Here is a 117,024-nt window from a genome sequence, read left to right on the forward strand (position 1 = left end):
AGTTATTTGCGGTAGACAATAAGGTTAATGAAATCATCTGAGTTCCAGTGACATTCAAGTAAAGATCTAAGGAGGCCTTAGAAAAGAGTGGATTAAAATAAATTCTGTCCTCTGCAGGAAATTATTTTTAGTGTATTCCTTAATTTTGCAAACATGGAGGGCTGGGGAGAAGTATTTTAGATTATGATTTGTAGGATAAACCCATGCTTAGTCCAGGATTCAGGGCCCCCAAATTTATTTATTTATTTTAAATTTTATTGAAATACGGACATCCTGGAATGAGAAGTCAAGTGGGCCTTAGGAAGCATTGCTAAGAACAAAGCTAGTGGAAGTGATGGAATTCCAGCTGAGCTGTTGTAAATCCTTAAAAATGATGCTGTTAAAGTGCTGCACTCAGTATACCAGCAAATTTGGAAAACTCAACAGTGGCCACAGGACTGGAAAAGGTCAGTTTTTGAAATTCCAATCCCAAAGAAAGACAATGCCAAAGAATGTTCAAACTACGGCACAATTGCACTTATCTTACACACTAGCGAACTAATGCTCAAAATCCTTCAAGCTAAGCTTCAAAACACAGGAACTGAGAACTTGAAGATGTGCAGACTGAATTCAGAAAAGGCAGAGGAACCAGAGATCAAATTGCCAACATCCCTTGGGTCATAGAAGAAGCAAGAGAATTCCAAAAAAAAATCTTTTTTATTGACTATGCCAAAGCCTTTGACCATGTGGATCACAACAAACTGTGGAAAATTCTGAGAGAGATGGGAATACCAGACCACCTTACCTGTCTCCTGAGAAATCTGTATGCAGGTCAAGAAGCAACAGTTAGAACCAGACATGGAACAACAGACTGGTTCCAAATTTGGAAAGGAGTACCTCAAGGCTGTATATTGCCGCCCTGCTTATTTAATTTATATGCAGAATACATCATGCAAAATGCTTGGGCTGGATGAAGCTGGAATCAAGATTACCAGGAAAAATATCAATAACCTCAGATATGCAGATGACACCACCCTTATGGCAGAAAGTGATGAAGAACTAAGGAGCCTCTTGATGAAAGTGAAAGAGGAGAGTGAAAAAGTTGGCTTGGAACTCAACATTCAAAAAATGAAAATCATGGCATCCGGTCCCATCACTTCATGGCAAATAGATGGGGAAACAATGGAAACAGTGAGAGACTTTATTTTCTTGGTTTCCAAAGTCACTTCAGTTGGTGACTGCAGCCATGAAATTAAAAGATGCTTCCTCCTTGGAAAAAAAGCTTTGACCAACCTACACAGCATATAAAGAAGCAGAGACATTACTTTGCTGACAAATGTCCATCTAATCAAAGCTATGGTTTTTCCAGTAGTCATGTATGGATGTGAGAGTTGGACTATAAAGACAGTTGAGGGCTGAATAATTGATGCTTTTGACTATGGTGTTGGAGAAGAGTCTTGAGAGTCCCTTTGAACTTCTAGGAGATCAAACCAGTCCATCCTAAAGGAAATCAGCCCTGAATATTCACTGGAAGGACTGATGCTGAAGCTGAAGCTCCAATACTCTGGCCACCTGATTGGAAGAACTGACTCATTTGAAAAGACCCTGATGCTGGGAAAGGTTGAAGGCAGGAGGAGAAAGGGACAACAAAGGATGAAATGGTTGGATGGCATCACCAACTTGATGGACATGAATTTGAGCAGGCTTCAGGAGTTGGTGATGGACAGGGAAGCCTGGTGTGCTGCAGTCCGTGGGGTCACCAAGAATCAGACATAACCGAGCAACTGAATTGAACTGGAACTGTCATGGCACCTCTGGGTATGTCATTTCACTTGCTGATTGAGGATCAAGGTCTAGTCTTATCTGCCATCTTGGCCCCATTTGTTTCTACTAAGTTTATGTTGTGTCCTTGGGCTATGTCATTCTTTCAAAACTTGTGCCTTGCCCCTTTCCCTCCTGTTATAATGGACATGAGTTTGAGGAAACTCAGGGAGATAGTGAAGGACAGGGAAGCCTGCCATGCTGTAGTCCATCGGGTCACAAAGAGTTGGGCATGACTTAGGAGCTGAACAACAGCAACAGTTGATTTATAATGCTGAGCTGATTTCTGCTGTACAGCAAAATGATTTAGATATACATTACATAAATATATTATTCTTTTTTAATGTTCCTTTCCATTATGGTTTATCACAGAACACTGAACATAGTTCCCTGTGCTATACAGTTGTTGTTACTTAATTGCAAAGTCACATCCGACTCTTTGTGACCCCATGGAATGTAGCCCACTTGGCTCTTCTGTCCAAGGGGTTCTCCTGGCAGGAATATGGAGTGGGTTGCCATTTCCTTCTCCACCAAAATTTATTTTTTAAGTTATCTCTAATATTGGATTTTTATTACTCTTGAAGATTATGAAGGGCACTATGCAAACTGCATTTTGGACATTCGAGGGCACTGGTATTTTTCCCAAGAGAAAAGGAAGATTTTTTTAGGTTGAAAAAACCTCTTGATGAAAGTGAAAGAGGGGAGTGAAAAAGCCAGCTTAAAACTCAGCATTAAAAAAACTAAGATCATGGTATCCTGTCCCATTACTTCATGGCAAATAGAAGGGGAAAAGTGGAAACAATGACAGATTTTCTTTTCTCTTGGGCTCCAAAATCACTGCGGATGGTGATGGCTTGCATGAAATTAAAAGACGCTTGCTCCTTGGAAGGAAAGTTATGACTGACTTAGCCAGTGTATTAAAAGGCAGAGACATCATGTTGCTGACAAAGGTCCGTAGAGTCAAAGGTATGGTTTTTCCAGTAGTCATGTACGAATGTGAGAGTTGGACCATAAAAAGGGCTGAGCACCAAAGAATTGATGCTTTGGAATTGTGGTGCTGGAGAAGACTCTTGAGAGTCCTTTGACACCAAGGAGATCAAACCAGTCAATCCCAAAGAAAATGTTTGTGCAGAGTTGATTACATATGGTTTTGTAGTTTCATCTTGAATCTGAGGCCCCAAATAACCTGAGATTATAAATTTACTTCATGTTATATCATGTTCTTGTGATTTATTACCCCTTGCCCACTACTAAAATTATTTATAAATGTATACACTCTTGTTCCAAAAAGGATTTAGGGCAGTCTTCAAGATGTATACAATACAGCATGACAGAAGACATTGAGTATAGGTGAAGAAAATGAGGTAAAGATTGAATAAATACAGGAAAGTATACAGAACCAAGGTGAGTTTAATCACAAAATGTATTCCATCAAATCCTAAACAGTGCCAAAAGGGGGCTACACATTTGTCTCTAAGCCAATGCGGGAGGCAAGGTGACACTTAAGAGGGTCTCAGCATCTAAAACAGTGTTTCCTAAGCTAGTAATGTAGGAAGTACTTTTCAATTGAAAAGCTTTTTTTTTTTTTTGTAGAGTCAGAGAAGTGGCTCATATTAATATATATAGATATATGCACCTTATACTGATACCTCTCATACAGCTATAAAATAAAAAATTTATAAGGAAAATGATTAGGACCAAAATTATAAAAAACATTACCATTGTGTGTTAGTTCGCTCAGTCGTGTCTGACTCTTTGCAACCCCATGGACTGTAGCTCACCAGGGCTCACTGTCCACGGAGTTCTCCAGGCAAGAATACCAGAGTAGGTTTCTATCCCCTTCTCCACGGGATCTTCCTGACCCAGGGGTCGAACCTGGGTCTCCTGCATTGCAGGCATATTCTTTACTGTCTGAGTCACCAGGGAAGCCCATATTACCATTTACAACATTAATTAGATGTAATAGATGATAAATGCTGAAATTATATTACTCTTGCAATTTGAATATGAGACATTCTGATTCTTTTGAATTTAGCTTGGCTTTTCTATTGGATGCCATGTAAGGATTCATTTAGAAATTCTTCCAGACTTACAGACATAGAGAACAGACTTGCAGTTGCCAAGGGAGAGAAGGGGTAGGGAGGAATGCAGAGTCTGGGAGGAATAGATTGGAAGTTTCTGGTTAGCACATGCAACTATCATGTATTGTTGTTGTTCAGCCACTAAGTTGTTTCCAACTCTTTTCAACCCTATGGACTGCAGTGTGCCAGGCTCCTCTGTTTTCTACTGTCTCCCAGAGTTTGCTCAAATTCATGTCCAATGAGTCAGTGATATTATCTAACCATCTCATCCTCTGCCACCCACTTCTCCTTTTGCTTTCAATCTTTCCCAACATCAGAGTCTTTTCCAGTGAGTCAGCTCTTTGCATTAGGTGGCCAAAGTAGTGAATTTTCAGCTTCAGGATCAGTCCTTCCAATAAATATTCAGGACTGATTTTCTTTAGGACTGACTGGTTTGATCTCTTTGCAGTCCAGGGGACTCTCAGGAGTCTTCTCCAGCGCCACAATTCCAGAGCATCAATGCTTCAGCTCTCAGCCATCTTTATGGTCCAACTCTCACATCTGTACACGACTACTGGAAAACCCAGAGCTTTGACTATATGGACCTTTGTCAGTAAAGTGTTGTCTCTGTTTTCTAATATGCTGTCTAGATTGGTCATAGCTTTTCTTCCAAGGAGCAAGCATCTTTTAATTTCATGGCTGCAGTCACCATCTGCAGTGATTTTGGAGCCCAAGGAAATAAAGTCTGTCACTGTTTCCACTTTTTCCCTATTTCCCATGAAGTGATGGGACCCAATGCCAAGATCTTAGTTTTTTGAATGCTGAGGGGTTTTTGTTTGTTTTATAATTTCATATATTCATTTATTTCGCCTGCGCTGGGTCTTCATTGCTGTGTGAGAGCCTTCTCTAGTTTCGGAGAGTGGGTGCTACTCTTTGTTGCAGTGCAGTGGCTTCCCTTGTTGCGGAGCACAGGCTCTGGGTGCACTTGCTTCAGCAGTTGCAGCCTGCAGGCTCTAGAGCATGGGCTCAGTAATCGTGGTGCATGGCCTAGTTGCTGTGCGTCATGTGGAATCTTCCCATACCATGGATCGAACTCGTGTTCCCTGCATTGGTAGGAGGATTCTTCTCCACTGTGCCACCAGGGAAGTCCAAATGCTGAGTTTTAAGCCAACTTTTTCACTCTCTTCTTTCACCTTCATCAAGAGGCTCCTTAGCTCCTCTTCACTTTCTGCCATTAGCGTGGTATCATCTGCATATATGAGATTGTTGATATTTCTCCTGGCAATCCTGATTCTAGCTTGTGAGTCATATAGCCTGGCATTTCGCATGATGTATTCAGCATAGAAGTTAAATAAGCAGGCTGACAACATATAGCCTTTATGTATTCCTTTCCCAATTTTGAGTGCCAACCCACTTCAGTATTCTTGCCTGGAAAATTTCATGGACAGAGGACCCTGGTGAGCTACAGTCCATGGGATCAAAAAGAGTTGGTCACAACTGAGGGACTAACACTTACACTTATTGTTCCATGTCCGGTTCTAACTGTTGCTTCTTGTCCTGCATACAGGTTTCTCAGGAGACAGATAAGGTGGTCTGACATTCCCATCTCTTTAAAAAACTTTCCACAGTTTGTTGTGATCCACACAGTCAAAGGCTTTAGCATAGTCAATGAAGCAGATGTTTTTCTGTAATTCCCTTGTTTTTCCTATGATCCAGCAGATGTTGGCAATTTGCACTCTGGTTCCTCCCCCTTTTCTAAATCCAGTTTGTACATCTGGAGTTTCTCTGTTCCTGTGCTGTTGAAGCCTAGCTTAAAGGATGTTACCTTCTAGCATGGTAAAAAGGTTCACATTCATGTGAAATGAATGCAATTGTGTAGTAGTTCAAACATTCTTTGGCCTTGCCTTTCTTTGGGACTGAAATGAAAACTGACCTTTTCCAGTCCTGTGGCCACTGCTGAGTTTTCCGAATTTGCTGGGATATTGAGTGCATCAATTTAACAGCATCATCTTTTAGGATTTTAAATAGTCCTGGTCCCATTAGTTCATGGCAAATAGAAGGGGGAAAATTGGAAGCAGTGACAGATTTCATTTTCCTGGGCTCCAAAATCACTGTGCTCGGTGACTGCAGTCATGAAATTAAAAAACTCTCATGTATAGAATGGATAAACAACAAGGTCCCACTACTGTACAGCACAGGGAACCATATTCAATGTCCTGTGATAAGCCATAATGGAAAAGAATATACAAAAGAATGTGTATATATATGTGTATAATTGAATCACTTTGCTGAAAGCAGAAACATAAGATTGTAAATCAAATATGTGTTGATAAAAACAGGCCACAATCAATTTTCTGTTTGATTTATACTGTGTGCCTTGACACCATTTGCCTTTCATTTGGCCAGTAAGAAAATTTGAATATTTTAATGTTACCAGGTCCTAAATATTATAAACACAAATATAAACATGTGCCATGAAATTTCAGTTCAGTTTAGTCACTCAGTCACGTCTGACTCTTTACGACTCCATGAACTGCAGCACGCCAGTCCTCCCTGTCCATCACCAACTGCCAGTCTACCCAAACTCATCTCCATTGAGTCGGTGATGCCATCCAACCACTTATCCTGTCGTCCCCTTCTCCTCCTGCCTTCAATCTTTCCCAGCATCAGGGTCTTTTCAAATGAGTCAGTTCGCATCAGGTGGCCAAAGTATTGTAGTTTCAGCTTCAGCATCAGTCCTTCCAATGAATATTCAGAACTGATTTCCTTTAGGATGGACTGGTTGGATCTCCTGCAGTCCAAGGGACTCTCACAGTTCAAAAGCATCAATTCTTCAGCGCTCAGCTTTCTGTGTAGTCCAACTCTCACATCCATACATGACCGCTGGAAAAACCATAGCCTTGACTAGGTGGATCTTTGTTGACAGAGTAATGTCTCTGCTTTTGAATATGCTGTCTAGGTTGGTCATAACTTTCCTTCCAAGGAGTAAGCATCTTTTAATTTCATGGCTGCAATCACCATCTGCAGTGATTTTAGTTCAGTTCAGTCGCTCAGTCGTGTCCGACTCTTTGCGACCCCATGAATCGCAGCACGCCAGGCTTCCCTGTCCATCACCAACTCCCGGAGTTCACTCAGACTCACGTCCATTGAGTCCGGGATGCCATCCAGCCATCTCATCCTCGGTCGTCCCCTTCTCCTCCTGCCCCCAATCCCCCCCAGCATCAGAGTCTTTTTCAATGAGTCAACTCTTCACATGAGGTGGCCAAAGTACTGGAGCTTCAGCCTTAGTGTCATTCCTTCCAAAGAAATCCCAGGGTTGATCTCCTTCAGAATGGACTGGTTGGATCTCCTTGCAGTCCAAGGGACTCGCAAGAGTCTTCTCCAACACCACAGGTCAAAAGCATCAATTCTTTGGCGCTCAGCCTTCTTCACAGTCCAACTCTCACATCCATACATGACCACAGGAAAAACCATAGCCTTGACTAGACGGACCTTAGTCGGCAGAGTAATGTCTCTGCTTTTGAATATGCTATCTAGGTTGGTCATAACTTTTCTTCCAAGGAGTAAGTGTCTTTTAATTTCATGGCTGCAGTCACCATCTGCAGTGATTTTGGAGCCCCCCAAAATAAAGTCTGACACTGTTTGAGCCCCCAAAAATAAAGTTAGCCACTGTTTCCCCATCTATTTGCCATGAAGTGATGGGACCGGATGCCATGACCTTAGTTTTCTGAATGTTGAGCTTTAAGCCAATGTTTTCACTCTCCTCTTTCGCTTTCATCAAGAGGCTCTTTAGTTCTTCTTCACTTTCTAGAACTGTGAGGAAATAAACTTCTGTTATCTAAGCCACCCAGTCTGTGGCCTTTTACAGCAAACTAATTCAAGCCTGTGGGCTTTCCTGGTGGCTCAGACAGTAAAGGATATTCCTGCAATGCAGGAGACCCAGGTTGGATCCCTGGGTTGGGAAGATCCCCTGGAGAAGGGAATGGCTTCCCAGTCCAGTATTCTGGCCTGGAGAATTCCATGGGCAGAGGACCCTGGTTGGCTATAGTGCATGGGCTCGCAAAGAGTCGGACAGGACTGAGAGACAACAACAACAATGCAAACGTGTTGATAGTAGTTGAGGCCATACAGTGACTGAGATCATCCAGAAATAGAGAAGAAAAGTCTGCCTCCACAAGAACTCTGGAGAACACTTGCTATCTCTAGGAGCCAGGTGAAGAAGTCCTGCAAAGAGAATGAGAGGGATTCTCAGTGGTGTGGTAGAAGAGTCAGCGGAGCCCAAGGGAGAGCCAAAGGAAGAGAAAGTTTCCATAATGGAGGAAGTGCTACAGAGAGGTCAACGAAGACAAAGCCTGAAAATAATTTTGGTAAGTGGAATGCACTTTAAGAGGAGTAATTCCAGCAGAATGATTTTGATAGAAGTCATACTGCAGGACACTGGTCCCCAGCCTTTTTGGCACCAGGGATTGGTTTCGTGGAATACAGTTCTTCCATGGATAAGGTGGGAGGGTAGGGGTGGGGGAGTCGAGGGGGTGGTTTTGAGATGATTCAAGCATGTTACATTTATTGTGCACTTTATTATTATTACATCAGCTCCACCTCAAGATCATCAGGCATTAGATCCCAGAGGTTGCAGACCCCTGTTACAGGAGACTGAAATGAGAATGGGAGGCTGGGGAAGGGAGACATGGAAACTTTTTCAAGAGATTGATTTCAAGTGAAGAAGCGTGCTTTATTAAGTCTTGCACGCGTTTTGTGTCCAACTCTTTGCGACCCCATGTACTGTAGCCCGCCAAGCTCCTCTGTCTATGGTATTCTCCAGACAAGAATTTGGAGAAGAAAATGGCAACCCACTCCAGTGTTCTTGCCTGGAGAATCCCAGGGACGGGGGAGCCTGGTGGGCTGCCTTCTATGGGGTGGCACAGAGTCGGACAGGACTGAAGCGACTTAGCAGCAGCAGCAGCAGAATGCAAAAGTGTAAATGAAACAAAGTAAAAACCCAACAGTTTAAAACCCTGGTTTGGATTCCAGTGAGACCACAAATGAACGGAATGATTAGGGCAAATTATAGAGGTACTCTTGCCTTCAATTACTCATGCACCTTCCAGCGACATGCCTTCAATTATCCATGCACCTTCCAGCAACATGCCTTCAATTACCCATTCACCTTCTGGCAACAAAGAATCTTCAAGGCAGTTGAAAATTAAGTTTCTGGTCTCTATTTTAGGAGAATAGTTATTTGGCTCTTAGTTCTGATCTGGTAATTCTGTTACTCATTCAAGGGTTAAATCTTGGAGACGTCCAGTCCAAGGAGTAGTTGAAAAACAACTGTTGCTAGGTGTATTCTGGTAGCTAATGTCTTTCCCTCTGTAGGTAACTGAATTCTTCATCACCTATGATCACTTCTCTGCTTCAGCTGGTTTTTTCCTGCCTGCTTCTATGTCTGGGCTAGATTGGTACTCTCTTCTTCCTCTTCTATGTTCCTTTCAGTCAACTATCAGCTGTTACCCTCTTCCCTCTGAGATGTTCATAGGATAAATAAGTGCATTAGAAAAAAAAAAGAATACTGGAGTGGGTTGCCATGCCCTTCTCCAGGGGATCTTCCCAACACAGGGATCAAACCCATGTCTCCCTGTGGCTCCTGCATTGTAGGCCAATTCTTTACCACTGAGCCGTCGGGGAAGCTCTTATAAAGTCTTAGTAAGCATAATTTCTGATGATTGCATAATTGCCCATCACTTGATTGTATTACTTTTATGTTTGTGTTGATTAGAAATGTTTCCTTATTTATCTATTTACTTATTACTATTTTAAATAACTGTAATAAGGATATTTTATTTATTTATCTGGCTCAGTCAGGTCTTAGTTGAAGCATGCAAAGAGCTTCATTATATCATGTGAGAACTTTCATTGCAGTGCCGGACTCTCTAGTTGTAGTAAACAGGCTCAGTAGTTGGGGTACGTGGGCTTAGTCGGCACAGGCTCAGCAGTTGGGGTACGTGGGCTTAGTTGGCACAGGGTCAGTAGTTGGGGTGCGTGGGCTTAGTTGCACCATGGCATATGAGGTCTTAGCTCCCTGACCAGGGATCGAACCCACATCTCCTGCATTGCAAAGTGGATTCTTAACCGCTGGACCACAAGGCAAGTCCTGACAAAGATATTTATATATCCTTTATTTTACACTCAAATCAATTTCTGAAGTTAGATTGCTAGAATTACAATAGTTGAATCAAGGAGTACAAACATTTTTAAGGTGTTTATTAGATCCATCAAATTATTGTTTAGGAGGGATATACCAATTTATGTCTTCACGTGCAGTGTGAGAGAGTTCTGACTTCATTACATCCTACCCAGAAATGAATTTTGTGATTTTTAAAAGCATCCTTATATTACCTATGAAAGGGAACTATGCCTCCCTAGACAGCTGGCTGGTTCTAGGCCTGGGGAGAGGAAAGTTCAAGAGGAGCCTGGTACGTTTGTGTCAGCACGTGAGGAAATGCTCAAAAAGTGATGGAGGCATGTTAAGTGGACTCAAAAGCCAGCTGGATGGGGCTCTCACTGAGCAAACTGAGAACAACTTGAGCATCAGAAAGAATGGTCTCAGTAATAAATTATAACATATTAAAAGAAATCCTCACAAATTCATACTGATAGTGCTAAAAGATAAACTGAGGCACATTACAGTTTTCAAGAGTTTATTTGACCGAGAATTGGTCATCACCAAATGGAAAGTGGTTAAGAGCACTCCATAGAAAGGGGCTAGAGGAAAAGACTTTTATAGAGAAGAGGCAGAGGTCAAGCAAGGAACTTTATTTAATTGGCTATGGCTTAAGCTAATGGCTTATTCGAGAAAGCCTAGGTGGTTGTTTGTGATTTTGTCCCTGGGTTTTGAATGCCTAACCTTGAGGCATTAGAGGCTTAGGTTTTGGTTTGCTTACACAGGCTACTAAGGCACTGGAACTGCCTCAGTCTAATGGCTTCCTTATTTAATTCATTTAATATTACTAATCAATATATAAAAAAAGAAAGACTAAGACTTTATTTTCAGTACAAGTACAGCTAATACATATAGAGGAATATAAGCATAGTACTGTCATAAGAACAATAGACTCAGCAAAAATTATAAATACGTGCCCTGATTGTTACCGAAAGGAGTGTGCGTGTCTGGCTGCTCGCTGCTCAAAAGCTGATAAACAAGCCAGGTTAGTGGAAAGGAAAGTTTGTTTGTTCAGATGCTGGCAACTGGAGCGGGGGAGGGTGGCAGACATCTGTCCAAAGGCCGACTCCCCGACACCCCAGCCGCAGGGTCCCACCCTCCCTCGACACCCACCCCCCAACAAGCAGGGGGTGAGGAGAGCTTTTATAAACAGAGTGGTGGTGGGAGGGGGTGCTACATGCAGGAACATCTCTAACAGTCATCTTCAAATTTGTCATCAGTGGTCTGACCAGCATTATCTTGATTGTTTCAGGTACAATTAATCTTCAGTTCCAGGGTCCATTTGTTCCCATTTTGAATTGTGGCAGCTCATGTCCTGGGTACAGTCTGGTCATCATGTCACTAACTTCTCCACCTGGTGTTTGGTATCCATAAGACAGTTCATAGGCTATGATAACCCAGAATATTATCTACAGCCCTTGAGAAAGAACTAAAGGTCCTTGACTATGCTTAATGATGACATTATTATTATCTAGTCTCCTTTCACTGTTTTCCTTTGTTTACAACATGTTCTCATTTCTCTGATTAAATTATTCTTTGACTAAAGTTTTCCACAGGCAAGAGGCAGGTAGATGACATGGTGCAGGGAGGTCCTGCTTAGTTTCATGATGAGTTTATTTTCTTTCTACTATATATATATATATATGATATATTTGAAGTATAATTGATTTACAATCTATGAGAGTTTTAGAGGAGAATGCTTACACAAATATCTCTCTACAGATATAATTCAACTGGAGTTAATTTTGATGTCTGGAACAAGTTGAGAATGTAAACTGATTTTTTTCCCCTGTTTTCTCTCTCCTTTTCACAGAAATTAAACTGTATGCCAATACATATATTAGACTGTAAGCTTCTTGAGGACATCCTGTTCACAATTTTATCCCTCGTGCAGAACTAACACATTTTCCATCAAATTAGTCACTCAAAAAATATTCATCAAATAACTGTTTTGTTTACCATTATTAAGTTAAACCAGGAGGATCTTAGATAGACTTGGCTCTAATGTCCTAGTAGCCTAAGTAAGCAAACCAAAACCTAAGCCTGTAATAACTTGAGGTTAGAAATTTGAAACCAAAGGGTAACCAATTACCAATGGCCACGTAGGCTTTCCTAAATAAGGCAACTGCCTAAGCTAGAGTCAATCCATTTTCTTGCGTTGACTCTTTGTAAGTCTATCCCCCAATTCCTGTTTCCGGAGTGCTTCTAACCACTTTGCATTTGGTGACGCCCCATTCTTGCTCAAATAAATTCTTGAAGGTTTTAATATGCCTCAGTTTATCTTTTACCATGTATGGAGTTTCTTTATTTACTAGGGTCTTAACTGGACTATCCTGTTCATATGATGTCTTGGTCTAATCTATACTTTTTTGTAGGTTTGTGAAGTATTAACATCACCAGGCTAGTTTTCTGAAAGGCATAGACATTTACGAGCTGAGGAGGAGTCACTGGAAAAAGAGAGGTTGAAGACATGATGTCAACTCCTGTAATAGGCAAGACACTTTGTACGCTACTACAGCTGCTGCTGCTGCTAAGTCGCTTCAGTTGTGTCTGACTCTGTGTGACCCCATAGACGGCAGCCCACCAGGCTCCCCCGTCCCTGGGATTCTCCAGGCAAGAGCACTGGAGTGGGTTGCCATTTCCTCCTCCAATGCATGAAAGTGAAAAGTCAAAGTGAAGTCACTCAGCCATGCGCAACTCTTAGCGACCCCATGGACTGCAGCCTACCAGGCTCCTCCGTCCATGGGATTTTCCAGGCAAGAGTACCGGAGTGGGGTGCCATTGCCTTCTCTGACTCTACTACAAGTTAACCACTAAAGGGATATTACCTCTAAGCTTCTGTGCATGTGTATTCAGTTGTATCTGACTCTACTATAGTCTGCCAGGCTCCTCTGTCCATGGGGATTCTCCAGGCAAGAATACAGGAGTGGGTTGCCATATCCTCCTCCAGGGGATCTTACCTGCATCTCTTCTGTCACCTGCACTGGCAAGCAGGTTCTTTACCACTAGCACCACCTGGGGAGCCCTGCCTGTAAGCTTAAATTATACATAATAACCCATCTCCAGGAACTTTGCCTCCTAGGTAATGAGCGTTAAACTAAATTGCCTTTGTTTAGCACACAGGAAACAACCCTGACCAGGCACACGGAAGGGAGGGAAAAATTAACACATCCCCTTAGGGGGCTGACTGGAATCTGGAAATGTTTGACTTGACTCCTTTTCCTTTTAGTATAAAAGAATCCTAAATTTTCACTCAGGCAAGATGGTTCTTTGGGGTATGAGTCTACCATCTTCTTGGTTTGCTGGCTTTCTGAATAAAGTCACTCTTTCTTGACCCAACAACTTGTCCCTCCATTTACTGGCCTGTCATGCTGCAGTAATATGAGCTTGGACGTGGTGACTTCCAAGGGGAGAGATGAGAAGGTGGGTTCCGAGCTGGGAGGACTGAACTGGGCAAGAAGAGGCTCTTTTTACTCAGAGGGCAGGAGTCAGGCCAGAGTGGATGAATGCATGTGCATACTCAGTTGTGTCAGACTCTTTGTGACCCCATGGACTGTACCCGCCAGGCTCCTCTGTCCAAGGCATTTCCCAAGCAAGAATACTGGAGTGGGTTGTCATTTCCTTCTCCAGGGGATCTTCCCCACCCAGGGATCAAACCCATGCCTCCTGCATTGGCAGGTGGATTCCTTACTGCTGCACCACCTGGGAAGCGGTAAGGGTGGACGTGGATGCAGGTAAATGTGGTAGGGGTGGTTAGGTACTTAGGGATTGCACTGAATAGCTCAGGCTGTTCCACTCAGGTAGAATAAGATTCTCTTGCTGAGAATAATATAACGCGGGTAGGGGGGTGGTGGTGGTGGTGGTGGCTATTGCAGTAGCGAGGAATGGAAGAGGAAGTTGACTTACCAATTCCTAGGGTGATTGCTGAGGTGCCCAGCTGAGGATGGTAACAGATTTATTCCGCTACCAGACTTCAGGCTTCCATGCTACTGTCCAGTGGCTGCAAAGATCCAACTCAAGGAAAATTAGGTGAGAATTTGCCAAAACTCTTGGGGGAACTAGGCCTGCAGAATTTAATTAAAATAGCACCTCACTTTGGGGTTCATTTCCCTTCTGACTGCTCCTGCCAACTTCCACATCCTGTCAGCAGGACAAAATGATGGGTAAGGAGAGCCAGGCTGAGCAAGTTGGGGCTTGGTAACATGTGCACCAGTCTTTGCATCACAAAACTTGAATGAAAGAATCAGCTATAGCGCTAACATCACTGGATTAGACACACTGTACAAATGCTTTACGTACAATGTTTTACCTAGCCTTCACAAAACTATCTGTGAAGGCTACTATCGTTAGTCCCACTTTACAGATAAGAGGTCTAGTGAAGTGAAGTCGCTCAGTCGTGTCCGACTCTTTGCGACCCCGTGGACTGTAGCCTGCCAGGCTCCTCTGTCCACGGGATTCTCCAGGCAAGAATACTGCAGTGGGTTACCATTTCCTTCTCCAGGGGATCTCCCCGACCCAGGGATCGAACCCGGGTCTCCCTCATTGGAGGGAGGGACTTTAACCTCTGAGCCATCAGGGAAGCCATAAGTCTAGAGCCTGAAAAATCGGTAATTTGATTAAGATCACGTGTCCATTTAGCAGCGTCTCTCCAGTCTGATAACAGTGTTCGCTCTAGGCACAAGTGTCAGTCCGTAAGAAAGCTGAGCGCGGTAAGATTCATTTCAGTTCAGTTCAGTCGCTCAGTCGTGTCCCATTCTTTGCGACCAATGGACTGCAGCACGCCAGGCTTCCCTGTCCATCACCAACTCCCGGAGCTTACTCAAACTCATGTCCATTGAGTCGGTGATGCCAACCAACCATCTCATCCTCTGTCGTATGACTGCCCATATTATCGAAAACATACGGTAACCACAATCCGCCTGCACCCGTCCGGTGACCCGGCACGCCTGATACTCACGCGCGCAGTCGCCGTGGCTTCCTCTAGGAAAACAGGCGGCTTAATCTCGGTCAAGGTGTCGAGCACGACTCTATCTGGGCTGGATTCCTTCTGCCTGAGCGTCCGATCCGAACGTCGTTGGGGCGGGGCACGGAGGGCGGAGCCGCCGCCCGGAGAGTTGCGGATTGGAGGGGAGGAGGAACAGGGGGCGGAGCCTTGGTGAGAAGCGAGAAGCTGCAGCAACCATGTAAGCAGCTTTGATTCTGCCGCAATCGCCGGCGGCCTGAGTACCGCGGCGCTAGGCTCTCAAACTGCTTTCCTGCGCCTGGACCCGGTGAACCCGAGGCTGGGGTGGAGGGTGGCCTGCGGGGTTGGGGCGGGAAGCTCAGGTAAGGGAGGGACTTGGCGCGCGGACGGTTGGGCCTGCGTGTGGGGAAGAAGGCGGGTTTAGGAAGCTCTATGGCTGGAGCGGTGGGGAACTCTGAAGTGAAGGAGACAGCTGGGCTTCACAACTAGGGCTGAGGCCAGGCTGCGGCGGAGGCCGGGTTAGGAAGGGCAGAGAACCTGTGCTCCAGTTCAGGCGGCTCCCCTAATTCCCCGGATGCCCCTTGTGTAGCGAGTGGGGAAGGGATCTGGGTGGGACTGTCTTGGAGAGGTTTCCTTGGAAGCATTTGAAGTTCCCTTGCTCCTGTCTTGTTCCGTGTACTTGAGCTTATTTCTGAGGTCCCTAGTCCAGTTCCTCCTCTCTCTCATGGATAAGCTCTGAGCCTGTGTTTCAGAGGTGCTTACGTAGACTAGACAAAAAAGTTCCTAATCTACAGAAACGATACCAATAGTGAGGTTTCAGATATGTATTTACTTCCCATAGTGCTTGTCTGCTCTTTGAGACCATTCCCTTTGTACCTGTGTCAGTCTCTTGAGAAGACCTGATTTCCCAGTTAGTATTTTCCCCTTGCTTAGAACGTTCCCAACAAGCGGATGAGAATGGAATATTTTTAGCAATTTAGGGATCTTCTGGTTTATATAGAAGTTATTATTAAGACATTCAAAAATATGAGAAATACTGGAATTCCGTATGTCATTTCTGTTTATCTGATGCGTGTATTTATTAAATTATCCCGTACTGATTCAGTGCACATTCTTGTAAAATTACTCCGATATTGACAGGAGAGATGGTCTTTTGTTATATTGTAGTGTTTTGTTTCTGATTTATTTGAATCTTGTTTTCTAGCGCTCCCAAGCACCCACTATTAGAATTCTTACAAAAAATATTCTTAATTTTTTTCTGTTGGATTCGAGTTTGTGACAGAGGTGAGCAAGTTAAGTTTCTGTTGAAAAAGCAAGACTACTCTCCCATGTCCCCTTTCTTCTTTCTGGGAAGAAGAATATGGATCATGTGGTTTTCCTTTAGAAAGCCTCCATCTGTTGGTTTGTCAGTCAACAATTGAACACAAAAAATCTTTGTAGATGGAAACTAACATTTCTAGTGTTCAGCTGTCCTGCAGTTAGATATATTTTGAGGTTTTTTTTTTTTTTTTTTAAACACTGTAGTACTTAGAAATGACTGAACTGATACTTGGGTTTTTCTGTCTGCTAACATTTTGATTTAACTAGTGGAGTAGGCTTATTTTCTAAATGTCAATTCCTGACAAGCCTTTTGATAGTGCTTAGTGGAAGTGCATATACAAGTCTGCAAAGGAAAAGAGGCAATGTGTTGGTGATACATGAGAGAGGTCTTTGAATGAGTAAGTGAATACTTCCAAGTTACCTCTCAGATAGGAAATAATCCTAGTTTATGTCACAGACAGTTATTATTAAGCTACCAGAGAAAGAGTTATGTAAGGTAGGTTTTTCATGGTTGTGATATTGTTATATAATTATTATGATTAACTCTGTGTGATTGTATCTTTTAGAGACTCCATCGGTCAGTATTTTCATGGTAATTTTTATCCTCACATCTCCAAAGTCTAGTAAAAGTTTGTGGGTGACTCTCTTAGGTGTGATGCTAAGACTCTGCAGGAAGGTTGCTTTATTCCTCTCATGTTACTTGTGTCAAAGCGGAGTGTAGGATGTTCTCTGAGGCCTTCAGCTTGCTACTGTTGTTACTGCGGTCACCTCTCTTTTTACTTTTTTGAGTTTACACTTGGTCAGTCAATCATCAGCTAATTTCCCAACCCTTTCTGTGGGAGTGTGGGTTATCAGGACACTTTAGAAGGACGTGTCCTTTCCTTCCTTCCTTCTCTTCTCCTCCAGTCCCTTCCTCTTTTTCTTCCCCCCACCCCTTTCCAGTAAATGTTGCCGAAATTCTTTTTGTTAGTGGTTTTATTTTTGTTTTGTTTAATCAACGATTAAATTATTAATCAGGCAACATCCTTAACAGTTAGAATTCAGATAGAACAGAATTGAAAGTCTGTGAAGAGCTACAAAATAATTTTGCTCCAAAGACTAATTCTGTGCCTTTTTTGGGCAAGTACTCTGCTAAAAGTGCTTCATATACACTATCCCACTTAGTCACACTATACCTCAGTTTCCACTATGTAAAATGAGGATGGTAATGTATATCTTACAAGGCTCTTAGGTGGGTTTGTTCAGCTAAGAAATTTCATAGTCAAAATTTGAAACTGAGAGTGTATGCCTCCAAAACCATTACAAACTTGAAATACCTCTTTCATTAAAAGAGGAAATAACTAGATAAAAAATGCTGCCCTTTTGGGGGGAAAAAGTATTTCTGGAGTGAAACTTGGCGTCTAGTTATAGCTGGACCACTGAAGAGCTTATGTGACCCTCAAGAAAGTTGTTTTGGGGTCAGTGTACATTGGTTGCCTCAGAGGTGAAATGTAGTAATAAGGCCAGTTCTGTGTTCCAGGCATTTATAGAAATGAAATGAGATGGTAGGTAGGATTTTGAAAGTGAAGAGCTTTTTATAAGAGTGTAGTGTCCTTGTAAATATAAGATTACACGCTATATCATTTTATGAGTTATGCATAGTTCATGGTCTTCTGTTTTATTTGAAGTGTTAATCAATATGGCAGAAAATAGACATCTGTGCTTTTCTGTTACCTGCATCTGAGGATGTAGGTAATAGTCCTTTGGTTGAATTATGAGTTTTGGTTATTTAGAAAAAAAAGCACTTTAAGATCTTCATTTTAATGCCTATGTGAGTTTAGACTTAAAGAGAAAAACCAGGCTTCTGTACCTACAAGAACATGTAATGGGGATCAGCTTTGTTGGTTTAGATCGTTCTCATAGCTGATGAGACATAGTTTGAGGTAACTTTTGAGGTTATATAGAAATGTCATTAAGGAATGACTTTTATTTCCCGTTCTTGGAAGTATTTATTTTTTAATACTTTTTTAAAAAGCAAACATGGGAATAAGTAAAATAAAACTTTGAAGAATTTGTATGCTTTTGTAAAACAAGTTTACCCCCCCAACTTTAAAGAGCTGTTTCTTTTTCAAGAAAAAAAATCTTAGAATGAAAAACATATAAATAAAGTGAAAAATCTTTTTTTCCTTATTGCCTCTTCACATTTTTTCCTTGCCTTCAAATTTTTAATACTTTTGGGTTTTTTTTTGGGGGGGGGTATTTGAAACTACAAATACATATACATAAAATACAAATACCTAAAAATATATTAATTTTGAAAATGAGATTGACTGTAAACGTTCCTAGTTTTAGATAATTGAAACTCTTCCTTATCATCTAGACTGCAGTGTTTTCCAGTATTGATTTGGAACGTATGCTGAAGTAGACTTAAGTACTCTGGTTTTCTTAGGTGTGAGCTTTTGAAGTCAGATTTCTAGACGTTTGGGTGCTGTTTGGGCTTCCTGAGGAACTTACTTTTGCTTATGTCTTTTGTTTATTAGACTCATGAAATGGCCACAGATGATAAGACTTCCCCAACATTGGACTCCGCTAATGACTTGCCTCGGTCTCCTACCAGTCCTTCTCATCTCACACACTTTAAACCTCTGACTCCTGATCAGGACGAGCCTCCTTTTAAATCAGCGTATAGTTCTTTTGTCAATCTCTTTCGATTTAACAAAGGTAAGACCTGTTAAAGATCAGACATCCTGCCATCTTGATTCTCTGAAATTCTCTTGTTCAACTTTCATGCTGTGTCTTTACAAGAAAGTGAATATTAACTAGGAAATAGCCTTCATCATAGGTCCTTGGGTTTAATTGCATAAGAAAAGAAAGCTAGAATTTTCTCTTTAATCTTAGTAATTATTGGAATGGAAAGTTGGAATTGAAAACTAAATGTTAAAACGAGGTTAAAGTTAGCATCATCATTTTTTTTCCTTTGTTAATATATCTGTATTCTTAAGTCCATAGGATGGACTTTGCTCTTTTAGAGGTTAATAGCCAAAAGATTTTAATGAAAGCAGTGAAACTGAAGAATGAGCACATGGGAGGAAGGGTTCATATTTTTCAAAAATTAAAAGCTGTCAGCAGGCTTCTTGTTAATATGTTTAATACATTTAATGATATCAAATGAAAATGTGTTTTTAAAATGAGTAATATTACTTAAAATATTTAAGTAATATTTTTCTACTCATTAGAAGAGTTAAAAAACATGGGCTACATCTTTTGTTTTATATTTGACAATATTGTTTGAAATGTGTTGGAAAGTAATCCCTCTCGTTGAAAGGGATTTATGGGATAATAGTTTAACTCAGGGGAAATTTTAATAGTGTTAACTGACTTTTATTAGCAGGCATGTTTAAAGCTCTGTAAAACCTCCCATTAGTCCCATCATTTTGAAAACAGTAATCTTTTTCTTTTTTTTTTTAAAGAAACCTCAACAGTCTTATTTTGAATAATTCTGAATTTATTTAAAAATTAGGAAAATAGTACAGAAAGTTCTCATATATCCCTACACCCTGTTTTCCCTGTTACTAACATCTTACATTGGTAGAGTACGTTTATTATAATCAGTGAGCCATTATTGACAAAATACTACGAACTAAAGTATCTATTTTATTCATTTTTCTCCAGTTTCTACCTAATGTCCTTTTTGTGTTCCAGGATCCTGTCTAGGATACATTACATTTACAGTAGTCTTTTTATTAAGCAAATGTTTATTGAGCACCTGCTCTCCACTGGGTACTATGTTAATAGTCAAGGAGAGTGAAGTGAAGTCACTCAGTCGTGTCCGACTCTGTGCGACCCCATGGACTGTAGCCCACCAGGCTTCTCCATCCATGGGATTTTCCAGGCAAGGATACTGGAGTGGGTTGCCATTTCCTTCTCCAGGGGATCTTCCCGACTCAGGGATCGAACCCCAGTCTCCCGCATTGCAGGCAGATGCTTTACTGTCTGAGCCACCAGGGAATCTATCCCATAAATGAAATAGAATAACAAAAGATCCCAGCCTTCATGTGGAGCTTGCAGTCTATTTCCATTAACATGCTCAAGAAATCTCTAGTGAGAAGTAAAACACACCGAAGGTCATCTATACTAAGGATGTAATTATTAGCCTGTAGTTTTGCCACCTGTTTAAAATTTTTTTTTTAACCCTTTTACTTAGTATGTGATACAAGTGTACATTCTTTCCTGAAAAATCTCATCTATTTCCTTTTCTTTGCTGAGCTCTTGAGTCTTAGTTTTTCGAATAATTCCAAGTTTTCCTTTGCTACAGAGAGAGGAGAAGGGGGCCAGGGAGAGCAACAGTCTCTGAGTGGAAGTTGGACCAGCCCTCAGCTCCCTTCAAGGACACAATCTGTGAGATCACCTACACCTTATAAAAAGCGGCTTAATGAGGAGTTCCAGCGTCGATCTTCAGTGTTAGGTATGATACTGTTCGCATTTCATTCCTCTCTGAGTATTAGACTTTTCCCAGTCATTGTGTTTCCCAGGTTGTTTATTGACTTAACTTTTTTGCTATTTGGAATAGTCAGGTACTGTTGAGAATTAATGAAACTTACCTGGATAGTGAAATAATTTGTTGATACCTAAACAGAAGTTCTTAAAACATTTCATTAAACTTTAATTTGGGCTTTCCAAGTGGTGCTAATGGTAAAGAACCTGCCTACCAATGTAGGAGACATAAGAAATACGGGGTAGATGCCTGGGTTGGGAAGATCCCCTGGAGGAGGGCATGGCAACTCACTCCAGTATTCTTGCCTGGAGAATCCCAGCAACAGAGGGATCTCCAGGGAATCCTGGTGGGCTACAGTCCATAGGGTTGCAAAGAGTTGGACATGACTGAAGTGACCTAGCAAACAAGAGTTCTTAAACATTTCACTGAACTTTAATTTGGGCAAGGCAGAGATCTGATTTCACTGAACTTTAATTTGGGCAAGGCAGAGATCTCTTGACTGTTTTTTTTTTTTTTTTTGATTAATTACTTGCTTGGGTTTCAGCAGAGGACAGTTTGCAACACCCCCAGGAGAACTCAGGTTAGTCTGAACCTTGTGACTGCCACATCTGTTCTTGGGGTGGCCAGTGTAATGTGATGTGCATGCCGCTGGTTGCAGAAGTCTCTCAGCTCCATCAGTGGGCTGCCACTTGCTCTTGGCTTTCTGTCCTTGTCGGGGTGCAAACTGTCAGTGTGGCTGGATAAACTGAGCTCCTCTCCCCTGTTTGTTCTCCATCCTGTTCTGCTATACCGTCATCTTCATTTTCATGCTCTTCTGTTGAGTACAGCCTGGGATCAGTGCCTGCATCAAGAGACTAGCTAAGTGAGTTGTTGTATGTTTTATTTCTGTTAGATTATTCAACTCAATGCAGTGGTTTGCCTGACTCAAGGTGGTAGGGGAAGGGCAATGAGAGGTGGCGTAAGAGAGGGAAAGGGGTACAGCATTGAAAATCAGGTGTCTGCGAACGTCAGCTCTCGTCTTGTCTGGCCAGTCTTCCCCCCAGGGTCTTTGAAAGACAAGTAGGCAGGCACAGGTAATGGTGGTCGGCAGAAGCATATTTTATTAATGGCTAGTTGGGACCTGTCTCAGAACCTGCTACCAGGAGGTCAGAGGAGGTGGCGAAGCCGAGCAGAAGGAGAGCTTTTCCCAGAGGACTGGAGCAGAGCTGCCTGCATCACCTCTGCAGGTTTCCCAGGGCAGAGGGCCCTAGCCTGGGTTATGTCAGCTGTTTGGTAGGAAGAATCAGAAAGAAGGAAGGGGGAGAGGGAGAAGTAAGTTCCTTACTCCAGGTGGATGGAAGGAAGAGACCATCCCAATCTGACTTTGAACCTTAAAGTCCTTAGCTCTTGAACCTGGTCCAGAGTGTCACTCCTATTTTTGTTAAGGGTACTCTTTTGACTATATCCTATATTGAATTAAGCATAGGGTTTCTTCGTTTATAAAATTGAGGAGTTAGACTAGAATCTAGTCTTTTAGGGGTTACAGACTGACAGCTTACCAAACCTTGTCTTGTTATTTTGATAAGCTTGCATTTAAATATTGCTAGGTGGAACTTGTAATGTCTAGTTTGCTGCATTCCTTACAGTCTTTTCTCAGTCCACTTGATTCTTTGATTCTTCCTTAGCTGCTTGAAGCATTTGAGTTTGATGAGCCTGGGACTGTTTGACCAGTCTAGTTCCTTTTCCTATTAAAATACTGTGATTCCACAATTTACCAGCTCTGTGACCCTGGGAAGTCATTTGATTTTCTATTAAGAATATTCATTTTACAAGAGAAGTAGCTGAGATGATTCCTTGAGGGCAGAGTGCTGAACCAGATTTTCTCTCCTTTTTCTTTCATCATCCACGTTGAAGCCATCATCTGTTGTTTCTGGGAATACCCTTGCTCCTGCTTTTTCAGGAGATGATGCTGTTTGTATTCTCTTATACTCCTAAGTGGCTATATGCAAGGGGCTTTGCAGTTAATTATTTCCTGTGCATGGGACCACAGCTTTACTGTTCTGACAGCTTCATCTGTCTCTCCTTTTGCAGTTCATAAATCGTGGAGAGTTGGTTTATCACAAAGACTCAAGGACAGTTTTGTCATTCTAATACATGTACATTTTTATTGTAGTAATGTATCTGCTGAGATTAAGGTATTGTTTATAGAAAGATAAAAGTTTTCAGTTTTGTAATGTAAGTGCCATTTAAATAATATATTTCCATAAATAATATATTTCCATAATTAATATATGGAGAAGGAAACGGCAACCTACTCCAGTACTCTTGCCTAGAAAACCCCATGGACGGAGGAGCCTGGTGTCCATGGGGTCGCGAAGAGTTGGACACAACTGAGCAACTTCACTTCACTATAATTAATATCGATGGAAGTTCTTCATCAGTTTAGATTTAAATATTAACTTCTCATTTGTTTGTAGTCTATTCTTTGCCACTCATCCAAAACAAAGAACATCTAAAGCAAATGTAGCAAATAGTGAGTTTGGGAAGGATTTAGAGATAGGTTATGAGGTTAATGAGATTAAGCTAATAGCGGTGTTCATCCATTTTGTCAGGCCAACTCTACTTCATCCTTAGGTTTAAAAACTGCTGGAGCCAGGGATAGGTAGAAACCTTAGTTGTAATCTTGCTCTAAAATAAGGAAATAACATGAGAGCTTTGGTGGGCATGGCCCATTCTCGCCACGAAACTAGAATGTAGGCCTGTTTTTTTATTGACAGGACTGGCTTCAGTATTGCTGTTTCAAGAGCAAGGGATTCCTTCTTGCTTAGAGCTATAGGGGAGGGGAGGTGGCAGGGAAGGGTAGGGTTGGAGCTGTAGCAGTTCTTTGGTAAAAAGAACTCTTCTTGGACATTGGCGAAGGGAAGTCTGTGCATAAATTACCATCCTGGGTGTTCTGAAGTCTGTCAGACTCTGAGGTTGGCTATTAAATTCTTTCCTCATGATCTGCAACACAAGCCTTTGGTTTTGTGATCTGTAGGCCTAGCCGAACTGTTCAGCCCTGTTGCTGACCTGATGACTGTGGAGACTAGGCTAGGATAACTCACTGGCATTGCTTTTCTTTCTGCTAAATTTCTAGCAGAAATTTATTCTGACTTGGGACTGAAGGGCCCAAGAAATCACTAATGAGTTTTGTGCCATTTAAGTGATGCTCCCATCCAGGCCTCAAAATCATCAGTGGTCTCAAGCGGTGCTGTCTCAGTCCTCATTTGCTTGTGAAGCAGTGTTTTACACTTTCAACAGCCTCTTACCCTTATAAAGACTAGTTTTAACTCTCAGTCTGTGTCACTGGCTGGCGAATGTAAGTATATGCTAAAAGTAAGAAGCACTTTGCATTGATACTATTAAAGTAGCTTTTTGCTTTGTAATCCTAACTCAGACACCAGAAGGAAGGCAGAACCTACTTTTGGAGGTCATGACCCTCGCACAGCTGTTCAACTCCGGAGCCTCAGCACAGTATTAAAACGCCTCAAGGAAATCATGGAGGGGAAGAGCCAGGTATTGTCTAGATTCTTTAGAAGATTACTTACTAAGCACTTATATGGGGATCGTGCAGTGCTCTACAATGCCACTTGAAAGAAAGTTCAGTTAATGCTTACTCCAACTGTGGACAGCAGATTTTTACTCCTAAGTTCCTTATTTTATCAAAACTTTTTCTTTTTATGAGTTGTGCTTTTTGTGCTCTATTTATAAAGTGTTTTTCTAACCCAGGGGTGGTAAAAAATGAACCATGGGAGACTATCTTCCATGGTTTCTTCGAGAAGCTTTATTATTGATATGAAGGTATATGGATCAAGATTCATTTTTTTTCCCCACTGATGTCCACTTGGACCCAGTACCATTTTCTTTTTTTAAAGACCATCCTTCACTGATTGCATTACAGACCTTGTCATAAGTCTACATATATGTATGAGGGTGTGCCAGGGCTCTTTTCTTTCTTCTGCAGCTCCATTTTTCCTTATATTGTATCTAAAATTACTGTAGGTTTAGAATAAATCTTGACAGACATTATAAGTCTTTCAGCTTATTCTTTAAGATTGCCTTGGTTGGTTCTCTTGAACTTTTGCATTCTCATGTGAATTTTACAAATAGCTTGTTAATTTCTGCAAAATAAATTTTCTAGGATTTTGACTAGCATTGTATTTGCCTTTGCATTTTGATAAATCAGTATTTTCAAGACGCCTTCACACATTTTTATTGTTGCAGGATAGTGACCTGAAGCAATACTGGATGCCAGATAGCCAGTGTAAAGAGTGCTATGACTGTAATGAGAAATTTACCACTTTTAGGCGTAGACACCACTGCCGACTGTGTGGGCAGATTTTCTGCAGTCGTTGCTGCAATCAAGAAATCCCTGGAAAATTTATGGGTTATACAGGTAAATGAGCTTCATTAACAGTTCTACAGGTTTTAAAGGTCATAGCAATAAAATAGTTGCAATAGGGGACCCATGTTAAGTCATTTTTTATTTTGGACTTTATGTATGAGACATGGGGAGAACAAACAGGAGGGAGACACGACTTTGCTTTAAAGGACTTTGTAGTCAAGTAATGAAGTAGATGGAGATGTTCATAAATAACAAGAGTAAAAGACAGTGTGTCATAGGCGGTAGTGGAAAATCCACGGCACCATTTATGTTTATTAAGCAGGATGGTTAGAGTGATTTATGTTACCGTGAGAGTTTTTATTTTACAAAACACAAATTTTGTATTTCATATATACAAAGTATATACAGATATATATTCCTTAACACTGTGCTCTAGCAAATTACATTTACTCATATTCTTTCCTGAACTTTAGTAATATAGAAATTTAAAATTATTTATTGAAGCAGAAGAAAACTAAGCAATGGTGTGTGTAGTGATTAGGGAGTGGAAGGTGTGCAGAAGTTACCAAAAAGAGAACATTCTCAGTATCTCTCTCATGTTATTTTTATTATCATGTAAATCTTCCTTGTGGCCTTATTCACTGAAAATTTCTTTTTAAACCTAAACTGCTTCAGAGTTCAGACCCCGGTTATCTTTCATCCAAATTACGGCTACAGCCTTTTAAAGTTTTTTTTACCTTTAATTTTTCCCTACCTCAGATTGTTTTTTCATACTCTAGTCAGTGTCCTGTTAAATGCTAGTTTGATCATGTCAGGGTATTTCCCCTGCCTAATACCCTTTCAGAGCTCCCATTACTCTTTGGGTAAAATCTTATCTTTTTAATGTGGTTGATACCTCAGTTGCCTAGGGCTCTCTTAACAAAATACCACAGACCGAGTGGCTTAGAATAAACAGAAATTTGTTGTCTGGAGGCCAGAACTACCATAATTGCCCTTACTCCACAGGTCAGGGAACAGATGTAGGGGTTTTGCCATTTGCTGAGAATGTCTATTCCAGTTACATATTTTAGAACTGAGATATAACTACTACTGGCTTTGCGGACCTGTTGAACCCACTGTAAGATGGACCTGAGCTGAAACTCTATTGATCATGACCTCTGTTAGCCCCTGCTGACTTGAAATCATAGTAACGTTTGGGGTTCTTGGTATTAGTGTTAGTTCAGAGCCAAAGTCCAGTAATCCCCGAGAAGTTTGACTATTACCTTTTTCTCAATGCATGGTCACTCTGGTAAAAGGCTATCGGTCCTCAGAGGAGACCTCGTAGGAAGATTAACAGTATATATTTTTTGGCAGTGTAGTGGATTCCTACCTCAGGGTGACCCAGTGTCCATTCAAAGAACTCTGGGCCTGTGAATTTGTTGAGGGGTCATGACTCATTTTGATTCAAGATGGACTTTTGTCATCTTGATCTAGAATGCTTTTTCTTATACAAATCCAGTAAGGATTTAGAAGACTGCCCATTTGCTTTAGGAGCACCACGGTCAGAGGTGTCACAGATCTCTATATGTGTTATACTATTCTGGTTACCGCTTTGACTCTGATGTCCGTTCATGCTAACCTTGTCTCTTGAGATTAAATGCCCCCACTCTGCCCCTGCCAACCTGGGATCCAGTGGTCCCAGTGCATTCAGGTTTTCCAGTGCAGCACCAACAGTTCCATGATAATTCCTACAGAGAGAGGTGACTACAAAACTCTACTGGGGATGCTGGTGCTCCCTCACAGATCTTTTTTTCTCATAGTCATGGTGAAAGGTTTGTGCCCTGGGTCCTCCTGGGGTAAGTGAGCAGATCTTACCCGGTAAATCTGCTCTTAGTAGACTCTCTAAGCCTTTGGATCCCTTCCTTTAGAGCATTCTGTAGGCTTTCAAATTATTGGATGAGATGCATCCACATTATGGAGGGTAATCTACTTAAAGTCACAGATTGTAAATGTGAATCACATCTTAAAAAAAAAACAACCTTCTCAGCAGCAACTGGACTGTTGTTGGACTGACTCATCAGTCTTGGCAGGTTGACACATAAACTTGACCTTTGCAGTTGGGATGATAGATTCTGAACACAAACGTATATTGTGGCCCTGAATACCTAGAATACTTAGGCACCTAGAAACAGATCAGTGGATGTTATTATTGTTAATGGTAGTAGCAGTGTTGTCTTTGTGTCCGCCTTACAACTTTTGAATTGTTTGTGTCTTGTCTCCAGTGAACTGAGGGGCTGTGTCTTGTCAGCCTTTTCACCACCTCATGTAATTTTTTTTTTTTTTTTTTTTTTTACTGCTCTATAGGCCCTTGCTGGTGAGGATTCTCCATGAAATGAAAACTTTTCTGGTCAAGCTTGGCTCCCTTAATTTACCTGATCATTTTCATTGTAATAGCTGACTGATTAAGGGAGATTTTCTTTACAGTGTAAGAACCAAGCCTTTGTTGTGGCAACTTAAATACTTTTCTGCAGGAAGTAATTTTATCTCTTTTCTGAAATGCAACCTTGGTCAGCTAGTGGTGGTATGTCCTCCACTCTCATTTATCCTGGGCTAGAGTTCAGTTTTTTTTGGTGGGGGGAAGAGGTTTGGGGTTGGTGGCGGTTCATGATTGGAGACATTTTTCTTTAGATTTGTCTGAATTGTGTTAGAAATGAGTAACCCAACAAGTGATATTTAATTTTGCTTAAAATACATGCATAATTTAATAAAATGGAGTACTATAAAATAGTTGTCTTAAAATAAAAAATAAGACCATATATTGCCCTTCGTAATAATTATGGTAAAAACCCAATACAGTTGACTTCTAGAAGTCTTTTGTTCCATGTCACTTCAGTTGTCTAATGTTAATGGTAAAAAGAAGGTAGAATTGCTATGTAACATGTTATTAGTAAAGTTTAATTATCTTACCTCCTTTTTTAGTATGCTAAAATGTTATAGAATCACACAAAAAATTGTTACAGAAGAACAGGGTAGAAATGAAACTTACATTTGGGTAGGACTGCTTCCAGGAAAAAAAAACCACTTAAAATTATTAAATAACCTTATTGTCTTCCCAAGAATATTTCATTTCCATCCTAACTTTTACCATGAGAATTTCCTTTATAGTTCCCCCATCCATATTTCTTATTGTTTGTAAGCCAGTTTTGTTTGTTTTTAAACAGTTTTTGAAACTGTGCCCCCTTGTGGAGGTAAATCCTTATGACTTCACATAAAGAACTAAATAACATTTTCCTCCTTCCTTGTTACCGAGGTAAAAAGTGTTCCTTCTATTTGTGTTGGTTTATGTATTCAACTAAATTTTTTTCTCCTGAGCCTCCTGTCTTTGATAGATTCCCTTACTTTACTTTTAGAACTTTGAGAAATACTCTTTTAGCAGTTTTCTAGTACATTGAATCATATTTTCTTAAGTTGTTATAAATATTTGCAGTAATTTGGGTAGCTGGATGGATTTATCATAATTTTGGTTTTTATTTAAACATTTTTTCATTATTTTATATGGTAAATGCTTATTTACCCACATATTTGCTCTTCTTGTTGCTCTTTCATTTCTTAATTGGAGTACAGTTGTTTTAGAATGTTATATTAGTTCCTACTGCACATTGAAGTGAATCAGTTATATGTAGACATATATCCCCTCCCTCTTAAACCTCCCTCCCACCCCTTTGGTTTTAAAATATATAACGGAGCTAACAAAGTTACTTCACTTTTAAAAAAAGGTCTTGTTTGGTAGTCTTTACTTGAAGATGGTTCCCTGTTATTAGATTAACTATTAAGCCAAGGGTTTAATAGTTCTGGTAAGTAGATATGTTAGTTACTGTCTAATAAGTTTTCTTCTTTTTTTTTTTCCTCCTCCTAGGGGACCTCCGAGCCTGTACATACTGTAGAAAAATAGCCTTAAGTTATGCTCATTCCACAGATAGTAATTCCATTGGTGAAGACTTGAATGCTCTTTCAGACTCTGCTTCCTCTGTGTCTGTACTTGATCCGAGTGAACCCCGTACACCTGTGGGGAGTAGAAAAGCCAGCCGCAACATATTTTTAGAGGATGATTTTGCCTGGCAAAGGTACAGTCACTTACGTATCTGCAGTTCTATTCCACTTAGTTATGGGGACTAGGAATAAAATATTTGAACTCAGGATTTCTACCCCAAAGCACTTCTGTTTTGTATATGTGATGTGAAGGGTTCTATAAGTCGCTCGTTCAGCCAATTTTATTGTTTTATTGCCACCTGTTATACTTAATAACTAGGGCTTCCCTGTGGCTCAGCGGCAAAGAATACATCTGCTTGCAGTGCAAGAGATGCAGGAAATGTGGGTTTGATCCTTGGGTTGGGAAAATCCCCTTTAAGAGGAAATGGCAACCCACTCCAGTATTTTTGTCTGGAAAATTTCATGGACAGAGGAGCCTGATGGGCTGTAGTCTGTAGGGTCTCAAAGAGTCAGACATGACTGAGCATGCACGCACGTGCACACACACACATTCTCACACATACACCCTCACTTAATAAACTTCCTCTATTGATCTTTTGGTGGTGTTATCCCGAAGACAAAATTTATCCTATTTCTACCTCAGCTGAAAGAAGAAAATAAGAATGACCCATAAGCTCATTATTGCAGAAAACAACCTGGTTTTAAATGTTATAGCACTCTATTGAAATTGGATTTGCCTGTAACTCTCAAATCATCTCAGTATATTCCTATTTTCTTTCTAGTTTAATTCATCCAGACTCCTCAAACACTGCTCTTTCAACAAGACTTGTATCTGTTCAAGAGGATGCTGGGAAATCTCCTGCTCGAAAGAGGTGAACTGCCAAATGAAAACGCTGTGTTCTGTGCCTGTTATGTCTGTTTTTTCTTTTTTACAGTATTGAGAAGAACAAACACAAAATGGATAGGATTTATTTTTGTACATTTTCTTAGCTCTAAAAGCCAAATTAAACTTTCGTTTCCTTTTAGCTAGTCAGCTGTCACTTGCGTTCTCACAGTGGCCCTTTTCTACTCTTTTCTGCTGTCTTCAACCCTACTTTCTTCAGACTTATTAGCAAATGACTTCACTTTCAGCTACAGAGCAAAAAGGGGAGATGACAAAAGTGGACGACTCACCTCTTAGCATCAGTTACCAACTTGATTATGTTTGGAGCTCATTCTTCCTCTTCACCTTGCTTCTCCATTTGTATTCTGCTTGTCATCCCTTATTCTTCCTTATTCAGTTCAGTTCAGTCACTCAGTCATGTCCGACTCTTTGCGACCCCATGAACTGCAGCATGCCAGGCCTCCCTGTCCATCACCAACTCCTGGAGTCTACCCAAACCCATGTCCATCGAGTCAGTGATGCCATCCAGCCATCTCATCCTCTGTCATCCCCTTCTCCTGCCCCCAATCCCTCCCAGCATCAAAGTCTTTTCCAATGAGTCAACTCTTCGCGTGAGGTGGCCAAAGTACTGGAGTTTCAGCTTCAGCATCATTCCTTCCAAAGAAATCCCAGGGTTGATCTTCAGAATGGACTGGTTGGATCTCCTTATAGTCCAAGGGACTCACAAGAGTCTTCTCTAACACCACAGTTCAGAAGCATCAGTTCTTCGGCGCTCAGCTTATTTCACAGTCCAACTCTCACATCCATACATGTCCACTGGAAAAACCATAGCCTTGATTAGACGGACCTTTGTTGACAAAGTAATGTCTCTGCTTTTGAATATGCTATCTAGGTTGGTCATAACTTTTCTTCCAAGGAGTAAGCGTCTTTTAATTTCATGGCTGCAATTACCATCTGCAGTGATTTTGGAGCCAAGAAAAATAAATTCAGCCGCTGTTTCCACTGTTTCCACTGTTTCCACATCTATTTGCCGTGAAATAACGGGACTGGATGCCATGATCTTAGTTTTCTAAATGTTGAGCTTTAAGCCAATGTTTTTACTCTCCTCTTTCAATTTCATCAAGAGGCTCTTTAGTTCCTCTTCACTTTCTGCCATAAGAGTGGTGTCATCTGCATATCTGAGGTTATTGATATTTCTCCCGGCAATCTTGATTCCAGCTTGTGCTTCCTCAAGCCCAGTGTTTCTCATGATGTACTCTGCATATAAGTTAAATAAGCAGGGTGACAATATACAGCCTTGACATACTCTTTTTCCTATTTGGAACCAGTCTGTTCCATGTCCAATTCCAGCTGTTGCTTCCTGACCTGCATACAGGTTTCTTAAGAGGCAGGTCAGGTGGTCTGGTATTCCCATCGCTTCCAGAATTTTCCACAGTTTATTGTGCTCTACACAGTCAAAGGCTTTGGCATAGTCAATAGAGCAGAAATAGATGTTTCTCTAGAACTCTTGCTTTTTCAGTGTTCAGTGGATGTAGGCAATTTGATCTCTGGTTCTTCTGCCTTCTCTAAAACCAGCTTGAACATCTGGAAGTTCACAGTTCACATATTGCTGAAGCCTGGCTTGGAGAATTTTAAGCATTACTTTACTAGCATGTGAGATGAATGCAATTGTGCAGTAGTTTGAGCATTCTTTGGCATTGCCTTTCTGTGGGATTGGAATGAAAACTGACCTTTTTCAGTCCTGTGACCACTGCTGAGTTTTCCAAATTGGCTGGCATATTGAGTGCAGCACTTTCACAGCATCATCTTTCAGGATTTGAAATAGCTCAACCGGAATTCCGTCACTTCCCCTAGCTTTGTTCATAGTGATGCTTCCTAAGGCCCACTTGACTTCACATTCCAGGATGTCTGGCTCTAGGTGAGTGATCACACCATCGTGATTATCTGGGTCGTGAAGATCTTTTTTGTATAGTTCTTCTGTGTATTCTTGCCACATCTTCTTAATATCTTCTGCTTCTGTCAGGTCCCTACCATTTCTGTCCTTTATTGAGCCCATCTTTACATGAAATGTTCCCTTGGTAACTCTGATTTTCTTGAAGAGATCTCTAGTCTTTCCCATTCTGTTGTTTTCCTCTATTTCTTTGCATTGATCTCTGAGGAAGGCTTTCTTATCTTTCCTTGCTATCCTTTGGGACTCTGCATTCAAATGGGTATATCTTTCCTTTTCTCCTTTACTTTTCACTTCCCTTCTTTTCACAGCTATTTGTAAGGCCTCCTCAGACAGCCATTTTGCGTTTTTGCATTTCTTTTTCTTGGGGATGGTCTTGATTCCTGTCTCCTGTGCAGTGTGACAAACCTCCATCCATAGTTCGTCAGATACTCTATCAGATCTAGTCCCTTACATCTATTTCTCACTTCCACTGTATGATCATAAGGGGTTTGATTTAGGTCATATCTGAATGGTCTAGTGGTTTTTTTCTACTTTTTTCAATTTCAGTCTCAATTTGGCAATAAGGAGTTCATGATTTGAGCCAGAGTCAGCTCCTGGTCTTATTTTTGCTGACTGTATAGAGCTTCTCCTTTGGCTGCAAAGAATATAATTAATATAATTTTGGTGTTGATCATCTGGTGATGTCCATGTGTAGAGTCTTCTCTTGTGTTGTTGGAAGAGAGTGTTTGTTGTGACCAGTGTGTTTTCTTGGCAGAACTCTATTAGCCTTTGCCCTGCTTCATTCTGTACTCCAAGGCCAAATTTGCCTGTTACTCCAGGTGTTTGTTGATTTCCTAATTTTGCATTCCAGCCCCTTATAATGAAAAGGGCATCTTTTTTGGGTGTTAGTTCTTAAAGGTATTGTAGGTCTTCATAGAAACGTTCAGCTTCAGCTTCTTTAGTGTTACTGGTCGGGGCATAGAGTTGGATTATCGTGATATTGAATCGTTTGCCTTGGAAACGAAAAGAGATCATTCTTATTAGTCACCCTATTAATGTTCCTTATCTTCCACTTTTCTCTGCTGACTCCTTACCATATGCATTTAAACAAACTCAGGTCTTACCTATTAAAAAGAAACAAACCCCCTTCCTTTGTGTTTTGCCTATAGTTTTCTATATTCTCAATATATTTTCTTAGCCAAATTCCTTGAAATAGTTGCTTATAATTGTTCTGTAACTGCTCATTTCCTTTTCAACCTGCTAGAATTTTACTAACATCCACACCTCCCCCTGAAAACACTTTGAATTATTACGAAGTTAATTGGTGAGTAAGTTGTTGTAAACCCAAAGGAATAGGCATCTGACTCACCATGGTTTAACATACATTCAGTTTATTCTTTCAGCAAGTACTTAATAAGTGCCTGCAAAGTAGATATTTGTAGTACAGCAGTAAATACAGTTATTAATGTGCTGTCCCTCAAAAGGTGCACCTCATTTGCTAATGTGATTCTGGTTGTCTTTCTAGTAAGAATGAGTTTGCATTGCTTCATCCAAATCAAAGTGCCTACTCTGTACAGGGTACTGTCCTCAGTTAGCTTTGTATACTTTATTAATGTCTGGGAGCTGAGGTTTATGAGATACCTGGCCTGGGGTAAGGTTGAAGTCTAAATATGAGATAATGCAGGAACAGGTTTATGTCTGGAGCGGGCAATGGCAACCCACTCCAGTACTCTTGCCTGGAGAATCCCATGGACGGAGGAGCCTGGTGGGCTACAGTCCATGTGGTCAGGAAGGGTCGGACACGACTGAGCGACTTCACTTTAACTTTTCACTTTCATGCACTGCAGAAGGAAGTAGCGACCCACTCCAGTATTCTTGCCTGGAGAATCCCAGGGATGGAGGAGCCTGGTGGGCTGCCGTCTGTGGGGTTGCACAGAGTCGGACATGACTGATGCGACTTAGCATCAGCAGCAGCAGCAGCAGTGAATCAGACAGAAGTTTAAAGCACACAAAAGCATAAGGAATAGGGGAGGAGGTTGGAATTTTGAATACTGAAGACCTCCTAGAGAGGGTGATGTTTGAGCAAAGACTTGAGGATACGGGGGAGTAAACTATGCGGACATTTTATAGAGTTTACCAAGCAGACAGGGAATAGCCAGTTCCCGAGAGGAAACATGCCTGGCAGGGAGTAACTGGGAGTCCTGTGTACCAGGAGTAAAACTGTTACTGTTCATTGTAAGGATTTTGGTATTTAATCAGTGAGTGGGAAGCTGTTGTAGATCTTCATTTTTTATTTATTTTGAGAAAATTTTATACTTGCAAAAGAGTTGCAAGAAATAGAGTGGAATAAGTTTTCATACATTCTTCTTTAAGATTCACTAATTTACATTTTGCCCATTTACTTTTTTTTTTTCCCCCTGGACTGTTTGAGAGTAAGTTGCAGACATCATCATCTTTTACTTTAAAAAAAGCGTATAAACTTCATTTTGTAGAGCAGTGTAGGTTCACAGCAGAATTGATCGGAAAGTGCAGAGAGTTCCCATATAGACCCTCCGCACAACATCCAGCATTATAAACAAACATCCCAGACTAGAGTGATATGTTGTTAAAGTTGATGAACATACAATGACACATCACTTTTACTCAAGACTGTAGTTTGTTCTTGGTGTTGTATATTCTGTGGGTTTGAACAAATATGTAATGACATACATTCACCACTGAAGTAGAATCAGAATAGTTTCAGTGTTTTAAAAAATCCTCTGTGCTCTACTTATTGATCCCTTACTCCCCCCAACCCATGGCAACCACACATCTTTTTACTGTCTTCATAGTTTTGCCTTTTCCAGAATGTTACATAGTTGGAATCATACAGTATATAGCCTTTTCAGATTGATTTCTTTCACTTGGCAATATGCATTTTAGTTTCTTCCATGGGTTTTGTTTTTGGCTTGATAGCTCATTTCTTCTTAGCATTGGAGAATAGTCCATTGTTTGGAACTACAACAGTTTATTCATCCACTCACCTACTGAAGGACATCTTGGTTGCGTCCATGTTTTGGCAATGATGAATAAGGTTTCTATAAACATGTATATGCAAGTTTTAGTGTGGATATATTTTGCATTCATTTGGATAAATACTAGGGAGTGTGATTACTGGATCCTACAGTTGAGAGTATGTTTAGTTTTGTAAGAAACTGCTTTCCACAGTAGCTGTACCAACAATGAATGGGAGTTGTGTTGTTCCCTATCCTTGCCAGTATTTGATGTCATCTGTATTCTGGATTTTGACCATTCTGATAGGTGTATAATGCTGACTAATGTGCGATTCCCTTATGACATGTGATGCTGAACATGTTTTCATATGCTCCCATCCTTGCTGTCTGTATACCTTCTTTGGTGAGGTGTCTGTCTAGGTCTTTGCCCTGCTTTTTAACTGAGTTGTTTTCTTATTGTTGAGTTTTTGGAGTTCTTTGTATGTTTTGGATAACTGCCCTTTGTCAAAGAAATTTTTTGCAGTTGTTTTTTCTCAGTCTGTGGCTTGTCTTCTAATTCTTGATGTTGTCTTTTGCAGAGCATAAAAGACATATTTATGCTCATCATTTTTAATTTAATCAAGTTAGCCTATCAGTTTTTTCATGGATGATGCTTTGGTGCTGTATCTAAAAAGTCATCTCAATACCCAAGGCCATCTGGATTTTCTCCTGTGTTATTTTCCAGGATTTGGCTTTCCATTTTACATTTAGATCTGTGATTCATTTTGAGTTAATTTTTTAGAATGGTCTAGGTCTAAAAAGGTCTGTGTCTAGGTTAATATTTTTTTGCATGTGGAGGTCCAGTTCTGGCAGCATTTCTTGAAAAGACTATCTTGGCCTCATTAAACTGCCTTTGCTCCTTCATCAGAGATTAGTGACTGTGTTATGTGGATCTGTTTCTGGGCTCTGTATTTTGTCCCACTGATGGTATTTGCTGTTCTTTCACTAACACCGCATTGTCTTTGTTGCTGTAGCTTTATGGTCTGTCTGTAAGCTGGATGTGTCACTCCTCTGTTTGTTCCTTCCATATTACGCTGGCTATTTTGGGCCTTTTGCCCAACACATAAACCTTAGAATCAGTTTTTCATTATCCACAGAACAGCTTACTAGCATTTTGACTGAGATTGTATTGAATCCATAGATCAAGTTGAGAAATACTAATATCATGACAGTATTGAGTTTTATTATCCATGAACAATGACTTTCTCTCCATTAACTTAGTTCCTTGATATCTTTGATCAAAGTTTTGTAGTTTTCTTCTTTCAGATCTTATACATATTTAGATTTATACTTGAGTATTTCATTTTGGGGAATGCTGATGTAAATGGTAGTGTGTTTTAATTTTTAATTTCATTTGTTCATTGCTGGTATAGGAAAGTGACTCACTTTTGTATATTAATCTTGCATCTTGCAACCTTGTTATAATTTTGGGAGTCTTTTGGTTGATCTTTTCAGATTTTTACATAGATGGTCACCTGTGAAGAAAGACAGTTTTAATTCTTTTTTTCCATTCTGTAGTCCTTTATTACCTTTTCTTATTGCACTAGCTTATGCTCCCAGTATGATTCTGAAAATAAATGCTAAGAGAGGACATTCTTGCTTGTTCCTGCCTGAGCAGTTGAAAAGACAGAGTTGCCATTTATTGATATGGGGAAGACATGGAGGAACAGTTTAGTTTTAGACATGTTGAATTTGAGATACCTCTAGACATCCAACTGAGATATCAAAAAGTTGGATGTATAAATCTAGAGTTCAGGACAGGGATTCAAGTCAGAGATATAAACTTGGGTGGTGTTATCATGTGAATCATATTAAAACTATGAACCTGTGTGAGAACATCCAGAGAGTAAGTGTGGAAAGTGAGGAAGTAAGGACCAAGGACCAAGGTTGGGGAAATGAAGAGGAACCAGAAAAGGAGACTGGGAAGGAGAGATGAGTGATAAGGTCAGAGGAAGCCAGCAGAATAGGTTGTCTTAGTAGCCAAGTGAAGAAAGTATTTCAAAGAAGAGGGAGTTATCCTGCTGCTCTGTCAGATGAGGAGTGAAAACTTGACTGTGAACAATAAATATTGGTATAGGAAGTTTCAGTGGGTTGTTCAGGATTCTAGAGAGAGTGAAAGAAGGATTGGAGATGAGTTTTGTTGTCCTGAAGCAGGGGAATGCAGCAGAGGAATGCAAAGTCAAGATAGTGTTTTAAAAGATGGGACAAATTACAGTATTCTTTTGGTATGTGTAGGAATCCAGAGATAGCTGCATTTGGACTGATGCTTTATATTCATCAGTTCAAAAAGAAAACACCCTAATTCTCATCATTTTAAGAAGAGTTTGTACCTATTTTGTTTGGGGTATTACTGCTATATGCACTACAGATATAATTTTTTCTTACAATCCTCTCATAATGACTTCCTTTTAAACTTAACTTGAAATAATTACAGACTAACATAGAAGTTGGAAATAATAGTGCAGAGAATTCCTGGATACTCTTCTTCCAGCTTTCCCAGTAATAATGTCATACACAACCATCATAACTACTTTTAAAAGTGCCCCTAACGTTAGCAAGTAAGCATTTATTTTAAAATGAACTTTCACTGTAATTCTCTCTGTTGATGAAGAATTTACAACTGTGTTTTCACTTTCTGTTTTCAACTTCCAGATCAGCCAGCATTACTAATCTGTCACTGGATCGATCTGGGTCTCCAATGGTACCATCATATGAGACGTCTGTCAGTCCCCAGGCTAACCGAACGTATGTTCGGACAGAGACCACTGAGGATGAACGCAAAATTCTTCTGGTACCGGTCCAGTATCTTTGACCCGTTGCAAGTTTTGTGCATGAAGAATGTTTCGTCTCATTGATTTTTTTTTAAAGGCAAATGAAATTGAAATAGCCAGTTAGCATATTAATTAAATAGAGAAACTAGTTTGCTTAAGTTTTTATTAGGCTCACCTGAAATTGGTCAAGCAGCCCATGCTCATATGCTGCATTAATATTTTCTTGACCACTATAAAGATCAGAATTCAGGTGCCTCTATAATTCTAGAGCTTAACTTTGAGTTATATCCCAGATTGCTGCTTAAACTTTGGGATATGTTTCTCATACATGTGGAATACGTTTTAGACATTTAATATTATATGTTTAAGTTGGTAGTAATCAGTTTATTAAATTTATCTCTGTAAACTACTGTGTTCAATCATAAGAGTGACTCAAAGAAATGGAAGATATGGTTTCACTCCTCAGGTTTATAATTCAGAAAGTAAAAATGAGGTTAATGAGCAGGTCTGTAATAGTAAAAGAAGTAATACTTTACTATTAAAAAAAAAAAGGGAAGAGCACTAGTAGCAGAGAAGTCAGGAAAGGCTTTAAACTGAAAGGCTTGCACTGGACCTTGAAGGATCCAATGGATTTGGGTGGGCAGTGAAGGAGGAAAATCTTATTTAAAGTGTGGGGAAAGGTATAGAGGTGAGAATAAGCCTGGCATTTTCCATGGACCGAATTAGAGTTTATGATTTGGGAGAGGTTTGGAGGGATGTTAAGTTTGATTCTGTGGGCAATGAGAATGGAAAGTTATTTGGGGCTACTTGGTGGAAGGTGGTGAATTCAGTCTTTGTAAGTTTTGGATTAGAAACTGTAGATGCTGAGCAGTGTTGAAGTGTTCTTGAGCAGGGAGTAATTCCCTGATGAAAGCTGGGTATACGTGAGAATCTGATGAAGTGAAAGCTACAGAAACAGTTACTTTAGAGTAACATGATTGTTCCCTTCTTATTCGTTCTATCTCCAAAGAGGGATGTGAAATTTTCTGCTCATATAATCAGGAGACTGATAATATAATGCCATTCACTGAAAAAAAAAATTAGTTGGGATGGTTTTTCCCTAAGAGAAAAAGTTGTTTGGAATTAGATGAGCTGAGTACAAATTATTCTCCATGCATGTGTTATTTCTATTAAATCATGTAAGTTAGCTCTGACAAAGAAATCTGAATTGAGTTTCCTTTCATGAGTCTAAAAATCACAGGAAGAAATCTGAAAAGTGTATAGTATCTTCCTCAGGTGTAATTGCTTGCTCATAATGTGATTTCAGGACAGTGTTCAGTTAAAAGACCTATGGAAGAAAATCTGCCATCACAGTAGTGGAATGGAGTTTCAGGATCACCGCTACTGGCTGAGAACACACCCCAATTGCATTGTAGGAAAGGAGTTAGTCAACTGGTTAATCCGAAATGGACACATTGCTACAAGGTAATGGGTCTTAAGAAAAATGTATGAATTTATTTTTAATGACATGTCATAAAAGGAACAGCTTTCTTTGTGAGTAGGATGCTGTTTGATTTCTGCATTTGGTGTTTGGGGTGTTAGTTACTCACTCCTCCTCCCTTCTGTGTTGTAATTAGATGTAAGGAGCCAAATGGGGGTCACAGTTTACCTTATTTATTAAAAGCAGAAATGTGCAGTAGTTCCCAAAACTCAGAGCTCTGCAGTTAAGCAGGATTGGGGAATAGAGGTAGAACCCAAGGCCACAGTGGATTCTCCTGTTTCTGCTCCCTAATGTGGACTTTCGACCTGTCTTCAAAGCTGGGTCCATTAGCCACATCTAGAGTGTGCTAGCCAGCCTCACAAATCATTTATGTGAAAGCACCAGACAGGTCCTGTTGCCTTTCAGGGTGGTGTGTCGCTTGGCTTTTCTGTTTGTTTAGAGTAGCTACTTCTCCTCCCATAGGAAGAAACAAGCATGTGGAAGAGAAAAAAACAGCTGTAAACAGTGAAGCTCTGGCTTCCAGTTTGGATTGTATCTTTTTTTAACTTTATGCCCTCTGTGAAGTTATTCAGTCTCTTTGAGACTTGACCTCTCAGCTCCAGTGAGAAAAATATGAAAATATGATCCTGTGAAGAAGCTGTGAAAATGAAATGCAATAATATGGACTAAATTTTTTGATAAATTGTGAAATGCCATATAAATCCAGTGTGTTAGTGTCTATTTCATGTATATATATGTGTGTGTATATATATACATTTTATACCTACATCGATAATATTTGGTATTGTCTTCTCAAGGACTGTAAGCTCTTTGAGGACAGGAGCTATACTGTTCTCAACAGTCTTTTTTATCCTCCTCTACTAAGTACAGGGGTATGCTTGCACAATTGCACTCATAGCACATGCTAGCAAAGTAATGCTCAAAATTCTCCAAGCCAGGCTTCAACAGTATATGAACTGTTGAAGCTGGATTTAGAAAAGGCAGAGGAACCAGAGATCAAATTGCCAGTATCTGTTGGATCATTGAAAAAGCAAGAGAGTTCCGGAAAAACATCTACTTCTGCTTTATTTACTACGCCAAAGCTTTTGACTATGTAGGTCACAACAAACTGGAAAATTCTTAAGAGATGGGAATACCAGACCACCTGACCTGCCTCCTGAGAAATCTGTGTGCAGATCAAGAAGCAATAGTTAGAGCTGGACATGGAACAACAGACTGGTTCCAGATCAGGAAAGGAGTATGTCAAGGCTGTATATTGTCACCGTATTTAACTTATATGTAGAGTACATTGTGAGAAATGCCGGGCTGGATGAAGCACAAGCTAGAATCAAGATTGCTGGGAGAAATATCAATAACCTCAGATATGCAGATGGCACCACCCTTATGGCAGAAAGCAGAGAGGAGCTAAAGAGCCTCTTGAAGAAGGTGTAAGAGGAGAGTGAAAAAGCTGGCTTAAAACTCAACATTGAAAAAGCTAAGATCAATGGATGTGAGAGTTGAATTATAAAGAAAGCTGAGCGCTGAAGAATTGATGGTTTTGAACTGTGGTGTTGGAGAAGACTCTTGAGAGTCCCTTGGATAGCAAGGGGATCCAACCAGTCCGTCCTAAAGGAAATCAGTCCTGAGTTTTCATTGGAAGGACTGATGCTGAAGCTGAAACTCCAATACTTTGACTACCTGATGTGAGGAACTGACTCACTGAAAAAGACCTTGATGCTGGGAAAGATTGAAGGCGGCAGGAGAAGGGGACGACAGAGGATGAGATGGTTGGATGGCATCACTGACTCTATGGACATGAATAGAGTAATCTCTGGGAGTTGGTGATGGACAGGGAAGCCTAGCGTGCTGCAGTCCATGGAGTCGCAAAGAGCTGGACATGACTGAGTGACTGAACTGGACTAATGATGCTTGCCTTGAATACCTGTTGATGTTTGTGTAATTGAAATTAAGTCTTGTTGGGACTGCCTTGTCTGTAGGTTCTTTTTTACTGTGGTACTTGAGAAAATCTTTTAATTAAGCTTCAAATCTCTCTTGTTTTATCCCTCACCTATCCAAGGACTTTTTGAAATTCCAACTCTGATTAGAATAGAAAATAAATTTAGTTTGTGTGTCATCTTGTAAAATTATTGTCTTAAAAGTTTTCGTTTTCTCTGGTCTTGATTCAGGGCCCAGGCTATAGCAATTGGACAGGCAATGGTGGATGGACGTTGGCTGGATTGCGTCAGTCACCACGACCAGCTCTTCAGGGATGAGTATGCGCTGTACAGGCCGTTGCAGGTAGTGTTCAGTGGTGCGGCTAATGAGAATACAGAGAGCTTCATTACCAAGTCTTCCTTGTCATTGGGAATAAAAAGTAGTTGAGTTACCCAATGATACACTTTTCTAGTATGTTTTCCCTGCCATTTGAGGAAAGCTCTAACATTTTTACTTGGTTGGTAGTTGTGATGAAAAACCCTTTGAAATCCCAAACTTTTCCGTTTGTACAGCTTGCATTGGAGAAGGAAATGGGAACCCACTCCAGTGTTCTTGCCTGGAGAATCCCAGGGACGGGGGAGCCTGGTGGGCTGCCGTCTCTGGGGTCGCACAGAGTTGGACACGACTGAAGCAACTTAGCAGCAGTAGCAGCAGCAGCAGCTTTTCTTAAGCTTGACTTTGTAGTGTCATTTACCCTCAGTGGTTTTTAATTTTATTATGTCTGTCTTTTTTAGGATTAAGAGGAAGTGTATATAATAAAATCATTAAGAAATTTAATGTTACTGTTACAATAGATTTTGACTCCATAGCAGTATTAAATTCTATAACTGATAAAATGGTGAATATTCTTTTTCTTTTCTGTTTCTTTAGTTTGATTAGGAACATGGAAATCACATACTTAGAAGTTTTAAAAAACTTTAACATAAACTTTTTGTTTGTATTAACTTGATAAAATAATATCCTGTAACACCTTTGTGAACTAAAGTTGGAAAATGATTGGGTAGAAAAGATGGATGCTCCCAAAGACTGGTGGTGGTATGTCTGAAAATCTAACAGTTTTCCAGGTTGTGTCCTAGCATTGGCACAGGGTTATGATAAATTCTAAGCCATCTTCACTCTCAGGAATAAAAGAAATGAAACACTATAAAATCTATATAATATGTTTGATCATAATATGCTGCCTTTTAGCCTGCTGATTCGTGAATATTATAGTTGTAAGAATGGAATTGCCAGTTATAATGCTGGCTTACAACTTAAAGTTTCTACTGATTTGCTTATTTAATATATTCAGTGGTTAGCCTTATATAAATATTAGGCTGGAATTTATTTGTAGTGTGACAGCCTCAACATTGTTGCCATTGTGAGTCAATTGCTTGGATTCTGTCTTGACTCGTTCAGAGTACAGAATTTTCCGAGACCCCTTCTCCGGACAGTGACTCGGTGAACTCCGTGGAAGGACACTCTGAGCCATCCTGGTTTAAAGACATCAAGTTTGATGACAGTGACACTGAGCAGATAGCTGAAGAAGGTGACGATAATTTGACTAGTGAGTTTCACTTTCTGACGTTTTAGTTTTTATGAATCATTAACGTGTATGTATGATACAGTGTTTTGTTTATTTAGTTGGAATAATCCTACTGTTAAGTTTTATGGCTTCAACTAAACGTAAAGAACATCTGATAGCAATCATTGTCCTAGATACAGTATTTTCTTAAGAAACCAATTTGTTAAATCACTGGTGTTTTCAGATTTCGCTGTAGTCTTTAGTTTGCAGCAGCTTAAAAATAACTCCGAGCTAATAATATTGCAGTAGACAACTTTCTCACCTCTTCGCTATGATATCAGGCCTTCTCTCTGCAGAACCTCCAATATATTTCTTTATTTTAAAAATTCATTTTATATTTAACTGGTTCAAATTTTATTAAGTCTACACAGAAGTATCAATACATGAAAATACTGTATCCATTTTGGTATTGCACATTGGGCTTGTATATTAAAAAAAAAAACATTTTTCTCCTTTCCTCCAATACCCTGATGAAACCCATTTTTACTCCCCTCCTCTCCCTATATTTCTTTCCCCTCCCCAACACTAAAAGATTCTGCCAGTCCTAGCAAGCGCACATCAGTCAGCAGTTTCCAGTCCACAGTGGACAGTGACTCAGCCGCTTCCATCAGCCTGAACGTGGAGCTGGACAACGTGAACTTCCATATCAAGAAGCCCTCCAAGTACCCACATGTGCCCCCTCACCCTGCTGACCAAAAAGGTAGGAGGGAGTCACCACCTGGAATCTGAACACAGGCTGGAGAGTTGGGCCGTGGATCTCATCCGGCCTGTCCTTCTTGCTTCCTCTGTCCCCGTGGCTGAGGGGATTTGCTGTGGGTTTTGGTCCACCCTTTCTCATTTTTCCCACACCTCTTCTCCACATGTTTTTTTTCTTTTTGGTTGGTTCCAGTTCCTTTCATTTCTTGTTTCCTCCCTTAGTACCACCGTACCCAGCTTAAAGCTTTTAGTCATTAAAGGGAACAGCATCAGACTACTTTTCCCTTAGCATAATGTGCAACTTCCAAGGTGGCATTTCTTTGCATTATAACATGGATGTTCTGCTCTATTCATTTCTCTTTTTTCATTTAATATTTTAAAGCCTCTTTGCTTATGCTGTTACCCAGTAGCATAGTGTTTCACTAAACCTTTCCAGGTGCTTGAACTAGACTGGCGAAAAACATTCACACATTCCAAAGCATCTTTATTACTTAAAATGCTTGTTGTATACATGCTGTATTTGTAAAAAAGTTTTCTTCTCTAATACAAAAGAAAATCATTCTTTTAGCTGTTCTATTTGAGGTTTTAGTCTACTGACTCAAAAATCATAATTCAAAGGAGATTTGGTATAAAAGGAAAAATAAGTTTAAGCCATTACTAAAACTGAATATAGCAGTATGCAGAAAAGAGATTTTTTTTTTTTTAATGGGTGATGAGGCTTACTTTGTTGGATATAATTAAAAGCCAGTTTAGGTTTAAGAAAAGGAGAGACCTGACTAGCACTGAACATGAGTATGATACACATCTGTATCAGAATCCTCAAAGCAGAAATTGGAGAAGTGGTGGTGAACATTGGGTGAGTATGAAAGGACATTGACGCAGACTGGGCACTTAGGTGAGATTTAACTGTAGATGCTGGTCATGTGGAGGATTTGGATTTTTGTCATATGAATGATAGATGTGGTTCAGAGGTGGCATGATCTGTCATGATAGAGGTATCTATTTCCTGGACGTAGCTGGTGGCAGTTTCATTGTGCTGAAAGTAGAGTTATGAAATACATTTTTGACTTGTTGATGATTTCATCTCTTGGAAAGTTAAGGCGCTTTTTGAAATCATGAAGAAAGTGACCTGACATCATGAAATTCATAATAGCAAACAGTGAGCTGCCGAGCCCAGTCAAGCATTTGCTTTAGGAAACCCAACTTCATAATGTTAGGAGAAGAATGAAATAGAAGGCCCCATTGACGTTTTGACAGTGCACCCTTATATTGCATCTCTAAGGAAAATGAAGGGAAGCACCGACAGTTGGAAGAACTGTCACAACTCCTCTGGCAGTTTTCTGACCTCAACCTTTGAAAAAAAAATTTTTTTCTACTAAAATTGTGAGAGTTAGCCTTCATATGAGGATCAGTCTGAAAGAGGGTCAGTGCTTTCAAAAAAAGTGGCAGGTTAGCAGAAGTCCAGATTGTACTGAAGACTGCAGGAAATGTCAAGGATATCTTGGAAAATATTTTTAAATTGTGATGCAAAGAAAGAAAAGTTAGGTCAGTTATTTGGGGAAGTTGATATAATATTAACTGAAGCTTTATTTTTTAACTTCTGTCAAGGTAAGAAAGAACACTCACTGCTAAGAAAAAGTGAAATCCAAGATAATAAGGAGATGGAGAGTGCCTGGTTGTTGTTGTTGTTACTTTTTCCCCCTTTCTAGTTTTATTGAGATAGAATTGACAAAAAGCAGTATATAATTTTAAGGTGTACAGTATAGACCACCCTTATGGTAGAAAGTGAAGAGGAACTCAAAAGCCTCTTGATGAAAGTGAAAGTGGAGAGTGAAAAAGTTGTCTTAAAGCTCAACATTCAGAAAACGAAGATCATGGCAACTGGTCCCATCACTTCATGGGAAGTAGATGGGGAAACAGTGGAAACACTGTCAGACTTTATTTTTTTGGGCTCCAAAATCACTGCAGATGGTGATTGCAGCCATGAAATTAAAAGACGCTTACTCCTTGGAAGAAAAGTTATGACCAACCTAGATAGCATATTGAAAAGCAGAGACATTACTTTGCCAACAAAGGTCTGTCTAGTCAAGGCTATGGTTTTTCCAGTGGTCATGTATGGATGTGAGAGTTGGACCATGAAGAAAGCTGAGTGCCGAAGAATTGATGCTTTTGAACTGTGGTGTTGGAGAAGACTCTTGAGAGTCCCTTGGACTGCAAGGAGATCCAACCAGTCCATTCTGAAGGAGATCAGCCCTGGGATTTCTTTGGAAGGAATGATGCTAAAGCTGAAACTCCAGTACTTTGACCACCTCATGTGAGGAGTTGACTCATTGGAAAAGGCTCTAATGGTGGGAGGGATTGGGGGCAGGAGGAGAAGGGGACGACAGAGGATGAGATGGCTGGATGGTATCACTGACTTGATGGATGTGAATCTGAGTGAACGCTGAGAGTTGGTGATGGACAGGGAGGCCTGGCATGCTGCAATTCATGGGGTCGCAAAGAGTCAGACATGACTGAGTGACTGAACTGAACTGAACTGAACTGAACTGATGGCTCAAACGGTAAAGTGTCTGCCTGCAATGTGGGCAACCCGAGCTTGATCCCTGGCTCGGGAAGATCCCCTGGAGAAGGAAATGGCAACACACTCCAGTACTCTTGCTTGGAAAATTCCATGGACAGAGGAGCCTTGTAGGCAACAGTCTATGGGGTCGCAAAGAGTTGGACACGACTGAGTGACTTCACTTCTTCATCACAGTGTAAGTTTAGTGAACATCTATCATCTCACATAGATACAAGATAAAAGAAATAGAAAAAACTTTTTTCTTTATGATGAGAACTCTTAGAATTTACTCTTAAAAATTTTCACATATGATATATAGCTGTGTTGATTATATTTATTGTGTTATATATTACGTCCCTGGTATTGAAAGTTTGTACCTCTTCACTCCCTTCCTCCAGTCCCCCTTCCCCCATGCCCTTCGTCTAGTAACCACCAATCTTATCTCTTTTTCTGTTTGTTTTTGAAGTATAATTGATCAACAGTTATTCCATCTTTCTATACATTTTGAAATGATTGCCAGTTCAGTATGATATATTACCATATAAAGATATTACACAGTTAATTGACTATATTCCCCACATGATACATTTCATATCCATGACTTAGTTATTTTGCAACTGTAAGTTTGTACCCTTTCATCTCCTCACCTATTTCTTCCCTTCTTCCACTCTCCTCCTCTCTGGCAACCACTTGTTTGCTCTCTGTATCTATAACTCTGTTCTGGTTATTCATTTGTTTTGTTTTTAGACCCCACATATAAGGGAAATCATAGAGTATTTGTATTTCTCTGACTTACTACACCTAGCATAATACTCTCTAGGTCAACCTATGTTTTCACAAATAGAAAGATTTCATTCTTTTTTCATGGCTGAGTGATATTCCAGATTGAACCCAGGTTTCCTACATTGCAGGTGGATTCTTTACTGTCTGAGCCACCAGGGAAGCCCATATATGTGTATACACACACACATACCAGAATAATTACCTTCTTTCTTAGTAATGACTTCAGAGAGCCTGTAATTTGAGAACTTTTACCCCTTAGTAAATGTTTCTGGCTTTCACACTTCTTTCTCGTTAGCTTTTAGCATATAACAAGAATTAATTTTTTTTCTCTTTTGTGAAGTTGAGACATAATAAATTGTTTTTTTCTACATTGTAATTAAGAGGAACACTGGTTACCAGAAACTAAAGTCATCAGAATGATCTAGTTCAGAAAATGAAAGAATAATAGATTTCCCCTGCGTCTGGTTTTCATTTCTCTTAAATACCAATGAGAATGGGTGGTTCTCATCTTTCCATTAAAATTAATGGTTACTAAAATTGTTACATCTTTTCTTAGGGATTGTTCTCTAGCTTTTAACACTGAGGAAATATGAATTGTTAAAATTTGTTTAAGTATATATGCTTAAAAAGATGCTCATGTTTTTTTGTACTACATAAGCTAACTCATTTTCAGAAACTTGTAAAACTGAGTCAGTGTGATTTTCTGGTTTGATTAATTTCTCACTATTTGTTATGGAGAGCTATGCAGTTAGAATATATTTTATTATGTGTTGGAAGCAGGATTCTGAACTATTCTTGGAAAGTTAGCAAGTAGTACCTAGAAAAGAAAATGAAAAGCATGACTTCCTCAAACCCCTAGACCTGACTCCACATTTATAGGGAAACATGGGGGTATCAGTTCAGTTCAGTCGTGTCCGACTCTTTGCGACTCCATGAATCGCAGCACGCCAGGCCTCCCTACCCATCATCATCTCCTGGAGTTCACTTAGCCTCACGGCCATCGAGTCAGTGATACCATCCAGCCATCTCATCCTCTGTTGTCTCCTTCTCCTCCTGCTTCCAATCCCTCCCAGCATCAAAGTCTTTTCCAACGAGTCATCTCTTCGCGTGAGGTGGCCAAAGTACTGGAGTTTCAGCTTTAGCATCATTCCTTCCAAAGAAATCCCAGGGCTGATCTCCTTCAGAATGGACTGGTTGGATCTCCTTGCAGTCCAAGGGACTCTCTAGAGTCTTCTCCAACACCACAATTCAAGAGCATCAATTCTTTGGCGCTCAACCTTCATCACAGTCCAACTCTCACATCCATACATGACCACAGGAAAAACCATAGCCTTGACTAGATGGACCTTAGTCGGCAAAGTAATGTCTCTACTTTTTAATATGCTATTTAGGTTGGTCATAACTTTTTTTCCAAGGAGTAAGCGTCTTTTAATTTCATGGCTGCAATCACCATCTGCAGTGATTATGGAGCCCAAAAAAATAAAGTCTGACACCATTTCCACTGTTTCCTCATCTATTTCCCATGAAGTGATGGGGCTGGATGCCATGATCTTCATTTTCTGAATGTTGAGCTTAAAGCCGACTTTTTCACTCTCCTCTTTCACTTTCATCAAGAGGCTTTTTAGTTCCTCTTCACTGTCTGCCATAAGGGTGGTGTCATCTGCATATCTGAGGTTATTGATATTTCTCCCAGCAATCTTGATTCCAGCTTGTGTTTCTTCCAGCCCAGCGTTTCTCATGATATACTCTGCATATAAGTTAAATAAGCAGGGTGACAATATACAGCCTTGACGTACTCCTTTTCCTATTTGGAACCAGTCTGTGGGGTATAAGAGCAAGTTAAACAGCACCGTGAGGAGACAGTCCATCAAATCCAGAATGTGACATTTGGCCTAAGTTCTTTTAAAATTCAATATCAGGAGAAAGAAAAAGGTAGAAGGTCTTCTTTAGATGAAGAGAAAATGAAGAGAATGTAATGTATGAACCTTAATGATCCAGGTTTGAGGGGAAAAAAAAATTTATTAAAGCATTTTGGAAACAGATAAACTTGAATATGGACTAATATAATGATATTAAGAAATTGTCAAAAAAAAAGAAATTGTCAGTTTTCTTAAGTGTGTAAATATTATGGCTCTAGAGAAGAATGCTCTTAGTTTTTAAGAGATGCATGCTGAAGTATTAGTGGTAAAATGTCATGATACGTGTAAGTTCAAATGGTCTGGGAAAAAAGCACACAGAGAAATCAGATACGGCAAGTCATTAACAATTGTTCAGACTCGATGGAGGATATATAGGGATTTCTGTATGTTTAAAGTTTTTTCATAATTAAATGGGGAAAATCTATTGCTTCTGAAATTATATATATATATATATATGTACATATATATCCTTTAGACTGAAGAATAAAGCTTCTAAAGCCTCTGTATATTAGTCGGATAAACAGGCATTGGCATTATTAATTTCTGTGAGGGAGGTGTAGAAATAAAGTATAATATCTGTTTTCACTGGTCCACATACTTGATTATATTGTATTTGGCATGGCACACTTGAACTTGCTAAATTTTTTTTTCTCTGCTCTTTTGTTTTGAAGGATGAGTGTATTGGCTTATAAACACATTGACTTTGAAGCCCTTTTGTTTATAAATGAGATCTACTTGAAAAGAATTTTGTGGATCACCTTTACCTTAAAGGACTTAAAATGCATTGTGGTTAAATTTGCACGGTAGAAAGAACCTCATTTGAGCTGTGCTTGGTCACAGACCTAGAGGAAAGGTCATGCGAAAGTAAAGAATAAGTTTCATTTGTAATATTTAATATTCTAAAAGTTTTGAAAGAACACATTCAGAATGTGTTGAGAAGTTATCTTTCGGCAACTATTTGGAAGTGTTTGGTTAGAATTTTTGAAACATTAAAACTCAAAAACTAATATAATCATTATGAGTAACTATGTCTTAATTCCCTTCCATTATCATTTTTGTATTAATTTGTTTTATAGCTTATATTTTGAAATTCAAAAAACCCCACCTTATTTTTTTTTATGCAGTGTGTTCTCTGTCTGAACTTATTATTTGTTATATGGCTATGGATGAGATAAAGAGTGTAACTTTTTAGGCTTGTCATGTAAATCCGTGACAGACCTCAGTTTTCATAAAGCAGTTCAGGTTTGATAAGGGAAAACTCATCTGTTAAAAAGATTATCTGTCATTGCTGTCTCATGGCTCTGTTGAGTTATTAAGTCTATCAAGTTTAGTATGAAGTATGCAAAACAAGTTATAAACTAATATTTTAGCCTAAAGTTTACGTGACTTGGCTGTGATGGGTTTAGTGTGAGTAATACTTTGTGTGTGGGTGTGTTTTCTGTATAATTATGCTAGCCTGTTATAGTCATAGGCCTCTCCTTTTCCTTCCTCCTCTCTCTTTTCTCTCCCTGGCATACAGAGTATTTGATTTCTGACAATGGAGGACAACAGCTATCAATAAGTGACGCCTTCATCAAAGGTAATTTTATCAAAAGCTATACATGGGATCGTGTCTCTTGTTCATGGAGATACACTGTGGGCCCAGGATACTGATTGGCACTGAGTGAGTACTGACAATGCATTATATTATTTTAGTACCATAGGAACACACTTTTTCAATGTGTGCAGTAGCCTTGAGACTGCTGAAAACCAAAAATATAAACTTGGACTTAGTTTGAGAGGTCTCTGATCTGAAAAATAATTGTTTAAAAGTCTACCTAGATTTTGAATTTTATTCATTTAAAGGCTTTTCTATATCACGGGAATGCTTTTCTGTATCATGAATATAGTATTAAGTATTGATAGACATATCATCAAGTGATTGTCAAGCTCATCAAAAAGCCACAGGCAGATCTTATCTAATTGAGGATGTTGCTTGCTCTCTGGATTTGGACAATAAGTGGACTGAAGGAAATAAAGAACTAATTCTGCTTATGATTTCCTTGGGGACGAAAGGAAGTACAGAAGAATACAAACCTTTCCTAACCCCACCCCTACTTAGCTTGTTGTGGAGTGAAGACACACTTATTTGGTCCATAACACGCTACAGTTTAGGCCTCAGATAATGGGAGGGTTTCACATAAAAGAGAGAAGGTAGGGTGAGCTGGTGCAAGGGCAGCTGCTGACAGATAGTGTCACAACTTATTTCTAAATTCACCTTCAAGCATCTGGTTCAACCAGATAGACCAAGGGTTTACATAATTGAAATGTGCTGTTCTTGTACCTCACTTGTCATGGACACTGGCTTTACTCTGGAGGCTGCTGGACTGTTTAGTTGAAGGTTTTTTGTCATTTGTTCAGTTTGCTTTAAGAGGGGAAAGACTAGAGAATTTTTACCTCTTTTCTTTCCATTTATTCAATCACAATTTCAAAAGTTATTTAGTGAGCATCTTTTTTGCAAAGCATTTAGTATTACCTTTTTTTTTGTTTGTTTTGATCATTTACAAAATTTTATATAAATTACTATTTACCATGGTTTGATTTCTTCACAGTTAATTTTTTGGTCTGACTTGTAAAAGTTTTGCCAATTAAGAAGAAAGCCTTTTTTGTTCTAGTATTGAAAATGAAACACTGAAAGGATTGTTTGAGTAGACTTTCTAGACTGTCATATCCTGGTTCAGACGAATCAAAGCTGAGCTTTTCTCAGCACCCACACTATCACAAGTTCTCCTTGCATTCTGATTTCTGTTGAATGCAGTGTTCAGTTTGTGATTTTATAGGGAAAATTAACCACCTCTCTTTCTTAATATCCCCAAATAAATAAAAAGACTGTAAACAAATCTCATTTCATTTGCTTTTCAAAAGCCGTATTTATAGTTACTTTCTTGAGAGTCCTGGTTGCTTATGTAAATTTACTCTTTACACTTCTGTCTATAATTTTGGCTGTTGAGAATGTTGACTTTCTAACTCAGACTTAATTTTATTTATCTATGAATTTAAACATGTCCTTGCTTTTTTTACATCAATAATTTGAATTGGCTAACTTAAAAATGTTTAAAAGATAGGTTGTTGGTTTCTAAATCTCTGAGTAGATGGTATAAAACTTGACAATGAATATAATTTCTTATTTTATACTTAGAATCCTTATTTAACCGTCGAGTTGAGGAAAAATCCAAAGAACTGCCTTTCACACCTTTGGGCTGGCATCATAACAACCTGGAGCTGCTGAGGGAGGAGAATGGAGAGAAACAAGCTATGGAGAGGTTGCTGTAAGGCAGTGAGCTTATTCATTTTAATTCTCCATTTTTCTAATCTTAAGTGACTTGATAAGGCATTTGTATAGTTCTTCCTTATAAAGTCAAAAATGCTAACATTACTTAGGAAATAAAGCCTGTTCTGGTAAAACTTCTAATAAAGCAGAGCGTCCTAGTTGTGCTTGTCTATCCCCGTTGTTATTTATGTGTTAAAATTTAATTGAATTAAATAGGATTTTTTTTTTAATCAAACCCATAGACTTGTTGTTTTATTTATTTTTCAATTTTTTAATTGGAGGATAATTGCTTTACAGTGTTGTGTTAGTTTCTGCTGTACATCATGAATCAGTTACAAGTATGCACTTATCTCTTCGCTCTTGAACCTCCCTTAAATGGGTTATCTTAATTGAAGATATTCACAGATTTTCTTTATATGCAAAAGCATTAAGGTGCAAATATGCTGAAAGAATAAAATGACCAAGAAGATCTTACCTGTAAGCCATTAAGTCATGTGCTGATTTCTTTGTAGACTGTGTTGCATCTTCAGAGCTGTTTTCCGTGGCAGTATTAACTGTGCAAACGTCTTTCCTGTAACATTTTTGTAGTTCAGCTAATCATAACCACATGATGGCGCTGCTCCAACAATTGCTCCATAGTGAGTCATTGTCAACGTCTTGGAGGGACATCATCGTATCCCTGGTCTGCCAGGTTGTTCAGACAGTCCGACCTGACGTCAAGAACCGGGATGATGACATGGATATCCGCCAGTTTGTCCACATCAAAAAAGTGAGCTCTGCCAATGTTTTCCTCATGTTCGGTGTTCATGAGATGGGCCCAATAGTAATTTATCTCTTAATGGTAATCTGAAAGGGTCGTTGCCAGGAGGGATGCTCAGTGAGGAGAGGGAAGTTTTTCTGTCCTGTTTGGTAGCAGTGCACTTAAAGGTCATAAAAGCCACTCTTAGGAAGTGAGAGATGAGTGGGGGCGGGGGTAAGTTGGGCTTGCAGTGAGTTGGGAACCCAGACTTTCCTACTTCCTCCTCTTGATGTGTCATCTATAAGAAGGCCTCTCTTCACACATGCTGTTACTGTTCTGAGGAAAAGCAGGAGAGTAGTGGAGTTTTGCCTATATTTTTTGCCTATGATGTTTAACTTAATAGCGGTTCTAATTGACATCTGGCATTAATTTGTTTGGCCAAATGGGTATTCTAGAGTACCAGATAGTATGTTAGAGAGTTGATGATTGTAGGAAGGTGCCATTAATTATTGGTTGAAATGAAGAAATGCATCCTAGAACTTTTTGTTTTTATTTGGTTACATAATAGTGAAAACAAAAAGTGGAAATAAATACTTATAGAATTCATTTGACTGCATTCTAAAGATGTATATCGAATTGTATTGTTTTCTTAATTGTTTCATTAGATCCCAGGTGGAAAGAAGTTTGATTCTGTGGTTGTCAATGGATTTGTTTGCACCAAGAATATTGCACATAAAAAGGTAACGTGATTCAGTTCAACATTGAAGTTCGGCAAACTATGACTGTGTGCCAAGCCAACAAGCTGAGGGTGCCCTCACCATGGAGGGAAAGGGAGGAGTGACTAGCAGTAAAATTTGGGGGTTCAGGGAGAGTCTCCCAGAGCTGATGATGACAGGGACTTGGACAGTGAGAACTCATCAGACAGAAGAAGGCTTCCCAGTCAACAGGCTGAGAGGATGCTGGTGTCATTTCTCTCTTGACCCTGCCACAGCTCAGGGATAGAAGATTTTCTAACAGACCAGAATTCTTCCAGAGGCCTACCATTTCAAAACTTTGTTCTTCCTTATAGGGCTGAACATAGAATTATGACTGGAATTCTATATCTTTCTCTGTACCTTCAGCTGTGAGGCCTCTTTCTAGTATCAGCACAGAGAGAAGGGTAAATAACCCCTTGTACTAAGGGAAGTCTGAGATCCTAAGGTGCCAGACGGTGCCAGGAACTGGCAGGAAATGAGGCTGGAGGAAGCAGATGAGGGCTTTGTCTCTCATTTTATTCTGAAGGCTACTGTTTAGCAAATGTAATATGTATCAGGACCTTATTAAAAATGTAGATTCTTAAGCCCAAACCTTAGAAATTCTCATTTAGTAGTTTTAGGGGAGTGAGAATGGGGGGTGGGTAGAGGAAGGGTGGGACTACTATTTTAATTAAACGAAATTTTATTTTAATGAAGTATAGTTAATTAATAGTGTTGTGTTTCTGGTATACAGCAAAATGATTCAGTTATAGGTATATGCATATATATATTCTTTTTCATAATTTCCATTAAGTTTATTACAAGATATTGAATATAGTTCCCTGTGCAATACTGTAGGATCTTGTTGTTTATCTGTTTTATACACAGTGGCTGCCATTTCCAAACTCCTAATTTATCCCTGCCCCCCACACTACACTTTCCCCTTTGGTAACCAAGTTTGTTTTCTATGCCTGTGAATCTGTTTCTGTTTTAAAGAAGCTCATTTTTATCATATTTTAGATCCCACACAGAAGTGATATCATATGATACTTGTCTTTGACTTGGTTAGTATGATAATCTCTAGGTCCATCCTTATTGCTGTAAATGTCATGATTCCATTCTTTTTTATGATGGAGTAGTATTCCTGTGTGTGTGTGTGTGTGTGTGTGTGTGTGTGTATGTATTTACATCTTTATCCATTCATCTGTGGATGGACATTTAGATGGCTTCTGTGGCTTGGCTGTGGTAAATAGTGCTTCTGTGAGCATTGGGGTGTGTGTATTTTTTCAAACTGGAGTTTCTCTCTGGATATCTGCCCAGGAGTGCAATGCAGGATGATATGGTAGCTCTGTTTTTATTTTTTTTAGGGAAACTCCCTACTGCTTTCCATAGTGGCTGCACCAGTTTGCATTTGGGTGGGACTTTTTAATGGAATCACTCTGGGTGTTTCCAGTGTTGTTTATGTGTTTATTGGTTCTCACTTTTAGAGAAACTGATGATCTGTAACAGTGTTCTCAGACCTTGCTGTGCTTCAGAATCACTAAGAGAATGTGTTAAAAATAGAGACACCTGGCCTCATCTCTGGTACTATTGGTTTGGTTACCGTGAGAGCTCAGGCAAATTTCAAGCTTGAGCAACTGAATGCATAAACTACAGTCTGTTTTCACTCTTTTCTAAGCTGAGAATAATAATATATTTTTATAAGGTATTAAACGTCCTGAAAAGTATTAGTGACCATAGATAAATAAAGTTATGTTTGAATTTGATATTATTTCATAGCAATGATCCAAAGTCCATATTTCTACATAGAGTCTTATTAAAACAGCACTGTACCCATCAAAGTAGTACTTTAAATCTGATTAAATGATGTTTGTTGAATTCAGAGGTAGGTATGTTGTGCTTATCTCCAGAATTAAAAAGTTATGTGCGTGTGGTGGTCACATATGGGTGAATGAATATCTGGCCCCAATGACCATGTTTAGAGATAGTCTTTAATTTGTAGTTACTAAAAAAGCCCTGCTAATAAGTTTTTCAGATGGAAACTTCTGTTGCAGGATGCAGACTCCTCTGCCTCTGGCTTTAGTTGTGTGGTTAGGGTATATTGTTTGAGTCTCTATTTCTGGATGTGTTTTAAGATTTTCTGTTGTTAACTTCTTGTTTCCCAGTTTAGCTTGCAAATTTACAACTGCTGGAAATTTATTCCATCAAAAATATGTTCAGCAGATGTTTTAATTCCTTTCTCCCTCCTCTACTTTTCTTGAGTCTTAGAAAAGTTAAATTCTGCTTTTAAAATTGCTGATCTCTGGGAGTTTATCAAGTAGCCTATCTTTTAAGTCCCTCTCCTTCCTACCGAGGGTGTGATAACTTTTCTTAAAAACATTAAGGATTTAAAAAAAGATAGTTAAGAGTATAGAAAATTGGGTAAAATAGCATTAGTGAAAAAGAAGCCAGTTTTTAAAGAACTTTGCATGGCTGTAATTATTTGCTTTGAAAAAAAAGAATAGCACAAAATAAATGAGAGTATTTTAATCTGAATATAATGAGGGAATCTATTTAAGAGGAATTATGACCAGTATGAACTTAGAGTTGTGATTAAAGGAGGTCTATAAATTGCAAACCTTCAAAGTTTTAGCAAACTGTTCATTTATATTTTAGATGAATTCTTCTATTAAAAACCCCAAAATTCTTCTGTTGAAGTGTTCCATTGAATATCTCTACAGAGAAGAAACCAAATTTACTTGCATTGATCCTATTGTGCTTCAGGTAAGAACTCCTTACTGAAACCATAATCTGGAGGAATGTTTGTATACTAAGGTACTTGCCAACTCTTACACTTTCTTCCAGCTGGTTAAATTTGATAGGCAAACTTCATTGCTTTTGTTTCATTAAAAAATGTATTATAGAAGACATTCTTATGTATCATACTTTAGAAGCTTACCAAAGCCTTTGTCACCGTTTTTAATTGCAAAGTGTTAATGGCAACATGTGACTTTTGGGGAATAGTTGAAAAAAAGGTGAAAATCCTGTTTTTTCTTCACACTGGGGTCATAAACTTACTTTAAGGATTTGTCTAACGATTTTTAATCAGGTTTCCAGCAGTAACACCTGTTTTTCAATATAGACCATTCTACTAAAACATGTTTCTAGAACACTAAGTGTCAGTAAAAGGGAGTGATGTCAGATGGAAGTTGTGTCCATTTCTGTGTGGTTTTTCTTAAGTGAGGAGGCCCAGAATAGCTTTAGTAGGATTATAGCCCTCAGCTCAGTTCCCACACAGCCCTTTAGCTCCATTTTAAGAGATTAGAAATGAGCTCCTGCTGAAAGAGCTCTCTCCCCAGGGAGACCCAGCCCCTGGTCCTGGATGGCTTTTGGGCACTCATTGCTTGGAGCTTCATTTCCACTTGTACTGTTGCAGTTGATTTTGTACATTTAAAATTTCCCTTGAGGCCACCTCCAGCTAGGCTAAGCTGCTTGGCTGGGCTGTCCAAGTCCTCTGTCAAGGTACCACTTATTATTCTTATTAGTGCTTTTGATATGAAGTTGTGTAGGTTGTCTGCCCCAACTTCTTTTCTCCCATAAACGCTATTAATTAATTAGCAGTTGCTCAGAATGGGAGGTTTTCAGAAATGTGTTTTTCCTGTTATAGCAGAAACACTTAATATTCTGTTCCAGAAACATTTAGGAAAAGCATTACTTGGAAATTCATGAGCTCACTTTTGCACGTGATAGGAGTAGTAACTTTTTAAAAAAAATTAATTCATCTGGCTGGGTCTTGGTTGCTGCGTGGACTTTTCTGTAGTTGTGAGTGGGGGTGACTCTCTGGGTATGGTGCACAGGCTTCTCATTGTGGCAGCTTCTCTTGTTGTGGAGCATGGACTCTAGGTTGCGTAGCTTTAGTAATTGCAGCTCTTGGGCTCTATAGCACAGCCTCAGTAGTTGTGGCGCACAGGCTTAGTTGCTCCAAGGCACGTGGGATCTTCCCAGACCCGGGATTGAACTCATGTCTCTTGCATTGGCAGGTGGATTCTTTACCACTGAGCCACCAGGGAAACTTTTGTTCTCAATTCACAGACACAGAAAAAACTTAATTGTGGTGAAAGGCACCATGCTCTGCTGCTTAGTGAACTCTGTTAACTGGGACTGTTTCCTTTTTGGAATTCAGCTAGGTATCAGTAAAAATGAGGGGTTTCAACCAGATTTATGCCATTCCTTCTAGCTCTGATTTACTGTGACTTTTCAGTGAGAACTGAAATAAGGAATCAGAAGAAACACAGTTATGGTTTGTGGAAAACTGAGCTACTTTGATGCTGGGAATTTTCTTGACTCTCTGGTATCAGTGGAAGACTTACAGACTTAGATCTCAGCCACATGGTTTGCAAGATACATCCTGATTGCAGAGATGTAAAATATGTAAAATTGTTGTAAAATTGTATTTAGTTACCAAAAAGTTGTCCTTAGATTTATCCACTGTAACTCCCCTTTTATGACCAGGTTAATAGACTGAAGTCTTCATGTTGGACACATATGCTCTGGGCAAATGTATATTAATAAACATGATTTAATTAATATAACTTATTAAGTGTAACTTGTATAATTATATTAAGATGATGCTGTTAAAGTGCTACACTCAATATGCTGACAAATTTGGATAACTCAGCAGTGGCCACAGGACTGGAGGTCAGTTTCATTCCAATCCCAAAGAAGGGCAATGCCAAAGAATGTTCAAACTACCGCACAGTTGCATGTCTGAGTAAATTCATAATCTGAAAAGAAGCTTTAAGATAGGAGAAGATGTTTAATGCCAGGCTGGATGAAGCACAAGCTGGAATCAAGATTGCGGGGAGAAATATCAGTAACTTCAGATATGCAGATGGCACCACTCTTAGGGGAGAAAGCAAAGAGGAACTAAAGAGCCTCTTGATGAAAGTGAAAGAGGAGAGTGAAAAAGCTGGCTTAATACTCAACATTCAAATAGCTAAGATCATGGCATCTAGTCCCATCACTTTATGGCAAATAGATGGGGAAACAGTGGAAACAGTGACAAAACAGTGACTTTATTTTTGCTGTAAAATTACTGCAGATGGTCACTACAGCCATGAAATTAAGACACTTGCTCTTTGAAAATGAAGCTATGACAGATCTAGACAGCATATTAAAAAGCAGAGACATCACTATGCCGACAAAGGTCCATATACTCGAAGCTGTGGTTTTTCCAGTAGTCATGTAGTAATGTGAAAGTTGGACCATAAAGAAGGATGAGCACTGAAGAACTGATGTTTTTGAACTGTGGTGTTGGAGAAGACTCTTGAGAGTCCCTTGGACTGCAAGGAAATCAAACCAGTCAATCCTCAAGGAAATCAAGCCTGAACATTCATTGGAAGGACTGATGTTTGAAGCTGAAACTCCAATACTTTGGTCACCTGATGCGAAGAACTGACTCATTTGAAAATACCCTGATGCTGGGAAAGATTGAAGGTGGGAGGAGAAGGGGATGACAGAGGATGAGATGGTTGGATGGCATCACTGACTCAGTGAATGTGAGTTTGAGCAAACTTTGGGAGATAGTGAAGGACAGGGAAGCCTGGCGTGCTGCAGTTCATGGGGTCTCAAAAAGTTGGACACGATTGAGCAACTGAGTAATAGCAACAAAGCATCTTGTTCATCAGTGCTTCAGAATATAGTTTATTATATCTTTAAGTCCTGACCTATTCAGGTTTTTAGTTTGAATTGACAGAAAATATCAGTTGATTTGACACTCCCCCGCCCTTTGCTTGGAGTGGGGGAACTCATCGTGGCATGACGAAGAGGAAGTCATGCAGTCAAAGAGGAAGCTGCAGGGTAGCTAGTAAAAAAGGAGAATGAGAAAAAAAGGGCAAGGATAAAATCAGGCTGGGCATCATACTGTCTTCACAAGGTCTGCCCCAGAGGTCTGTTGGTCTACCCCTGCTCCATTCTGTCTCCCGGGCCTGCCTCCTGATACTCGTTCCTTGCTGAGCCTGGTCCAAGCCCCAGTTTTAGCAAGGCGCTTCATGTACAATCATAATAGTTGACTGGAGCTGGAACTGTGAGGAAATGTATTTGCTATCCCTATACTGGAGGCCAGAAACTTAAACAAAAATGAATTTATTTTAGTTCTTCTTTATTGAAGCTGCACAAATAAAATAGTCTAAAATGTCATTACATTGCAATTTGATAAGCGGAGTAGATTAACACATTTCAGGGAAAAAAATTTCCTTTTGTTGGGACTTCCCTGGGGGTCTAGTGGTTGAGAATCCACCTGCCAATGTGGGTCTGGAAGATTACAGATGCTGCAGAGCAGCTTGTTGGCCACAGCTACTGAGCCTGCACTCCAGAGCCCATGAGACATGGCCACAGCTACTGAGCCTGCACTCCAGAGCCCATGAGACATGGCCACAGCTACTGAGCCTGCACTCCAGAGCCCATGAGACATGGCCACAGCTACTGAGCCTGCACTCCAGAGCCCATGAGACATGGCCACAGCTACTGAGCCTGCACTCCAGAGCCCATGAGACATGGCCACAGCTACTGAGCCTGCACTCCAGAGCCCATGAGACATGGCCACAGCTACTGAGCCTGCACTCCAGAGCCCATGAGACACAGCTGCCGAAGCCCATGCGCCTGGAGCCTGTTGCTGTGCAACAGGACAAACCACCGCAATGAGAAGCCCGTGTGCTGCAACTGGAGAGTAGCCCCCGTAACTACAGAGAGCCCTCGTGCAGCAACCAAAAATAAGTAATTAAGAAAAAAATGAAAGAAAAAAATAAAAATTAAAAATTAAGGACAAAAAGTTTAAAATGGGAAAAAAATTTCTTTTTGTTAATAATGGGATAATTTGAGAATGTCCAGTTTCTATCAGTAAGACAGAGAAAGGTGAAAAGAAATATAACAGGCAAGTTCATTGCAGGGAATAGGCTCATCCATTGCTGGTGGCTCTGACCATGAATACAAAATTGACTCAGAAAACACTGGGCATTTGGAGCAGAAGTGACAGGTGTGTCCCCACCTTCCACTGTCTCCTGAGTCTAGAGATTTTATAAAGCAATTAATTAATTACACTTTTTAAACTCGAGTTGTTATTTACAACATTCATTTGCTTTGAGAGTAAGCCTTTGTCATGAAATTGTATTAAACATTGTTTTAATTTGTCACTACCACTGTTCTAAGTAGAATATTATCTGTTGGGAGATAGAAATTAGGAAGTAGCTGAAACAGTGTCTGTTAGTTATTTATTCAAATACCTGAAAGAAGAGTTATTCTGGTTAGTTTCAGAATGTAAAAGGGGAAATCCATAATTATATTAAAAATACTTAGTTGCTTTCATTTGGGAAGCTGTGAGAATTTTTTGATTTTTTAAGCTTTGAGAGCTAGCTAATTGGATTCTTGGCTTTCATTACAAGTTATTGAGAACTCAAAGTCCTTCAAAGAAAAATTAGTGAGTTGGAGAATAAAGTTTCTTCTGAAACTTTCTAGCATAGTCAGCAGTTTAGAATGATAAATAGTATTCTTGGTTGTGTTTAAATTAATTTGCTTACACAGTGGTAAGTGATATTTAGCATATTTTTACCTGAGATTGAGGACCTGAAAAATGAGTTAACACATCAGTACAATGTTTACTTAGTAGGAAACTTCTATTAGTAGTGGTTTGTGGATGAAGAAAACTTAGTTTGATGTTACTAGTCACACTGCCCTAGTATTTTTATATGTCTAGATCTTGATTTGTACCACATACAGTATTTTTTATTTATCTTACTTAGGAAAGGGAATTCCTAAAGAATTATGTTCAGCGAATAGTTGATGTTCGACCCACACTGGTTCTGGTTGAGAAAACGGTATCTCGAATTGCACAGGATATGTTGCTGGAACACGGCATTACTTTGGTCATTAATGTAAAATCAGTGAGTGTTCTTATTTTTCTATTATTTCTAAAAATGACAGCTTGTAAATTTATATGCATGTGTGGTAGATAAACAGTATTCTTTGATTGTTTATTTCTTAGCTGTACTGTATATATTGAAAGTACAGGAACGGCAGCGCTTTCCTTATTTAAGACTGGAGGATCTCAGGCTCGAAGAAAGTATAATTAATGTAGCACTCATACATAATAAGTTATGTAACACTCATTATAAGTGTCTACCAAACCATAGGTGTAGTTGACATTAGTTATTAAGTAGTCTTAGTAGAGGCGTCATTTTGTTTGGGGAATCATACAAAGCAGAAAATTTTCTCTCCCTTGAAAAATTACCTTCTTTAGTATGGAGGTCAGTTGTGGAAATTCCCCACCCACCACCGCTGAATCAGTATCTTGTGCCAGTGAATAATACTTAAATGTCTTTTGATATTATTAATGTGAGTATGGTTTATTTTAGTAAGCACATATTGATTGCTAAGTGTAGGCTTATCTAGAATCAGTAAAAGTCATATAATTACTAAAATCAAGGAAATTCATCTTGAAAGAGAATAGGGCATTTTCTATTTTCTTTTTTTTTTTTTTTGGTGAGGGCATTTTCAAATGTTTCTATTATTTTTCCATATAAAATGTACTAAAATTTTATTCTTCTTTAATTTTGTACTATGATGTTGTTCTGTGTTCTAGCAAGTTTTAGAAAGAGTTAGCCGGATGACCCAAGGCGATTTGGTGATGTCAATGGACCAGCTGCTCACCAAACCCCACCTGGGCACCTGTCACAAGTTTTACATGCAGATGTTTCAGTTGCCTAATGGTGAGTGGTCTTTAGTGTAGATTCACCTGAAATGGGGGGACCTGAGGAAATGAATAAACTCAGCAGAATGATGATGTTGATATATTAATAGTAGGAAATGGCTATTAGCATACAACTATGGTCTTAAGAGTTTTTATCTGGTAGATGTTAAGATAATGAACTAATTCTGTCTGGACTTCTGGATTGCCACCTAAACCTTCTTAACCTTGTGTTTGTTTATTTGTAGAACAAACCAAAACACTGATGTTTTTTGAAGGCTGTCCACAGCACCTGGGCTGTACAATCAAGCTTAGAGGAGGCTCTGATTATGAGCTGGCTCGAGTTAAGGAGATCTTAATATTTATGATCTGTGTAGCTTATCATTCTCAACTAGAAATCTCCTTCCTTATGGATGAATTTGCTATGCCTCCAACATTAACTCAAAACCCTTCCTTCCATTCTCTGATTGAGGGACAGGAGGATGAAGGGGCTGCACAGGAGCCATTCAGCGGAAGTCCCCTCCCCCGGGAGCCTGACTTCCCTCCAGACTTTCTGCCTTCTGATGATGGCAGTTTGCTAGAATCAAGGATTCTATTTGAGAAGGGTGACCAGGAAAATAAGAGTGTGCCGCAGGATGTTGCCTCTTTAAAGCCTCAAGAGCATGCCCCAGCAGCTTGCCCGATGGGTGCCCCCTGTGCTCTCTTTCCATCAGTACCAGAGTCATTGCTGCCGCTCCATGTGGATGACCAACAGGACGCCATAGGCAGTGAGCAGCCAGAGGCTTTGCAGCAAACAGAGGAGCTTCCGGATCCCACAAGCCAGATGAGAGCCTTTAGAGACCCTCTGCAGGATGACACCGGCCTGTATGTTACTGAAGAAGTAACCTCTTCTGAAGATAAACGGAAGACTGATTCTTTGACCTTTAAGCAAGAGTTGAAAGATGTGATTCTCTGCATCTCGCCAGTCATCACATTCCGGGAGCCCTTCCTTTTAACTGACAAGGGCATGAGATGCTCTACCCGAGATTATTTTGCGGAGCAGGTTTACTGGTCTCCTCTCCTCAATAAGGAGTTCAAGGAAATGGAGAGCAGGCGGAAGAAACAGATGCTTAGGGATCTCTCTGGCCTTCAGGGCATGAATGGAAGTGTTCAGGCCAAGTCCATTCAAGTCTTGCCCTCACATGAGCTTGTGAGCACCAGAATTGCTGAGCACCTGGGGGACAGCCAGAGCTTGGGGAGAATGCTAGCTGATTATCGGGCCAGAGGAGGAAGAATCCAGCAAAAAAATTCAGACCCTTTTGCTTACTCAAAGGAGGCGTCAGGTACCTCAAGTGGTAAATCAGGAAGCAGAACTGAAGGTGATGAAGAAAAAGGGTTGATTACAAGTGATGCAGTGTGGTCAACAAAGGTGAGCAAGACTGCTTTTGTGCTTGTGTACATTTACGATGGGTGGAAAATCTCTGCTGTGGCAAGGTAAAAAAGTCAAATATGACAGCTTGCATGCAGATTTATTAAATATTTCATATGTGGTTTTTTTTTGGTCTCTTTTGTCTTGTGTGTTACTTTAAAATGTATGAAATAGGAGTGTAATGTGATGAAACTAGATTTGAAGGTTTCAGGCTAAGCTCACAGCAAACTCAGAACTGTGAGGTAGGGGGCAGTGTGTAGCTGCTTAGAATTTCTGACATGATGACTTGGGTGTAATGTGATGTCTTTGATCCTTTTAATGGTAGCCAGCTGGAGAGTAGAGTTAGAAGCTTATTATAGGAAATGCGTGTGTTTTTTTTTCCTTATTATAGGAAATTATAGGTGATAAAACTCATGAACAAATCCATCTTTTGAGGAGAAAATGCAGTTGTTTAATAAAACAAATAGATGTTCACTTTCACAAGTTTGCTGCTGCTGCTAAGTTGCTTCAGTCATGTCCGACTCTGTGCAAGCCCATAGACGAGTCTAGGAAGGATTAAATAATGATAGTATATTGTTTTTAATACATGAAATTGGAAAAAAGGAATGTGATAAGAACCATGGTTAATGAAGTATGGAAAAATGCTTACAATAAACTTTATATAAATATATGTTTTATACATTTATGTAAACTTATTAAAAGTGATTTGGGGGCCTTTTAAATTTACATGAGCACATATATGTATTTTTGATTCATGAGCTCTATCTTTTATAACTCATTCCTTGTACATTATCTACAAAGCACAGATAAGTAAGCATTTTGTGTAAGGATGCTTACATTTTATTGTAATGTACATACAAGGATATTTACTGAAGTGGTTATTTCTGACTGTTTGCTGTTAAAAGGATGAGTTGGATCTCATTGAATGACCCAGAGAGAACCCATGACATATTTTCTTGTATTAAAAAGCAGATTGTGTTTTAATATATGTAGCATCATCCCATTTTTATAAAAAAACAGAATCACCTGTGTATACTTCTGTGGGTGTTTCCATGTGTATATGTGTATCAGCTAGCGCAAATACATGATTTTTAACCACACAGTCAAATTTTTATCAGTTTGGGAGTTTGGGAGGAGGAAAGGGTTTATGTACTTCGAAGACTTGTGCATCTTCCTCTGAGCTGTTTAAATTTTTACAGAGACAGATGTTACCTTTGTAATGATCAAAAGCAGGTATAAAATACAAATAAATACCTTAGAATTTAGATTTCTGGGTGTCTCAGGTTGAGATTATATCCAGCTATTAATTCAGACTGTTTCATATTTAAATAACTACTCCCAAAATAATTTAATGTAGTTTTGTAAAAATAAAGAGTAAGAAAGCAAGTTGAGACATGCTTGCATTTTTAAACCTTTTGGATTGTTTTAACTGAAAAATTAACTGCTCTTCTTCCTTATATTTAGTTCCCTGTAGTTTTCAGTCTTCACTGGAACCCCTGTAGTGCTGATGGAGGCTTTATAAACTGAGTGGAGTGTGTTGGATGTTGGAGGCGCGCATTGGAGTTGGAGTGCTCACTCGGATGTTCCTTCCCTTCCAGGTGGACTGTCTGAACCCTGTCAACCACCAGAGGCTGTGTGTGCTCTTCAGCAGCTCTTCTGCCCAGTCCAGCAATGCGCCCAGTGCCTGTGTCAGTCCTTGGTAGGTCTCCTTCCCTCCCTTGCATGTTGTACTTGACAGAATTCCAGCAACTGTGAAAAAAATTCAGCCATTAGGCTGTGTAGGTACACGGCAAGCTGCTGGTCATATGTGAATTGATGGAACTTCTGAACTTGTAAATTAAATTATGAAATTTGGATTTGTTCATGAGTAGAAGTAAATAAAAGTATGTTAAGAGTGAAGAGGGATACAAGAACAGTTTGTAATTATAAAAAAGTGAAAGTTGATACATAAAAGCTGGTTTTAAGCACTTTGATAACATGCACAAATCAGGCAGGTTTTCTTTGGGCATTGTTTTTATAAAAGTCAGTTTTTTGCCTTAAGTTTTATTCTAAAACTTAATTCCAAGTAGATTGATAGTAACACATTTTATAATGTTATAATTTGTTTCCAATGATAGTCACAAAGCCTAGTTATTATACAGTTTACCTCTGATCTTAAGTACTATAGAACATAACTGCTTGTTGTTGGAGTACTTGCCACAGCAAAATGTCTTCCATATTTTAATTTTGGACACCAGAAACACTCATTTCTACCAGTGAGATCAGGGAGTCTCCTACATCGCTGTTGCTCCAGCAGGCTGACTTGGGTCTGGTTGAGCCCATGGGAATTTAGGTCTAGGTTTGAATAAGATGTCAGTTTCAAAAGGGTATGTGTAGCTGAACTCTCTTACTTAGGTATAAAGTTGGATGTGAATTTGGGAACTGGCTCTCCTGGAAGAATATGAGCTGCTGCTCTTCTTGCTTAGTAGTGGTGTAGACTGGAGAGCAGAGACAGGAGTCCCATTTTGTATTGGTGGAGTTTAAAGCTTGGTAGAGGGAGCTTGTACTTCTTCCTCATGCAAATCAGACTTACCCATTTACTGTTATTGTTTATGTATCCTGGTTAAATAGTTTCATAAGATACTAATGGACTGGGAATGGATACGATGCTATAATATGGTAGTCCAAACCTATTATATCAGATAAGGTAAAACCTGTTCCGTAACAACAAAAGAATATTACCTGTTTTGTTGGTAATAATAATACTGTATTATAAGTACATCTAACAGATATCAGTTTGGGGTCTGATGAAAATGTCTTTGCTGGGTTGTAATTCTCATGATATGTTTCTAAGAAATGATCTTTTCTTTTAGGATTGTAACAATGGAATTTTATGGAAAAAATGATCTTACATTAGGAATATTTTTAGAGAGATACTGTTTCCGGTAAGAACCAATTTTCTCCTTATGTTCTATTTATGCTTTTTTTGATGCACAAAGTTTCAACCTAAACATAAACATGAGTTGGAGCATTGTTGTTTGACCTTCCTGTTCATGCCTAATGTCAGGGCTTACTGTACAGAGAAGTAATCTGTTTTATATTCAACCCAGGAAGTCTTCTCCAGTTCATTTTTCAGATCTATGCCCATCTAATTGCCCTGCAGTCCTGCAGATTTTTTTTTCTAGGATGTCTGTTTTTAGTGATTCAGATGAGAGACAAGAGAAACTAAGGGCCTCAGTTTAAATCTTAGTGCCTTCGCTTGCCACTTACATGACAGAGAGCAAGTAACTTAATCTTTGTGTGTGCATGCTCAGTTGTGTCCAACTCTTTGCGACTCCATGGACTGTAACCCCTTAGACTCCTCTGTCTGTGGAATTTTTCAGGCAAGAATACTGGAGGGGGTTGCTGTTTCCTTCTCTAAGGGATCTTCCCAACTGAGGGATCTAATCCGCATCTCTATGTCTCCTGCATTGGTAGGCAGTTTCTTTAGCACTAGTGTCACCTGGCTTAATCTTTACCAGCCCCCTTTATAGATATTAACAAACTCCACAAGCATCAAGAGTTTTAATAAGTAAAATGAGATGATGTTTTAGAAATGCTTGGCAAATGGAAGGTGCTTAACAAGTGGAACGTATCACTGTGATGTGGTTGAAGGCGGGGTGTTCAGCTCTGCAGGCTCGTAGCAGGACAAGTGGTACCCTGATCAGATCATCCACCATCCTCCTTACTCTGGAGCGGATGCTGCACTTTATCGTCTGCAGTCCTGATTAGCCAGCATTCACTATACATGGCTCCTCGGTTTCATGGTTAATGTGAGGACTTTCTTTTTGTCAAAGGCCTTCCTATCAGTGCCCTAGCATGTTCTGTGATACCCCCATGGTGCACCACATTCGACGCTTTGTCCATGGCCAAGGCTGTGTGCAGATAATCCTAAAGGAGCTGGATTCTCCAGTACCTGGATATCAGCATACAATTCTCACCTACTCCTGGTGCAGAATCTGCAAGCAGGTAAGTGTACTCTGTTGCTATACTATTTCGTGTAGTATCATTTCTTTCTATAGTTCTTTCTTTGTGGGGGAGGGTGGCCTCTGTTATTTTGGATTTGATATTTGTCTTTGGGCCCTTATTTATTTTACCTGCTGTATGTTCTCTTTAGTGTTCATTTCCTGAAGGTTCCATTTTAGGATTTATCAGTTATTATAGAAAATGTAGGTACCATGTCCAGTATAATATATGGAGACTTTATCTTGACAGTTCTTGATTATGTTTGTTTATTCATCAGTAAACATTCATTTAGCACCATGTAGGTACCAGGTACTGTGCTAGGCCTTAGGAATGAAGAAAGAACAAGGTGTTGGCTCCTGTCTTCTCGGGGAGGAAACAGTCTTATAACACAGTAATTACAGTATGCTAGAATGCTTGTGTAAGTTAGTCTAGGTCAACATTTCTGTCTTAAGAGATGCAGATGAGGACATGTTTAATTGATCTCTACTGTTTCTCATATTTATTCTTGGGGACAAAACTGTATATTTTATTTCCTCTCTGTGCTTTTCTATCTCTGGAGGAAACACTTGGTGCTAGTATTTTGGTTTTAATACATACTTTTTATTCAGATTGTTTGCAATGTGTATGTGCCAGATTTAACTTCATTGTTATATTAATTGGCTTATTTTGGAGTGTGTTTAGAATCATATACAGAAATTACAGACCAAATAATAGTGCAACCTATTTCAGTATTAGTGGTTGAGAAGGCCAAAGTCAAAGATAGGTAGTCTTCAGGAGAAACATACATCCGTGAAATCATATCTTGCAATAATTGGTCTTTATATGCTTGTTCTTCTAGGCCTTTAGTCATTGTTAGGCAGCTGGCAATATTTTGTTGTAGAAGGTGTGAACTTTTGTAGATTGTCTAGTGAATTAAGTAACTTAAATTTGATCTTTATATCTTGTATGTTTGGTATATACACATGATTGCAAAACAAAACTTCAGCCTTTGGGGTTATGCTAGAAAGAAAAAGGTAAACAGTTTTTGTTACACAGAAGTGAAAAATTTTATGTGTCAAAAAATGTTACAACATATATGACCCAATATTAATATATTTACTATTAAACTTCTGTAAGCCATAATAGAAATAATGGGAAAAGGGCATGAAAAAGCAATTTAATACAAATGGCCAGTAGACATGTGCAAATACATGTTATTCATTAGTAATAATAAAAGATAAAATAAGTGAAGTATGTTTTTATTCATTTTTTAAAGAAGTCACATTTCAAAGATATATAATTCCTGAGATCAGTAAGAAAGTAGGGAAATGGGTACTCTCAGATACTGGTGGCAGTTGTATCTCCAAATAGGTCTACTGGTTTATGCAGTATGGCAGAAAGTATCAAAGGCCAGATAAATGTTCATGCCCTTCTTTGACCTACCAATTTCCACTTTTATTAATTTATTGCAAGGAAATCATTATGGATACTTATAAGTGTGTTTTATATACCCACATTGAAAAGTTCATCAAAATAATGAAAAGCTTGAAATGTTTTAAATACCCACCAATAGGGATTGGTTAAACATGTCCATATAATAGGATATTCTGCAGCCATTAAAAATCAAGCTGCATAAGAATATTCAATGTGGGAAAATATGGTATATTACTAATAATCAAGGTTATGAAACTATAAGAAAGAGTTTTTATTTATAAACATCCTGGCCAAGGATATATGTTTTCATGTATGGAAAGAAAGCAAACGTATTAGCATGTTGATGGTGGTGGTAGGATTACTGATGAGACAGTTTCCGTAGCCATCCCTCACCCCACCTACCTCTAAATATTTTTTTTGTTTTTCTAGTTTTCTGCAGTCAGAATATACTAGGCTTGTACTAAAGAAGAAAATACATTTTTTTTTTAAAAGAGGTTCTCAGTATGTGATTAGATAACAAACAATTTATGCTGAATTTCAGGTAACACCAGTTGTCGCTCTTTCCAATGAGTCTTGGTCCATGTCATTTGCAAAATACCTGGAACTTAGGTTTTACGGGCACCAGTACACCCGCAGAGCCAATGCTGAGCCATGTGGTCACTCCATCCACCATGATTATCACCAGTATTTCTCCTATAACCAGATGGTGGCATCTTTCAGGTAAGAAGTCTTGTAACCTTGTCACAGACACATACTCCCTGGAAGACTCTGAAGCATTTCCACTGTTACTAGATCGAACTCACTTCTGGTGTGTGTTGTTCCCCACCCATCAGCCTTGCAAATGCAGGGCCATACTCTGTGAAGAGCTTTCAGTGCTATTATTTATTTAGTCCTTTAAGAAATGTGTTACTATTACCCTCACTTAGAGACCTTATAGCTACAAATAGAGCTAGCAAGTGATGGAGTCATGATATAAACTGGTAGATTTGCTATTGTAGGTGTGACTCTTAACCATTACTTTTGCATCTGAGAGCCTGTCAGAATTTTTGCTGAGACATTACTTAGCATAAGGATAATTGGATAGAACTGGATAGAGCTGAAATCACTAGTTTAAAGAATGGTTTTAAATGACTGAGAAAGCCTTCAGAATATATCCAGAATCTAGGGACTTGCCTGGTAATCCAGGGGTTAAGAATCTGCCTGCCAACACAGGGGACATGAGTTTGATTTCTGGTCCAGGAACATCTCATGCTGTGGAGCAGCTAAGCCCGTGGGCCACAACTGCTGGGCTTGCCCCCTAGAGCCTGTGCTCGGCAACAAGGAACCTACTGCAGTGAGAAGCCCACTCACAACAGCAAAGACCCAGCATAGCCATATATATCCAGAATCTGAACATATCTCAGCACCTCCAACACTCCCCTTCTGAACTGAATCTCTGTTGTCCTTCCCTAGAGTATTGCATTAACCTCAACCAGCTTCCCTTTAGCCTCCCCTGCAGCATAGCAGTCAGAGTGGTCCTATTGTATGAAAATCAGCTTAGGCCACTCATGTGCTCTGGAGCCTCCAGCGGTGTCTGTTTGACCCTGAGTGAAAGCCAGAGTCCATTTATGGGCCTCTAAGCTCCTCATACTCAGGCTTCTCACCCCTACTCCTCTCCCCTTGCTCGCCATGTTTCAGCCTCGCTGGCCTCCAGGCTGGGCCTCAGTTATGCCAGATAACCTCCTTCCTGGGAGCCTCTCATTGCTCTTCCATCTCTGTGCTGCCTGCTTCTAGACATTTGCTTATTTTTCCTTACTTTTTTCAGATCTTTGTTCAGATTTCACCTGCCCTGACTCCCTCTCACCCCTAGCAGTCCTTGCTGCTTTTTCGCTCTTTATTTTGCCCTGTAGCACCTACTCTCTGGCATAAGGTACGTTTTAAGTATTTGTTTTTATTTATTGCCCAAGTCTTGTTCCTGAATCATGAGAGCAGGAATTTTGGCCCTTGCTCTGCACCTAAAACAGCATCTGACACATAATAGGTCCTCAGAAAATATTTTTAACTGAACCTATTTCCTTTTTTAAGCAAGAGCTATTAACCATGAACCTAGGGCCTAGGTCGGATATAACGTTTACTAGACAACATGAACTTCAGGTGGAAAGGAAACTCATGAAGAATCCTTGGGAGCCGAGAAGGTAGTGAATACCTGTGTTCAAGCTAATTGTAGGAAGGAGTTCCTCTCTGTTCATGGAGGTTTCTGTCCCAGTCATTTGTTTTTAAAGCGCATGAGGGTGGCCTCAGGGGATAATTGATGATAGCACAATGTAGGGGAAAAACAACACAGAACAAAATCTTTTTAAAACTGGGAAGGATATTGGTAATGATTGAAAGTGGTCTTCAGTATTTTTGATTGTTTGAAAATGCCATTTTATAGAAACTTTATGATCTCTTATGCCCATAAGACTTAGTTGGCTGTCATCATACACTTCTACTCAAAATATTAAAATATTTTTCACTTTTCTACTATTACTTGTATTTTCTCCTCTCAGTTATTCGCCTATTCGGCTCCTTGAAGTGTGTGTTCCACTTCCCAAAATATTCATTAAACGTCAAGTCCCATTAAAAGTGTCCCTTCTTCAGGATCTGAAGGACTTTTTTCAAAAGTAAGTTTCATTTTCTCTGATAATCTGTTTTTGTTTAGTACTGCCTGAAATCTAAACTACTTTAAATGTCTTGTTTGTTCATTCGGCTTTCTTTGAAAACAGAAATAACCTATTTTCCTAATTGTATTTTTTATATGTCTGATATAAAAATGGGAAAATGTAGACAATATACCAAAGTATTAAAAAAGAAGTCAGACCCTCCCAAGTATAACAAATGTTAAATTTTGATGTACATCCTTTCAGGTCTTTTTTGTTCTGCAAAATTATATGTGATTCTTAATTAGATAAGATATTAGTAAAGTTCTGTATATATCGTTTTTCTACTTTTTAAAAAAATTTATTTTAATGGAGGTCAATTACTTCACAATATTGTAGTGGTTTTGCCCATCTTTTTTCTACTTGTGTGAGATTAGACAATTTGATTCTAACTTTTCTAAAGTGTTTAATGTTTGTTAAGAGTTTCACAGGTATATCTTGCTGTGGATGAAAGACTCGCATCTTTGAAAACTGATACATTTAGCAAATCAAGAGAGGAAAAAATGGAAGATATCTTTGCACAAAAGGAGGTAATTCACTTTTCTGACAGAAACCCAGCAGTTGGTTGTGAACTTGTTAGAAGTTCCTTTTGGGGTGCGTCTCAGATTGCTGGAGTGGTTTTTGTTTCCCTAGATGGAAGAAAGTGAGTTCAAGAGCTGGACTGAGAAGATGCAGGCGCGGCTCCTGTCTTCCTCCATGGAGACCCCCCAGCAACTGCAGTCAGTCTTCGAGTCACTCATCGCCAAGAAACAAAGCCTCTGTGAGGTGCTGCAAGCTTGGAATAACAGGTGTGACTCTGCAGTCAGGTGTTTCTTTCATATTATTGCAAAATGTGCTCTGCCATGATGTTTTTGATTTAAATATCCTTGTTAGTTGTAGATGTTGGCTTTTATTCTCAAGTTGTAGGAGGTTTTATTTTTATCACTCCTACCACCTTCCACTTCTTTCATCCTTTAAAGTGCAGTTTGCAAAGATACAAAAAAAGATGAGAATAGTCTTTATTGCTGTTTCTAATATAGTATGTGTGCTAACTGAATCTAATTTATCTGTAGTAGTAAACCATGGAGTAATTATTGGGTGTTAGGCCATGAGTTTCAACTGATTATTTTGTGTATTTTATACCTGTATTTAAATATTTATTTGGGGAAATGTTTCCTTTTAATGCATATTGAAAAGTTCACTTGGATTAGTATAGCATTTATTTATTGAGCACTTGGATGATGCTAGGCACTAAGTAAGGCACCAGATGGACATGCACTCTTTTATTTGATAGTGAGTCCCACATGTGTATATACTGCTTCATTTTACAGAGGAAACTATGGCTCTACGAGTCTAAGGGATTTGCCCAAGTTATATAGCTGTTGATTTTCAGAGCTGGGCTTTGGGCCTTGGGTCTGTTGGTGTCTCATTATAACTCGTTCTTCTTTTCTAACTATAATCATATCAATAACAACTGATTAGTTGATTTTAAATAAAACTTAGTTATGTACAGCTGTAAAATCTATTGCATTTGAAATAGGAAAATAAATTTTTGTGGTTTCAAAGCTATAAGGAGAATATGTGTATGCATTATTCAGGATATTAGAAAGAAAACCGTGTTCTTCTTTTCACTTTTCCTTTTTTTCTTTAATTGTAGGCTGCAAGACCTTTTCCAGCAAGAAAAGGGTAGGAAGCGGCCTTCAGTTCCTCCAAGTCCTGGACGACTGAGACAAGGTGAAGAAAGCAAGGTAATGTTGTTTTGTCTTGGGGCCTTCATTGTGATAAATAGAATTAATTTCTCTTATAACACTTAGAAGTGGTAGTTTAATACATACTTTATTGACAATATTAGCGTTTTTAATTTTGAAGCAGTCAGGTTTCTTGGTGTGACCTGGATTAATTTTTTTTATCTTTGCCTGAAATAAAATACATTATAATTCATTTATTTGAAATACTTATCAAAAGCTGCTGTCTACTGGCATCATTGAGCATAGCATCACAGAGGCAGTAGGTGCTGTAAAGGAGAAGGTGTGCATATACTGGGTGTATAACAGAGTCCTGTTTTACTATGAGCTCTGGGTGTTCTTTGTGCTTAAGTGAGAGGTTTTTCTTAAGAGGCCGCACCAGGTTAGTCCTATGTGGTGATTTAATTAACCCTTCCTAATTGTATTAGTTTTCTCTTGCTGTATAACACCTTTCCCCAAACTTAGTGACCTAAAACATGAATCTCTTATCTCACAGTGTGTCAGGACTCTGGCAGAGTATATGGCTGGGTTCTTTGCTCGGTCTCATGGCTGAGATGAAGGTTTGGCCAGGGTGATTATCTGAGGCTCAGGATCTTTTGCCAGCCTCATCTAGGTTGTTGGCAGAGTTCAGTTCTAGTGGTTATAGGACTGATGTCCCCCTTTCATTGCTGGCATTTGACTAGAGGCAAATCTCAACTCCTCGAGGCTGCCTGATTCCTTGCATGTGGCCCATTTCATCCTCAAAGCCTACAGCAGTGGATTGAATCCTCATGCTTCAAATCTCTTGAGTTCTTCTGTGTCTAACCTCTGGACACAGATTTAAAGGACACATGATTAGGTCAGGCCCACCTGCTTAATTTCCCTAGTTTAAGGCTGACTGATTTGTGATCTTACATACGTGGTAGAATCCCTTCACAACAGTATCTGGATTCATGTTTGATTGAAGGTATGTGTGGTGTGTGTGTGTATGTATCTCACGAAATTCTGCCACTGTGCTAACCACGAACAGATGAATTAATGTCAGTATATTTTAAGGACTTAATATTCTGATACCATGAGGGCTTTTGAGAGAATGTTTCTTTTTGTACAAGTGTATAGTACTTATAGCAGAGTATTTTCATGGAATGATGGGTACAAGTGCCTTAGATCTTTGTATTGTTTAGGAACACTGTGTCACTGAATTCTACTTTTTGTCTCATAAATAACTGTGTAGGAATCACTTTTCCTTAAAGTTTGAGTGAGAGTAAGAATTATGAAGATGATTTATTAGTATTTTCAAGTAGTCTGGGACCGTTAATGGCTCTCACACACTGCTAGAAGCCTTTCTGTTTGCCTGCTGATGAAGCTGTGAAGCTAGTGCTGTAAGACATGGAATTGAAAATATAAAATCAGTTAATAGATGATTTTCTTTTTGAAAGATTGAAAGTTGATTTGAAAATCTGTAGCACTGCCTTTGTGTTTATATTCGTTCATTTGATAAATACTTATTGAGTGCTTTTAGACACTGTTCTGAGTGCAAGGCTCTCAGGGTTCACAAACATGGACACGAAAGTTCACATTTGTGGATGGAGGCCATAGTTACCGTTCCTATGGAACGTTTGTTTATGAGACTGACAATAAACAGATGAACCAGTAAACATTTAAAAAACAAGTGGAAACAAAGCTGTGAGGAAAAAATTAACGAGAAATGGAGAGTAATGCCAAGGGAGTTGGTGATGATGAGTTATTTCATATAGGATGAGCAGGGTGGCCTCTGCTAGGGTGAGCAAATCAAAGGACATTGTAAGTAGCAGTATAAGAAGTGACTTTTAATGACATTGTACACAGGGCTGACAGTCATTTAAATATATATTTTATCAATGGATTATGGGACTTGAGAAAGTCCAATGGATAGTAAAAGGTTGCTGGGCTTAATGGATAATCATAAGTAGTTCCTGGATATTTTAATGGGTCTGTGAGCTACTGTTTAGAACAGTATTCTCAAAATGTAGTTCAAGGACCGTGGAGGTCCTAGACCCTTTCAAGGGCTCTGAGAGATTTCCTGTTTTCAACTGCATAAATCTGTGAGGCTAGATTATCTTTATAAGTTCAGTTGTAATAATACAGCTCAACAGATTAAATGCATAAGTCAGAGAGGAATTTAACTGTCCTCTATTAAAAGAAGACTTTAATGTCTTCTAGACATTGAAATATTTGTAAAAGCATAAAACAATGCCACTCTTTTACCAATTAAAAAAATCTGTTTTTAATTAAAATGTGTTGTTTATAGTAATATGTAATGGGTTTTTTATTATTTTTAAATGAATCAATATTAATAATTCTTGAGGTTGAAAGTGTAAGATTCACTTTGTTAAAAATTTTTTTAGTGTGATTTTAACATTTCCTTAAGAACAGAATATTTCCTTCTCTACAGATAAGTGCAGTGGATGCATCTCCACGGAATGCTTCTCCAGGACTTCCAAATGGAGAAAAAGGTTGGTCCTTGAGTCTGGTGATCACCTGTCATTGAATTTAAAGACGTGTCTTAGTCTAGAAGTTGTTTTAAACACTAAATTTTGAGAATTTTTTCTGATGCAGTTGGTCAGAGACATTTTTTTTCCTTGCTGTAAAGCATTTGTAAGCAGTCTCAGTTTAAGATTATTATAAAATACATTGCGTAAGTTAGGATAGAGAAATAAATGATCAATAGTGAAGTGAGTGAAAGTTGCTCAGTAGCGTTCGACTCTTTGCAACCCCATGGACTATACAGTCCGTGGAATTCTCTAGGCCAGAATATTGGAGTGGGTAGCCTTTCCATTCTCCAGGGCTTGCCCAACCCAGGAATCGAACCCAGATCTCCCTCATTGCAGGCGGATTCTTTACCAGCTAAGCTACCAGGGAAGCCCAAGAATACTGGAGTGGGTGGCCTATCCCTTCTCCAGTGGATCTTCCTAACCCAGGAATCGAACTGGGGTATCCTGCATTGCAGGCAGATTCTTTACCAGCTAAGCTACCAGGGAAGCCAGATGATCAATAGAGAAGGCTGCTTTTTAGGGGAAGAACAGAAAGATAAAAGAAAACTGAATTTCTCTCTTAATTGTGTTACAGTTAAGTCCTTGGTTTCGTAGAAAAAAAATCGGACAAAGCTTAGTTGATATTTTTATATTGCTAAAATTTTCTAGACTTAAGCCTGTTTTTCCTCAATATTTCATTGAATAACTTGGTGCCACTCTAGGGAATTAGAAGGGAAATTTACTTAGACTATCTTGGTAGAATAGAAACTCAACTTGGAATTCTTGGAATTTTAAAAATTATAATTAAGTGAATTCCCCCTTGAGAATAAACATGATTTTTTTTTCCCCTCAGTAGTGTCATAATTTCATTCCTTATTAAATTGAATGAGCAAAATATTTAAGTAGGCATTGTGAAGTGGAAGTCGCTCAGTCATGTCTGATTCTCTGTGACCCCATGCACTAAAATAAAAACTTCATGGAATTCTGCAGGCCAGAAGACTGGAGTAGGTAGCTGTTCCCTTCTCCAGGGGATCTTCCCAACCCAGGGATTGAACCCAGGTCTCCTGCATTGCAGGCAGATTCTTCACCAGCTGAGCCATCAAGGAAGCCCAAGAATACTAGAGTGTGTAGCCTATCCCTTCTCCAGCGAATCTTCCCAACCCTGGAATCAAACTGGGGTCTCCTGCATTGCAGGCAGATTCTTTACCAGCTGAGCTACTAGGGAAGCCCAGGCATTATGGTCTGGTGCAAAGAGTACTGGAGTGGTACTAGACTTGGTTGCCAGTCATCCTTCTGTCACTAAGATCTGATTGTGGTCAAGTCATATAACCTGTCTGGATTTTTATATCCATTTCTAAAATTTCTGAAATTCATTTGTGAAATGACCTATGTAACTTTATTTAAGAAGCTAAAATTCTTTGGTTTATGAAGTAGAAAAAGGTTTTGGCATTTTGAAAGCATTGTTACTAGGTAGAAATGGACATAATGTTTTAAAGTGACTCATTTGCATGGTGTTTTTCTTTAGAGGACCGCTTCTTGGCCACCCTGTCCAGTCAGAGCTCCACCAGTTCCCCCCATCTCCAGCTGCCTACTTCTCCTGAAGGCGTGCCTGAGCAGGCCATGGGAGGGCCCCCCGAACTCGATACTGCCAGCAGTTCTGAAGGTACAGGTCAAGTCACTATTTCTGTACTTCGTCCAGTAGAGACAAACGCTCTGAGTGCTGGGGTACAATGCTTTCTTATCCCTTGGGATTTAAAATTTGTACTGTTGAAAGTGCTCTTTTAGATGTAGCTTTTTACCGTATCCCTTCTTCAGTTGCACTGCTTGACATGTGACTGTCTCAGTAACAAAATGCTATTCAGCTTTATCTACTTTCTGGGGATATTAATATTTTCTTAAGTCTCATAAAGCACATGATTGTTCCCTTATAAGAAAGAAAGAGAAAATTTCAACCATTTCTCCAACGACAAACATTTGTTTTGCCAATAATAGATGTAAGCCTTTTCCCTCTCTTGCCTTGCTTTCTGTTTAAGCACCAATTACTTAATTATAGTGTGAACTTTAAACGTAACTTTTAAATTGCAATTAAGCTCAGATATAATAGCCACAGTGCTCATAACTGAGTTGAAGTGGCAACAGGAACAGCTGGGACTGAATTCATGCATGGTTGGCCAGTAATTTCACCACAGCTGCTGCCTGGCCCCTTGAGGGTAAGAGGCTGTTGATTGCAGGATGATCTCAACTTCAGACATGTTGAAATGTAAAAAAATGAGCCCCTTGGCGTCAGAGCTGTGTATGTTTCACGGTTGCTTCCTGTTAGATAGTCATTATTCCTAGATCAAAAATTTTACATTATAATTGGTAATTATGGTGTGCCTGTGTCTGTGTTCCAAAAAGGAAAAGAAATATAGTTGACACTGTATACTTTTACTCTTCCTGAATATTAATATATAAGTAGAATATTTTTTATTCTAGATGTATTTGATGGACATTTGCTGGGATCTATAGACAGCCAGGTGAAGGAAAAATCAACCATGAAAGCCATCTTTGCAAATTTGCTTCCAGGAAATAGCTATAACCCTATTCCATTTCCTTTGTAAGTATTATATAAGCCAGTGGCTGTTGGGTGGTTTTATTTTCACTTCATTTTAAAGATTTCTCTATGGATATACTCTCCATATTTAAATATGTTTATTTAACTTTATATATGTATTTCTCAATCCAAAATTATCCTCCATTACCATAAAAGCGATGTCTTTTTGTATAATGTACTTTGTGGAACATGTAGTCTTTATATATTAACAGTAGATAAGTAGATTAATAAAGAATTGCTTTTATATATATATATATATATATATATATACATTTTAAAAGATACACTGCTCCATTGAGGGCAGAAGGGGAAGGGGATGACAAAGGATGACATGGTTGGATAGCATCACTAACTCAATGGACTTGAGTTTGAGCAAATGCTGGGAGATAGTAAAGGACAGGGGAACCTGGAATGCTGCAGTTCACGGGGTGGCAAAGTCGAACATGACTTAGCGATTGAATAACAACAACAATTGATCTCATGATCATAAAAACATATTGCTGGTTGTATATGAGGGTATTACTGACCTGGTGCTTAACTGGGACATGGTGCGTTTCTAACAGTGGTGATGAATTGCAATGGCCCATTGAAGTTTTTGTGTGATCTTGTGTGTACCAGGTCCTCACAGTGGGGGGAAACAGGCTGAATGTGAGAGTTTTTCTTCCACTAGTTGACATGTCTGGCTATCAGCTGATGATGCTTGCTCCAGTGAAACAGTGAAACAGATGTATGTTAATACAGATTTTGTTCTCAATTGACTTCTGTATTTATTTATTCAGTTAATGTTTAAGTGGCAGCTTTAGTGCCTCAGGACGTAGAGAAAGATCAATAAGGAAAACTCCTGCTCTCAGGAGCTCATGTCTTGAGCTGTATGTTCCGTGGTATAAATGAGTAAAAGGCCTCTGTTTTCTCTGCTTCAGACTTGAATACTTTATGTCATTTACTGCTGGACTAGTACATTTCCACAATTTCCAAAAGACTTTTCTTTCAAACTTAAAGCAGAACAAAATCTCTTAAACTTCTGCTATTCATTGTAAATATTTTTTGAGATAAATATGACCCAACGTCTTGCCAACGTGGAAAACTTTGTTTGATGATTCCAGGACCCTCTGATTTGAAAAACAGTTCTGATCATTTTCAGTTGCCTTTAAAAACTTTCTGTTGATCTGTTTTCCTTGACTCTTTGTTCAAGTTCTGCATACATTTTGGCTTAATTATGTTCATGTAATTGTGCATTATTTAGTTAACTTAAAATTGTCCTGAGATTTACTTGTAATTGTACTAATGGGTTGTATATGTGATTTTCTGCTAATTTTGTTCTGATTTACATGTTTTTGAACAGCGATCCAGATAAACACTATTTAATGTATGAACATGAACGAGTGCCCATTGCAGTCTGTGAGAAGGAGCCCAGCTCCATCATTGCTTTTGCTCTCAGGTATTACTCAGAGGGCTTTTTCACCTGTGTTTGTATTTTTATATTTTATGTGTATTTATTTATTAATTGCTGTATTGTTGAGCTCTGTTACATAGAGTAGAGCAAAATATCAGTAAATGTAAAGTAGTAAATAAAAGTACAGAATATGTATCCTTTGGGTGCGACAGTTTATTCTTTTTGTATCTGGTAATGTACTGTTTACCCAAGTATTAACAGGATAGTTCTTAAGCAAGCTCCTAATAATTGTTAACTAGGCAAGTTATTTGCTAATTCTTATATCCTCTGTCCATTCTCTATATTATAATACGTCTCTATTGTATCCTTTCCTTTTTTATTTATTGATATAATACTTGGAACATATCTGCCTTTAATCCTCTGAATATCTTTTTTGTATTCTTCATTTATTTCCTTCCTGCTTCCCACACGTAGAAGGTCAAGTTTCCCTAGAGTAATGCTGTTCCTATACCTTAACTCATTTACATGCTCACAATTATGTGTCTTAAAGAAGGACCCCTGTTTAGAAATCTTTATATATCGTGTCTAAAATAACAAAGCTTTTTAATCTTAATGATGTCTCAGCAGTGATAGTACCTAGTTTAAGTAGAATCTAGGATATCTAATAAAAAAAGTTTTTTTTCCCTATTGAAAGATATTGAAATTAAAATTTTATTTTTAATATTGGTTACAAGTTGTCCACTTATTCAACAAATATTTGAATGTTGCAATGTGTGGTATACTAGGTACTGGGTATAAGTGGTAAACAAGATAGATTTATAAATTTCAGCATTTATAGAGTTTAGAGTTACTATTTGGATAATGAATTTTTTCCTTTAGAAGATTCCATATGATACATTTTTTTAAATCTTTTTTTTTTTTATCATTCATGAAGTTTTTGCTTCTTATTTTACTGGTTAGTCAACTGGAAGAGTCAGTGTTCATTCCAGACCCTAAGAAAGGCAATCCCAAAGAATGCTCAAACTACTGCACAATTGCACTCATCTCACACGCTATTAAAGTGATGCTTAAAATTCTCCAAGCCCAGCCTTCAGCAATACGTGAACTAGGAACTTCCAGATGTTTAAAAAAGGCAGAGGAACCAGAGATCAAATTGCCAACATCTGCTGGATCATCGAAAAAGCAAGAGAGTTCCAGAAAAACCTCTATTTCTGCTGTATAAACTATGTCAAAGCCTTTAACTGTGTGGATCACAATAAACTGGAAAATTCTGAAAGAGATGGGAATACTAGACCACCTGACCTGCCTCTTGAAAAATCTGTATGCAGGTCAGGAAGCAACAGTTAGAATTGGACATGGAACAACAGACTGGTTCCAAATTGGGAAAGGAGTATGTCAAAGCTGTATATTGTCACTCTGTTTATTTAACTTCTATGCAGAGAGAAACACTGGGCTGGAAGAAGCACAAGCTGGAATCAAGATTGCCAGGAGAAATATCAATAACCTCACATATGCAGGTGGCACTACCCTTATGGCAGAAAGTGAAGAAGAACTGCAAAGCCTCTTGATGAAAGTGAAAGAGGAGAGTGAAAAAGTTGGCTTAAAGCTCAACATTCAGAAAACGAAGATCATGGCATCTGGTCCCATCACTTCATGGCAAATAGATGGGAAATCAGTGGAAACAGTGGCTGACTTTAGTTATCTGGGCTCCAAAATCACTGCAGATGGTGACTGCAGCCATGAAATTAAAAGACGCTTACTCCTTGGAAAGAAAGTTATGACCAACCTAGACAGCATATTAAAAAGGAGAGACATTACTTTGCCAACAAAGATCTGTCTAGTCAAGGCTATGGTTTTTCCTGTGGTCATGTATGGATGTGAGAGTTGGACTGTAAAGAAGGCTGAGCACAGAAGAATTGATGGTTTTGAACTGTGGTGTTGGAGAAGACTCTTGAGAGCCCCTTGGACCGTAAGGAGATCCACCCAGTCCATCCTAAAGGAGACCAGTCCTGGGTGTTCATTGGAAGGACTGATGCTGAAGCTAAAACTCCAGTACTTTAGCCACCTCATGCAAAGAGCTGATTCATTGGAAAAGACCCTGATGCTAGGAGGGATTGGGGGCAGGAGGAGAAGGGGATGACAGAGGATGAGATGGTTGGATGGCATCACTGACTTAATGGACATGAGTTTGGGTGGACTCTGGGAGTTGGTGATGGACAGGGAGGCCTGGTGTGCTGCAGTTCATGGGGTCACGAAGAGTCGGACACGACTCTTGAGTGACCGAACTGAACTGAACATGCTACATGAATAGATAAGAAAGGCAGGAAAGGCAACCAAAAAAATATGTGTTTTGTAGTATTAGGAAGCAGGTTTTCTAGTTGACGTCACCTTTTTCTAATATCTTGGAAAAATAATAGGTGTTCACATCTGATTTATCTAAATCAGGATTCCCAGGCTGCCAGTTGGATTTTGTTGGACAGTGCAACCAGAAAAATGTTTTTTTCTTAAAGTTCAATACTTTTAAGTTGAAAAGCACTCTCAAGTCCCTTTCCTCTATTACACTAAATGGTGAAGTTTCATGCTTTTCAGTGAGCTGTTCAACCCCTGAAAGCATTTGATCTAAATGTTAGTATGGAGGCCTTCACAATCATTGTTTAGGATATTGAGTCTGGCTGGCATGTTGGATTATATTGTATTATTTTTTGGTGAACATATTGACTTTCTTCATGAAGTTTCTACTTGATAACTTTTGTTAGGTAACTCTAATGTATTTGTCTAAAGTACATTAGATATGGATGCTTATAATGTTTGTGTTTCTATAATGCAAAGGTTATTCTAAAGCATATGATTTACTATAAAAGAAGACCTTAATGTTTAACATATTTCAACCTGTTTCTATGTTAAGTTGTAAAGAATACCGGAATGCCTTAGAGGAATTGTCCAAAGCCACTCAGCGGAACAGTGCTGAAGAAGGGCTTCCAACAAACAGGTGATATGTGATTGAGGAAAATTTATTTTAATTGAACTATATCATTTTCTAGGTGTTCCTATTTCAGTTTTATTACAGCTTATTGTTGATGTAAAAGTTTCTAGAATATAAGCAGTGGGACTCAGTTTTTAGCCAGTAATTGACAGAACAAAATTCAGGTATAGCAAAAGACCTTAAAAAGTCTACTAGGTTACAGTTTTCTTATAATTGTCATAGAAGTTCAAAGTGTATTGCATATTTACATTTTTAAGTTTTTAAGTTCTCTTTGCTGTTTCATTTAAAAAATACTAACTTCTGAAATTGGTAAACTACTGCATAGCTTTGTACTTTAAATAATTTAAGAGTTTTCCATAATAATTAAAGATCTTAACAGCTAAAAAACAAAGCAAACCTCTGCCAAACCAGCTCTTTTAAGTATTTTTGTTATTTTAGGTATTTGAGACAGAAATTGTCATAATTGTCACCATTGACTTATGCGTGCTATAATATAGCTCTGATAGACCTGAGAAAAATATTTTAAGACCCTATACTCTTGTAGCTTTAACAGTTTTCTTTTTCTTAAAAGTCTAGTATACATTTCAAGACTTTTTCTTCCATGCGAACCTGTGTTTATATAAAATTATGAACCAGATTTCTGATATTGTAGGTGGGGTTAGGTGGAAAGTAGATTAATATAGGAATTAGAGTACTTGTTATTTTGTGTCTGAATCATATAAAACCAACTCTTCTTCTGTTTCTCATTTTAGTACTTTAGACAGCAGACCAAAGAGTAGCAGCCCAATTAGATTACCTGAGATGAGTGGAGGACAGACAAACCGTGCAGTGGAAGCCGAACCACAACCAAGTAAGATTGCAAATGAAGTGCTTTCGTTTGTAATTGTGGTTTGAAGAAGAAAACACATTAAATAAGAAGTGCCATCTGGCAAGGATTTATTGTTTCTGATCTTTGAAATATAATATGGATGTAAAATTTTTATATCTCTTCTTTTGTGTATATTTCACTTTTCTTTGATTTTTAAGTTTTTGAGTTTGAAATGCCTAGAAGCGTTTCAGGCAAAAAGAAGCAGGATCGGCCTTCTTGGTTAGAGCTTTCAGTTTAAAGCATGCAACATAAGAAATATAACATCAGTTTGTTTGTTTGTTTGTTTGTTTTTGCAGCATTGTTGACATTGTGAAAAGAACTTTTCATGTCTTATTGTCTTTAATTCCCACAATAACCCCATATTTGACATATCCCCATTTTTTAGAAAGTGAGTTAAGACTTAGATTAAGCACTTTGCTCAAGGTTACACAGGTAGTGGGGAGCAGAGATTTGAAGTTGTGTTTTTTTGACTTTGTCAGTTAGGAATATTCCCTACAAGTAACAGAAAACCCAGTTAGTGATGGACAGGGGAGCCTGGCATGCTCCAGTCCATGGGGTTGCAAAGAGTTGGGCACAACTGAGTGACTGAACTGAACAGAAAACTCAAATATACTGGGGCTTAAACCAAGGACAGTTTATTTTTCTAAAATAGCAACATCTGCAAATGGGCAGTAGCTGGCATTGGTTCAGCTACTTGGCTTTGTCATGACAACATAGGGGTTAGTTTCTCTTTAATTTCTCTTAAATTTTACTCATGGTCAGAGATGTCCCACTCTAATGTCTGCATTTAAGGCAGAAGGAAGGGAGGTACAAGCCTCTGCTCTTCCCTTTCATTAGGAAATTCCCTTTCCTTTTCAGTCTCATTGGTTAGAACTGAGCCTCATGGCCACCCTTTCCTGCAAAGGAGACTGAGAAAGTGGTGAGCATCATTGTCCTGGCCAGTTTATACAAATCATGTTTATTTTCCTGGGACTCTGCATACTGCTGCTCTAAAGAAAATTGGAACTCTGTTAGCAAGGAGCAAGGTGGGATTGGATATTGAGGAGACTGTGATAGTGTCTGCCACCCTAAGCACTTAATGATTGAGATTTGGTGTGGATTTTGTTAATGGTAAATGTACAAAGGGCTTCCCTGAAAGCTCAGTTGGTAAAGAATCTGCCTGCAATGCAGGAGACCCAGGTTCAATTCCTGGGTCAGGAAGATCCGCTGGAGAAAGGATAGGCTACCCACTCCAGTATTCTTGGGCTTTCCTTGTGGCTTAGCTGGTAAAGAATCCACCTGCAATGCGGGAGACCTTGGTTAGATCCCTGGCTTGGGAAGATCCCTTGGAGGAGGAAAAGGCTACCCCCAAATTAGGATCATTAATGATATGATGAAGCTCAAAAGAAAGAATAAAAGTATAGAGCAAGCTTTAGTGATATCTTAGGTCATCCTGTACTACTTATTTTTGAAAAATGCTAAAACTCAAATTATATATTTTGCTGTGTTAAAATATGGAACACAGACGATATAAATATGTTACTTTTAACTTTGAATCCTCGTAGCTTGAATACTGTTCTGTATTAGTTTAATGAGCTGTACTGTGATACTATAAGAACCTAGCCCTATCTTAAACTTGTTGCTTAAGATACTATGACAGCCTTGGAAAGAAATTTTTTAAAGTCTTTCTCTATATTTAATAATTTCTCACATTTTGATATGTAGCTATCTGAACATTGCTTTTCTTCTGTTTTTGATAATAAGAGTGCTTGATTGCCCCCTTAAAGCCCCCATAAACCATATAGAATAATAATCTGTGCAAATGAATCTATCAGTGTTACTCTTATTTATTACTTTCATATAATGGTCCTGCTTACACAGGAATGAATTGAAAATTTTTATTTTTCTACGTGCAGTGACCTGTACTTAATATGTTACCTCTTATTTTTAGCCAAAAAGGCTTCTGGAATGTTGTCCTTCTTCCGAGGGACAGCAGGGAAAAGCCCTGACCTCTCTTCCCAGAAGAGAGAGACCTTACGTGGAGCAGATAGTGCTTACTACCAAGTGGGGCAGACGGGCAAGGAGGGGACGGAGAATCAAGGCATTGAGCCTCAAGGTGTGTTGAAGGAGACCAATGTGCTTGTTTTAGGCATCAGTTTACTTACTTCAGTTGGTTATGTTTCTTACAGCTTTAAGTAGATGCTTCTACTGCAGAAATCAGGGCCTTCCCATTCGTCTCACACCATGGTGGGGTAGAGTGGGAAAAGCCTGGTGCTGGGAGAATCCAGCTGGTTTCAGGTATCACTGTTCTCATTTACCGAGTGGAAGAATCAGAAATCCTTACTTGGCTGTACCGATAAAGTGGAAAAGCAGTGTCTTCCAAGGTTTACTGAGGACTAAGTGACATTACACATCTGTCTCACTGTGTAGCTCACAGTGTATGTTCAAATGAGGTCATCCCATTGCCCTCTCAGACATCCCCTTTCTTCTCCAGTCTCTGTAAGGTGGGAGCTACTGATACCCACCTTCATTTAGGTATTTAAAAAAATACATCTACCTGATGGTGTTTGAATACAGGGTTAGACCAGGAGTCAGATAACTAAGCTGAGCTGTCTTTGTAAATAAAGTTGTGGTGGAACATATTTAGTTACTGTCTGGTTGCTTTCCCATTATATTGGCAAGTTGAGTAGTGGCAACTGAGTAAAATACTTACCATCTGGCCCTTTAGAGGAGTAGTTTGGCAACCCCTGGATTACAGCATGAATAAGAAATAGAAATTGCATGACACGTTTTTATTAATAATTATGATCTGTGTTTAGTATTCTATAGGCTGTGATCCTTAGAAGGCATTGGTGCTTTGAAAAAAATAATTTTGAAATGGGAAACTTAGAGGATGACTTGTTCTTCTAGATGTTAAAATATATTACAACTTTACAGTAATTAGAGTTAAAATATATTACAACTCCACAATAATTGTCTGGCAGTAAGTTTGCCAGACACATAAGTCAAATTAAAAAAAAAAAAACAGCTCTGATGTAGATATTAGTAAATTTTCTATAGTGAGCATATATCTTAGTGTATAATAAAGAAAGCATCTCAGAATATTGGGAAAGCATTACTTTATACACAGGGAAAACTGGTCATAAACTCTGGTGAAATAGCCACAGAAAGTCTTGTGTTAGAATTGAGTAAGTTTATTGCTATCATAGGGATTATTTAACTATAAGAAAAATTATTCTTCAATCTGAATTCTCTGATTTTTAATCTAAAAATTGATCTTTCAAAAGGTACACACATTTTTATTGCAATAATTTACAGTTAATTGTATACATGATGCTTGCTTGAGCATGGCTTGACTAGGATAATACTAACTGACTTAGTTTTTAGCTTATATCAGGGAAAGAGAACACACAAAATAAACTGATAACTGCCTAAAACTTTGGCTTTACTAATGATGTTAAATCTTTTAGATGAAGTAGATGGAGGAGATATACAGAAGAAACAACTTACAAATCCTCATGTGGAGCTTCGTACGTATGAGATAAATCTCTGGTTTGGGGACCCAGGACTATAATTGAACAACTTCATTATTTGAAACTCCTAGCTTCACACTAGATCAATATCCTGTCTCTTGAAATGAATACTAAGGCTTTGTGCTGATGAGCATTTGTTTCATCTAGATTTAGTTTATAAAGTATGCATTATTTAATTTAAAAGGAAATCTATTTGTAAATGTAATTTAAATATTTAATTTATAAATTTTAATTTACTTAGATGTCTAAGGTTTAAATAATTTGTTTCTGTATAATTTAGAGCCACAGTGCCTTACCAAGGCATCTAGAATTGTGTGTACATGTTTTGTTACCCAGAATAGTAACACAGTGAAATTTAAGATATAACCATACTACAATGAAAATGCAGTCACCAGCATAAAATTAGAACCGAGTCTTGTTTTATGTTTGTTTTTTTTTTCTATAAATATGTAAGGGTGGTCCTAAGGTACTCTTAATCCTTCCTGAAGATAACAGAATAGTGATAAACAGGAATGTAGTAGACTTAACATGAAAAATACTATCATGGAGAAAATTAAATGCTTGCATTTGGTGTGGGGGTGGAGAGTGGGCAAGAAGGAAAAGATATTTCTGATTCAGAAGAGCTTTTTTCTAAAAACATTTCTGTTTATAGAATTTTCAGATGCCAACGCCAAGTTTTACTGTCGGCTCTACTATGCGGGAGAGTTTCATAAGATGCGAGAAGTGATTCTGGGCAGCAGCGAAGAAGATTTCATTCGTTCCCTTTCTCACTCTTCTCCGTGGCAGGCCCGAGGAGGCAAATCAGGAGCTGCCTTTTACGCTACTGAAGGTAGGCCTTTTTGCTGTTGTTGTTTAGTTGCTCAGTTGTGTCTGACTGTTTGCGACCCCATGGGCTTAGCCTGCCAGGCTCCTCTCTCCATGCAGGAATACTGGAGGCAGGAATTTCTCCAGGCAAGAATACTGGAGTGGGTTGCCATTTCCTTCTCCAAGGCCTTTTTGATCATTTGCTAATTAAGCAGCATCCATCTTTTTTTCCCTCGGATAATTTATGAATCCCTTGAACTGAGGTAATGTGATGTGTCATTTAGCAAACCTGTTTTTCTTTTTATGCTTGAGAGGATGAAAGAAGAACATTGAAAAAATACATGGTGTAAAGTGTATAATGAGAGACAAGTATTGATCAAATCCCTACTAAATTCTTTCTAGTCCCAAGTTTTTTCCACATGTAAATAGTAACAGAGAACTTCTAGAAAACTCACAAGGTACCTCAGAGCTGATGGGAGAAAGATAAAAATTGAAACATTTGACCTGCGGAAGTTTACAGCAGATTTTGACCATTTGTACTACATATTTGAGTTCTCCACACTCACTGAAAGTGCAGTTGCTTGAGAAAATGCATCAGGAAAGATGTGCTTGATAGGCACTTTGATAACTGTTAGTTCCTGGATTGCTAATAAAGGAGTTTGTAACATTGTACTTGGTAGTTTTAAAAAGTACATCATATAGCTATGACTTCAAGTGTGCAGCTGTCAAATGTAGAGTTTTCTTGACTATATAAATTCTCAGAAGCCCTTCCAAACCTTCAACTTGAGAACTATGTTCTGATCAACATCTTCTCAGTGTTATCATATTAAAAATATCCCTTCAAAACATGAAGTGAGCAAGTCATTTAGGATTCTTAGAATGATTTATTTTAGATTACCTCAGTAAATATTGGAACTGAATAAACATGAAATTTTTGCCTTTTAGATGACAGATTCATTTTGAAGCAAATGCCTCGTCTGGAAGTCCAGTCTTTCCTTGACTTCGCACCACACTACTTCAATTACATTACAAATGCCGTTCAGCAAAAGGTAGAAACCTAAACCCTGATCTGTAACTAGAGTTTACTGGTCCATTTCACCTCCTGAAAGTCCTAAGGGCAGTTTTCTCTATGGTAATAAGTGAACAGAATCGTGCTTTTTAGGTGTGGTGGAAAGCAGGGATTTCAAACTTTTCTCTGCGTGTGTGTGTGTGTGTGTGTGTGTGTGTGTGTGTGTGTGTGTGTATGTGTAGTTTGCCCACTTGTCATTAAACAGAGACCCTTCCAGTGAGAATATGGAGTCATGTAGATTTTTTTTTCCATTTATTGGTTTGTTGCCTTTTATTGGAAAAATTATGTCATAATAAAATTTGTGAATTTTAGAAATTGTGAAGGATTATCCCTTGGGAGAATATTAAAGATCTAATAATTTTATTGGCGTTGCTGCTTTACTTGCTTCATAGATTCAGAATCTCTTTTAAGGTCTCCTGACCCATATTAATAGAAAATCATGTCTGGATAATACATGAATAATCCAGATATTGATATTATAAATAATCCTTTCTTAAAATTTAGTTGACTTACACTATTGTATTAGTTTCAGGTATACAGAATAATGATTTAGTATTTGCAGATTATACTTCATTATGATTTATGGTATGATAATGACTATAATTCCCTGTGTGTTAATATATGACATATCCTTATTGCTTTTCTGTTTGTTACAGAGTAGTTTGTTATTCTCCTAGAAAAAATTTGTCCCTCCCCCATTCCTTCTCTGCATTGGCAGCCACAAGCTTGTTTTATATTTCTTAAGTCTGTTTCTATTTTGCATGTACATTCATTTGTATCTATTTACTTTTGCTGAATTAGAGGCCTACTGCATTGGCCAAGATTCTTGGCGTTTACAGAATTGGTTATAAGAATTCTCAGAACAACACTGAGAAGAAACTAGATCTCCTTGTCATGGAAAATCTTTTCTATGGGAGAAAGATGGCACAGGTAAGGATAATGAACCACGCAAACTATTTAGCTGCTGGATCCCTTCATTCTTCTGGTTCCTGAACATGATGATTAGAGAATAACTTGGTATTTGATAGTAAATATTAAACTTTGGTTACTAGGTCAGCTTTAACTTTCGAGTTACTGAAAGAATAAAGAGGAATGTTGTGGTCTGGTCCTAAAATTTAACATAACCAATATCCTAGAAACACAGAATTATAGAGTAAGAAGGCAGATCCAATGGGTCTGGCCATTTTAAAGATGAAGAAACTGAGGCTCAGAGGAATTGAGGGCTTTATCAAGGTCTCACAGCTCTTCCTAGAATTCAAGTTGGTCTAGATTCTAGAACAGTGCTCTTCAACGTGCTGGTCTTTGAACTGTTTCCAGTCTGTGGAGCTAGGAGCTTGTACGAGAATATAATTTTTTTTTTAGAATGTAATTTAATGTACTGCTTTCTTCATTGAGAAAGTCTTGCTATAGCAAAAGCAGCTGCTGAACTAAACTGTAGGTTTAATGATGTAATCAGTTTACATTCTGGCACCAGCTTCTCCTTCATCTTGAGTCAGGAACAACTGACTAGCAGTGGTCTGTAGAATACGCCTCAGGTTCCACCGGTCTAGTTCCCAAGTCCCCTGACTAGCATTGCTTCTTCTACTGTCTAGAAATTCCTAGAAGTACGCTATTGCTTCTGCATTGTCCTTTATAATTGCACAGTTTTGATATCAAAACTTGAAATTTCCTACGACTGTTTACATCTGTTTTTCAAACTGCTTTATGATTCAGCAATATATTTTTGGAGTTACTTGTTAATGTTTCTTATAGTTGATTAAATCGGTCAGTATATTTCTGACATATTTGAATATTTGGGTACCTAGTTATTAGTTTCATATGATACAATTTTATCACCATGTGCTCTTTGTATTATCCAATTACAATGTATGCATTCAATGACTTACATAAGTTATAAATTTTAAAGTTAAATATTAAAGTGTTTATAAGGATAATGGCTACAAGGAAGCTTTCTGCCTTTTAAATTTAATTATATTAATTAACCATTTGTAGCAACTCACATAAATGACAGAGAATTTTCTTTCTGCTAGGTTTTTGACTTGAAGGGTTCACTTAGGAATCGAAATGTAAAAACCGATACCGGGAAAGAGAGCTGTGATGTTGTTCTTCTGGATGAAAATCTCTTAAAGATGGTTCGAGACAACCCTCTGTATATCCGTTCTCATTCCAAAGCTGTGCTGAGAGCCTCGATCCGGAGCGACTCCCACTTCCTTTCTAGCCACCTCATTATAGACTATTCTTTGTTAGTTGGGCGAGACGATACCAGCAATGAGCTAGTAGTTGGAATTATAGGTAGGTCAATGAGCATGTCTTATGTGCAGTTCATGATTGAAGCCAGAGTAATCTTTGAAGACTATACAGAACCTGGTGTAGTAATAGCTTATCGAATGTTTTCACAAACTCATTTGAAATTTTAAAAATAATAGTTTTTCTGTTCTAGTACTTTTATTCATATTTCTCATTTCCATTTTCATTATCAAAAATATATTTATTCAGGAATTTACTTAAGATGAAGGCCTGTGAGGTTGTTATGAGGTTTGGAAGAATTAATATGGTAAAAAAACCCTCAGGACAGCCCTTGGCGTATTGTCTGCACCTCAGTATTGACAGCACTCAATGTTAACTAATGTAGAAGAAATAGCCGTGGTAATTGTGATTGTTATCTGCTTATATTGTTATCTGCTTATATTTATTAAGAGAGCTTTCACTGCTAATCTCACCCCCTGCAACAGATTATATCCGAACATTTACCTGGGACAAAAAGCTTGAGATGGTTGTGAAATCAACAGGAATTTTAGGAGGACAAGGTGAGCAGAATTTTTGTTCTGTTTACTCTTTAAACTGTTCTCATTATCTTCCTCATCAGTTAACATATAACAAATGGATACTTCAGAAAAAAAAATAAAACATAACTGGTTATCTTTGACTTTATCATCATTTCCAAAATGATCAAATAATAAAAGGAATTGTTTAAATGGGGAAGTATGGGATTTAAATATGTGTTAAGATGCGGTATCTGCTGCATGCTGAGTTATGTCTGACTTTTTGTGATCTCCTGGACTATAGCCTGCCAGGCTCCTCTGTCCATGGAATTCTCCAGGCAAGAATACTGGAGTTGTCATTTCCTACTCCAGGGGATCTTCCCGACCCAGGGATCGAATCCACCTCTCTTGTGCCTCCTGCTTTGGCAGGTGGACTCTTTACCACTGCATCATCTGGGAAATTGTTAAGAAACCAGAGGTTCTCAAAATGAAATGTTAAAGGGAAGAAAGGCCAGAGTTCCTGAACAGGAGGTTGTCCTGATTTAATGCTTGAAGTCCTTTAAGTTGTCTTAGCACTGAGAGCACCAGGTTGCTTTCAGACATCTCTCATTTCTAGGCAAGAGCGTCTTTTAAAATAAAAAAGTCCTACCAGTAAGGACCTGTCCCTTGTCATGTCGCACAGTGAGCACCCTTCCTTTTTTCTGAGCCTGTCATAGTGTGTGTGTTTACAGGACATGGCATTTTATGTTCGTTTACATGAAAGAACATAGCTGTCGAAGTCAGTGGTCTGGTCAGTTATGTAACAGCTTCCTTTTTTTCTCTTTACCCTTTTGTAATCCTAGGTAAAATGCCGACTGTGGTCTCTCCAGAGTTGTACAGGACTAGATTCTGTGAAGCCATGGACAAATATTTCCTGATGGTGCCAGACCACTGGACAGGCTTGGGTCTGAACTGCTGAAATGAAGCACATACTCTGAAATGGACCAGGAGGAAAAGGGGGCTTGGAACCAAAGGACCACAAGTCAGCTACATGTTCTGTTTCTTTGTCACATTCACCACAGTGTGCAGAGGCCTTTCAGTTCTGAGGTTGGGTAGGCCATCTGTAGCTGAAGTGTTGAAACTCCATGGATTTGCACTTTGGTTTTTGATGCCTACAAGTTAGCTAACCGTGGGCTGGGAAATTGCACAAGTATTTTGTTCACATAAGCTGAAATCTAGATTCATTTCAAAGGTCTGAGAACAGATGTATGGTTGGAGATGAGATTGGTTGAACAGTGGGTTGTCATGTTTGGTGACAATCCCCTTAAGCAAACAGTGTCTCATAGATTGTGACTCTCCTGGCCTCACATTGGATACATTCTTTATCTGGAAAGGATTGGTAGAGCTGGTGAATTTTTCTTGTGCTTCTTATGTAATAATTTAATGTTTGCCTGTTATCAGAATTTCTGAAACTTTAAAACAATTCTGAATTATTCTATCAAGGGCCCGTTAAAGAGATGGATGCAAGCTGTTCTTGTTCTGCTGAGGAATTTGACTTAAATTGGGAATCCTGTCGTGTTCTGTATCTTGCCCTGTTTTCAAGTATGTTTGATATTTTTCAGGTTCTATCACTTCTTGTCTGTGGGTGACAGGAGGCCACAGCCATTGACTTCAGGCCTTTTTCTGGAGCTGTTTTTTAAGCCTGTTTACAACTTTTGTGCAAGTAATGCGCAGAACTGCACTTGTCTGCACATGCTCATAGTTTAGCTTTTTCTCCTACTTTCAGGGAGATATTACTAAATGAGTCTAAAATGACTAAATCCCCAAAGGGATAGTTATTAATGGAAGATTATTCTTAATCTAAAAAGAAAAATTAGGCCTGATCCAAGAAATTGGGTGAGGGGAACACTCGCCTTTTCTTTGTAGAGGTAAAGGACCTGTAGTGTATTACAGTATACTATAGGTATAACTAGTGATTTATGTAGCATCTATAAAATTATGATGTTTCCCATATGGACAGCCTTGTCCTCTAACTTTCTGTATGAATATCTAGGCCAGTTCTGACTGTTGAGAAATGTAAAGAAATAAGGTATTCTTAGTAAGAAACTCCTTGTTTAATAGTTTTTGTTTGTCTAAAAAGTGATCAGAAGTACTAAACTATGGCTAACAACACAACCCCAGATAGTTTCTCTCGGCTTCTTCCCATAATAAGGCCAATTTGGGGATTTATAACATTTTAAGGTTTCCACTCCTTCAGGCTTCCCATAGTAGCATGTTTCTTTTGCAACTTCCACATAATAAGAAAAAATCTGGATACATTCCAGTTACAGAGACTTAAATTTATGAAATAGGAACATTTTGGAAAGTTTACTTGAGAAAATGAAAGCATTAGTTCGGTGTTTGGTGCTTATTAGAGACATGGTTTGCACTAGAAACAAGCCAACCAAGGACCTCTGACTGATCTGATGACAAGCTTTTTTTTTTTTAAACATATGGTGTGCCTTTTGAACAATACAAAGCCCTGATGTTGGTTTTGATGTCAAAGACCAGTCGAGGACTGGAAGATGTGGAGATATTCACTCCTCTCGTGTCCAGGAACAATGGATACTGCATCTCATTTCCAGTGTAAACATGTCTTGCGGTCTCTGTTTATTTTTTTTGTGTCAGGATACTTAGGGTTGTTTACCCTATCCATTGCTCACACCTCTAGTCAGGAACACTTCCAGGAGCAGGTGTCTTCCCCCAGATGCAATCAGATTGTTTCTCTGTTTTGGTCTCAATACCATATATACAGCTTGAATGCTCCATTGGAATAGGTCTTGACACAAATGTGTCTTCTTGATTTTGGTTTCCTTGCCCATGACTTGAAGAACCAATTATTATTATTATTTTTTTAAGTACTGCTGTTGCTTAGGTATTTTTGTGGCTAAAAAATTCCAATGTAATGTAATCTGAAGCAATACTTGTTTCCTTGCAAGGGTGATCTGTCCATTTAAAACTGTCTTAATGAAGGGAAAATATAAAACTTAATTTGTCATGAGTGGTATAACTGTATACCTGGTCACCTGCTGCTCTTATTTAGGCCACTACCAGATATATAAGGCTTTTCAAATACTGTATACTCAGTGTTAGGCTCTGAGTGACTGTTTACCTCTGTTGAATTCCCCACTGAGGCCTGGAGAACCTTGATGCTGAAAAATTAAGAATGAGGAAGGAATCTTAATACTTTCCTCTGTAGCATAAAAAACACATTCTGAGAATAGTTGATAGCAGCACAAGAAAGCTATGTAAACATGTTGCATTGTATGAAAATCTTATCTACAGATATAAACTGTTTTAATGCCATCAGAACTAAAAATATAAAGGATTTCCTTTTCCTTTTTTTCTTTTTTACCCAAGCCTGAGAAAAACAAGAGGAATAAACTGTTGCAAGCCCTTTTGTAGTCTATTGAATGTTTTAAATTTATAGATACTCAAATTTTCATACAGAATGTTCTACTTATAATTGTTCCCTTGATTCAGCAAGTGAGTGGTTTTCTAGCTTTGGCTTTTATTTGGTATTGTAAATAGTAGGTTGTATTGATTTTTGTGGCATTAGTTTCTCCTTGGCTTTTTACCCATTAATGGTGGACTTATATAAAACTGCTGAGGAAAGTTATCTACCTACAGAAAGTTTGCTTTAGCTAGCAGAGTACAAACCCTTGTGAATGAGCCTGGTGATAAAACAGACTAGGCCATTCATTATTCCTCAAGTGTTAACATACTGACTTAAGCAGTATTCAAACCATCTAGTGCAATGCCTTTTTTGTTTGTTTTTGTAACACGGGTGCAGTTGTATTATAGAAAAATAAAAATTACAATCATGAGCAGTTTTATTAATGCTGCTGTGCTGGTTTTGTAAAAGAAAAATGTACATTATGTCTTTGACAGGTTTAATTTTAATGAGAAATGACATTGTAAATCAGAATAGCCTCTTTTAATTTAATATGAAAAATCCAGTTAACAATATTGAAAATACTTAGTGTATTATATTGTATATATTTCTCTACTTTGGTTCCGGCTGTTTTATATGATTGACATGTTATTTAAGAGATAAAACTGCCTTGACCTTTTGGAAACTTAACGCTGTAAAAAGAGGACTAACAATAAACTGAGAATCAATTTCACTTTGTTTTGAATCTGCTTGAGAAAATTAACAAAAGGAGGTGGGAGGTGGCGCCTAAGCCTAGCCCGGGCCCAGCTGTGTTGCACTCTGTTCATTCTGTCCTCCTTCTATTGGGAGAATCGAAGCCTTTCTCTAATAAGTAACCCTTCTCTATAGATCTAAGAAAGGCGGGTGCTAAATCCTTGGGTTCACATCACCCAGAAGGAGCCTGGCCTTTTCTGTTCATCTCCTTTTCCTCAGTTCTTCTGTGTTTCGTTAGGGCGCTCAAGAAAGTTCAGCCCTTGCCCAGCGGGGAACGGCTGAGTCCACCTCCAGGACAGGCTCTATTATTAGTTGCTCCCACTCTTCACAGCGTCCCTGAAGAGGATACAACAAACTGCATCCTGCAGCTGTAAGCACGGCAACTCCCACCCACCACGGCTGGGACTCACGTCACAACAGTGAGAGCCCCTGGACAGAGTAGGTGGCTCCTGCCCCCAGGGATGCCCGGGCAGCCTGCGCCTGCTTCCCCAAACCCCCAACTGTGGCAGGAAAACCGTTTGTTTCATTGGATTTTTTTTCCCATTGTTTTTCTGTTCTCTATTTTGTTTATCTCTGCTCTAATCTTTATTATTTCATTCCATCTGCTCACTTTGCATTTTGTTTGTTCTCCTTTTTCAGATTCCTTAAGGTATAAAGTTAGGTTATTGATTTGAGATCTTTTTTAATGAGCATATTTATACATCTTTGAACTTCCCTCTCAATTCTTCTTTCACCACCTCCTGTAAATTTGATACGTTGTGTTTACATTTTCACTTATCTCGAGGTTTTTTTTAATCTCTTGTGATTTCTTCTTTGATCTTTAGTTGTTCAATATTTTGTTTAATTTTTACATTTTTGTGACATTTCCAGTTTTCCTACTGTTACTGATTTGTCATTTCATTCCATTGTGGTTGGTAAAGATACTTGGTATGATTTCATTCTTGTTAACAATTTATGCCTCCTCCCCCCAAATTTTTGTTCTAGAGCATGCATTCTGATGTCTTAGGCCAAAGCAAAAGAGAAGAAAGGTGAGGCAGAGATCTAAGTGTTTTTGAAACTGATAGACATGAGTAAAATACATGAGGAAATCACAAGTTGCTGATCTAGGAATTTTTTCTGATGTCTTCACCTATTGAAAGTTTAGTTTTTTTTAATTAAAAATTTTTTTAAGTTTATATTTTTTCCTGACTTGTTAAATTGAAAATAAAATCTATGAAAAGATCATTTTACTGTAGTCAGTGTCCTTTAACGCATCTTTGGAGTCAGTTGTCTTGAATTTGGCCGTGATTGGTGGTGGTTTACTGATTATTACTTTAACATTTTTCAAATTTGCCACATTATGTGTGGCAGAGTGGAAAACTTTTTTAATTGTATAAATTCTCACCTTTAGGACATTGTTTGCGCTTATGTGGCGTTTAGCATGGTTCCGTGAAAACTGCCCTCCCTCATATCCTTGGTGGAAGAGGATATTTTCAGGGAGATTGCTATTGTCAAGAATGAACCAAAATGAGGTTGCAGTGGTGAGCAGTGACCAGTAGAGGGCTCTGAAGTACTTGATCCTAAAATTTCCAAATCTACTAGGAGAGCAGTTTGAAGCCCTTAGAGGGACCAGTGGGACTAGGGGAACCCAAGTCCCCCAAATCTCTGCCAGAGTCCTAAGTGTCTTCTAAGTTATTCTTTTACAAGAGTGTGTACATCTCAGAATATATAGTTTTCATTTGGAGGTTTAAGATGGAAATAGCAGTATTTTTTAATGAGTGTAACTCTTTTTTACAAATGAGGATAACACTAAAAGCTTTTCATTTGAAAGAGCACATGCTTGATGCATTTTCTGTTCATAACATCACTGAAATAGTAGTGTCAAGGCTGTACAAATAAGTGACTGTCAGAAAAGGGACATTAGGAAAAACTGGAGAACTCTCAATAAAGCATGGACTTGAATTAATAATGATGTCTCTACATTGTTTTATTGTGACAGTTGCACTTTAATAAATTAAGATATCAGTCGCAGGAGAAACGGTGCTGGACATCTGGAGACCGTCTATACTGGCTTTGTTATTCCGACAAACAAAACAACAAAAACAAGTGAGTTGTTATACAGTGGATAGGAATAGGCCTACTTTAGAGGTGTTGGTTTTAGTGAGATTAAGTTAGAGGGTCTTTTCTGTCCTTACTAGCCTGTTGAAATATTTTTTCTTTCCCTGTTTCGAAAACAAGCTGCTCTAGATGAAGTAGCTAAGCCAGTGAAATGAAGATACCAGTTGGGTTCTACAGACGTGGATATGGATGGTCAGCTGCAAAGGACTGGAGCAACTGTGGCTTTTGGTATCTGTGGTTGGCCTGGAACCATTTCCTCAAAGATAATGAGGGACAGCTGGACGGCTGTGTCCCTGTCCTTGGTAGTCTTTGTGTACGTCAGATCAGTATCCTGAGGGATACCCATCCCCCACAGATCTCTGGGTCTCTGTCTCTCTCTCTCTGCAGCTCCCTCTCCAGTATTCTGACCTCAGAACTGAGGGTCTTGGTCTCCTGGGATTCTCAGCTATCTCCTTACCCCAAGGGACAGATCAGGGTCCTTCCAGACGTAACTGAAGACAATCAGGACTTGTTTCCTCTCCAGGATTCCTGTCCTTGATTGGCTGATATCTACCCCTGTCTTGAAAATTGCTGTTTTATATATTTTGCCTGGTTTTCTTGATTGTTTCAGACAGGAGGGTGATTCTGGTCCCTATTATCTCACCTTGGCCAGAAGCAGAAGGCCAAGTCAGATGATATTTCATAGAGTATATCTGAACGCCGTGTCGGATTATTGTTACAGTGTTTTCTCCGTCTAGGGGCTGCTGCTGTGCATGCTCAGTTGTGTCCCACTCTTTGGACTATAGCCTGCCAGTTCCTCTGTTCATGGGGGTTTGGGGGCTGCAATACTGGAGTGGACTGCTATTTCCTCCTCCAGGGGATCTTTCTATTTGTAACTGTTATAAAAATGATTTTTAAAAAGATTTAGTCTCCTAGTTGAAATACTGTTATCTGAAACAGTGAGAATAGATGATAGTATACCAGGAAGAGAATTTTTTAATTAGTTCAGTATGCAAAAATATGCCTTGAACTACCTCCAGCTGGGTGTGACCCTATCCACAGATACACATTATATCCTGGATAGGGCATACTCTGGGGAGGTATAAACCCTAAACCAGACTCCTGATGGTGCCACCATCTTTGCCTTTTAGCTTCTCATCCTGAAAGTACTGTTGAACACCAAGATTATTCAAGAATGTTAGGATATAATTAATCGCTCTTTTGTGTATTGGTAGCAGAACTTGGCGGAGAAGGCAATGGCATCCCACTCCAATACTCTTGCCTGGAAACTCCCATGGACGGAGGAGCCTGGTAGGCTGCAGTCCATGGGGTTGTTGAGTCAGACACGACTGAGCGACTTCACTTTCACTTTTCACTTTCATCCATTGGAGAAGGAAATGGCAGCCCACTCCAGTGTTCTTGCCTGGAGAATCCCAGGGATGGCGGAGCCCAATGGGCTGCCGTCTGTGGGGTCACACAGAGTCGGACATGACTGAAGCAACTTAGCAGCAGCAGCAGCAGAACTTGGTAGGTGCTTCTAGATTTTTCCACATAGAATTTGATGGCCATTTCTGCCACTAACTTGCCGCTTTATCAGGAAAAACACATCTATCTGGCAGCTCCATTCCCCTGCACTCTGACGGTCACCATTCTCTCCAGTAATAGCACTTGAAGGGCCAAATGGCAGCACGGTATCACTAAAGAACTTACTGTTAAGAGTGGCGCAGCTCAAGTTACTGCCAGAAGTGCACACCTCTAGACTCCTTCTAGAAATGATTCTTTAAGTCACATCTCTTTTGACTGGTCTCATCTCTCTTGCACAGGGTTCCTGGTGTTTCTTAACCTGTGGTCATCTCTAAATGCCCAGAGGTGGAAATTACAAGGATTATCCTTACTTCCAGAGGATTGCTTTTTCCTTCCGTCCACTGGGGGGTGTGTGCGTGCTCAGTCGTGTCCTGAAGCCCGCCAGGTTCCTCTGTTCAAGGAATCTTCCAGGCAAAAATACTGGAGTGGGTTGCCATTTCCTTCTCCAGGGGATCTTCCCAACACAGGGATCAAACCTGCATCGCCTGCATTGGCAGGTGGATTCTTTACCACGAGCACCTGGGAAGCCCTCTGTCCATTGGACGTGAATATAATTATCGGTGACCCTGAAGAAACTGGATGAGACGACCGAGAAATCCAAGCTCTTTGGTTATGATGGAAGGTAGACACTCGCTGCCTTCATCCAAGCTGGGAAGCTGTTGCTGGGAAGGCTCAGGCTGGCTGCTACAGGAATGGGACTTTCGTCTGCTACTTTTCATCAGTGTGGTGTGTGCTGTTCTCCACACTACAGCAGCAACACTTTATCATGTATCCTGGTGGTAATAAGCCACCAAATGAATAGAGGGTTTCCCTGGAATGAATCAACCTATGGTTATTTGCTTCACGTTATTTTGGTTTCCAAGTCTTATTTGATTTTGCAACATTTTCCCAAATTGCTCTGTGTGTGTGTGGGTATTCAGGTTCACTGGGAAAATTATCAACAGCTGGGTGATTCTAAAACACTTTCTCTTTTGTTTTTGCTTTTAACCAAGTTTAATTAACCAGAGAAGACCTGTATTGTTAGTCTCTTAAGTCATGTCTGACTCTTTGAAACCCTGTGGAGGTTTGAAACCCCTCCCAGGCTCCTCTCTCCCATGAGATTTTTCCTCCAGCCCAGTATTTCTCATGATGTACTCTGCATAGAAGTTAAATAAGCAGGGTGACAATATACAGCCTTTTCCTATTTGGAACCAGTCTGTTGTTCCATGTCCAGTTCTAACTGTTGCTTCCTGACCTGCATATAGGTTTCTCAAGAGGCAGGTCAGGTGGTCTGGTATTCCCATCTCTTTCAGAATTTTCCACAGTTTATTGTGATCTACACAAAGGCTTTGGCATAGTCAATAAAGCAGAAATAGACGTTTTTCTGGAACTCTTGCTTTTTCGACGATCCAGCGGATGTTGGCAATTTGATCTCTGGTTCCTCTGCCTTTTGTCAAACCAGCTTGAACATCTGGAAGTTCACGGTTCACGTATTGCTGAAGCCTGGCTTGGAGAATTTTGAGCATTACTTTACTAGCTAATTTGAAAAACTGCAAACTAAAAGTTGTTGTTCCAGAACAACATTTACATGTATATGAATGAAGAGTTTTATTGTTTTCAGGGCAGCAATAAAATACCATTTTTAGAATAAGGTGAACCCAGAATCCATGTTAGATTTACAATTCATGTGACATTTCATGGCTCCTCAGAGTACTCAGTATTACTGTATCATCTGTTTACCTTTATATAATATTTTAGGTCTATGTGTGAACTAGATGAATTCTTTTCTCAATTCATCTGTATTCCTGTCAGCCTCATCCTGAAAGGAAGAGTGTCTTCTCCTCTTGTATTCTTTTCAAGTTAATTTTTACTGAAGACTAGTTGTGTTAGTTTCTACTGTACAGCAGAATGAATCAGTCATACATGCACACACGTTCCCTCCCTTTCAGACTTCCTTCCCATTCAGGTCACCACAGAGCATTAAGCAGAGTTCCCGGTGCTGTACAATATGTTCTCCTTGGTCATCTGTTTTTATGGGTCAGCAGTATATATGTGTCAATCCCAGTCTTCCAGTTCCTCTCACCCTCTCTCTTACTCTTGATCCTTTACTCTCCCATCTCCTGCTGAATCTTCCTCCGAAAGTAGCCTTTATTTTTCCTGTACCTTTACCTACTTCTGCTGTATTTACTCTTTCCTTTCAGTATGCTGCTTTGTTGAAGTTCCAGTCACAGTCTTCTCTCTCAACCCTCCCTAGTGCCATGATCCTCTCCTTTTTCTTCCTTCGGTTACAGAATTTGAGAAGGCACATGCTGCATTCATTGTTCCCTCATCCTCACCTCACCTCATCCTCTACAGTCTACTTTCTGTGCACGCTGAGCACTCCTTTGAAGGTTACTTTTCGATTTAGCATGCTTTTGAAATTAAATGGCTTAACTACATGTTGATTACTATTTAGAATTGAAAAGACATTTATTTTTTAATGAAATCCAGGCAATACCTTCACTCATTCAATCAACAAACATATCTGGAACTAGGTCTTGACTAGGTCCTGCTGCTGCAGAAGTGAAAGACATTACTCCCAGCCTCAAGGAGCTTACAGCTCAGTGGTGGCAATGGATTAGAAAACAACCATAATATGTGAATGTCTCGTCACTTGTGTTAGTCACTCAGTTGTGTCTGACTCTTTGCGACGCTATGGACTGTAGCCAACAGGCTTCTCTGTCCATAGGATTCTCCAGGCAAGAATACTGGAGTGGGTTGCCATGCCCTCCTCCAGGGGATCTTCCCAATCCAGGGATCCAACCCACCTCTCTTAGGTCTCCTGCACTGGCAGGCGGGTTCTTTACCACCAGTGCCACCTGGGAAGCCCAAGATAGGAAAAAAGACTGTTAAACATCCATTTTGTTGATAGAGGTAAACATTCTCTGATTGAATATGTTTATTCAGTTAGCAGCATGACCAATTTGGTGATTGGAAGAATGTGGTTTAAGTGAATTTAGAAAGATTTGTTTTTCACTTTTTAAATTGAGAATTAGTTACAAAATTGTTTTATTCATTTTTAAGATGTAACCTTGAGGCAGTCTTCTTTGTAAAGTGATATATCCCTGCTGTGATAATCAAGAGAGTTTAAATAAAGCACCTAATCTTAAAGCATTTCTCATTTAACGTGCTGAATAGCTGAGGGAGGGAGTTTCTCTAAGTTAAGACAGAAGGAGAACTCAAAACTCCTGTGAGACAGTTAGATGAAATCCCACCTAAAAACAAATTATTAATAGTTTGGAACTTCCCTAGGAAGTTTCTTGCTAGGCTTCTCTTGTGGCTCAGCATAAAGAATCTGCCTGCAATTTGGAGACCTGGGTTCGATCCCTGGGTTGGGAAGATTCCCCCGGAGAAGGGAAAGGTTACCCACTCCAGTACTCTGGCCTGGAGAATTCCATGGACTGTATAGTCCATGGGTTGCACAGAGTTGGACATTACCAGAGCAACTTTGACTTTCTTTCCCTAGCAAGGTAGAGACTTGTTACTTTTGTGTCCTCCATAACAATTCTTTGCATAACTTAACTATGAGACAAGGCCATGGCACTCTAGGGACAAACTGCTACTACTTTTAGCCATAGTTGAAGAAACTGAAGAAGTTTCTTGTCATGTGACTTGATTTTCATGACCCTTACTGATTGATCCAATCTTTTTCTATGCCCAAAGCAGCTCTCCGAATAGGTGGGAAGCAGAGCCCACCAGCCAATGAGGTGATCTGGTTCGAAGACTCAGTCCAATAGGACTCAGCTCCATGTTGCTGCTGCTGTTAAGTTGCTTCAGTCGTGTCTGACTCTGTGTGACACCATAGATGGCAGCCCACCAGGCTCCCCTGTCCCTCGGATTCTCCAGGCAGGAATACTGGAGTGGGTTGCCATTTCCTTCTCCAGTGCATGAAAGTGAAAAGTGAAAGTGAAGTTGCTCAGTCGTGTCCGACTCTTAGCGACCCCATGGACTACACCCCACCAGGCTCCTCCATCCATGGGATTTGGATGGTGCCAAATGTGTGTGTGCATGTGCACGCACTGAGACAACAGAGGGAGAAACTGAGAGGGAAGCTGAGTCCTGAGCATGGTTTAGAAGCTAGGACTGTGTGTGTGTGCGCATGGTTTAGAAGCCAGGACTCTGTGTGTGTGTGTGTGTTTGTGCATAGTTTAGAAGCTAGGACTGTGTGTGTGTGTGTGTGTGTGTGTGCATGGTTTAGAAGCTAGGACTGTGTGTGTGTGTATGTGTGTGTTTTCCAGCTCTCCGTGAAGCCAGGACTCTGTGTGTGTGTGTGTGTGTGTGTGTGTGTTTTCCAGCTCTCCGTGAAGCCTAATAGTGTTTAGGGCTTTTTTCCTCCACATATATAACAAAAGTGACCTGGAGGTAGCCCACTCCATACAGAGCCTGGGAGAGTCTAACAGGATATTTAGGTGTTAATAATTCTAAAAAAGGAATTATTAATGTCCCATTGCAATATCACACATTGTAGCAGCATGCCAAATTCACCATGTTGTTTAATGTTTTTCAGTCAGTAATGCTTGCATTTTTGCCAAAATAATACACTATTACCTGGTATTTCTTGAAATACTATGCTATTTAATGTAAATGAGCACTCTAAAAAAGTATTACAAAGAAAACCAACCAGGCAAGCTTGGGAAGAAATTTTATTATCTTTATTATTTTAGACAAGTTTTTACTTAAATCCAAACACCTGCTGTTGCACTTTAACATAGTTTGTACATACAAATAAAATTAGAACTGGCAAATATGTGATTTTCATCAGATAGGCTTTGTTCGATTGGAGACTAAATATTTTTGTAAAACTCGTCCTTGTTTGAAGTTGAAATTTCATGTCACCATAAGAACTGACCAGCAGAAACTCATTTACAATGACCCACGGGGTTTTAGCTATTATTTTTGTACTTGCTGCCCAGCCCACACAGGCAATTAAGTAAGAATAAGAAAAAAAGAACATACTCATCTGAATCATCTATTAAAATCTAGGTTCCACTCAGTAACATAGATTTTACTTCTTGATTCGTATTTAGCAGATGCCTTGGTCATATTCATATATGAGTTCTCTTCTCTGTGGTAACCGTCCCACTTCCGTCTTTCCCTATTAGGTGCTCCCATTTCCACCCCTTTAATGGAAAATGCCTCTTGTAAGTATCTAAGGGACATTTGATAGATGATTGCCTTCAGCACCTCATGCCTCCCGCACCTCATGCCTCCCGCTTCCCTCAACTCCTGTCTTTGTTTTTTTAAAAAAATAGGCTCTGTGTACACATGAAACCAGGAATTAAGATTAAAATGAGGGAGAAGCTCAGTTATTCAGGCATGTTTTATCTCAGAGGCAGAGCTGGTATCCTTCCTCAGTGCCTGAGGCTGACTTGGGCTCTTAACAGAATTCAAATCTATTTTTGTTTATTAAGTTATCAAGCCAACTCAGTGGCCATGCCATTCAAGAGTTCCCAGGAGGCACTGAAATCACAGGGCGTCTGACAATGTGGGTGTTTCCCTAGTTCGCACTACTCTGGATTTAAAAGCATTTAGCAAATATTTTTAATTGATTAACCCATTTTGGAGATTATGAGTGAAATGACATAAAACAAGACACACACAAAAGACAGACGCACACTCCAGCCGGAGGAACAGAACTGGGCAAAAAACTAATTGCCGTTTATTATAAAAAGCCCCCTAGGCAGAATTCCAGACTGCATGAATAAGCCTTTTCAACACAGCGCAGGTGCATACATGTTATCATACAGCAAAGGGGAGTGAAATCCCTGTCTACTGCAGAGTCTGCCCAAAGCCCTCATCTTCTTATCTCAAGAATGGAATGCTCCCTCGTTTGCAAGGGGCCATTAAACTCAAGGCTGTGTCCAGACTCTTTGGCAGAACGCCTCATTTGCAAGGACGCTCAGCCCGAGCAGAGAGACCCTTTTGCAGGCACATCTCTGCTACCCTATTAAGCCTTCATCTCCCTCTTTTTAATTTGCTTTTATAAATTGTAGCATGGCCTGGATCTTCTCTGCTTCGTGCTTTAGTTGTTTCCCTTTCTGCCATCGCCAGAAGACTAGAAAAGCAACACAACATAAAAGTAATATAAATACAGTGTTCCCCAAAGTAGTCCCAATTAGTGAGGATACATGCCCTAATGGATTTAAGTTATTCATTCCCTCTTGAAGACTTTTCAGCAAATCAGACCCCGTAATGTCAAGTAAAGTCCTGCTAAAAGTAGACAAAATTTGTCGTTCCAGGTCCATAATCTCCGTAGTGAGATTTTGATGCCCAGTCAAGGATCGTTTTACTTTATCCCATCCTTCACTCATGTTAAATGGTACAGGTGTTATACAAAACTGAGAAGAATTTCAATCATATTTCAACACACTTTGTGTAGATAAAACAGCCAATTGATCTCCAAGCCAGGAAACGGTGTGTTGAAGATTGAGCACATCGGTAGCAAGTTGGGCATCCAAATCTCGCTGTTGTTGCCATAACAAATGAGAGTCTTTATGCCAGTGTTGAATAAAATCAGCTGTTTGAATTCCTTGGTGTAACGCAAGACCTGCCACCGCTGCTGTTGCAGTTACTGACGCGACTGCTAGAATCGAAGCAATGACTACACCAAGCATACGTCGAGATCAGTGTAGCAAAGTGTGTACAGCGGTTACTAGATGAGAAACAGCAAAAGAATCTGACCACGGCCAAGTCAGATTTATAGGTAACCATACTTTTGTCCGAGCCTTAACAATTACTAGCGAGAAATTGGAATTAAAGGCTCGTCTTTCATATTTTTCCCACCAAGACTGATTTACACATTGAGTTAGATTACAATAATCACATGACACAGACCCCACAGTGTCCTTCCGGGTCCAATTCCCATATAACAATGCAAAAGGATATTTTACACATGCCATTGCAGAATAAGATTTATTAACATGTAAATTAACATGGAATGGACCCAAAGAGTCACCACTGTCCAAAGTATAGTTTCCTGACCAGATAGTGAGATTACCAGAAACCGCCCATAGTTTCCAAATATCTCCTTGAATGTGTGGATATCCTTGCAATTGTAATTGAGGAGGGACAAGTGCAAATTGCTGCCATTTAATTGTTTCATTACCATTGCCCATCAAAGTGCTATTTGCACGATGCCACCTAAGAGATTTATTTGACCATTTTTCTAAGAATTGCCCATGATCTGGACTCCAATCTACAATGATGGCCCCAGAATAATTCATGACGGCAACGTTCCCATTTCAAAGATTCTAGAGAAAGAACAAAAAAGTTAACAGAACATAGCGACATGTGTTTTCCATTATGAATATCTATCAGTTCTGTTGAGGTGTTAAATCCCCGGGTGGAAACAAGCACAGTAAAAGTAGCAAAATGGTAATTATTATACTTTACCCCCCATGTATTATAAGAATGATGAGAATGTTCCTTGGTGGACAGACAAAAGGGGTGTCCCCCTATACATAAAGGAATACCTTCCACGGCAATGGTCAAATTACTAATATTATATTGTTGTTTATGATGAGATAGTTGTTCTATTTCCCTGCAAGCTGGCAGGGGAAAGAAGGCAGTCTCATTAGTACATACCTGCACTTCTGGTTTCCCCCAGGAAACTGCTCTTACTAATGGGGGATTAGGTATATATGCCCAATATGTATGATTACTTGACGATGCACCGATTACCTGACATGTCACCACTGCCATCATGGCAAGCAAAAGATTGGTAGGATTCAAAGGTTGCCCCACCTTCATTAAGGTCTTCTCTGCTTCCTGGGTCAACCTCTTCATTTGACCCCATGTAGGAGGTGTTGCTTCCCTTGTACGGGAAGTAAGGCTTCTCTGCATAGTAAGCTCTTCGAATTTTTGAACAAGGGGATCCGCCATTGTTGATTTTGATCAATCTTGCTGGGGTCCAAAACCTGTAATTATCAACAGAAATGAAAGCATACCCTCGTTCCAAATATATTAATGATGCTGGGATCCAACCTTTCTCTTTATCTTTATACCAAATAGGCGTATTCAAGATCTTCTTATCCTCTTCTTTCCCTTGAAAATGCAGCTCTGCTGCTGATAGATTTCCCTTGCTCCAAACATTCAAAAAATTTAAGGTAAGTAAGGTTTTATTCAGAATGTCTTTAGGTTTCATAAATCTCTCTTGTTTTCCCTTTTTTATTTTTTTAAGATAATCACGCAAGGTACGATTAGCTCTTTTAATGATAGCTTGCCCTTGACTATTATAAGGAATACCAAAAGAATGAGTTATATGGTATTGAGATAAAAAGTGAGCTAATTTTCTGGATTGGTAAGCAGGTGTATTATCAGTTTTTTATTTAATTGGTAATCCCATAACTGCAAAACAAGATAACAAATGAGTAATAACAGCATCAGCTTTTTTAGAATGTAATGCAGTGGCCTACTGAAAATATGTGCAAGTATCTATAGTATGATGCACACATTTTTGTTGTCTGAAGGAAGAAATGTAAATTATATCCATTTGCCATATCTGATTTGTTTGTAGTCTTTTTATGTTGACACCTGGTGGGGTAAATGGCAAAGCAAACGGTGCACATATGGAACAAGACCGAACAATATTTTGAGCTTGTTTTTGAGTAATAGCATGAGATTTTTGTAACCCTTTGGAGTTGGTATGCTGTAAGAGATGTTCTTGTTTTGCTGCTTCTATAGGATAAAGTAAGGCATCAATTGTAGCATTTTTGAATGATAAGGGTCCAGGAAGGGCAGAATGTGTATGGATGTGAGTAAAGAAAATTAACTCTGAACGTTGCAAGAGCAATTGTTGTATTTGGTAAAACAATTTATCAATAGCTGTTTTAAGGGTCAGTGGAAGGGAGACATGGGGAAGCTGTAGGCAAGAGAGAACAGCATATCGAGACTCTGAAACAATGTTAATAGGAAGTTGGGGAAAATCTTGTAAAACTAAATAGATAGCCCACAATTTAACGGGCTGTATAGAAGAAAATGAGTGGGGTAGAACCTTGGAACTTTTTGGGGTCTAATATCTAGCAGTATTTTTATTTGCATCTGTAAAAATAGTGGGTCTCTTAACTGGAACATCTGAAATTGGGTAACGAGATATAATAGCATTAGTCCGGAGAAAATCAATCAATTTAGATGCTGGATAATGATTAGAAAATGAACCAGGATATGAGGCAAGATAAATTTGCCAGTTTTTATTAAATTGTAAACATCGAGATATTTGAGCAGTTGTTAACTGAGTAACAATCTGGTGTGGTTTACATCTTGATAACTGTAAAATATGATGGTGACCCTTTTGTATAAGGAAGGCTAATTTATCTATATATATAGTCAATTTTTTGGAAAAACTGTTAGGTAAGAAAACCCATTTTATTAATCTTTTTTTTTGAGCAATTACACCAGATGGGGAATAAGGGGTATGAAATATGATAAAAGAAATAGGTTGAGATGCATGTAAGTAAGTCAAAAAGCCATCATTTAGTCATTGCTCAACAAATTGAAGTTCCTGTAAAGCCAGTGGGGTTAAGGTCTGGGGGCTATCCAGAGCTGTATCTCTTTTTAAAGTAGAAAACAAATGTCGTAATTGATAGGTAGGAATCTCAACTACCGGGCATAGCCAATTAATATCTCTCAATAACTTTTGAAAATCATTTAAGATTTTAAGATGGTCTCTTTTAATTTGTAACTTTTGGGGCCTTATTTTATGTTGTTCTAATATTGTCTCTAAATATGAAATAGGAAAGTCTTTTTGAATTTTTTCCGGGGCTATATGCAAATTGTATAGTCTTAAAGCCTCTTGTATTTTTGAAAAGAATTTATCACATTTAGCAATATTAGGAGCTGCCAATAGGAGATAATCCATATAATGATATAGAATATAATTGGGGTATTTTTGACAGAGGGATTGTAAAGAGTGAGCTACGAATTTTTGGCATAAGGTAGGACTATTTATCATTTTTTGTGGTAAGACTGTCTATTGATAATGCTTAACAGGCTGAGCATGATTAAGAACAGGAACTGTAAAAACAAATTTATCTCTATCTTGCAATTGTAGAGGAATGGTAAAAAAACAGTCTTTAAGATCTAACGCCATTAAGGACCAATTTTGAGGAATAAGAGCTGGAGAGGGGAGTCCCAATTGCAAGGTTCCCATAGGTTTAATACATTTATTAACTTTTTGTAAATCAGTTAACATTTTTTATTTTTTAGATTCTTTTTTAGTAACAAAAACAGGAGAATTTCAGGGTGAGGTAGAGGGCTCTATATAACCAAGTTGGAGTTGTTCTTGTACTAATTGTTTTAATGCCTCGAGCTTTATTTGTGGTAATGGCCACTGCTCAACCCATTTTGGAGTATTAGTTAACCATTTTAATGGGAGTGTTTGAGGAATTTGAGCAGTGGCTACTAGTTTTTTGATGGAATGGTTACAGAAGCCCCCAAAGGAGAGAGAAGATTTCTTCCCCATATATTAATAGGTATATTTACAATATAAAAGGTAACAAACACTGATCTTTTATTATGAAATTGACATTGTAAGGGATGGGTACTCTTTTAGACATCTGTATTGGAGCCCAATCCTGTCAGCATTAAAGGGCTTTTTTTTTTTTTTTCAATCTTGGGGCCATTGTTGAGAAGAAATGACTGAAACATCTGCCCCTGTGTCTGCTAGTCCCTCAAAGTTGTTTTTCTGTATAATCAAGGAGAGAACAGGGCGGGAATCTTTGATAAGCATTTTCCAAAATGTATGTTGCCCAGTACTTCCAAATCTTCTTGTTTGTTCATTAGGAAGAGCCAAAAAGGGGTGATAAGGTAGGAGAAGTATTTGAGCAATAAGTTCCCCAGCTAACAATGAAAGCGTGGTAGAAGTAGAGACCATAATTAAAATTTTCCCAACATAGTCAGAGTCTATTACCCCAGGAATTATGGTTAAACCTCTCAAAGCCGTGCTGCTACGGCCTAATATCAAGCCAAAAGTGCCTTTAGGCAGTGGTCTAAATACATTTGTTTTTAATTTATAAATGCCTCCCCCTGGTGACAAAAGAACATTATCAGCTAGTGGCAAATCAGCAGCAGCACTCCCTGAAGTAGCAGACCGTAAGTCTGAAATCATCATCTGAGGTCTTTTTAATGGGGCATCGACTCGTAACGGTTGTTGGGAGGGAATAGGTTCGGGCAGATGGGATGGGAGGAGGGCAAGGAAGAGGTCTCCGGTATTGTTTTTGGGCCCCAAGGACTTAGGCCTGCAGGATAGTTTCCCGGTATCGGGTTGCCCATTTTGTCTGTTTTAGACCTGCATTCATTAGTCTAATGAAACCCCTTCCCACACCGATGGCAAAGTCTAGGAGGAGTCTTATTTTTTCCCAGCAAGAGATCTGTCTTTAGGAATTGCACCTTGATCAGCTTTTAATTTTCGACACTCTCTTTTCATATGACCAGGTTTTCCACAATGAAAGCAGTTACCTCCCTTTGGTGGTCTCATAACCTTGGCCAAGGCTGTAGCAAAGACATTAGCCTGATGTTTAGTCCCTCCTATTCCCGAGCAGGCTCTGATATATTTAGCTATAGATGCACCCCCTCTCTTTAAAGGTCCCAGTATACACTTGCATTCAGGATTTGCATTTTCAAATGCTAAAGTTTGTAATAATATCTCTGAAATCTCATCCCTCCCTACAGCCCGTTCTACAGCTACCCTCAATCTTGCTAGAAAATCAGTATAAGGCTCATTGGGGCCGTGCATTGTTTTAACAAAGGAGGGCTGGGCATGGCCAGTAGGCACCACATGGCGCCATGCTCGTAGAAAGACCTGGTGGATTTGTTGTAAGTCCTGATCAGAGTATTGAGCCTGTTTTTTTAAAGCCTGATATTGGCCCTCTCCCATTAGCTTGTCTTTGAGAGGACCAGGGGGATTCTGTCCCTCATTAATCTGAGCCTGCTTTTTAGCTTCTTCTTCCCACCAGCTACGAAGTTGCAACCATTGAGAGCCCTCCAAGACAGCTTGGGCAATAGATTCCCAATCTAATGGAATGATTAATTTGCCTTTTCCTAATGATTCCAACATAGCCAAACAAAGGGAGATTGAGGACCGTACTGCACTACTGCAGCTTTAAGATCTTTAAAAAATTTATATTCCAAAGGAGCATAATGAACATTTATCACATTGCCATCCTGTTGTCTCTGGATGGGAAACAATTGTGGAGGGTCTATAAACCCACCAGGGGGAGCAGGCAAGTCATCATCATGAAGCATAGACAAAGGAAAGGTGAACTGACAATGTCCCCTGCCCACATCGGGCCGATTAACCGCAGTGGGGAAAAGAGAAGCACAAGGAGGAGCAGAGGGTGGAGATTTTTTCTCCTTCTTAAGGGATTTCCACCATTCCCGGGATAGATGGGTCACTTTTTTAATTTCTTCGCCCTCCTCTGACAAAACCGAAGAAGCCTCTGAATCTGATTTTGAATTGTCAGATGTTTCACCATTTACAGGAGGAGGCTCATTTGTATCCTTGCCTTCAGGCAATGCAGAAGCCCCACCAACGTCTGACACATCCTCATAAATTATTTCTCCCCTCCTTGAAGCATTAGATTTAGTTTCATTATCAGTAGAGAGCAAGGTCAAAGCCTGTGTTATAGCACTACACAAAGTCCATAACTTCAAAGGGATCACATTACCCTCTGATGTTGCTTTTTCAATTCCTTTTGAATTATTTTCCATTCCTTCAAGTTTAACTGTAACTTAGTTTGATATTGAAACCAATGACAATGCTGCTCCACCAAGCGAAAGAGCTCACTCAACCGACGAGTCGAGGCTTTAACACCTATGGAGTGGAGAAGTCCTTGGACTAACTCCATGTATTGTGCCCGTAATGATGATGAGGAATTCCCCATGATTTTTTAAAAGCTCCCCTCTGCTAGGGTGAGGAATTCCCCATGATTTTCCCGAAAGTTCCCCTGCTATGGATTTAAAATCCCCCCGGGATTACTCACCTTTTCAGTTTCACTCAAGCCCCACGTTGGGCGCCAGATGTTGGAGATTATGAGTGAAATGACATAAAACAAGACACACACAAAAGACAGATGCACACTCCAGCCGGAGGAACAGAACTGGGCAAAAAACTAATTGCCGTTTATTATAAAAGCCCCCTAGGCAGAATTCCAGACTGCATGAATAAGCCTTTTCAGCACAGCGCAGGTGCATACATGTTATCATACAGCAAAGGGGAGTGAAATCCCTGTCTACTGCAGAGTCTGCCCAAAGCCCTCATCTCCTTCTTATCTCAAGAAGGGAATGCTCCCTCGTTTGCAAGGGGCCATCAAACTCAAGGCTGTGTCCAGACTCTTTGGCAGAACGCCTCGTTTGCAAGGAAGCTCAGCACGAGCAGAGAGACCCGTTTGCAGGCACATCTCTGCTATCCTATTAACCCTTCAAACCCAGAACTTTCATACAAATATTATAATGAGTAAAAAATTGTAAGTATACATGCTAAAAATATAATGACCTCTTCATAAAAGCACAAGAATTTCATGAGAACATGGAAAAATACAGGAAGAAAGTAGTCTACTTATTTAAGGACTGTCACTGGATTTGTATTAGGCTTCTATGAGTTTAAGCCTGAATTCACAGGCAAGCATTTATTGCTAAATAAAGATTGTGGAAGTTCTACACAGAGCCTGATCTGTGATTCCATAAATGTTGGTAGTTTTTCTTCATTTGTCTTCTTTTTATGACTCTTTTTGTTGGCAGATCTTCACTTACTAAAAATAATGATTCATATATAAGTAAGACACTTTATTCCAGTGAAGTTATTTGTTTCAATAAAATTCAGTAATAGCTACTTCATCTTAAACCAGAGTAATGCCAGCCGTACATTACAGAGATACCTGTTCTCAGCTGTGCTCTTTGGATTCTAATCAGTTGTTACCACAGAGGAGGTAAAAAGTTTCTTTGGTGCAGTCATGCTTTTTATTTGGATTTACTGTCAGCCCTCTCAAACACTGTGTGGTTCTATTTTAAATTAGAGGTAAAATTCTGGCCTATTTATATTAAACAAAGTGTATAATTGCTTTGTTTTTCCCCCTTGAAAACAATTTTATATTCATTTCTAATTTATTTGCAAGCATAATATTATAATTTGTAGAGCTCAGCTTTAGTAATTTTTTAATTCTCTAATCAGAGAGACATTTTCTTTTTTTCCTTTCCAATAAGACAGGCAATGATTTATTTGAAATGGCCAAAAATAACATTTTACAGAAAAGGAACCATAATATTACACAATCAAGTGTAGCTACAAAATCTTAGACATTCAGGCAAAGCTTTATTTAGATCACCAAAACCAAGGCTTTATAGAAAAAGAACTATAACAAGCAAATGTATAGCTGCAAATTTTCTTTTGCCAGCAATATCAATTCCCTTTAAAATATTCGGGGACTACTTTGAAGTATCCAAGCAAAACTAAAAATTTGTGGGACAGAGTTGCTCAGCCTCATCACAAGAATGAAAAGTTTGCAAAACAATTTTGTTTAATGCTAACAAATAACTAAAAGACATGGTCACTGCTAACAAGTACCTTTGTCTACTGACCAACCTAAGCACGTGTTTATGAAAGATTCATTGTGAACATAGCTGCTGTTTTCTTGCCATCACAGATCACATGTATGGTGGCAAGGGTTAGATGTTGGAAACCATCGAGGCACCCAGGAGGTAATCCTTAACAGAAATAACTACAGTAGATAAGCAACTCAAACAAATAGACCCGCTTGTGCCAGAGCCCCCCAGGGTGTCACATTTGCTTTCTGTGTAAAGAAGGTCCACTGACTCCGTAGTTCTTTACTGGGAACCAAGAGATAGATAAAGAAGCTGTTCTTCTAGGACCATCAAAACCTTAATAAATCGCCCTGGGGTTCTTCGTGCTGTAGTGCACTTCAGAGGCAGCAACATAGGCAGACTCTGGGAAGAAGTCATCACGGTACTCTGCTAAAAACCTCAGAAAGAGATCAAAGTGCTTCAGTAAAGCCTTCAGGTTCTTCGCAGAAAAGGACCTCTTTCCAAGGATTTCAGGAAGTTTCACAAACAAACGCAGCAAGTGTTGCGCCCCATAAATGTAAGAGGGTGGAGGTGGTTGGTCACCTGGAGGATAACTATCAGGTACAAGTTTCCAGGAGAGGACCTCATTTATTTCTTTGGTTCTTCTGCCTTCAAAGCCAGCAAACACTGCACTCCCTTCCTTGCTAGGGGTCAGAGGAACAGGCGAGGATGCTCTGCTATGAACAGATGTCTTCTCTTCCATGTACAGGAACAGCTTGGGCATGCTAGCGGACATGTCCTGCTGCAGGCGCTTGGGCTGAAGCGAGGCGCTGCTCTCGGACAGTCCGTCACAATTGGCAGAGTGGCGTGCGGCCCGCCTCAGAGACTGTAATGCTTCCGGCTTGGCTTTGCGCCTTTTGGGAGTGGTTGGTTTGCCTGAGGTTCGCTGACTCTCTGTAGACTGTGGTGTGGATGGATTCAACAAAGGTGGACTTGGAGAGAGCTCCTCCTGGTTCCTATTATTGTTTGTGGTACTTTCCATAATCCGAAGAAACAGTTTGGACGAAGTCACCTTTTTATACTGAACTTGTTCGTATGGATAAAGCAAAACCAATGGGAGAGTGTAATCAAAGGTTATTCTTAATCCATCCACCATCTCCTTACAAAGGTCAACGTTCTTTTCTGCTGGGAATGAATGCTGCACATTCATGTTGGCGTGTGGCATAGCATGATAGTGACGAGGCCTCTCATTGGCTGAAAAGGCTGCGTTGATAGCAAAATGCTTCACATAAGATTCCAAAATGGTTATGATGTTGGTCTGGCACGGAACTTTCACTAACCGTTTCCTCCTGTTGATATAGTAACAATCATCCTCAAGCTTCTTCTTCAGAACTTCAGGGATTTCTATAGTTACTGTTCTTTCTTCCATTTCCTTTTCTGCGTGCAGCCCTGGTCTTTCCTTCACTTACGACTTTCTTCAATATCTTTTTCTTCCATTATTTTTCTGTCCTTTTCTTCACGGTCAGAGGAACTGTTTATTGAGTTTTCTTCGTTTTCATCTTTCTCGTCAGCAGGGAGGCTTTTTAAGACAGAGTCCACCCGAGGCAACCTGCCGCGCTTCCTCTTTCTTCCAGTGCTTCTCAGGCGAGCTACAGCCTTTTGGGCCAATTTCCGCTGTAATCTCCGATTTTCATCGGCGTCACGGACATGATCCTCTGCTGCTCATCTATCCCAACTTCTGTTCCAACGATTAAAATGGATCAGATATTCCGGGATCTTTCTGCCTTTTTCGTCTTTCCCAACAAAAACATCGACAATTTTGGCATCGTAGAGCACTCGCGCCTTGGTGGGGTCAAGCTCGAAGCACGGCGCTTTCTCTCCTGAGCAGGCGCGAGAAGGCCGTCGCCGCGCTCCCTCGCTCTTCTCTTCGTGGCGGAGGGCGCGGCTTCGCGGCGGGCGGAGCGTGCCCGGTGGGGGAGGGGAGGTCCAGGGAGACATTTTCTAATGTTTATATCTAGAGAATGGAGAAGTTACTAAATGTAACTTTGACAGACTTGTAATTCTGTGCTAGTAAACAAATTGGAAATGAATGTAAAATTGTTTTCCAGAAAAAAAAAAGTTTTGTGTAACAACAGCAACAAAAATTCATGTTTAACTCGTGACAGCTAACCAGATGGGCATGTTTCATTCTTTCAGAAACTGGTCTTGAGATAAGAATTTGGTTTTTATAAAGGCTTTAGTAAAATGTTTTAGTAATAATCATACACCCTCCATTTATATGAAGTCAATACCATAAACAATTGATTTGATGTATAAATATTAAAATATTTTAATAAAACAAGAAACACACGAATGATGTCAAAATCACTGATAAAAATTTTACAAAAATACAGTTTTCACAATAATGAATAATTAATTTTAAAAAGATGTTTCATTTTTACCTTCCTAAGCTAAACTTGGGGTAAAATATTTCTTTTTTATTTCCTTTTTTTTCAAGAGATGCCTTGATATAATGAAATGCCAGGTTTGGTGAGGAAGAGAGGACATAACACTGAGTATCAATTTCAGCTCCCACAACTCATTAGCTCTGTGACTCTGGGCAAGTCACTTACCCTACATGCAGCCTTGTAGGGTTACTCACTTATAAAACTGGGGTGATAATAGCTACCTTATTAACTAAATACATAGATGTGGAATTGCTAGGTCCTATGATAAGCATATGTT

General features: G+C 39.1%; 1 protein-coding gene and 1 pseudogene across 1 annotated transcript; one reads left to right on the forward strand and one right to left on the reverse strand.

Moving 5' to 3' along the window:
- Nucleotides 1-18,888: 18,888 nt before the first annotated feature.
- PIKFYVE (phosphoinositide kinase, FYVE-type zinc finger containing) lies at nucleotides 18,889-93,200 on the forward strand. The gene is made up of 41 exons (XM_068968154.1): nucleotides 18,889-19,060; nucleotides 20,655-20,804; nucleotides 24,250-24,368; nucleotides 25,077-25,248; nucleotides 29,093-29,300; nucleotides 29,949-30,038; nucleotides 37,664-37,802; nucleotides 39,089-39,246; nucleotides 41,428-41,539; nucleotides 42,635-42,782; nucleotides 43,333-43,500; nucleotides 50,278-50,337; nucleotides 51,937-52,066; nucleotides 52,657-52,837; nucleotides 53,473-53,547; nucleotides 56,197-56,304; nucleotides 61,317-61,457; nucleotides 62,156-62,282; nucleotides 62,509-63,668; nucleotides 65,267-65,367; nucleotides 66,521-66,592; nucleotides 67,484-67,655; nucleotides 69,607-69,785; nucleotides 71,594-71,707; nucleotides 72,165-72,273; nucleotides 72,377-72,531; nucleotides 73,380-73,470; nucleotides 75,881-75,941; nucleotides 77,485-77,622; nucleotides 78,435-78,555; nucleotides 79,895-79,990; nucleotides 82,851-82,934; nucleotides 83,681-83,778; nucleotides 85,727-85,891; nucleotides 87,246-87,305; nucleotides 87,961-88,137; nucleotides 89,058-89,161; nucleotides 89,983-90,111; nucleotides 91,212-91,473; nucleotides 91,914-91,988; nucleotides 92,786-93,200. Exons 1-41 carry the CDS (start codon nucleotides 18,889-18,891, stop codon nucleotides 92,899-92,901), a joined length of 6,297 nt encoding a protein of 2,098 aa, XP_068824255.1. The 3' UTR covers nucleotides 92,902-93,200.
- Nucleotides 93,201-114,658: 21,458 nt separating this feature from the next.
- LOC138076870 (MSL complex subunit 3 pseudogene) lies at nucleotides 114,659-115,729 on the reverse strand (annotated as a pseudogene).
- Between the last annotated feature and the right edge of the window lie 1,295 nt (nucleotides 115,730-117,024).

This window comes from Capricornis sumatraensis, chromosome 3, assembly GCF_032405125.1.
Source record: "Capricornis sumatraensis isolate serow.1 chromosome 3, serow.2, whole genome shotgun sequence".
In the NCBI taxonomy this organism is placed as follows: Eukaryota; Metazoa; Chordata; class Mammalia; order Artiodactyla; family Bovidae; genus Capricornis; species Capricornis sumatraensis.

What these genes read in the sequence shown, in the direction of transcription:
- PIKFYVE (XM_068968154.1), top strand. Translation starts at nt 18,889, where the DNA reads ATGGCCACAGATGATAAGACTTCCCCAACATTGGACTCCGCTAATGAC. An exon ending in ATGCAGTGTGGTCAACAAAG is followed by an intron (nt 63,669 to 65,266) that starts GTGAGCAAGACT and finishes CTTCCCTTCCAG; the next exon opens with GTGGACTGTCTGAACCCTGT. An exon ending in CTGCAAGCTTGGAATAACAG is followed by an intron (nt 72,532 to 73,379) that starts GTGTGACTCTGC and finishes CTTTAATTGTAG; the next exon opens with GCTGCAAGACCTTTTCCAGC.